Source organism: Urocitellus parryii, chromosome 4 (assembly GCF_045843805.1).
Source record: "Urocitellus parryii isolate mUroPar1 chromosome 4, mUroPar1.hap1, whole genome shotgun sequence".
Classification (NCBI taxonomy): domain Eukaryota; kingdom Metazoa; phylum Chordata; class Mammalia; order Rodentia; family Sciuridae; genus Urocitellus; species Urocitellus parryii.
The window spans coordinates 54,623,516-54,767,694 of record NC_135534.1 but is presented as its reverse complement, the minus strand read 5'-3'; the positions used below and the strand labels follow the sequence as shown (position 1 = coordinate 54,767,694).

Genomic DNA, 144,179 nt, shown 5'->3' with positions numbered 1-144,179 from the left:
AAGAGTGGGGGTGGTAGCTAGAGGGACCCAGACTACTGGGGCCCTGCACCCTCCTCGCTCTGTGTCTCCTTCCTACAGGATTCTGCAAGGCTGCCTGAGAACCAGCACTTTCCCGGCAGGAGCCAGGGGAGGTCACTGTGGGCCTTGGGAACAGTGGAGCTGAGGGACCATGAGGCGGCCTACAGTGCTGGGCCCAGCAGAGAGGCCAAAAGACAAGGCCCTTGTGCTCTGCCTGTTCTCTCACTTCCTGTGTCTCCTACCATCTCTTCCTCTGAGCCTCCCCTCCCCCACACCCTCACCCCTTTCCTCACTCCAGCCAGCCCTGACCTCCTAGTTGAATATATCACATGCACTCCTACTCCAGGGACTTCGGCATTTCTGTTCCCAGACTTGGGAAGCTTTTCCTCTTGACATCCTTCAGGCTCATCCCTCAACTCCTGCGAGTCCACTCAATGCCAACTTTTCAATGAAACCTTTTCCAGCCACCCTGTTTAAAACCGCATCCCCTCCCCCTGTACTCCCTAAACCTTCCCTGCTTTACTTTTCTGAGCAGCCTTTACCATGATTGAAATATGGTATATTTTACTGCTTGTGTCGGTTGTCTGTCTCCCCTCACTAAAATATCAACTCCGTGTCATTAGGGATTTGTGCTCCTTTGGTCATGATGTCACCAGTACTTAGAACAGTGTTCACTGAATAGAGGTGCTCAGTAAATAATTGTTCGATGCATGAATGATTATAGGAGAATAATACCGGGCCCATCCAGGGCCCACATCCCCTTTCTGGGACTTAGGCACCAGACTGCAAAGGGTACCACATGTCCTCACTCTGAACTTCAGGCTCCCAGAAAAAGGGTCCAGATCCCTCCCTAGGCCTGCAGCTTGGACTGTACTCAATACTCAATATTGACTGTCCCCTCTTTGCCCTTGGAACAGATGGCTTCTATGCCCTGGACAATGTCTGATCCTGTCAGTCCCCTCCTTCTAGGGACAGAACCATTGTGACCATGTTTGACACCATCAGACCCAACCCACCAGGATGGTATCATGTAAAAGCTCTGATCCCACAGCTGCCCTCCACAAGCCTTTCCCAGAGGATGGAGCATCTTGTGGGGACCCCAGGGCTGCCACCCTCTTCCCTTACAATATCTCTAGGGCAGGGAGGTCCAAGAGTTACTGCAGAAACAACCCTGTTTGGTCCGCTGAGTGACTCTCTGTCCATCTCCTGACCACCCTTTCCCCATCTGCAACAAGAAAGGGGTGACTCACACTTTCCTTTATAGGTCTGGCAATCACTGACCTTTTTAATTATGTCCCCCTCTCTTGCGGGTCTAGGTCAACCTTGAGGGACAGGTCTGTCTGATTTTTCTCCTTACCAGGACTGGCTGGGAATAAGTTCTCAGTAGGTGTTTGTTGACTGAACGAATGAATGAAAGAATGAACCCCAACGTGTGCAGCCCATAGAAGAATGGCCCTTTAGCCTCAGCATCAGTGTACTGGTCCCACCGAGAAAACCCATGCATCTGCTCGCTGGAGAGAAGCAGACAGATGGAAGCAAGGTGAGGAATTCTTTGGGGGGAAAGAAGCTCATTTCTAAACGGGAGGCTATAGGCTGTGGGAAGACAAAAAAAAAAAAATTTCTCCAAATTAAACCAAAGGAGGGGTTTGGGGAGCGATGGGCTCCGAGGGATTTATTAATGCACGCCTCCAAGTGATTCTTCCTCCTGCAATCCAGCCACTGGGTTAGCACCGTCTTCCAAATTATATTTAATTGGACAATTATTCAAACTGAAAAACCTGTACAGGAAACGAAGGCGGTCCTTAATAAACACCTTGTCTCCTCAGCCCCAAACAGGCAAGTCGTTTACTGACCCAAGAGGCACAATTTTGTCTTTGGTAAATTTATTTTGAAGTAATTGCCGACTCCGGGAGTAACCATTTTTCAAAGAGAAACTTGGCTCTAGCCAGCAGAATAATAAATTGTTCCCTGACCCGTGTGAAGCCTAATCCCATTAGAAAGACGTGCGCTTAGAGGGTGGAGGGCGGTGCGCGGAGGACGATGGCCCCGCTCGCTGCAGACGCGCCAGCAGGTGACGAGCGGGAGCCTCTCGGGCTCACCAGGGCACAGCTTCCCGGACCTGCCAGACTGAGAGGGTGGGGAAAGGCGTGGGAGGGAAGCTGTTGCACTGCCACCAAGGTCCGGGGGAGACAGTCGATGCTTTCCGGGGCCACCTGCACCGCGCAAGGCCAGAGCGCAGCCCTAGAGCGGGACCTCTCCGCCCGGCCTCACCCACCTCGGCATCTAGTTAGCCCCCATTGCTGCTCTTCCGGCCCCCGCCTGGCTCTGGACCCCGCCCGCCACCTTCTTGTTGCATCTGGAGAGGCTGTGCGAACTGGAGGAGGGCACAGGGCTGGGAGCCCTCTGCGCAGGACGCACACCCGCGCAGCCAGCACTCTGAGCAGCCTAGGGCCTTGGGGGAACCTGCTCTAATGAATAGAAATGCGTTTATAAATAGTATATCCCTATGCAAACGAGCGCCTCCAACAGCCTGGAAACAGGCTGGTCTCTGATCGCTTCCCTTTGAAGCAAACACAATTTATAAAAGTTGGGGTCTCTTTTTCAGGAGAGAAAATGAAGGGACTTCCCTTGATTTACAAAAGGGATTCCAACTTGGTTTCCTTTGAAGAGCTAAGTACCATCCTTCCATGTACAGTACAACTCAAGGTTCCCAAATCCATGCTTGTCCTAAGTGGCCTCTACCAGAGTCGGGATCTTGTACTTGTTCAGTGATGTGTCTCCCTTGAAACATGCAGAGTAACTATAGTTGACATGGAAGAACTCCAGAGAAGACATCTCTGGAGAGGTCAGCTACCGGTCTTCACTTGCTGACACAGCCTTTCTTCAGAACCCAAGCAGAGAAGAGCTTAGTGGATACTGGGACTGGGAAGCCTCCTGAGCTGTGATTATGTATCCTCTTCCCTTTTTCTCCACTTGGGAAAACTGACTCCAAGAGAGACTAAGTAATTTGCCTCAACTGCAAAACAGGTCAGAAGGGAAAGCAGGGCTGGAATCTGGCTCTCCAATGCCCAGGGTCCCAATCTCTCTAGTCCAGGTTGCCCCCAACATTGTTCTGGCCCCTTCTGAGTGGTAACACCTTTAAAAGAGCCCTCCTGGTGAGTAGGCTCTCAAAGAGTACATCTAATTATATTTTTCAGTTTTTTTTTAAAATATTTTTTAGTTATACATGGGCATAATATCTTTGTTTATTTTTATGTGGTGCTGAGGATTGAACCCAGTGCCTCACATGTGCGAGGCAAGTACTCTGTCACAGAGCCACAACCCCAGCCCTATTTTTCAGTTTTATAGTCGGGGAAATCGAGGCTCCAGTGTCGGGTCTTGCCCTGCGTCAAACTTTGAATGGTGTGTTTCCTAGGCTTGTAGCCATCAGCATGCAGCCTAGGAGATAGAGCTAGGCACGCTATCAGCATCTTTGGTCTTTTTGGAGTTCCCAAGGCTTGGGCCCCTAGTCTCTTGACACTTCATCAGAGGACAGGAGCCCCACAGGGCAGGAAGTCTGTCTCTGTCAGGTTCTAATTCTTGGGTCATTCTGTTGCTCCCACCCATCCCAGGCATCTTCTGGACAATCCAAGAGGGTCCACACCACTCCCAATGTTTTTCTGAAGCCTTTTTTTCTCTGTCCTGGGCTTCCAGATCAGCTCCCTGCACTCCCTATATGTTCAGAGTCACCACCCACAACCACCACATTGGCTTCCTTCAGGATTTGGTGATTATGGCATAACCTGCTTGTAGGAGAAGAGATGAAGTTGGGCAATAACCCCCCAATGTCCTACTCCTACCTAGAAATGAGCCAAAGACAACAGCTGGAAGAATTAGAGATATTTTTTCCAGAGAAGACCAGATTCTGGGAGATCATGTCCAGAGAAGACAGTGTGGGGAAGCAGTTTAGCAGTTAGGAACTAGAAAAGTGGATCCTAAAGTCAGACCCCTGCTCTTCCTTTATTCAACTGTGACTTCTGTTTTGAGTCACACCACCTTTCAGAGACTTGCTTGGAAAATAGATTGATCAATATGGCAGAAATTGTTAAGTTGTGATAATGAGAGCTTTTCAAACATTTGCTCCATCCCAAACACTATTCAAAACACTTTATGTCCACATACTCATTTAATCCACATACAAGTCTGTGAGGAAGTACTAGCTCCTCATTTAACAGACAAGGAAAACAAGACACAGAGAAGTTATTTGCCTGAGGTCACAACGTATTATGGTTTAGATGTGAGGTGTCCCCCCAAAAGCTCTGTTCAGAGGTAAAATGATTGGGTTATAAGAGCTGTAACCTAATCAGTGCATTAATCCCCTGATAGGAATTAACTGGGTGGCAACTCTAGGCAGGTAGGGTGTGGCTGGAGGGGGTGAGTTGCTGAGGGCATCATGCCTTTAGGGTACATATTTTGTCCCTGATAAATTGAGCTTAGTCTGTCTCAGCTTTCTGGTTGTCCTGTTTTGAGCTGCTTTTTTTCTACCATACACCCTTCTACTGTGATGTCCTGCCTCACCTTTGGGCACAGAACAATGAAGCCAGTTGTTCAGGGACTGAGACCTCTGAAACCACAAGCCGGAAATGAACTTTTCCTCCCTTTAAATTGGTCTTGTCAGGTCTTTTGGTCACAGCAGCAAAAACGCTGACTAAAACACATAGCTAGGAGCGAGCTACCCCTCTCCTAATGGATATAATAGGAGGCATACCAAAAGCGCCTATTAAGGTTATTATTAAGACCTGACTTTCCCTGCACCAGTACAGAAAACAGAAGGAAGACAAGTATTGGGAGATCAAGAGAGCAAAGTGGGTGCCTAGGAAAGTGTAATGGGGTAGGGGGCAGGAACAAGAGCTGTCCCTGAAATTTCCTGTGAGAATATTGGGGCCCACCCCCAAGTAAGCATGTGCATTCAGTGATGGACACAAAAGCTAAGAAATTTACTTGGGGAAGACTTGAACTTAGATCACAATCTTTTCCTGTGGAGCTCTGGGTCCCTGGCAGAGACCACTGACTCAACTTATACATGAGAGCTCTCCTGGAGGGCCAACCTAGCAAGGTCAGAGCCTCAGGGGACACGGGGGTATGGCCCTGAAACTGAAGGAGGAGCCAGTACAGTGTGTGCTGGGTCCCATGGGGAGGAAACCACCAAAGACTGAGGCCCTAGTTAGTGCACACCTTGAAACCCAAGCCCCTGGCTGTGGGACTACTACCTAGGCATCACACAGAGAGGGGAATGTCCCCCTCACTTTGCAAGGGAAGGCCAGATGACCAAAATAGGAGGGTTTTATTTGCCCTTTACTGATAGTGGGGTAGAGTGTGAAATAATGATTTCCAAGGTGACAATAGTGGTGACTGTGGCAGTGAAAGCATGGCCAGGGCTCTGGCTCAGTCCACTGTCCTTGTGAGCATAAAATCATATAAGGCACTACTGAATATCCCCCCAAACAGTTAAAGTGTGCAGAGACCTGGGCTTCTGGGGGAAGGTCCAGGTGTTCTATCAAGGCCTGTGATGTAGGCCACGCAAGAAGAACTTGGCTTCAGAGGGTCTAACAACAAATCAAGCCATCTGAAGTGGGGATGAGTTCCCCAGCCCTGGAAGTGAGCAAGTGGAAGCCAAATCACTGTGCCAGGGCTGCTGCTGAGGGGCTTCCTGTCCAATCTAGAGAGGTAAGAAATGAGTTTTCCTGATTCTCTTTCTTTCCCTTTCTCTTTGCTTTCACCTCTTTCCTACTCCCCACCTAGGAATGCCAGATTCCCACAAAATGCACTTCTCTTCTGGATGATCATTACTCACAAATGGTTGGGCTCCCATATGTCCACAGAGCAGAAAAAGAGGACAGTGACAAGAGCTAACACTTACGTAGGGGTCTCTGTGTGCCACAATGTTATAGGTACTGACTCATTCACAGTGACAGGTGAGCCAGACATTGTTATCCCCATTTTACAGATGGGGAAACCAAGATCCAGAGAAGCTGAGCATCCTGCTCAGCATTACACCAGGAAGTGGTGGCACCAGGATCAGATGCAGGTGACTGGCCCTGGGTCATTCTAGGCTGAGTCCCGCCATACAGGATGATGCCCATGTGGGTCCTTCATGACTGGGCTGAAGCTCAGAGATCTGGGTAGAGCCCAGCTGGAAGGGTCACTCAGGAATGTCCTTTTTGGGCCAAAACCAAAAAGCCCTGTTGTCTTGGCTGGGTGGCATTATGTTGACAGCTTATGACCTCCATGCAGGAGGAGTGTGGGTGAGCAAGCTCTACTACCTTCAGGAGGAAAGCGAGGCCCAAAGTGCCTCGGTCATCATGGCGGCCCGGTGCCTTGCCCGTCAGGGCTCTGCAGCTGTCTGCAGGAAGCTTCTCAGAGTGGACTGAACTGGGGGTCTTGTTGGGGGCAGTGAAGAACATAAAAAGTCATGGAGACATGGTTTCTCACTCTCTGATCTAGGAAGGGAAGGGGAAGAATGCATAGGACCAGAGCTCAGAGGGTGGCTGAGCCCTGGGTCAGGCCTCAGCAAAAGGAGAAAGAAGGACACAAGAGTGGGGACTGGGCACCCAGAGGTACCTTCTCCGTTATAGTTCCCGGTCCCCTGCCCTCCCCAGGGGTGGAGGGTGGGCCTTACTAACTAGTTTCTCTGTATCTGCTGCCCCTCCCACTATCCTACCCTCTCTAGACTGATTATTCCAGAACACAGTTCTGACTATGCCTTGACCTGCCATCAACCTTCTGGAGGTCTCTTAGCACCCAAGGACAAGGCTCCAGCCCCTCAGCCCGGCCTCATCTGTCACTGAATCCCTGCTCCCTCCCTGTCACCTCACCTCCCTCCCTGTCACCTCCCTCCCTCCTCCAGTCACCTCACACCCCTGCCTATTTCCCCCAAGGTCAATTTAACTACCAACTCAAGCTCTGCCCCTAGCCTTGAATGCCCTTCCACTCTCCTCTCCTCCACAGGAAATCATATTTATGTTTTAAAGCCCCAATCCATGGCTCTGGAGCTGCCTCTCCCCTGCCTACACAGACCCTTAGGTTGGACCTGATGATTCCCCAAATCAGCTCAGTGTTGCTGACAGGAGAGTCGGGCCTCCCCTAGAGGAGGAGCCTAGAGCTAGGGCCTTGCAGGATGAGCTGAAGAGCTTGGGCTCCAGCAAGGTGCCGAAGGGGGTGAGGAGTAAGCTGGGCACACAGAAGGATCTTTCCGCAGAGGAAGAGAGGGGTGAGACTGGAGGCAGGGAGACCAAGAGGACAATAAGGATTGGCAACAGAAAAACAATGGAGACATCTTTCAGAAAAGTGGCAGTGAGGATGGAGAAAAATGATGCTTTGAGGTGTATTTAGGAGTTAACAGTTAATTACAGCTTCTGACTTCCAAGTGGCAACTCTATTCTGGTGTTTGTTCTTTATCTCCATTTGATTCATTATCTCCATTTCTTGCAGGAATCCTTCAAGGGAGGTTCTATCTGTCACATCCTAGAAGAAAACAGGTGGTACCCTCAAAGTGAGTATCAGGAGAGGAGTTTCATCAATGGACTCTTTGCTCTGATGTGACCAAGCTTAAGAAGGAAGGTAAAGACTGGTGTCACACCCTAGAGCTAGGAACAGTGAGGAACCATTACTCTAAAGCCAGAAAGGAGATCAGAGGGAGCAGCTACTGGAATTCAGAGAGGATCCAAGTAGTGTCACACAGAAGGTGTCACCCTTCAGCTGACCCTATGACACATGAGTGAGCCCCTGGTGACCCTTCTGAGGTACATAGCTGGAGAAATGACAACATGAGGGCAGTCCATAGATAGCATCAGCTTCCTAGGGCATGGGCAGGGTGGGTAAGGATGGTCCTGGAGGCTCCAACACCTGGCCACAGCCAGAGGGCTGGGAACAGAACGTGGGCTGTATAAGTGGAGGAAGAGTCAAGGTGACCCAGGCTTCTGGCATAGGCCTTGGTGGCTCGTGGTGTGGCAGTATTCTGAGAAGGAGTGCAAGAGAAAGGAGGGCAGGATGTCTGTGAAGAAAGGCCCTGTGTCCACCCTCAGGCTCCATGTGGCTCTTGCTTGCTCTGTGACTCTGAGGGATTGTCTTACCCTGCCACTAGTCCCTTTATTTTTAGAACAAAAGACTTACCAGTGACATGAAAGGGCCCGTCCAGCTCTCATCTTTCTTGCTGCCACGACTCTGGACCAGGCACATGGTACCTGGAAATTCCATCTTCCATGGGGGACAGTGTTTGGGGGAACATAAACTATCTGGGGATGGTAAGAGGCACTCAGGCCTGGACTCTGGAGTTAGACCCTAATGAGTTTGTCAGGCACAAAACGGCAACATTTTACACACTCAGAAGTTAAAAAAAAAAAAAAAAAACCATAGACCTTTATTTTTTTATAATTCATCTCGTTCTTGAGCTGTGTTTCCACAGCTGACTGGGGAAGGAGTACAGGAACTACTTTGACCAATTAAAGATATCTCAGCCTTTTCCACTTGAAAACTGTCTCTTTCAGATTAACACAGCCTCTTGTGCATACTTAGTCTTTCAGAATGCTAGCTCTCCTCGAGGTCAGTTTTTCTCCTCCTTTCAGGAGAGCTTCATTCTACCTTCTTCTTTCTAAGATGGCGGCCACCTGCAACTCATGCCTCTCATGGTGGCCAACTAAAGGCTATCACCCATTGGGTTTCAGGGATCACAGTGAAGCTGGACTGCTCCTGGTGCTCACTGAGGTGCCAAGTCGGGAACCCTGTCCAAGCTCTAGTCATGAAGTCTGCATCAGACCATATAAGCTATGATGAACTGTGATGACACCCCCCACCACCACCACACACACACACACACACACACACACACATCTCAGTGACAAGCAGCAAGGGTTTAATTCTTGCTTTTGTTCCATGTCAGCTTAAGTCAGCTATGGACTCTCTTCCATATCATCATATCTTTACTCCAGTCCCTGGGGCAGATGCAGCAGCCCCTGTCTGGGGGCTACTAGTGACCATGGCAGAAGGGAGGAAGCACTACAAGAGCTTCCTGTCGGCAGTTTGAAATGCTCCACCCTAGAAGTGACGCGGGTTATTTCTGCTCATGATGCTTTGGCCAGAGCTGGTCATGTGCCAAGAAGGGGTGAGGTGAGTATCATAATTAGAACTTAATAAACAAAACTAATGTTCTGTGGCCTCAAGTTCCTGACCCATCTCCAGATCTCTTTGATTCCATTGCTCTTCAAGCCTGGGAATATCAAGTGCTTTCTCCCATCTGTGCCCCAGTTTGAGGAGACCCTGTGAGACAGCCCTTAAGCTCAACTGTGTAGACCTTTCCCCTGCCATGTTGCCCCCAGCCTCAGTGGAGCTGGGGGTTTCACAGAGAAGCTGGCCTTGTTCCTATCTGGGCCCTGAGAGGAGAGAAGACAACACCCCTCCCCGGAGGGCCCAAATGTATCTGGGCAACCTCCTCCATCAGCCAGAACCCCCACAGCTCACCTCTGCCTTCCTCCCTGCTCCATTTCCCCTTCCTGTTCAGAGAGCTTGCTTCCCGTTATGTCTTCCACCCTCCCTATGCTATGGCTTGGAGTTAAACACTAAGGTTGAGGCCAACCAGACCTGACTTGTTTTGTGAAAGGGGCTTCTAGAACTTAGAAAACCTTTTCTCTCTCAACTAAGCCTGACTTGTTATGTGTCTGTGTCACTGGGACACAGTTGTCCTGTTTGGGAGTCTGCATGCTGAATGTACCTCTCTGTATTCCTGCTCAGCAACTCTGAGCACCCTTCAAACAGTGGGTGCCTCTGGCTAAGTAAAGGGGGTGAGTGAAGGGGGTACCTAAGAAACAGAAGAAAGCCACGTGGCTTATCTTAACAGTATCATCCCTTTTGCTTTGGTTGGAATTCCACCAGGTGTGTGACTTTGAGCAAGTCACTTAGGGCCTCCACTGAACACTGGGCTGGGAAGATTGCAAGAGAACCTTTGATGCTCCCCCAGCTGATCTGGGGGTAACATGCCTGTCTTGTATTTTAGCTGGGTCCCTAGACAGGATAATAATAACTAATAATAATTGACATACACATAACCTCCAACTCTACCCTCACCCAGGACAAAATACCTTCCACCGGCCCCTCAAAACAAACACCAATTCTATTCCCTATTCCTGGTCTCTCTCCTAGATTCAGAGGGAAGCCTCATTTGCCCTCTAACCTGATCCAGCCTTATCCTAGAATCTATCCTAACTGACCTCAGACCAAACTGCAAACCTTACTCCACCCCTGCTGCTACTTTTAATGTCCTCTACCCTGCAACCTTGGCCTATACCTGTCCAGGGCCATAGCTTTGGACCATGCTGGGTACCTGGTGGCTGGCAGCAGCCTCTGCCTGCCCTGCCCTGAGGGCTGCGAGGGACTGCTTACAACAGCTGGTGTTCTGAATGGTTGTGGCCGATCCTACAAGGGTGATGGATGAGCTTGGTGTTATCAGCACCGCAGGAGGGAGTCACCAATTTCCCTGCCTGTCACTTCACCATAATTTCTGAAGCACAGGAAGCTGATTCCATCTCTCAATACCATTTGACTCTGTCCCTGCCCTGCAGGCTTCCTCTGGGCCAGGCCCCAGCAGGGATGGCCCAGGAGTGTGATTCTTCTTCAGATAATGACAGGCATTCTCTTCTGGTCTCCTGAGGAGATGTCACACTGGGTCCACTGGGTCCCAGCCTCAGCACACAGTCCTGGCTCACTTGAACCTTGAGCCACCACCACGAGTACCTCCATCAACTTGGAACTGAAGGAGGCAGGTGAAGCCAATACCTCCAGGGCTCCGGACCACACTGTGCCTGCAGCCCCTGGAAGATGACAGAAACACTAAATCCTGGAGGTACTCAGCGACTGTGACCTGTTTTAACAGGCAGAAGGGCCTGAGAGGCCATTGTCCCTATCCCCATTAGCAACTGCCCCAACAGGCTGACAGTGAGATGCCTGTACCGCTGTCGAGGGACCTCAGAGCAATGGGCAAGCTGCTGGGTAGGGGCTGTGTGAGCCCTTCCAGAGCAGGCATTGTACGGGGGAAATATGGTTCAGAAACAGGCCTGCAAATAACAGGGAGGATGCTATAGCCAGAAGCCTGGCCGGATCACTCCCCAGGTAACCATTAAGGTTGAAGGCCCAGTCTACCCAGAACACTGAAGTTGCCAAGGGCAGAGTCCCAGGGTTTCAGCCCTGCACTCAGAGGTGGAAGCTGCCAAGTGAGAAGAGGGTCGCCAGGCTGGAGACCTCAGCTGCTATCCAGGAGTGATAGGGTCAAGACCCAGGACAGGTGTTAGAGCTCACTCACCCTGAGGAAAGGCCCTCCTTGGGCCCCGCATGTGGAGAGACCAGGTGCTCTAGGCCAGCTTAAAGGGGAGGAAAGTAGGGGTGTTGATGGGGAGATTTCATCTCAGTATAAGGAAAAAACTTCTAACCACCACAGCATCCAATTTAAAACAAAATCTAAAAAGACATCTCATCAACTCTCTGATTGTTTGTGGGCTTTGAAGACTGCCTATAAAACCTCCTCAGTAATTAAGTAGAATGACTCCATTTTGCCACATAAGTATGGTTATTGCTCCTGGGTGGCTGCAATTAATATAAAAGCAGATTAAGGAAGCCATCATCAAGGCCTAATGAGTTTTTAAATATTAATTAATATGTTAATAACCATTCTAGGTTCAGGGTGAGGTTTTGGTTCTATTAGAGATTTTTTTCTGCCAGGGACCCAGGAATGCCTGCATCCTGCCCTGCATATCAGCCTTCTGGGGGTCCTAAGGGAGCAATAGCAGAATGGAAATCAGAACCCGAATGCATGAATGTGTGAATGCCGGATGCCCCCTCTGGAGGCTCTTTGTGGATGGACTGGAGCATATGGAACAGGGGGCTTTGGCTCCAGGTCCTCACCAGACTCCCCCAAATGTAAATGTGGCCTTAGCACCCCCAGGTGGATCTGGAGGGAAGAAAGAAGCCCAGGGCTTCTGGGTCCACTTCTTCTTCCAGCAACCTGGAATCAGAAGGGAAGAGAAGAAAAGACTCAGGTGGTATGCCCTGCTTATGTCACCAAGATGCTATGAACCTGAATTGATGCCCACTAAAGCTGTGCCCATGGCCCAGTCCATGTCTTCAGTTCTGACCAAGCAAGTTGGCAAGGACCCCTTGGGAAGGAGCCGGGAGGACAGTGGTCAGTGGCAATGTGACATGGGAAGGAAAAAAGAATAATTTCTCTAGTCACTTCTGCTCTAGCCTCCCTCTGAACAAGCAGCAGTCTACCATACAGCTCTTTTCCCAGCTAGGTAAGGCCCCTTCCTAGGACCTACTAGAGTGGCTACAACCCATGAAATATCTGAAATAGGTTACAATAGGACACTAAATGACCCCACAGACATTTTATACTTAGCACAAATATTTGCCCTACTATTCCTGCATATCAATGAGCCCTACAGTCCTGGCTATCACCTGACAGACCCACCAGGAATCCCACAGAGAAATACATGCCACAAAAGCCTAACCACTGATAGAAGAGGCCCCCCAAATCTGAACCTCACATCCTTCTTTCATCATTAAGTTCCCACAGAGAAATTGACAACCAAAATGAAATCCTTTCCATTTGTTAACGTGCATCCAAAATTCTCCTTCCCTATTGCTTTTCAGCTGTCTCAGATAGGGGAGCCTTCCTCAGAGGAGGCCTGGGGGGCCTCGGGTACCTCTTTACCTTTGCTGCCTGGATGGAATCTTTCTAGAGTAGTTTTCAAGGTTGTATCAAGTTAATTCAAACTCTGATTTGTGCCAATTTTCTTAAAGCTCCAAATAAAACATGAGCCACAGCCGCAAATCCAGGCCATCTAGAACCAAACATGAGCATTGTAGCAGTGGCCTTTCTGGACCAAAGGGAAGCTCTGGCATTTCTATTGGCAGCCAAGTACCTAGGCCTGGTGGTGGAGTCCTGGGCTGGGGAGCAAGAAGACAGCGTCAGATCTTGTCTCCACCTCTAACTGTGTGGCACTCAGAAGACCAGTTTCTCCTTCTGCAGAATGGCAATGACAGTCCTGCTCTGTTCACATGCCAACATGGAGATGAACTGAGAGGAAGCCATTTGCAAACTGTATGTACCATGTTCCCTCTTCCCTTCGTAGTGCTTCCTCTGCAGGGACCAGCTCCAAGGACAAGGTAGTATAAAAACCCTGCCAGGCCTAGGCTGAGCTGTCTCCAGGAATCCTCCCACCCCTGCCCCCACCTCACACCCTCAGGCTTCAACTCCTTCCTTATCCCTCCCATCCTTGCCTCCCAGAAATAAAAAGGGGGTCACCTGTGCCTGGGTCTGAACTCACATGCTCATACCCAGATCTGGAAGCCTAATTTCTTAGCAAGACCAACACTCCAAAACTTGCATCTAGGAAACCTCACACAGGGACAGCCCCTCAGACACCCACAAGGTGCTCAGCCACACCCAGGTCAGGTGCAGAACACAGAGCCACTGGGGAGGTAGCTCTGCATTCTCTCCCAGCCATTTCCCTTCCGGCATGAAGTTCAGAGTGCCATGAATATGGAGTGGCCACCTTCTGTCCAAATAGTTTCAAACTTGCTGGGACAAAGGGCTGGCCCCTTCCTGAGGAATGGCAACTGGGGCTGGTGGAATCAAGGGGAGCACCATGAGCAAGCCCAGCATCAATTAGGCCCTGATTACTGGGGAGGGGGCCAGGTGGGCTGCTGGCTGGGTGCCGGCCCCTCTGCAGCTGAAGCCTCCTCCATAATTGGAAGCCCAGCCTGGCAGGGCTGGGCACAGACTTCATGCTGAGAGGGGAGCCAGCCAGGCACAGCCTGAATGCTTGTTTCTGATCTCACAGGAAAAGGAGCAGAGCTGCTGAGAGCTGCAGGGCTCTGGGAGGAGGAGAATGGCAGGCTCAAGGGCACTGCCTCCCCCTGATACACACACCACTAATTGCAGCTTCTGAGGCTTGAACGGGAGGCAGGTGTAAGGGTGGGGCTCTTCCCAACTTTCCCACAGAACTCTTTCCCTTTTTCCCTTGTTTCCCCTGCCAGGTAGTTAGTGCTCCAAGCCCTGAGGATGCTGGGAGAAGATTTCTCAAAGTTTTGAACTCCTGAGTTCTTGCCCATAGTGGGCAGGCCACCTGTGTTCAGTATGGGTCAGCGGATAACCTCAGAGGTTTACACTGTGCACATGACTATCAGGCATGGACATGTGGCTGGTATGAGTGAGAAACCAAATGCGTAATTTTATTTAATTCATTTAAATAGCCACATGGGGTCAGTGGCTACAGGATTGTAAAGCACTGTAGAGGCAGAAGTGAGGAAAATGCTGCCCAGATTCTCTGTGAGATTCATTGCTGGTGCCCTGTTGGTTGAGACCTGGAGGAATGATCTGGCTGTCCTCTGACCCTGTCCTCTCTACCCACCCCAAACAGGGGGATGTCGAGGGAAGATTTGGAAGCCAAAGCCCCAAGCTGTTCTAAAATCACTGACGGGTGAGAGACCCTGCAATGGGGAGGAAGGACAGAGGTTTTCCTGAGAGAGATGGGATTTTAGGCAGATTTAAGGGCCACCATGTGGTAGAGTGGATGTCAGAGTTGAAGAGGCAAATTCAGAGGGAGAGTATTCAGGAGTCAACACTTCCTCTAAATGATCAACAGGTTTAGGTGACAGACCTGGGAAATTAGAGCTCCCCATTGGTGGGAGCCCTGAACTTCCCCTCTGCAGGTCATGTTTTCCTTGGACCAGCCCAAGTGTCTGGGGGAGCCTGAGGTGCCCCATCTCTGCTGGCTCCAGGAGAGGCCATCAGCTGGATGGTGCCCCAGTCTTCCAGGTGGTGATGGCTGTCAATAGAGTCTAAGGCCCTCAACAGAGCTGAGAGCGCGGGGCAGGATCCTGACCCCAAGTTGTCACCTGAGGAAGAGGAAGCTATCCCAAGTGGGGGTTCACACAGCTGGATTGCATTAAACAAAATAAAAGTGGAGGTACTGGCCTCCAGAGTGCTGGGTGCTCATGCCCAGCTACTCAGTCCCCCTCCCTGCCCTCCTCCTCCTCCAAGCAGGGCTGTCATCAGACTCATTGGCTCCCAAGTTCTGAAATGAACTCTGCTTCAAGTAATTACAGCTCTTCAAGTTTCCCGTCCTCTGTTTAAAGAATTCGTCCTCTCGCCCTCAATGCCCCATCAGCTCCCTAATTAGCAGCGCGCTGCGCGATTACACATTCTCCGCAGCTCGCTGGGTCCGGCCCCCCTAATGAGTGTTTGTGGACAGCTGGGAGCCCGCCCGGCGGCCCGCAAGCCAGGAGTCAGGGCCCAGGAGTGTGAGCTGTCAGCGCCGTGATGGGGCTGGAACTGGTCGCAGCCCCGCGGGCCTCCAGGAGGAAAGGCCTTGAAATATAAATGAAGATGAATATTCATATTTGGTTCAATAAGTGCCAACTATTAATATACATGTCTGTCGGGAAGAGGAGGCAGCACGGAGCCAATTGTGCCGGGCATAATTGGGCTCCTAATTCACAATTAGCCTCGAGCTCCAGCCCCTGCACAGCCAGAACCTAGACTCAGGACTGCAGGAGGGGTGGGGGCTGGCCCCAAATACCCCAGGGACCTCCTACCCTGCAGCCCCCTGCCTCCCCCACTTAGAGAAGTCTGGGGCAAGAAGAGGAAGCCTGCAGGAATTAGGGCAAAGTGCAACTTTCAGGTGGATGGCCCCCATCCCCCCAACCCCCTAGTTATACTTGAGCCATGCACACTGCTCCTGAAAACCAGAGCCCTATGTGGGGCCATTGGAACACAGGAGCTCATACCCACACTAGGAAATGTCTGCAAGTACATGGAACCTGAAGCCGGAAAATGGTAGGCACTGGGCTACGCCTGGTTGTTGGCCACTCTGAAGTCAGTTTTCCCAGAGCCCAGCCTGTGTGACCAAACAGATGTCACCCACCTCCTGACTCAAGCTCCTGGTGTGACTCAGCCTCTCCGACTACCTCTGACTCAAAGAAGCCTTCTCTTGGTTCTCCAGACTCTGTCTACATATCCTCCATGATGACATAGCTGCCACTAGGACTTTTCTACACTCTATAAATCATGGGCTGCCTGCACAGATCCATGCTGTGCATAACCTTCTCCTGAGACAATAGGGAATACCCACACTAAAAAACCTTAGGGTTGGGGCCTAGGGGATTCACAGCCTAGGGGAGGGCATTTCTGAGTCCTGAGAACTGAGCCCTCCCTGCCCATCAGTGAAGAAGCTGAGACCCCTTTGAGCCTGTAGCCCAGTCCTGCCTCTAGCACATCAGTGGGTGGGTGGGGCACCAGGTAGCTGATGGCTCAGTCCAGGTCTGCTCTGCCATCCAACAAAGTCCAACTGCTTAGGCCAGTGGAATAGGAAATGGGTGCTCAGGGTGCTGGCCAGGGGCATCTTAGAGTTGCTGCCAAAGAATGCCTACCGGGTAAGAAGATAGATTTCTAGGTTTCCCAGGACTGCATTTTTGTAAGCCACAGCCTGGAATAGACTGGAATAGTGATGGGGAGGGATCTGTGACAGGGCCCTGGGAGGGACCTCCTTCAGAGTCTAGTGTGACCTGCACCTAGGGCATTGCATCCTCTTAATGACGTGTGGGGTAGATGCTGTTATCATCTCAATATCACAGATGAGGAGACAGAGAAGGGATAGGGAAGAAGGCTGAGCAAAGTAGAACCACTTACTGGTCTGATATCCTAGGATCTGCAAAAGGCAGATGTCATGGGGCCTGTAAGAAAGAGTAGCCGCCCCTTACAGGCAGGCAAAAGGGATGGGATTTTTTTCACTCTTCTTGACTTCCTTTTCACCCAAAAACCATTAGGTGAGGCCAAGTAAGGTAAATGTTTGCACAAAAGGGGAGGCCACAGAGGGTGTGAGTCTGAGTTGGACGAGGGTATCCACTGTAGCACGCCAGAGCAGACGGGGTGAGGAAGGCACCATCAGGGAGGGCAATGCAGCAGCAGAGGAGACTGATTACACATGCAGGCTGATCAAATATGTAAATACACTGAAGTTGCTGGGATCCATGCTTCTCATTACGGGGGATGGTAATTATCAAAAGGGAAGCATGTTAGCTTTCTGTCGCTGTGACAAAATACCTGAGAAAATCAACTTAGATGAGGCAAGATTCATTTTTGGCTCAGTTTCACAGCTTTCCATTCATGGTTCCATTGATACTGGGCCTGTAGTGAGGCAGATATTCCTGGCAGATAAAGGCAGAGAGAGAGAGAGCAAATGCCCTCTGGCAAGACACAGCCCCAAAGGATAGGCATTCAAGGACTCATTTCCTTCAACTGAATTCATCACCTTCAAATATCCTCTCAACTGTGAATCCATCAATGGATTAATCCACTGATGAGGTTAAACCCTCGTGCTCTAATCACTTCCCTAAAGCCCCTTCCTCTGAACATTGCTGCACTGGGGACCAGGCCTTCAACATATGAGCCTTTGGAGGACATTTCAGATCCAAACCATAATAGAAAGGGAAAAAATGAGAAGGGACCTTAGAATAGAATTTGAAGTGCCAATGTGAACTTTCATTATAAAGACCGTTTTTTTTTTTTTTGGCTTTATGGTGGTGAAAAAGAAACAGGCATTCTGTAGAAACCATAGTTTGAATTTTGACCTTTCTCTAGGCTGATGGTACGTGGTACAATACTCTGGAGACAGTCTGGGTGTGGCAGCAGGTTGCTGCTCTGATCAGGAGCAGACCCAGAGATCAGGAGGGTGAACTATCGAGACTTAACAGGGCACCTGAGGTGTGTTAAAAGTATTTTCAACTTAGATGGAGTACCATCATGAAGCCTAGAAGTGTCTGTAGCTATAGATTAGGTAGATAGGTGATAGAGGAAAAACATATACGTTAGTGTGATCTCTGGATCACATATTCCTTAGCACAATCCACAGAGGAGGCCTGGGAGCAGTGACCCCCCTGCAACCCCCAATCACAAAAGCATCCCTTACATGGACATCTTGATTTCTAAATATGCTTGTCCACTAAAGTGATCCAGGGCTTCTTGTAGAAATGGCTGATTTCATGTCTGGGCAGGAAAATATATGAGTCCAGGATACCTTATTGTCCCCAAAATATGTATTTATGCAAAGAACAATGGGGACATATCAATAGATACAGATGCCAACTTGAAGGGGCTCCCACTGGCCAAATCTTGTGCAATTTGTATATGAAAAAAGGATAGTGGCAGTTTACTACTTATTGGGAAAAAAAAAACAGGATACCATGAATTCCTACTGAGATGAATTAGTAAATTGAAGATTTAATGATTATATGAATTCAAAGATCTTCCCACATAGTTATTAATTACAAAGGAAAAAAGAATAAGTTTACAGTGGAGAAGCTAGCAGAGAGCACCTTAGTTATGAGACCATAACTGTGCACTAGGGTGCTGGGACTCTCACTCAGAGGTAGAGAACTTGCCTAGCAAGGTCAAAGCCCTGAGTTCAATCCTCCACACTGCAAAGCAAACAGCTGAATCACCTGGTAAGGTTTGGTGAGAAGAGCCTGCTGCAGTCACATACCTGTCCACATGCAGCCTGAATTGGAGCTTGAGAGACATTAGACAAACCCAAGTTTCAAGGATCTTCTACAAAATAACTAGCCTGTCATAAAAGTGCCAGATCAAGAAACACCAAGGAGTTGGGCACGGTGGCACATGCTTGTGACCCTGGTGACTTGGGAGGCTGAGACAGGAGGATTGCCAAGTTCGAAGCCAGCCTCAGCAACTTAATAAGGCCCTGTGTCAAAATTTAAAAAAAAAAATTTTTTTTCAAAGGCTGAGGTTGTAGCTCAGTGGTACAGAGCCCCTGGATTCAATCCCCAGTATCCCGACCTCCCTAAAGAAGACAGATCAAGGAAATGTCCCATATTGAAGGAGAACAAGGAAATATGACGAATGAGAAACATGATCAAAGCAATCGGATCCTTTTGCTGTAAAAGACATTGTTGGGACAACTGTGGGGTCTGAAGACCAAAGGACAGTTATATATCAGAGTTAATTTGCTGATTTTGTTGGCTGTATAGAAAAAAGAACATAGAAGAAATGCACACTGAAGTAGGAGATGGGATGTAGCATCGTGTGGTCATCTTTTCTTCAAATGGCTCAGGGAAAAAAACAATGATGTGTACTTAACTCATCACTTCTCTATAAAGTTGAGGTTATCTCAAAGTAAATTTTAGAAGGACATGGGGGAGATTGGGAGGGGCTGAAGCTCAAAGCTGAGAAAGTAGGGGTCCAGATGTATAAATCCTAAAACAGGTACTGGATGATCCAGGCTAGTTTTGCCCAGGGGAGACCTGCACTGACCCTGGGTCCCCAACCAGCTGCTTACCTCCCACTGCAAAGCACAGAAGCTGGAGACATGACAGATTTGAGAACAAGGATTTCCCTGGAGAGATCAGGTAGTTCTGGTTTTCTCCCCTCTTCTCCCCCAGCAATGGGAAAGTGTTTCCAGACAAGCAGAGGGATTCTTGAAGGGGTGTGGCCTGAGTTCCTTGAGTTTGGGGACAGGTGCTAGATACTTTGCTGGAAATTCTGAAGGCCGGGAGTCAACTGGAGCTGCCTGGGCTGCAGAGAGAGGAGAGTCCCCTACTCTGAGGGGCTCTGTCCTGGCAAGTTTGACTGGGCAAGGGCAAGGATGTTCCTAGCAGCAAGGGAAAGGCCACAGAGATGTGACACTGCTAGGGAGGGCATGTAGGTGACCTGGGTGATTATGAGGACTGTGAGCTGGCATCTGAGTGCGCTAGGCTAGGCTCACCTCAGCACAGACCTGACCTCCAGGGCTTACTCCTGCAGGGGCCTGCTGCAGGATCTCCACACAGCTCCTCCTCTGGCTCAGCCTGTTCCTGGCTGCTGTTCAGGTGACAGTGTCTAAAATAGTCAACCACTGCTGGAATATCACTGCATGACAAACCACCCCAGAACCCCATGGATTACAGCCACAACATCTGTTTTCTTGCTCCCAGGTCTACAGGTTGACCAGGTAACTCCTCTTCAGGATCTGAGTCAGCTGTGCAGGACTTTGTTGGGTCTGGGCCTGCTCCTCTTTAAGCTAGCAATAGTGCAACACATCCTTATGCTCTGAATCTTTCTGCTACCAACCAGAGAAAATGCTCTGCTTTTAAAGTGCTCACCTGATGGGCTCAAGCCAAGGATCTCTGTACCTTATAGTTGGCTGATGGGGGATTTTAATTACAACTGCAAAAATCCCTCCACAGCAGTTCCTAGATTAGTGTTTCTCTGAATAACTAGGGGTCAGGAATCTTGGGGGGAGGGGGCATCTGTAGAATTCTATTTACTACATATGACTGAGCACAGTATCTGTGGGTGAGAAAATATATACCTCCCTGAGGGAGAGGGAAGAGAAAGCCACCCATTATTCTATCCACCACAGGGCTCCGGGAGCACCTGAAAATCTGTTCATCTATCCACCAGACAGCAGTACCTGGGCAGGTACTCAAGGGAAGTGGAGGGCTTCACACCTGTCCCCAGAGGCTCTGTCACAGTCTTTTTCCCAGGATGGCCCTGGGCCTGCACCTGGTGTCTGAGCCCCACCAGGCCCCAGGAACACTCTTGAGCTTCCCTCCTTGGGCTCCCTGTCTTGCCTCACTGCGGGCGCTGGTTCCATCTTCACTTTACCTCACAGCAGGCCCCTCCTGGGCAGCCACCCACTCAGGCCTGGCCAGACCCTTCCCTGCCCTCCGATGCCTCAAGACACTCACCCCATGCTGTGGCTAGAGGCTGAGGTCAGACCCTGTTCTAGGCCCCCTCTCCAGCCACGCTCTCTCCACAATCCACTCTTCTCCCTGCCTTCCCCACCTCACTCATCCCTAACTCTCAGGGGGCCAGGCATCTCCCTACCTCCAGGCCTTTCATCACAGGAGTCTCTCCTCCCACCCAGTTTCAGGGCTTTTTTTCTCCTATCGCCATCGCCATCTCCAAACCCTCCCAATCCTTCAAGGCCTAGTCTTCTTTGCTCCTGCAGGAAGCCTTGTCTCATCCTTCCTCCTGGGCTGGGTAGAACTCCTTCCTCTAGAAGAGGTCAGGGCAGGTGGCAGGACCCCTGGCTCACTATAGCACAGTGGGTGTAGGGAATGTTTAAAGGCAAGGAATGGACGACCCAAAGTGCTGATGCGCCTCATATCACGTTAGATACCTTGGCTTATATGAAGGGTCAGCAGGGGCAGCTGCCACATGACTCCCTCTCATGTGCCTGCTCAGGCCACTTCGCTGACTCTTGCACACTCTGGGATGTTCCCCAGGATGGTTTGGTATGGGGACTGCTTCTCTTGCCCCAGCTGTGACATCTTTTCAGAACAGGTCTGTCTCTCCTTGGGGCCCAGGAGCAGGACTCAGTTTGAGCAGAATGAGTCGGCCAGTTCTGAGAGATTTGACTCTGACTGTTCTTGGCCAGCAGAAGCTTGGGCAGAGATGGCCAGGCAGAGAGGCTGAGGGGCTTTGAGAACAAGGTCACATCTCAGCAACCAAAAGCCAGTGGAGTTCCTTCCATCAAGTTTTTAACTAGAAAAATAGTGTGCCCATTTCTCTGTAATACACCTCTGGGCTTTTTTATTATGACTTCATTTCCCCTTGTAATATTGGAGCGTCTCTATAATTGTAAAAGTGTAATAGAATCTAATAGAATTTCATTTGGCGCCTGGAATGCTCCATGCCATGGCCGCTCATTCGGAGTGAAATAATGATGTCTAATGCCCACACACGGCTCCCCGTGACCTTATTCAATCTTGGGGCTGATCGGGAAATATATTGATTCAATTATACACTGATGACAAATGAACTAAAAGAAAGAGGAAAAAAAGGTCAGCATATATTTGAAAATGTAAATCTTAGCAATGTCTTTGGGGTTCGCCAAAAAAAAAAAGAAAGAAAAAAAAGCCATCTCAAAATGCCATTTGTGGCTAATAGTGTAGAGTTCCAGACTCCATCAGGGAGATGTGTCAGGTGGTCAGGAAGGCATTAATGGGGTGTTGCTTCTCTAAAACTGGGATCAGGCTTTAATCCTCCCTGAGATGCTTCTGCTCTCATGGCCTTTCCCTGAAGCTGCCTTTTCCCCAGCAGCCAGCTCTTCCCTCCTCCTCCACCTCCTCCCTCCCTTCCTCTCCCCTCCTTTCCCTTCCCCTCCCTCCCTCCCTCCCTTCCTTCCTTCCTTCCTTCCTTTCTGGAATAGAGTAAGGACAGGGTGACATAGTCCAACTGTTGTTGGGACAGCAGGAGGCTCTGGGTGAGCTTGGGCCCCGTGGTGGAGGGAGTATACTTTGGTCGCCCAAGCCCAGCTAGTGATGAGCTAGGTGAGAGAAGGTGGAGAGCAGCACTTTGTAGCCAGGTACAGGGGAAGAACGAGTGGCCAGAGAGGAAGGAGGAAAACCAGAAGGGCTAGATGGCACAGGTTCCAGGAGGGAGGAGTTTGAAGAAGGAAGAAAAGGCCAGTCATACCTAGCCATGCCTAGTATCTAATAGAACATGGAGCTGCATAATCCCCCCAAGGCATTCACAGAATTTCTCAACTTAAAAAATAGTTATTGGAAGTGTTGGTGAGGATGTGGGGGGGGAAAGGCACACTCATACATTGCTGGTGGGACTGCAAATTGGTGCAACCAATCTGGAAAGCAGTATGGAGATTCCTTAGAAAACTTGGAATGGAACTAGCTTTTTACCCAGCTATCCCACTCCTTGGTCTCTATCCTAAAGACTTAAAAATAGCAAATTACAGTGACATAACCATTTCAATGTTTATAGTAGCACAATTCACAATTGCTGAACTGTGGAAGCAAACTAGGCACCCTTCAATTCATGAATGGATAAAGAAACTGTGGTACGTATACACAATGGAATATTACTCAGCATTAAAAGAAAATAAAATTATGGCATTTGCAGGTAAATGGATGGAGTTGGAGGATATCATGCTAAACAAAATATTCCAATCTCAAAAAGCCAGGGGCTGAATGTTTTCTATGACAAATGGACGCTAATCCATATGAGGGGGCATGGGAGAAGTAGAGGAACTTTGGATGGGGCAAAGGAGGGGGCAAAGGGGTAGGAAAGATGGTGGAATGAGATGGACATGATTACTTTAGGTACATGTATGATTGCATGAATGATGTGACTCTTCTTCATGCACAACCAGAGAAGTGAAAATTCTGCTCCATTTGTGTACAATGAACAGAAGAGCTTTCTACTGTCATCTATACTTGATTAGAACTAATAAAAAAATAGTATTGGGCTGGGGGTATAGTTCACTGGCTAGACCCTGGGTTTGATCCATACAGAGAGAGAAAGAGAGACTGAGAACAGTAAAGTACACAATTACACATACCTTAAGCGCATAGCTCAGGGATTTTTTTTAAAAAGCCATATTCATACATGCCTGAAACTACCACCAAATCAAGATCTACACTACATCAGCACTTCCTCAGGACCCCTCCCCATTAACCCCCCTCCTTCCCCCAGGTAACACCATCCTGGCTTCTACCCAATAGAGTCCTTTTGTCTGCTTTTGAACTTACACAGCCTGTACATTTTGGTGTCTGGCTTTCCTTCCACACACGTCTGTGAGATTCATCCCTGCTGTTCTTGCTCTGCATGGAGTGAGCAAGGACTGAACAAACTGCAGGTTGAAATCATGGAGAGGGAGCATAATAATCAGTGGGGAAAATTATGATTTTAATCATAAAAATTTAAAAGCTTTTGTCAAAACAAGAAAAGTTTTCTTACTGTTGGTTATAAATGCATAATGAAATTTAAAAATTGTAAAACTAATACCCATTTAGTACATTGCAATTTAAGACATCAGAAATATTAAGAGTGTAAGTTTTATTTCATGGTGGAATAATTTACTAAGAACTGTTTGAACAACACTTGTCATGTGACTTGCAACGTGGCAAACATTCTTTTCTATGCCTTGGAAAATTGTTCTACTGTTTGCTGTTTGGATCAGCTTTTATCTTTGTATTTTCAGTGTTGTGAAGTATCTCTGAAAGTGCCTTCAGAATAAAGTCTTTGGGTAGGGTCACTTTCTGGGGAACATTCTCATCCTTTTTATCACAACCTCATTTATGTTGCTAGGTTCCTTTGCTGCATGTCTACAAATAGCAGCCATGTCAACATTCCCACAGCCAGCTATTTCCTCCATAACTCCATTTGCCTTTGATGCAAATTTCACTTCCAGAATTATTGTTTTTTTCAATTCTCTGTTACACTTTCAGCTCTGTTAACTAAGTCATTCTTTTGATTAATGATGTTCGCAAGCTGTCACATGGGTTTCTAACTTGGAGACAAGGAGGCAACACAACAACACACTTTGCTGTCTGTGTGTGAGCTGAACAGCAGATGCCCAGTGTCTAGTCACCAACAGGCTTTGAAAGAAGTGACATGATTGGTCACAGTTCGTATGGTACATCTGCCATTTATGTAGCAACTTGTGGACTGAAGAGCTAGCAAGGAAGTTTGTGTTTCTTACCTTTACTTGTGTTTAAAAATGAACCATGGACTGAAATTTAAACACCTTTTTGAGAGGCTGGTACTATATTTAACTAAACCATGGTAACTGTGCCTATTTGGAACCCCATAAAATGAAGATGGCCTAGAGAACTAGTCTGTTTTCAACTGCTATGTACTATTCCTTGCACAAATGTCATTATTTCTTTATCCACTCTTCTGCTGAGGGATGTGGAAGCCATTTTCAGCTCGGCACTATTATAAATAAGTTTTTTGGAGTAAACACTGCAGACACTCCAGAGAGGGACCTCAGTGGGTCCCATAGAGGGGCCATCAGGGAGGCTTCTGGCTGTGATGAACATTCTTGCACTTGTCTTTGTCAACGTTTGTACTCTTTCTTTTCTGTTGACTGAAGATTTCTCTACTTGGGTTTACTAGGTACTTCATGTGACCCCTGGCAAGCCCCTACCCTTACTGAACTGGGGGAATCTGAGCCAACTGTAAAGAGAGGATTGACAGAGTCATGGTTGCACTGAGATGGAAAGAAGGGCTTGCAGGGACCACCTGATTTGGCCCTTTTCCTCCAGACCCATTTTACAGATAGGAAGACAGACTCTAGACAGAGGGACGTGTGCAAGGTCACACAGAGAGTCAGACCTTGGGTCCCTGAGCTGCCTTTGTGAGGCCTTACTTCCCTGCCAAGAACTGCCCTCAGTGCCACCCCTCCCAGCTTCTGGGCTGGAGCTTGCCTTATTCTGGAGCCACTGGGGGCTCTCCCTTCCTCTCCAAGGGCAAATACATGTGCCACCCACACGAGGGTGGAGGCCAAATCAGTCGTGTAGGGCAGGAAGCTAATGGAAACCCTTCTTCTCCCTGACACCCCGGAAAATTTCAGCAAAAACTCAGCCCAGCCCAGCACAGGCGCCCCATTTAGTTCTCATAATTAGCTGACAGCTCATTAGCAGCTCATTAGAAGCCCTGGAAATGTGGTGACAGTAACAAATTCAGTGCAGCCAGGCAGCATGGGGGTATCCCCAGAGGCCTGACCCAGGCTGGGCTTCCAGGGGGCTGCTGGGAATGAGCCCACCTCTATGCCCAGGTCTGGATCCTCTGTTTGAATCATATTCTTTGAATTCCATGAAAGTGATCCAAAGCATCACCCTAGCCGACCTCCCACCCCACCTGCACAGCTCCCGGCTGCAGAGCCTTCCATAGCTCCTCCCCTGAGAGGGCCTCATGGATGGAGGGAGGCTGGCTCCAAGGTAGGAAGGGGACCCTAGCCTCTGGCCCAGTCGGGCCCATCACGGTGCCAAGGCAAACCTGCAAGGTCCACCTGCCCTCTTCCACCTCATTGTTCTTGGGGCTCCTGTTCTCCAACACCCCTGCCCATTTGTCCCACCAATTTTAGTCTTCGTCTTTCTGTCCATCTTTCTGTCTTGGTCTATCCCTATTTTTTCAACATCCATCTGGCACCTACTCTTTGATAGGTTCAGTCCAAAATAACTACAAAGAATCATTAGACAAAATCTATCCACAAGGAGCTCTTGGCAGAGAAGGGGAGGAGACAACTGTGATCCCCTGTGAAAAGAACCGGATGGAGTAAACACTAAGGATACTCCAGAGAAGACTCCAGTGGGTCCCACAGAGGGGCCATCAGGGGGGCTTCTGGCAGGAGGCAACCTCATGAAGGAGGAGCAGGGGCTTGCTGCTCTGTCCAAGTGTCCTCCTAAGGCCATCTCTTTGCCTTGGTTTTCTTGCTGCTGTCCAGGCTCTCCCCTCTCCCTAGCCAAACCCCTCCACCTCACGGTCTCAACCACACAGAAGGTCCCAGCCACAGAGGACAGAGAATAGGAACAGAGTCAGCCTCAGGGAGAAAGTGAGGGCTTGGGGACCAGGGAGGGATGAAGGGTCTTCTCCCACAGGGTGGGGGAAAGGGAAGAGGAGCAGAGAAGAGGATGGGGGTCAAGTGGGAGGTGCTGCGTTCTACACGGTCAGGTGGCCCCAGCCCCCAGCAGATAGGTGACTGAGGGCAAGCTGTTTATCTTCCTGAAATTTCCTTTGAGGAAGCCTGCAAGGAAGGGCCTTGACACAGTTTTTGTGGAGGAACAGGGGCTCCTGGTGTGGCCACCAAATGTCAGGGATCTGCGGGGGAGGCCTGGACCCCAATCCTAAACTCGTAGCTCCACCTCGGGGCAGCCATACATCTGCCACAGGGATCGATGGGAAGTCATTATCATTGCCACATGTTAATGACACCAATTAATTCCCCATCTGTGGGTCCAATGCAGCCTTCAGCGTTGAAGGTTAAAGGGAGGGGACTGGCTCAGGGTGAGTTTTCCCCAGGGATGACAGTTCTAGGCCTGTTTGCAAGACTTGGGAGAGTCTGAGGCCTTGCGTTTGGGACTGTACACTTTGTGCTCATGTGTGTGCATGTTTTCATTATCCTGCGTGACCTGCATATAAAGAACATGTCATTTGTACACACGTGAACATTCTGGGTATGCCTGCATTGTGTATATAATATTTATTTGTACAAAATATAACTCTTGTGTTTGTGTGAATGAAGAACTCTATGTGTGTCCTGTCTGTGTCCCTTACTTGTGTACAAAATATGTGTATATAAATTATGCCTCTGTAATAGGTTGTTCATATAGAAGGTTTAAATCTGCAAAGATTATGAGTGTGAGTCCTATGCCTGTGAATGCTGAGAAAACAAAATATTTGTGTCCTGCAAATTGTGCATGGGCATCTGGGTGAACATTCTATGTCTGTGTCATCATTGTACAGATATGTACCAGCCCAAGTTGGTGTGTTTACTTACACATTTGTATCTTAATTATGAGGCATTGAGGTACGTTGTGGGGGTCATAGTCTCCTCTCTGCCCTGAGGTTCTGCCCTTGAGCCTGGGATTCTAAAAGTAGATCTCCTTCTATAGTGACGTGGGCCTGATGCTGCCCAACCCTTCACCTGGGTCTTGAAGGACAAATAGGATTTCACCAAGCAGAGGGACTAGTAGAGGAGGGAAGGACATTCTGGGCTAAAGATGCTGCACCAGCCAAATAATAATAGCAAGCACCTCCATTTCACTTATACACACCAGGGAACGTTCTAAGCATGTCATACACATTTACGTAATCTTCACAGATTAGTGGGCAGCATTGACTTCATGGGGTACTATCATTATTCCCATTTTACAGGTGAGGAATATGAACTATGGAGATGTGAGGAGCTTGCCCAAAGACTCAGCTTGAAAGGGGGATAACTGGGATCAGAACAGACATACACTTAGATCCATATACATTCAAATGCACACATGCACAATGATATACACACCACACACATAGAGAGGCTATGAACACACATTCATTATCATACAGGAACACAGGGAACACACTCACACCCAGTCTCCAGGTGTACTCTACCTATCCAGAGTACCCTAGGCCAGTCCTCTAGCTTGGTGCTTTGGGGAGGTGGGAAAGAAGGGTAATGAGATAGCGGGTGTAGAGGGAGGTGATTGGAATGTTCTCCCTCTTGTAATCCCTCCCCTACAGCTAAGAGGCAGAAGGCAGGATCCTTCCTACCCACTGCACTCAGAAAACTGGACCTGCTCTATCTGTGTCTGCTCAGCCTTGTTTCGTCCACCAGCTATGGGGGTTTTCTTGCTGCTGTCCAGGCTCTGGGTCGGGGGTGTGGAATACTGTCCACCCCTCCACTCCCCACCTGTGGAGAAGACTCTGGGAAATAGGAGACCCCAAGTCCCCACCCAGGCCACACAAGTTCCCAGCCTCCTTGAAGACCAGCAACCACCAAGGTTCAAAATCAGAACAGCTAAAACTGCTGCTCTCCCCTGCAAATGCTGTCTCTTACCTGAGGAGGCTCCCTGAGGGCCAGGCTGTCCCTGGCCTGTGCCCTCAAGGTCACACTGTGCCCCAGCCACCCCCTCACCCACAGAAGGCCCAGAATTGGCAGGCGGCTGGCCTGTTGGTGCCAGACGCCTGGCCTACTGCCTCCCCTGGGCTCCCGCTCTTCTTAATTAACAGAACGCCATTGTGAATACTAAAGAAGAAATTAGCACATGTCAGTCATTTCCGGGTGTTTATAGATTTCTCAATCCATCTTTTATTAACCCCTTCAGTTCTGAAGCCCTGCCCAACTGGTTGGGTTCCTGCTTCCTTTGGATGGGAGCCTGGCCTTGCCCTCAAGGAGCCCCGCCTTTACAAGTGGCTTCCCACTCATCTTAGAATCAGAAGGACTCCCACACCATCAAGCAGAGCCCCAGCCAGCGCAAGATATGGAGCAGTCAGATGGAGACATGAAAGACTGGTGCACTTTCACCTTCAATGCCACATCCAGGATTGATGGAAAGCAATCACCTAAATGAGCAATCTGCAGAAGATCTGTCAAGGAGCTTTTATCACAGCAAAAACCCCAAATAGCCTGTGTCGGGACTACTGGGCCCAGAGTGACAGGGATATGAACCCAAACTGATGGATATGAGAAACATACTGTTTTTGGAAAACTGTAGGTTACTAAAGCATATTTATAATATAATATTTAAATAATATCATATTGTTTCAGTCAGCTTTTTCCCTGCTGTGACCAAAAGACCTGACAAGAACAATTAGAGGAGGAGAAGTTTATGTGGGGGCTTATGGTTTCAGAGATTTCAGTCCATAGAAGGCCAATTCCATTCTTCAGGGTTAGAGATGAGGCAGAGCATCATGGCAGAAAGGTGTGTTGGAGGAAAGGAGCTCAAGACACAACAGGGAGCAAAAAGAGAGGAGAGAGGGAGAGGGAGAGAGTGTTCTGCTCAAGGACAAAATATAAACCCCTACGCCTGCACCCGGGGACCCACCTTCTCTAGCCACACCCTATGTACCTACCCTTACCTACCAATTAATTCCTATCAGGGGATTGATGCACTGATTAAACTTCTTATAACCCAATCATTTCACCTCTAAACTTTCTTGCATTGTCTCACATGAGCTCATCACACATTGCATTGACAAAGAAAAGGCAAGAGACGAATATTTTGAAGTCACCAAAAATATTAACAGTTATTGTTTCTCTGTAGTGAATTCTCAGACAATTTCTTTTCTTTCTTTTATTTTGGTGCCAAGGATTGAGCTCAGGGGTATTTACCCACTAAGCTACATCCCCAACCCTTTTTATTTTTTATTTTGCTAAATTGCTTAGGGCCTCACTAAATTGCTAAAGGTGGCTTTGAACTTGCAATTCTCCTGCCTTCGCCTCCCAAGCTGCTGGGATTACAAATGTGCACAGCTCAGATGATTTCTTTAAACTTTCTTTGTTACACTTTTTGAAGGGAAAGTGAGGAATGAGAGAAGGGTAAGCGATAAATGAAAGACAGAGACCAGGCAGAGATACACAGGAGATTTTGTCCAGCTGGGTTCCGGGACTTTCATGGGGCAGACTTAGGAATCAGAGCTGGGCGGGTCTTAATGCAAGAGGTTAGGGGTTGGGTTGGTGTGAGGGAGTAGTGAGTCTTTCTCAGAAAGGCCCTTGGGTGGGAAAGTGAGACTTTTCCTTAAAATGGTGGCTGTCACTTAAGATGGCCACCCAGATGCTAAGCAAGGACCTTATACTTTTCTGTGGTGTTTGAGTTTTTAATCTGAGTGTATGTACATGTGTGTGTGTGTGAATTTATTTATTTGTAATCAGAAAAAATCTGGGTTAGGTGTGCTAATTAACTCCAGGGGCAGGGGAGGGGCTGATGGGATCTTTAGACCTAAATGGGGCAGCAAGGAGCCTCTGAAGGGTGAGAAAGCCCAGGGAGGCCTGCTTGGTGACACTGTGTGAAAAGAAAGATTATTTGTAGCTGAAAAGGAAGGCCCTGGGAGAGAGGACAGGAGCACATTGCTTTTCATCTCTTATCCTCCTCTCCTCCAGGCATCACAGGGTGCAGGGGGCCTGGGTTTTGAGCTCAGTGGCTGCACTCCCTTCTCATTGACCTCCAGCCTCCAGAATCTTGTTTTATTTTATTATTTATTTATTTATTTATTTATTCATGGTGATTCTCCAGGTTAGCTTGCAGTACCTATAATACCTCCAGTTTCTTAACATTCAGAATTTGCAGTGCTTGAGAGCTCTTGAGAGGCTGAGCCCAGTAAGGCCCCAGGACCAGGGTCAGGGTAGCCACAGCCACCCTCCCGATAGCTAAGGGCTTCTTGCTCTCAGGGCCTCACTAGTTGCAGAGGCCTGAGATGGTGGGCCTTTAACCCAAGTGGTCAGCTGAGGAAGACTGGTAGGCAGGCCTGTTTTGTGTGCTCCTGTGTCCTACAATGAGCCCTGGGAAAGGGACCCAAAGGGAAGTAGGTATGTTCTTGCTACATTTCTGGCTCAGGTGGATCAGCTGTAAGCAGAACCCTCTCTGGTACTCCAACTGCAGCTGTGGCCAATGATGGAAGGAGCAATCCCTCCTGCTGGGTGTGGCGGTACAAGTCTGTATCCCCAGCTGAGGCTAAGGCAGGAGGATTACAAGGTCAAAGCCAGCCTGGGCAATTGAGTGAGAACCTGCCTAAAAATAGATAGATAGATAGATAGATAGATAGATAGATAGATAGATAGATAGGAACTGGGTGTAGCTCAGTAATAGAGTGCTTGCCAAGGAGGCCCCGGGTTCAATCCCAAGCACTGCAAAGAGGAAAAAAGGAGAAAAAAAGGAAAAAAGGAAGGGAGGAAGGAAGGAAGGGAGGGAGAGAGGGAAACGGTGATGAGCTGCTGAGGTGGAGGGGCCACGTGCCCTCCAGAAGGCCAGCTCTGGGGTTGCAGCTAGTTTGGGTGACTGGGGCAGAGTTACCAGAATAAAAGATTGATTTGATTTTCAGTTCTCAAAAGCTGAGGTTTTATAGGACTCTCTGGTGTTTCCCCCAAGCAGAGCCTCAAGGGAGACACAGAACACACCCCTTGGCCAAAAATTCTCCATTATTGAGGTGAGAATTTTTACTGGGTCTAGACTTCCAGGATGGGATCTCAGAGGAACAAATGTAACATCCTGAATTTAGGGTAAAAAAAAAAATCAACCACTAACTTGAGGATAGAGAAGATGAAGTAGCTCATGTGAACAGGGGATGGAGAGAAATCTTCAGAGCCTCTGGCAGGGTGTATGATGCCCGTAGGCATTCAATGCCAGCCTAGCGCTTTATTCAGGACACTTTCCAGTCACAAGAAATGGCCAGGGGCGTTGGTTCTTGGGTTCAGTGACATAGTGAGTGGTCCCTACATCTCATGACTGGTGTCTTTATTAGAAGAGATGAGGAGAAGACACACAAAGACACAGGGAGTGCTGAGGTTGTAGAACGCTTGCCTAGCACGTATGAGGCCCTGGGTTCGATCCTCAGCACCACATAAAAATAAATAAATAAAATAAAGGTACTGTGTCCAACTACAATTAAAAAAAAAAAAAGACACAGGGAGAGGCCATGTGGAGATGGAAGCAGAAGCAGAAGCCTGATGTGGTGGCACACACCTGTAACCCTAGCTACTTAGGAAGCTGAGGCAGGAAGATCACAAGTTCAAGGCCAGCCTGGGCAACTTAGTTACACCTTGTCCTAAAATTAAAAGGACAAACAAGGTCATTCACACAACAGACACTTGTTTTCTCAAGGGGCTGGAAGTCCAGGATCAAGTTCAGTTTCTGGTGAGGACCCTCTTTCTGGTTTGTATACATTCACCTTTCTGCTGGTCCTCAGGTGGATGGAGAGCCCACAAGCACACAAGTAAGCTCTGTATTGTCTCTTTTTGTGAGGACACTAATTCTTTTCCATCACAGCCCTACCTTAGTGACCCATTTTACCTTAATTACTTCCATAAAGGCTCTACCTCCAGATACAGTCACACTGGGGGTTGGTTATTTTTTATTTATTTATTTTCTATACTGGGGATTGAATCCAGGGACACTTAGCTACTGAGCCACATCCCCATCCCCCCTTTTTTTTTTTTTGTATTTTATTTTGGGACAGGGACTTGCTAAATTGCTGAGGCTGGCCTTGAACTCTCCAACCTCCCCCCTCAGCCTCCAACATACTGGGATTATAGGCATCTGCCACTTTGCCTGGCTGGGGGTTGGCTTTGACATAGGTGGGACACAAATATTTAGCCCCTAACAGGGATCTTCACACATTGCAAGTGGAGGGTTTGATTATCTGGAATTCTCTCACTTTCTCTCCAGAGAAGTGGACACATCCTCCCCACCTCACCCTTCCCTCACTCGCCTCTCCTTCAATAGCCATACCAGGATTCAGTCCTGCCAGGCATCTCATCTTCTAGCCTAGGGACCCATCCTGGGCTATTTTGCAAGCAAGCATGTTCCCTTTCTTTTTTTTCTTTTTTTATTGGTTGTTCAAAACATTACAAAGCTCATGACATATCATCTTCCATACATTTGATTCGAGTGGTTTATGAACTCCCATTTTTTACCCCAAATACAAGTTGCAGAATCACATCGGTTACACATCCACATTTTTACATAATACCATATTAATGACTGTTGTATTTTGCTACCTTTCCTATCCCCTACGATCCCCCCTCCCCTTCCCTCTCATTTTCCCTCTCTACCCCATCTGCTGTTGTTTGATTGGGGGGGGGGGACAAGGGAGAGAATCAAACAACAGCATGTTCCCTTTCTAAGGGGAACTTTAACATGTAACATTTTCTCCATCCCAGAATTGGGCTAAACTTAAATGTGTTTCCAGAGACTATGAAAGATTGCAATGCCAAGCCCGCTAAGACTTGTGGCTGCATTCGTGCTGCAGAGCTCCCCACAAAAGCACATTTGCAGGGTTTAAAGAGCCACTGTCCTAAGTGGTGGTGGTTTTAATTAGCTGCTATTCTGCTTTTAACTACAGACTTCCATGAATTTAGCTTTGTTGTTCTCCATGTAGTTGCTTGTTGATCTACCCTGAAAATGTGTAGTAACATTTATTTGCAGCAACAGAGTATCCAGGGTCTTACCTCCCAACCATGAGCATTTGAAGTGGGCATTCCTGTTGGCTCCCACCACTCTCACAGAAAGAAACTCATTGGTGATGTACCCCTTGAATTTGTGTTACTTGAGAGACTAACAATACCATCCAGGGGAAAGTAATAGAACTACCGGCCAATTTTCAGGTTCGCAGAGAATTGTTTTATAATGTGTTTAAGCTTATATTCTTGAATCATATGTAAGCAGTTCATATGTGCTGCCAGCAGCAAGTTGTGTACACTCATTTACTTGCAAAACCCTTTTCTCTAGAAAGTAGAAGCAGACCAGTGAATCTTGGGGTTCAGGGGTCCTAGTCTGGAGCACAACCTAATCCTTGGGCTCTTGGGCTACTTAGATTTCAGACTTCCAAAAGAACAACACGTTCCCTTCCTTCTCTTCCTCCCCCCTTCCCACCCTCCTTCCCTTCTTTCTTCCTGAGCTGGCCATGGACTGTTCCCCAGGTAAGTGAGCTTGTCAGAGCTGTAGTTCTGACCCAGCCAACACAGCACACTGGCCACACGGGGCAAGGGGGCTCCTGGAAACAGGGGTCTTTGTGGAGGCTTGGAATCCTGAGTCCTGGGGAGGAGGGGTGGCTGCCATAGCCACTGGGCTTCAAAAGCAGAATCTGAAGATGTTTTCCTAGTACCTGTTTTTTCCTCCTTGCTGTCCCATTTCCTGCTTCTGTTTGTCCATTAATCAAAACCAGTGACCAGACTGTGCCCCTTTGCACCTTGTAAACACTACCACTTTCCTCAACCACGTCACAGCCAAAGCAAAAACTGGAGATGGTAACCTGTTGACCAAGAATGACCAGTAGATGCCCTACAGTCTTGATGTTGACATTGCTGTCTCCATTGTGCAGGTGGGTGCCACTGCAAATCCCCAGTATTCACCTTAGTCCCAAACAAGTTCCCCATAAACTGGCCAATTTAAATGTACCTCATTTTAAATCTCTTCACTTCCAAAGGCAGTGATGGGGACCTCCACATGATTTCTTAAGTGTACTCCAAGAAATCTAGACCAGCGGAGAGTCTCCTGCGGGCCTCTTTCCCCCTTTACAGCAGCTAAGGGTTAGGGCTTCTGCTGCTCACCCTAGAGACTGAAGGTGGGCTAAGCTGTCGGGGGACCAGCTGCCAGAGCTGTGTGTGACTAAGCCATAAGAGCTGTGCCTTCCCTGACCCCGTGTAGGGGTCCATTTCGTTTCCACACCCTGCCTGGCTCTGGTCTAGCGAGCACTGAACCACCACAACCCTCCTTCCCTGGGCCTGCTGCACCTCCAAAGATGCCTCTTAGTATCTCCATGAAGGGCTCTGTGTTTTGAAAGATTTTGTCACTCAAAAACTTTAGGTATGAGTGGGCCTGAGCTGCTTCATCAGAGGCAGATATGCTCTTTGCATTTTGTCCCTCGTCAGTTGGAAATAGCCTGCTAGTGTCTTTACTTTGGAGTCCAGATAGAAAGCAGACACATTGCATGTCAGGATTCCTGGAAAGCTTCAGAGACCCAGGAGTGGGGCCAAAGAAGCCTGAGCAATTTCTGAGGGCCCCTCCCTCCCACTCACATCCCACAGGACACCCCTTCCCAAATACTCCTACCTAGCTCCCACCCTATATCTTATGTTGCATGCTCCCCAGCACTCACTCACCACCCACTCACTCTGCTCCACAAGGCCAGTCCATTTAAGGGACACTCTGTGGTGAGGGAAGAAGGACCCAAGAGCTTAGGCAACTGCATCATGCCAGGTCAGGATGGATCCCTGGGATTCAAGACTGACCCTCACCACATTGGACATGTGGCATGTTGCTGGCAGCAGCTACCCCAGCCCTGGCTCACCAGAATCTGCCCAGGAGCCAGTAAAGCAGAGGCCTTGGAAGGAACAGTGAAGGCCAGGATATCAGAAGCAACACTTTGGTGTTAAGGGTCACACCTGAACTTCTGCTCTAGGAAAAGAGATACAGGTGACCAAGGACATGCAAGAGCACTCCTGGGAATTCTCAGAGATGTTTGGGTGGAGCTCAGAATTTTCTCTGAAAATGACCCAGATTCCTGTTAGTAACAGAGGAGGAACACTCAGGGCCACTGGAGCCAATCATGGAGGTTAATTCCCACCCCACACACCATGCCTGAGGATGGGAAGGCGGGATGCCCACAGCACACAGGCACAGATGACAACTCACACGTGTCTGCTAGAGGGCTTGGGACAGGTACTGTCTGAGGTTGCCAGGCCTCTCCTCTGTGTCTTACTGCCCCTCCAGAGGTAGCTGGGCTGCTAATGCATCCCCTGGCAAGCAGGTCTGTAATTTGATCTGTACCTTTTTACTTTTCCAAATATCTCAGTGCACAATTATCAAGACAGAGACTTATGGAAAATGATTATGTCTTCTCTGGTAAACTCAGGGCTCTGTGACTCAGATCCAACTCAGGCACATCAACATACTCTGTTACTCCTGAGGGCATTATGCAGCAAAAGGATTCTTTAGTGGTCACAGAAGTCTGCCACAAGGACATAAGAGATATGTTGTCATTAAAGCCTGTCACAGGGAACTAAAGCCAGATAGCCATGAATCCTTGTTAACAGGAACACACGACTCATGACAGAGGTGTGGCATCCAGAGTTCTGGGGTCCAGGTCACACTTGGAGAGACAGACAAGTTAGACTGGAGCCCAAGAGAAGTGGGGATATTTGGACTGTAGAAGATGCTCGGGGATTTAGAGATCACCCTCAACCCTGAGGGGCCATTGCATGGCAGCAGGAGCCAACTTTATAAGGTTCCAGAGAGTCCGAAGAGTAGCAGATGTCAGATAATGTGAAGACTCTTCTAGCATTTGTGTGTTTGCAGAGTAGGATTCATCTGTGTTGGAAGGCAGGGAGGCCCCATCCCAGGAAGCATGTCATGGAGGTGGGTGGGTGGTGACAGAATTATTCAAAAAGTTATTATCCCACAAATTTCATTTGGGATAAGTACATGGTCCACCGTCTTCTGACTTCTTGCTGATGGGAGGCTATGGAATGATGATTTGGCTGCTGTGGCCTTGTTACCTGCCACAATTCAGATTTGGTTAATCAAGTTATTACAAGGTTTGGCTACATCCTCCTTGATCCATTCTACCTTTAAATCTGTTTCAGGCAACCATCTCCACTTCAAGATCTGCTAGGCATCTCAAATTTAATAGGACCAGATAGAAGTCTCCATCCCACTGTCAACTGCCAACCCCGTCTTCCCAAGCACATGCACTCACCATCAATCTGGTTACTGAAGCCAAAGGTCATTCCTGCTTCTCTCCTACTTTTCTTCACCCTTTACATCTAATCCATCATTGAATCCCATTAAATCTATCTCTAACATATACCTCATGTATTTCTCTTCATCTTCTCTGCCACCACCTCACTTGATGTCCTCTTAACTAATATCCCTGCTCCCCTTTTTGCTCCTCTTTGAGTCATTCCTTACACAGAAAACAAGAGTACACACAACCATATGTCATTCTCCAGTTGAGAGCCTATCAATGGTATTTAGAATAAATGAGATCTCCAAGGTCCTGAATTGCCTGGTCTGCCTCACTTCCTCCCCATCACACTGGCTTTTGAACCAAGTCCTGGAATCCCCTGAGATCTTTCCCTGTTCCCTCTGCCTAAAACATTCTTACCCTGGCTCTTCCCATGGTTGACTTCACTTTAGCCTTCAAGTTTCCTCAGAAAGGCTCTCCAAGAGGGGTCTTACCTGCTGTTCTCTATTATAGCACTCTATTAACTCTGTTCTTAGATCTAGTCACAAGATAATCATATTACATGTTTGTATAGACTGCTATTATGTCCCCTGTATCTCCAAGACTATGTGGCTCTTTAGTGCAAGTGCCTGTCACGGTGGCTGGTACATGGTAGACGGTAGAGGTGTTTCTTGAATGAATAGCTGAAGCTCTCAGTCTATTCCTACCTGGTGAACAACATCTGTGCAACTCCATCTTTCATGCTGCTACCACAGAGCCAGAGGCTGGTCACTTTGGAGAAAGAATAGTTTAGCTATCTTCCAAGCAATCAGGATGCACTGCAGGTGAGACATTCTTGCTGAAGTTTAAAATGGGGTAGGGCACGTGGCAGTGTTTCATGGATATGAACTAGTATAAAAAAATCAGGAAGCAGAAAGTAGATATGAAACTTCAACTGAATAGCTGAGGTCTGTGACTAAGTTCTGCATTGCTGGGGAAAAGGGAGTACAGCTAGAGCCAGGCAACTGCTCCTGCGGAAAAACATAACTCCTGCAAAAAAATGACCTATTTCAGTATGTTTGGGAGCTTTCCCACTAGAAGGCGTTTCCTCCAAAAGTTCTAAACCAGCAACGAGGACCCCAATTTAGATCTGCCTCTCTTCTCTCAGCACCAAGGAGCAGACAGCTCCAGGGGAGGCAGTACCACCCCTAGCTGTTGGTTTCATCCCCCAGATCAGAAGTCCCTCCTGCCTCGCACGATGAGTGTGTCTGAGACACCTGAGCTACAAGGATGTCAGGAGGACAGGGGAAGACGTCCTTGTGTCTAGTGTTATCCTAAAGCACTAAGTAATGGTAAAAGTTAGAGGCACACAAATAAGGGTGCAGAGGAGAGTTCCAGCAGCTGGCTCTGAGCTCTGCATTCTCAGCCACACAGCTACCCATCCCACCTGAAGAAGAAATATAGAAATAGAAATATTATAATGATTCTTAACCCCAATTTACCTGAGATGGGAATTGCAAACCTTTGCTCCTGGGAAGCATCAGTCTACTACATTCACCCAGAAGGAGTGCCCGCCCGAGGAAGTAACAGAGCCTTTGCTCTTTGGTCAAAGACATGTTCAAAGGCTGCTGAAGACTGTTCCAGACAATGAGTGACCAGTGAAAACACTGCAAATTTATTTTTATCATTCAGAGTCTTTCAGAATGTAGCCTTCCTTGTTTCATGTTGTTGGATCTTACTCAAATTTGTCAAGATGTAAAATAATTCTGCTTTCTTCTGATATCTTAGATCTCAAGCTTGCCTATATTACCACTCTGGGAGACAGAGGTGTGCATGAGCCACTGACCTTTTGAAACCCTGGGATCAAACTTTACCACAGTCTCAGGCCTAAAGAGTAGGGAAGCAAAGCCACCAAGGCCTTGAGAGGCCCGTAGCGCTACAGTAGCACTTGAGCCTGGTGGTGGGGCTCGGATCCTGGTTCTGCTACTTATTAGATATGTGACCTTGAACAAATTCCTTTATCTCTCTGTGCCTCAATTTGTTCCTCTGTAGAGATAAAAATAGTACCATCTTCGTAGTTTATTGTAAGGATTAAAAGAACTAATACACATAAAGGGCTTAGCATGGTGTCTGGCACAGGGTAAGTGCTCTGAAATGTTGCTGCTATTGTTACATCATCATTCTGGAGAGGGACTTTAGCTAAAAGACAGACTAATATAATCTAAAATCCCCCTTACAAGAGGACTGTGATGTCAAGTAAATTCAGTGTAAATCAAATCTAGGACCAGGAAATAATAGTGGCCACCTCCACACAAGGGTCAGTTGCTCTCCATCTTCCAATGCACCCATCTTGTCCCTTGGGGAGGCTGGAAATGCTGTTTCTGGGACTTTGCAAATGCTCCTACGGATGGAAACAGATTTCTGGGCTGATGAGGGAAGTCTTCCCTGAACAATAGCTTGCTTTCAGGACCTTGACTGCAGAAAAAGAGTGGAAGGTGTGCTTCAGTGCCCCACGTGCAGGGAGACAGGTGGGCCCTCAGTATCATTGCCATGGCTAGGGTGTGAAAATGCTGCCTGATCTAGTTAGGAGAGAGGTGAGCCAAGTCTGTGCTGGGGCAAGAGGGCTGCACTGCATCTGTGGCCCTAACTTCAGATGCAGCAGGCCAGAAACCACTGCCTCCTGTGGGGAGGAGGTCCTCTGAGGTTTTGCTATGTGTTCCCAGATGGGATGGCACTGGTCAGCAGGGAGAAGAAGGTCTCTGAGATTGCAGCAACGCCTGTGATGACCCCTTTGGCTTTCCCAGTGTTCTACCACCAACTGAGTGCTGCTGCTCAAAGAGAGGCCCATGGGGCACAGGTGAGAGGCCCCAAGACTCCTGCTGGGGCCTGCTCCCAGTAATTTAGGGAAATGTGGAGAATTGACACAGCCAGAACAGGGTTGATTACATCAGCAACTAAGGAAGGCAGACACTAAAATGCAAGACGGTTGCTGAATATGGCCTTCCTTTGAAGAACAAAGGCAAAGAAAATTGGCTCACCAATGAGCATTAAGTGATAACAATTCACTGAACAGAAATAAAAAATCAGTTCGAAGTCAGCTCACTCAGAAAAATACAGGATCCTGAAGAGTAAAACTGAACTATGTAAGACCTCTGAATAGTGGAAATTTTACTTAAAAATGTTTTTATGAAGTGATTTTTGTGCTTGCAAAGATGAAGCAAAAGCAAAGCCCAGGGAGCCGTCCTGCCTTCAGGCCGCCTGTGCTTCTGTCCTTGGCACAACAGGTCCTGGGTTCCCTGGAAGCCTCAGGCAGATGTCCATCAACAGCCAGGAACCAGCAGGGTGGCCCCCCTCCCAGGCTGGAGGGCCTCTTGGTTTTTGATTTCTTTAGGCCCCAAAGCTAGGGTTGGAATTTAAGACAAAAACGCAAGCCTTTTGGGTGGAGTCCATTTTGTATTTCAGATTCAGTTGGTTAATGCTAGGTTTATTTTACTCTGCTTAGGTTCCAACCCTGGGAACAGTTCCCCTGCACCCCTGCTCCAGCCCCCAGTGACTACCCATGTGCCTCACATTTTCAGGAAGAACTCATTTAGGCTTTGTGCTCTGCTCATTGCTTAACTCTAATATGATAGGAACCATCCTGGGTCAAGAACAATGTAGAGTTGGCGAGGAAAGGATCTGGATTGTGGGAAAGAAGAGAGTTCAAGGAAGAGACAATTTATAAAGAGACAGAGAGGGAAACCCACAAAGGAAAATATGGTACCCAAGGGCAATAGTGGCTGGTCTTGTCCTTAAAGGGACCAGGAGCACACTGCTAAGGGATGCCAAGGAGCTTGGCCTAAAAAAGGAGGATGCAGCAAATGCCAAGCGGCCCAGCACACAAGGCACTGGGAGGAATGTCTGGGCCTTGCTCTCTACGGACAGAATCCTAACTAATCCAGGAGTCAGGGCAGTCTGATAATGCAGTCCCTAAAGATCAGCCTCTGGATAGAGAGGACAGAGCAGGCAGAGTAGTTTTGAAGGGGTCAATAGAAAATATCCAGCTCAGGGTCATTTCCCAGAGACCACAGCATCTTGATCTCCAGCCAAGTGCAGCCATTATAGGACACAACTTCCTCAGCCAATTTCAAAGCCCTGCTTACTGCTGGGAATGCATGTTTGAACAAAGCCTTTATTCTCTATTACAACAGCAGGGCTGGAATTTTAAAAGATTCATTTTCAAGATTCACTGCTTTTGATCTGTCTAACCTGGAACTTACATTTTGGAGTCAAATAGAATTATTTAAACAAAGCATTTCCATGATAAGCACAAAATGCTTTTATTTTTTCTCTTCTGCTCCCTCCCCTGCCCATACTACATAACATTCTTACTCAAAATGTAAGGACTATGTGTGGCCAAATCTTCAAACCACAGCCTCCCAGCTTCCATAGATCTTTGTTTCCTCCCCCTGTCTTTGGCTTTGATTGTATACAGGCCAGGGAGGGGGCTAATTTTGTTTTAGACTGGCTATTCAATGAGCAGTGTTTCCCTTCTTTGACTTCTGCTTCCAGGTTTGGCAAAGCCACGTGCCATTCTTCAGTTTTGTTAACTGTACTTGCTTCTCATCTTGCTTTCCCCAACCCCAACCATTTTCCTTTCTTCTCTGATACCATCTTCTGTTCTCAGATGAACTCATCCCCAGCTCCAGGCCTGCATTCCTATTTTTTTTTACATTCTTCCTGCCTTGACTTACCTGCCATCAAGTTAGAGAGTTGATCAGTATTGGAAACAATTGCTTTGTACTGTGGAGACAAAATGTGTCCCTCTGGGCAAAACCCAGCTCTCTGTCCTGTGGTGCATGGGAGGTGTCAGAGAGATTGTCATTGATGCCTCAGAGATAGCCTTTTGGTCAAAGAAGCCAAACTGAAAGGGAAGAGCAACTTTTTTTTCACAGCAATGGAAATCAAATGAAGAAAGAGGACTATTAGTTGGAAAACAAAGCTCAGATATGGCCCAGTCTCAATGTGTTCCTTATGAATATAACAGAAATAATAGGGAACTTGTCTCTCCAAAGAGTGAGTTAAATTTCTATCAGAAAGATTCTATGCAAATAAGATGAAGATATGTAACAGAATATCTCTGTTATTAGGAGAGCTAATAAAATGCATCTTATGATAGGAAGGATGGCTGGTTCTTGCCTGGTGTGTGATGGGAAAAGGTACAGAGACACTAAAATGTTATAAAACAACTTCAATTTTCAATAAGTAGATAGTTCTGGTGCTTTGCTCAGGCTTACTGAACAGAATCATTAATTTAGGGCCCAGAGAGATGTGGATAGTACTCAATTTTACCATAGACTCCTCTAATCCCCAAAGACAATATCACTGTAAAAGTAAAAACATTTTGAACACAGGGAATAGTCCATTTTAGGCCTGGGAACTCTGCAGAGTCATAACCACAGTCTTGGTTGGCTTTTTTGCAAGAAGACCAGCTCTCCATCAAGGTCTAGGTCCCTACTCTTCCCTCCAGAGGTGACAGACTATAGCTCTCCCCTCTGCTTCCAAGTACTACTAGGAAAAGGAAATTTCCATTTAGCTAGTGAGGCCATGGTTATGATCTAGTGGACAGAACACACTCCTCGCTGGCTCACAAAACCCTAAGAGAATACTTAAAGCTTAGGAGATGCCGTACGGGATTCCAAGAGAACTGGAAATAATAATCAAAAAGGGGGAAAGAACTTGAAGAAGCTACATCGACTTCAGTTTTAAAATAAGACTAAGACTACTTACACTAGACATGTTTGGCTCACAGATTCCCTCAATGGAAGCAGGTTGAAGGTATTAAGAAAATACTGGCAGAACCCTTTGGCCAGGGTAACTCATGCCAGTGTTATCTCTGATGCATTCAGAATCACAGTAGTGTCTTCTAAATTAATTGCAAAAAGCACATGTACATCCTTTAGCCACTGAATGGATTTATATATACTAGTACTTGCTTAACTGGCCAAGTATGGTTCACTTTGGAGTCCTAAATGACAATGCCATGAGAGTCTGAAATTAAGCTAGGTTATTACTTTATAAAGAAAAATACAAACTGATTTTTTTTTTTTAAATTGGGAAACCAAAAAGACATTCATTCACCCAGTTTAGCCTCTGGATAGCAAAATTATTTAACTGGGTGGAAAGGAGATATCTCCAATACTAAGATTAATGATGTATTTTCCCTGTATTTAGCCTCATACTCGTCCCCAAGGTATGCACCTACCATTGCAGCAACAGGCCAACTATGGTCTAAGGATTACAAGACCTTAATATATTCCCTTCTCGTTAACATAAAAATTAACGTGCATGGGTAACATCTGGTTTTTATTGACTTAATCAATACATTGAGAATTTAGCAGCAAGTTAATGGCAAGCAGTTACAAAATGTCCTATTTTTTTATGTTTGAAATAAGTTGTCCTAAACAATCTACAGCAACCTAAAATCATAAGAACACGTGAAGGACTGAAGCATTCTGCCATAATGCCTATGGCAAGTTTATTAGTAATTTTCTAACAAAGTCTTCTAGTGCAAAGTGCACATAATTATTTGGAACCCCCATTACCAAATTCGGCCTTTTGTTTTTCCCTTGCAAATAATTGTGCCTAAATGCAAAATCTTAAGTAAAACTGAGCAAGTATGCCCACAGCCTTCCACTGAGGGCATTTGCACCCCCTCCCAAAGCAAACTTCAGGTACAACTTATGTTGATTTCAGCTGCAGCCTGACATCAAGCCTGTTGGTGGCTGTCCTCCAACACCCTGTGCAGTTTACACTGCTTTGGAGATAAGGAGCTTCAGTTTTAACCTGATGCAAACACAAGGCAGGGCCCAGCGGAGCTAAAAAAAATCTCCATGTAGTACTGTCCTTTCCCCTCCTATGCCCTGCCTTTAGCATTAGAGAGAGCAGTTTGTTTTTGTACTATTCAGCACTGGAGGGAGCCTTAGAGTTTCTTTTTGGATCGAAGCAGGGCAGTGGATTTAGCAGTGGATTTGGTTGGAGACACAGGGGTTTTCTCTAGTTCTCCCTTGAGATCAGCTGGAAGGAGTTTGCTAGAGGTGGAAAGAGAACAGCACGTGTCAACGTCTTCTGTATCTGCCCTCTTACGGGTTCCAAGTAATTTCTTGGACTACAAATGAAAGAAGAGACCTGAATTAATTCAGACATGAAAATAAACATCAACTCAAAGAACCACACTGTCATTAAAGATTTGCAAGTTGAAGCATTATATTTTTGGGACACAAAATAGTCACACTGTAAACTTATTATTAAATCTCTCCAAAAAGATCCTTTAGTTTTTGGGGTTTTTTTGGTACTGGGGATTGAACCCAGGGTAACTTAACCATTGAACCACACCCAGCCCTTTTTTATTTTAATTTTTTTACATTTTATTTTGAGACAGGGTCTCACTAAGTCCTTAGGGCCTTGCTAAGTTGCTGGAATTGGTTTGAAACTTACAATTCTCCTGCCTCAGCCTTCTACATGTGACACCAAACCTGGCCCTTTATCACCTTTAAGCCAAGTGACTTTTTTAGTGTTTGGTGTGAAGCAAACCATATAGGCTCAATTTCAAAACTTCTGTCATGCAAAATGACATGTGCCCGCCCAGTGGGGTACAAAACTGCTGCATACCCAACCACTCTCATATCCTCACCATTCTCCTGCATGAATCCAGGAACTGACTTATAATCCTAGTCACACCACTTGGGCAGGTCTGTAGATCCCTTAAAGTCTCAATTCTTCACTGGTAAAGGGATATGGAAAACAATAATTGCATGTTTACTTTGATTATGAGAATGAACTGAGGAGGTAGCCATGAAAGTACTGTGTGAGCTTAAAGCACAAAACAAGCAGATGAATTTTCACAGGCAACTGTAAGTTCTCAGATCACCTCATTCCAACAGTAGAAGAGGAACCAGTCTCAAATTCTGATGTCATGAGGGAAGCAGAGTCTACTTTGACCTTTGGTTCATTTTAATTAATCACTTTTAATTAAATTAAACTGAGCATAAGAGTTATAAAAGAGAGCAGAATGTTCCTGGATGCTATAAAACAGGACAGGGGCCAGGAGCATGGGATATAGATATAACATGCTCTCATCTACACACAACAGTCTAGGAAAGGGTTCACAAGTTTACTCTTCTGGTTAACTGAAAGAGTACACGTGGATTAATAATCAGGTGAACAATTTTCAAAAATGTGAAAAAATTATACATAATGCAAAGCAAATTAATCTGGTGTTTCTTTGATCATTCAAACTCATATATAATAAGTACATTTTATAACACAAATTATAACTACATTTTATGCACAGTAGTGTGTGTATGCATGTGTATATATATCTCCAATGAATAAACAACTTCCCAGAGATGCAGCAAAGTTTCAGGTCATTTACACTTTTTGATATCTATATTTAAAGAAAGAGAAGATCTACCTGGTGTCTGTTTATTGCAGACAATTCTTAAATATGTGCCTCTTCAGAGCCTCACTCATGTCTGACTTTATAACAATGTATGCTAATTCTTGAGCAGGTAATACTTAAAAAGCATTTTGTACCCTGAGTAATTTGTATAAATCTGAAATGTAAAAAGGTCATTTTCTCTTCCTTTTTACCCCCAAGAAGACTTCTCAGTTGCTTCTATGTATTCTTTCAAAAAGCAGAATATATTTAAAAGTCTTTAATATTCACTAACATAGGTTGTTTCCTCTTGTTGAAACTCCTTATGTTCGTCAATACGGTGAGATTATGGCACCCTTAATGTTCTGGTATCTGGCTGAGGACACATGGCTTTCTTTAGTACAGTCCAAAACATAAAACCTATTTAGGAGTTTCAATTCATAAAATTTAATTAACTTTATATACAAATCCTATTAAAAGACAAATCTAAGTGTAACTCTTTCTCTCTTTTGATATTACTACTTGGATTCTGAGTTATTATTCAAATACTTGAGGGAGTGTTTTTCAATATTCCACTGCAACTAATATTATACAAATATTTCCTTTTAATTTGCTTATATTCATATCTGGCTTAATGTTTCCATTCTTCCTCGCTGTTTCATTTGTTAATGTATGTCAGTCCTTAAAGTAGACTAATGGGTCCAGGAAGAAATACTCAGAAACAATCTCTATGGTCAGGGATAGCAATATTGTTCCCCACAACACACACACACACACACACACACACACACACACACACACACACACACAGTATCCTGAAGATCATTCTATGACAATTCTTACAAATAAAAGATTGCTCATTCTTTTTCTCTGGCTAGGCAGTAATTCTTTTCTTTCAATGTACTATATTTATTTAGTCAGTCCCTTCACAATGGACATTCAGGTTGTTTCCAGTCCTTTACTAATACAAATAATGCTGCTATCATAGTCTTAGACTTGTGTCATTTTGCATGTGTCACTATTATGATTGGCTGTATATTTTAAAAGTAGAATTTCTGGATCAAAAAGGCATATGAATTTATAATTATAAAAGATGTCATCATATTATCTTCCACAGAAGTTATAGGAATTAATAATCTTACTCTCAGTATAAAAAGAATCTGTTATTAATTCTTTGTCAATTTGATGATTAATACAAGTTAGAACTAATATAGATGACCATAATTTAAGTTTCAAAATTGGCCTAAAACTAGCTGCATTGAAACAAATCCCTTGTAGCATCAATGCAAACATGCTTACCTTTATTTCAAATGTTTATTGCAAATACTCAGAAGCTTCTGTGTATATGGGTTTAACCTGTAAAATACTGTGTGTGTATGAGCACAATTATACCTTACAATTTTTCTTTGTTCATCTGCAGTTGCATTAAGTTTAGAATGGCATGGCTCAGGAAACAGAATCATTTTTCTAAATAGTTTTTCTAAAGAGTTTCCTACTTCCCTTTTGAGCACCCCTCAACTGAAACCTTTCTCCGATGCTAACAGAGCATAGATGCAGAATGGCCACCACAGGGCCTTTAGGTCAAGCTGTAGTTTTCTTCACAAAGAGCCAAGTCCTTGGAATATAAACAGCCAAAATAAATTCCAGCTTCCAGGCTTTTTCTAGGACTGTGAACAAATCTTACTTTTTCAGAGATTTCTTTTGTTAGGTTATAGATTATCTGAGTTTTGGGTCTCTCCTTTTCTTCTCTCATAGCTGGTAGGATTCCTCGGGGATCTATGCTGTCACTGATGCAATTTTACAGTTTTGTAAGTAATAGGACAACGAAATGAAAAGTGAAATTGCCAAGGCTACAAGATCTTGCAGGTCATGAAAGGCAAATAGAAGGAGAGGAGCTCCCATAAGACTGTACAAGAAAGATGACAGAAGAATTTTAATATTCAGTTGTAGGGGAAAAGGTCCTAAATGATCATCATGAGACTATTGGCCATCTATTTGTCAGTCCATTAGAAGATCTAAAAATCACAGTAGACTGTGCTCTGAAGATACGCATCTAAAGCACCACTGTACAGTGGGCAAGAAAACCTTGCTGTCATCAGAAAGCATCTTAGATATCAAGGAAAAATACTTCTATCCTCATATAAAATTATGAATTTTACTTAAAACACTGAAACCAGGCTGAAAATATATGTAAAGGAACCAAAGAAGTTTATAGTCAGACTACTAATGTAATTAAGGGTGACAGTTTCTTTATAAGACAGCTCTTCAGTCTAAAAAGAAAGAATAATAATTTATAAATACACACACATATAAAATTAAAATCTATAAAGTGAAGAAGATACTGTGAAGATAGAGGTCACCCCTAGTGCTATAGTCAGTCACACTAGGGGCTTCCCCAAGCAGCATTTCAATTGTTCTTCATCTTTGACAAATTCTTAACCATTTGAAACCGTTGAAGAATAGTCAGTCCTACTGGAAGCAGAATGATGGAAAAGATGACCTTACAAGGTCCCCTCCAGTTTCACCTTCTTGTAATTCAATACCCTTGGCTTGATTTCTTCACCTCCTATTATTAATCTTGAATAGGGGGTTCCATGTGTGTAAGGGAAGATATGTAACAAAGATTGGGCTAAATATATTTCATTTATTCACTGGCATAACCTTAACCTGATGAATTTATCTGGCGATAATGGATGCAAAACCTGTAAGCTTTAGGCATACCCCTGCAAGTTAATACCAGTGCATGATTACTAGAAACTGTTACCATTTCTCTGAATTTTCAGTAAAATACATGCTATTTAAGTAAAGTGGTTTATCACCATAGCAACCATTTCTAGTGTCACACATTCAAATTATAGGTCTGCCCAAGGTCCAAATGACAAAATTCCAATGCAAGTTTTCTGCTATAGTTTTTTTTTTTGCAATGTTCATCCACCTTATCTCACATACTATGGTTTTTAGGAGGAAGTGAAAGAAAAGCAAAGGGAAGAGAAATCAATTTCCAAATATATAAACTTCTTTTATAAGGTAACCCAAATAAAGACTTGGGTCTTATTTGGAATTAATGAAAATGAAATCTAACTTGCTCATTGGAGAAAAATGTAAATATCTTTCTTTTCACTGTAGCTAGGGTATAATTTATATCCAGTAGAACACACAAATCTCAAGTGTACAGTTTGAGGAGTTTTGAAAAATACATAGATCTATATAACCAACACCATTGTCAAGAAAGAGAACAATTTCCCAGAAAATTCCCTGTGCCATATTCCACTTAATCCTTTTATCTTGGGGTCATGACTGTTTTTGATTTTTCTAAACACAAATTAGTTTTGCCTTTTCTAAAACTTCATATAAACAAAAAAGAATATAATATGTGATCTTTTGTATCTAACTTATTTTGAATTAATATTTTAATTGAAAATTTTATTAAAATACTTGTGGATTATTATGCTAAAACTTATAATTTTTTTGAGATTAATTCACTTATTGGTAATTTTTTTTTCTTGCCAAGTTTTACTCCATGAAAGTATATCCCTTAATTTGTTTACCTATTATTCTGTTAATGGACATTTGGGTTGCTCCTAGTTTTAGGCTGTTTATATATGAAGCTTCTATAAACATATCTGACAAAATTTTGTGAATTTACAAGTCATTCTGTGAATTTTGAATTTCTGGGTAAATGCCAAGTGAATACTTAACTTTATAAGTAACTGCAACGTGTATTTTAAAAGGAGTACATCCTAAGAGGAATGTAGGGAAATTTCACTTGTTCCATATTCTTGCCAACATTTGACTTGCCTGTCTTTAATTTGGCCATTTTAGAGTCTTTGACTTTCTAAATTTTAGAAAATTTATCTCATTCACAATATTTTGTAAATTTTGGTATAAATTTTTTGTACAATTTTGTTAGATTTATATTTTGTGGTGATATTACAAATTGTATGTAGAATTTTTGTTTTCCTGCTAGTAAAAAAAAAAAAAGAATAAAAAAATGCTCTCACAAAAATAGAAGGGAGACTAACAGAATAGAAGATGGGGATCAAGAGGGAGAGAAGATAGGAGGGCATGGGTAAGTACTGGGGAATGAAATCTACTATGTCCTTGGATGAAAATACCACAGAGAATCTCACTTTTATGCATAACGATAATGCATGAATTAAAACAATAATAATGTTAGAAGGGAGACCAGTACACTACAGCAAAGAGATGGGGGGGGGGAGAGAGAAGGGAAAAGAGAGGTAATGGAGAATGAAAATGATCAAATTATGTTATGTGCATGTACAAATATAGCATAATAAACCCCACTATTATGTATAGTTATAATGCTCCAAAAACTTTAAAATAACTTTTTCATTTTCCACTTGTTCATTGCTAGTGCAGAACACCACATGTGGTTTTTTATGTACAGATCTTGAATCCTGTAATATCCTCAATTCAATTTTGGTAGATTTCTTGGGATTTTCTATGTACACTACCATGTCATCAAACAAAGAGTTGCATTCTTCCTTTTCAACTAATGTAATTTTGTTTATTTTATTTGCTGGTTGCATTGGTTAGGAGCTTTAGTACAATGTTCAAGAAAAGAAGAGAGAACATTCTTGCCTTTCTCCTATTTTTATCAGGAAAATGTTTACTATTTTACCATTGAGAATGATACTAGTATTAGTTTTGGGGTTTGGACTTGTTTGTTTTGTAAAATCCCTTTTGTAAAAGAAGTTTCCTTGTATTCCTCACCCAAGGTTGAAAAATTGTCTCTCCTATGTTTGAGTTTTAAATTTTATCAAAAAAAATTCGAAATTATTGAAGTAATTATATGGCATTTCTCCTTTACTTAACAAAATAGTGAATTACACTGATTGCTTTTTGAAAGTGAATCCAAAATTGCATTTCTGGAATGTACTGTATATTTGAATGTGATATATTATCTTTTTTATATATTTCTGGATTCAATTTGCTAACCTTGAGTTGAGTATTTTTGCATCTATATTTATTAATTTTCTTCTCTTGTAACATTTCTGTTATGTTTTGGTATTAATGATTGTTCTTGCCTTATAAATCAGTTGGGAAATATTCTCCAGACTGTATGGAAGTTTTATCTTATATCTTCTTTCAAGATTTTAAATAGTTAACCAGTGAAATCATTTGGGAATAAAGCTTTAAGTACAGTTCTTCATCATATATTTTGTTCTTTAAATAAATACAGAACTATTCTGATTTTCTATTTTTGTGTTTCTATTATGGTAATTAATTTATTGACATTAAATTACTCTTGGGAGTCAGTAAACCTAAAGATAGATCAATAGAAAGTATCCAATGTAAAGAACAGATAGAAAAATGCTTTGAAGAAATCTACAGCCTTAGAGACCTATAGCACAATATCAAACTGACATATGAGTAACTAGAATCAGGGGGAGGGGAGATAATGACAAAACTTCCTAAACATGACTAAAGATACAAATTTACAGATTCATGAAGCTCTGTGTAAACTGAAGCAGGAGAAATGTGAAGAAGAAGAACATGTTTAGTATGTTCATTGTCGAAGTGCTGAAAATCAAGGATAAAGAGAAAATCCTAAAAGCATCCAGAGAAGAATGACACAGTACATGTAAGAAAAGAACACTTCAACCTACCACTAAATCCTCATCAGAAAAACTGAAAGCCAGAAGGCTCTGGACTAGCTTTAAAGTGTAGACTTTAAAAAACCTGTCTGAAAAGAATTCCAAAAGCAGAGAATATACATTTCAAGGTTTAAGACAAAACTGAGATGTTTTCAGATATAAAGAAAAACAGAGAATTCATTGCCAGCAGACATGCAGAACAAGGAAAGCAAAGGAAGTTCATCAGGCTGAAGGGAAATGATACCATATGGTAACTCCAATTTCCAGGAAAGAAAGAAGAGCATCACAAATGGTAAATAACTGGAGAAATATAAAAGACAATTTTTCCTCTTAATTTCTTGAAAATACACATGGAAGTTTAAAGCAAAACCCATAACATTTTTTGTGGAGTATATAATTATATAAATATAAAACATAATAATTATAAAGTCAGAGTCAGAGATGAAGAGATCTAAATTAATGCATTTGAAATTAAAGAATTATTTGTTATAACACAACACAGTTTTCTATTGAGAAAGGTTGTACATAGAATAGCTAAACAACTATAGGCCCTAAGGGAAGCTGAGCAAAAGCCAACTTCAAGGACAGGGAAATGATTTAAAGGATTAACCAACAGAGCCCTTTAACCATGGGAATCTCATTTAGCTGTTCGTGAAACCTTAGCAGTACACAGGAAGTTTGTATGTGGGAGCAGAAGTAGGGACACAAGGTCCATTTACAACAAAAGATTTCTTATTTATAGGAGCCTATAAATCCAAACAAGCAGTGGCATTACAAACAGCATTAGAACACCAACAGGTCCTGAGTCATGTTAGTACAATCAGTTATTTGCACCTGTATTAGCTAGTGCAGCAGTTACTAAACTGTGTTTGGGAGGTCTCCAGATTAACCCCAGGTTAGGTGATTCACAAGGACAACTCACAGAACTATGATTTATTACAGTGAAAAGACGCAAAGCACAACCAGCAAAAAGGTACTTAGGGTGAAGTCCAGGAACATCATACACAGGATTCCAAGTGTTGTCTCCCAGTAGAGTCACTCAGGATGCCCTCAATTTCCCCAACAATAAGTTGTGAGGATACAGATGAAATGGTGTTTACCAAGGAAGCTTATTAGATATTCAGCATCAGTGTTTTTTTTTTTTTTTTAATCAGGGGAAGGTCACGAAGGAAGACTTTGACTGATGCATACCAAAAGCCCACACTCCCAGAAGAAAAGCAGACATTCAGCACAAACCATATTGTTTGTGCAAATAGTGAAGATACAGTTGTAGCAATGGCCTGAAATCAAAGTTCTAAGAAGCCAGCAAAAGCCAACTTTACAAAGAGGGCTTTGCAAGAACAACAGTTCAGGATGGGGTAATACCTCAGTGGTACAGGACTTGCCTAGCATGTTGTGAGAACCTGGGTCCAAAATCCCCCAACACTGCAAAAACAACAACAACAAAAGGACAGCAGTTTTTTCCATAGCTATCTAAAAACTGCAAAAATATCAGGCTCTCATAATGACAAATATTTATTTTTCTCAATAAGCTGCAGGGCTTGCCCTTAATATGCTGAACTTTAGGCTTTGGATTGAGTTCACATCTATTACAAAAATCAGAGTTCAGGGACCTGTGGCTCTCTGCAGGTAAATTCTTCTCATTGTAGGTGACAGACATACAAGAGGGCAAGCCCAATCAAGAAAACACTTTCAAGACCTCTATATACATCACATCCAAAGCAAGTCATACAAGTAAATCAACACATGTTGGTGACAGAATAGCCTTCCACTATTCTAGTAGGGGAGACTGCAAAGACAAATTGAAAAAAAAAAACTGTGGCTGTACAAATCCTGTTCAGGGAGGGGTTAAAGAATTGAGAAAAATAATGCAATCTACTACAGTACCTAGGAACCTCAAAAATTCAGAGGGCAAATGAGGTTAGAAGCATCACTTTATTACCTTTGAAAATGACACCTCTTAGTTTGTGAATTAGTTTATTCCCACATCTATACCCAAAGGAGCCCTGAGACAGGGAATAAAATATAATTTTAGTAATATTCTATGAAAATACTTTAGTGATATAATAATGAAAGTAATAATAGCTAATATTACTGAGAACTTACCACATGCCAAGAATGTCACATGAGTGATTTCATTTAGCCCTTAGTTGATGAAATTATTATTCCTACTTCACAAATGAGAAAATAGAGGTAGAGACTCATCCAACATCATTCAGCTTGTAAATAGCAAATCCAGGATTTTAATCCAAGCAGAGTAGAGTCAGAGTTTGTACTTTTAAGTGTACAAGCTGCATTGTACACATGCCAAACTGCATTGCTTCAATATTAAAATATAGTGTAAGAGTTCTTTCCATTATAAATAAGAATTCTGTAGTTCTATCAAGAATTCTGATAATTCTATCACAGAGATTCTAGACCTTTCCTCCATGGCCATGGAGAGGTTCATTTTAATAATAGATATTTATTTAATATCTATAATAATAGATATCTCCAGTTGTTTTCTGAGTTTATGAATAATGCAGCTGGTACCATATATCAGGAATCCCTAAGGACTTAATGTTAAAAGGCATGCTACTGTAATGAGTAGGTTCTGCCAAGTGTCTCATCTAAAGATGAGCAAATACTGCTGTAGGAGTGAAAGTTGGCTCAGATAGAACTATTGATTAAAACTCCATCCTAGGGAAATTGGAAGGTTACTAACAACACAAAATATCATCTTGATGTCCTTGTGCATAAATACTTTTGTCCTCAAGGAGTACCTTTATCTAAGAAAGGTGGAAATGAAAAAAGGATCATGCCAAGTACCACCTATTTGAAAAACTAATTTAAAAAAGTATAGTCCAAATATGAACAGTGAGGAGATCAGATTGTATTTTTCCACAAGGTCTGAGGCATGTGGGGAACTAAGGGACTGTTACTTGGGGAAAAAGAAAAGTGCTTATTTCAAAGTATTTTTATTTTAAACAAATTTTCACTTACTCTTTCTGCTAGTTTTCCAATAGCTATGCCACTTATTTAAAAGGGGTGATTTTACCCAGCTTGTGAGAAATGCAAAATCAGGAACTCTAAATGAATTTATGAGAACTATTATCCAATGGAAAATAGAAACTGCTGAGATACTTCCTTTTACAGTAAAGTCAAATTTCAAATATTTCAATGGAAAAAAAATCATATACTTCATTAGTTTAGTAGATCTAAATTATTTACATTTTCCACACCAAATTGTCCATGTAATCTACTTTTAACAAAGAAATATTTTCTAATAGAATGCATTTCAAAATTCATAGAAAAAATTTGATAAAATTCTAATTCAAATTTCACTTTTAAGAATATTAATTACGGGCTGGGGCTGTAGCTCATTGGTAGAGCTCCTGCCTCATACATGTGAGGCACTGGGTTTGATCCTCAACATCACATAAAAACAAATAAAGATATTGTGTCCATCTACAACTAAAAAAAAACTTAAAAAGAATATTAATTACTATTTGAATCATGTATGCACTCAAGAGTAGTCAATTATTTCTTATCACTTCAGACTTTTAATTTTTTTGATCAATACATAGTATTTGTACTCATCTATAAGGTACAATGTCATGTTTTGATTTATATATATTGATTAATGATCAACTCATGGTAATTAGCATATCTATCATTTTAAATTATGATCATTTCTTTACAATGAATACATTCAAAATTCCCTCTTTTATTTTGTGTTGATTTTGTATTCTGCAACTTAATTTTATATTCATTTATTACTTCCAACAGTTTTTCATTGGAGTCTTTAGGGTTTTCTATAAACAAGGTCATCTCATCTGCAAAAAGTGACATTTTGACTTCCTTCTTTCCATTTTAGATATCTTTCATCCTTTTTCTTGCCTAATTGCTCTGGCTAAAATTTCTAGTACTATGTTAAATAAAAGTGGTAAAAGTGTATCCTTGTCTTGTGATCTTAGGAAAAGAGCTCTGAAATTTTTCCATTACGTATGATATTAGCTGTGGGTTGTCATAAATGGCCTTTATTGTGTTGAAGTACATTCCATATATACTTAAATTGGTGAGAGTTTTTATCATAAGCTGAATTTTATCAAATGCTTTTTCTGTATTTATTTCTGTATCTGTATCTATCTACTGATCATATGATTTTTGTGTTTGATTCTTTTAATGTGGCATATCACATTTACTAACTTGCATGTATTGAACCACCCTTACATCAGAGATAAATCCCATTTGATCATGGTAAATGATTTTTTAAATGTACTGTTGAATATGGTTTCCTGTAATTTTATTGCAGAATTTTGTATATGTGTGCATCAGGGATATTGGCCTGTTGTCTTCCTTCCTTCCTTCCTTCCTTCCTCCCTCCCTCCCTCCCTCCCCCTTCCTTCCTTCCTTCCTTCCTTCCTTCCTTCCTTCCTTCCTTCCTTCCTTCCTTCCTTCCTTCCTTCCTTCCCTCCCTCTTCCTTCTCCTCTTCTTCCTCTTTCACCTTCTCTCCCCACCCCTCCTTATTTTGTTGCTGTTGTTGTAGCTGTTGTTATGTCCCTATCTGGTTTTGTATCAGAGCTATGCTGATTCATAAAATGAGTTTGAAAGGATTCCCTTGTATTCAGGGAAGAGTTTGAAAGAACCAGCATTCTTTAAATGTTCAGTAGAATTTAGCAATGAAGCCATCAGGTTCTGGGCTTTTCTTCAATTGAAGACTTTTTTATTACAAACATTTAATCTTTTTGCTCATTATTGGTCTGTTCAGGCTTTCTTTTATCATGATTCAAATTTTGGTAGTTTGTATGTATCCAGAAATTTATCCATTTATTCTAGGTTTTCAAATTTGTAGGTGTATATTCATAATATTCTCTTGTAATCTCCTGTATTTCTGTGGTATCAGTATCAATTGTAATATTTCCATTTCATCTATAAATTTTAGTCTTTTCTCTTTCTTGGTTTGGTTAAAGATTTACTGATTTTTATCTTTTTGAAAAAGTACAACTTTTCATTTCATTGAACATTTGTGTTTTTTAAGTCTCTATTTTGTTTATTTTTACCAATTTTTCCTTCTACCTATTTGGGGTTTAGTTTGTTATTGCTTTTCTAGTTTTTGAGATGCATTATCAGGTTGTTCACTTGAAATCTTTCTACTTGTTTGATGTAGATGTTCATTGCTATGAACTGTCCTCTTAGATTTGCTTTTGCTTTTACTCCATAAGTTTTGATACACTGTTTCCATTTTCATTTGTCTAAAAAAAAAAACCTTTTAAAAATTTCTTTCTCTTTCTTCCCCAACGCCCTCCCCGCCCCCCTTTTTTTGGTGCTGGGATCACTTTATTACTGAACTACATCCCCAGTCCTTTTCATTTTATTTTCTTTAATTTTGAGACAGGGTCTCACTAAGTTGCTGAGGGTCTTGCTAAGTTGCCAAAGCTGGCTTCAAACAACAATCCTCCTGCCTCAGGCTCCCAAGTCACTGGTTTTACAGGTATGTGCCACCACACCCAGTTTTAATTTAACATCCAATGACCCACTGGATGTTTGGGAATGTGTTCTTTAATTTCCATGTTTCAAGTTTCAATTTACAGATTGCAGAGTGCCTCCTATTGTTGATTTCTAGTTTTGTTTCATAGTTATCAGAAAAGATATTGGATATCATTTTAATATTTTTCCATTTATAAAGACTTACTTTGTGTCCTAATATCTGACTTATCCTGGAAAACGTTCCATGTGCTTTTGAGAAGAATGTGTATTCTGTAGGTGTTTCATAAAATGTTCTGAAAACGTTAGGTCCATTTGATCTAGAGCACAATTTAAATTTGATATTTCTTTGTTGAATTTCTGTCTGGATGATATGTCCAAATCAAAGTGGGGCATTGGTCTCCTATTATTTTATTGCAGTCTCTCTCTCCCTTTAGATCTATTAATGCCTGTTTTATATATTTAGATGTTCCAATATTGTGTGAATATACATTTATAATTATTATGTTTCTTGCTGTATTAAACCTTTTATCATGATATCATAGCCTCTTCTCTTTTTATAGTTTTTGACTTGAAGTCTATTTTATCTGATAGAACTACAGGTACTCCTTGGGTTCCACTGCATAAACTGTCTTTTTTAACCTATTCTCTTGTAGTCAATGCACCTCCTTACTGGTGAAGTACATCTTTTGCAGGCAGCATATAGTTGGGTCTTATGTTTTTTTACTCATTCTTCTATAGGTCTTTTAATTGAAAAATTTACTCCATTTACATTCAAAGTAAAAACTGATAGGAAGAAACTTAACTCTCTCACTTAGTTGCCCGATTCCTACTTTTCATAGAACCTTTGCACCTTTCTTCTTCTTTTACTATCTTCTTTTGTGGTTAAGTGATTTTTCTCTAGCAGTAAGTTTTGGTTCTTTGATTTTTAATTTTAGTGTATCTATTATAGGCTTTTACTTTGTCATTACCATGGGGCTTACTAAATATGTTTTATAACAGGTTATTTTTAACAAATAACAACTTTAATATTGATCACAGGAAAAATGGAAAAATTTATATTTTAACTTCACTCCTCCCCACATTTTGAATTCTTTTTGGTTTATTTATCAGTGCCTTATAGTTATACATAATATTTGGTTCATTTTGGCATAACTATACAAGCATGGAATACAGGTTGCTCCAGCTCAGTCCCTAATACTTCCCTTTTCCCTCTCTCCTCCCTCTCCTCCTGTTCCCTTTTCTCTGCTCTACTGGCCTACTCTTTATATTTCTTTTAAATTAGGGCATTATAGATATATGTAAATGTAAAATTCACTGTGATGTGCACACACACACACACACAGAGAGAGAGAGAGAGAGAGAGAGAGAGAGAGAGAGAGAGGGGAAAGGTCAGTCAGATTAATTCTACCATTCCTCCCTTTACCCATCCCTCCTCTCTCTCAATTCCCTTCCTCTACTCACCTCTTTTCTATTTTCATGGGCTACTTCCTCCCCACCTCCTAATTTTGGTCTAGCTTCCATGCATGTGAGAAAACATTTGACTCTTGAATTTCTGGATCAGTTTATTTCACTTAGCATGATGTTCTCCAGTTCCATCCATATATCTACAAATGCCATAAAATTCCTCTTTATGGTAGAGTAAAACTCCATTGTGTGTGTGTGTGTGTGTGTGTGTGTGTGGTGTGTATGTGTGTGATGTGTGTGTGTGTGGTGTGTATGTATGTGTGTGATGTGTGTGTGTGTGTATCACATTTTCTTTATCCATTCATATGTTGAAGGGCACACAGCTTGCTCCATAGCTTGACTATTATGCTGCTATAAACATTGATGTTGCTGTATCACTGTAGTAAGCTGATTTAAATCTTTTGGCTATAAATTGAGGAGTAGGATAGCTGGGTCATATGGTGGTCCATTCTTAGTTTTTTTGAGGAATCTCCATATTGATTTCCAGGGTGCTTGCACTAATTTGCAGTCCCACCAACAATGTATGAGTGTATGTTTTTTCCTCACATCCTTGCCAACATTTATTGTTACTTGTATTCTTGATTCAATCAGTCTGACTGGAGTGAGATGAAATATCAGTGTGCATCAGATTTGCATTTCCCTGATTGTTAAAGATATTGAACATTTTTTCAAATATTTGTTGGCTCTCTGTATTTCTTCTTTTGAGAAGTGTCTCTTTAGTTCTTTTACCCATTTACTAATTGGGTTGTTTTTGTGGTGATGAGTTTTTCGAGTTCTTTATATATTTTGGATATTAATCCCCTATTTGATGATCAGGTGGTGAAGAACTTCTTCCATTCTGTAGGCTCTCTCTTCATGCCCTTGTTTCCTTTGCTGTGCAGAAACTTTTTAATTTGATGCCATCCCACTTATTGATTCCTAATTTTATTTCTTGAGTTTTAGGAATCTTGATAAGGAAGTCAGTGCCTTATCAATATGTTGGAGGGTTGAGCCTACATTTTATTCTAGAAGTTACAGAGTTTCTGGTCTAATTCCTAGGTCTTTGATTCACCTCCAGTTGATTTCCATGCAAAGTGAAAGATAAGGATCAAGTTTTATTCTTCTATTTATGGATATCCAGTTTTCCCAGCATCATTTTTTAAAAAAGCTACCTTTTCTTCAATGCATGTTTTTAGCACCTTTGTTGAGTAACAGGTGACTGTATCTATGTGGATTTGTCTCTGTGTCTTCTATTCTATTCCATTGATCTTTATTTTTGTTTAGGTGCCAAAACCATGCTGTTTTTGTTACTGTAATTCTGTGGTATAATTGTGATGTCTCCAATATCATTCTTCTTGCTCAGGATTGCCTTGGTTATTCTTGGTATATTCTTCTGTATAAATTTCAGAACTGTTTTTTATAGTTCTATGAAGAATGTCATTGGTAATTTGAAGGAAATTGCATTGAATCTGTATAAATTTTTGGGTTAGTATGGCCATTTTAATAATATTAATTCTAACTCTTCAAGAATATGGGAGGTCTTTATATCTAAAGTCTTCTTCAATTTATTTCCTTCTTATTCTATAGTTTTCATTGTAGAGGTCTTTCATTGGTTAGGTTTATTTCTAAGTAGTTTATTTATTTTTAGGTTATTGTGAATGGGATAGTTTTCCTATTTGCTTTTGCAGCAGATTCATTATTGGAAAATAGGAAAACAATTGATTTATATAATTTGCTAATTTTTAAAATCATCTCTAGAAGTCTTCTGGTGGCGTTTTTGGGTTCTTTTTTTTTTTTTTTTGAATAGCATCATGTCATCAGCAGAGATAATTTGATTTCTTCTTTTCCCATTTGTTATTCTTTTAATTTCCTTCTCTTGCCTGATTGCTCTGGCTAGAGCTTTAAGGACTATGTTGAATAGGAGTGGTGAAAGTAGAAATCCTTGCCTTGTTCCTGTTTTTAGAGGAAAATGCTTTTAATTTTTCTCCACTCAGAAATGTTGGCCTTGGGTTTGTCATATATAGCCTTTAGAGTGTTAAGGTAAGTTTCTCCAAACCCTAGTTTCTCTAGTGTTTAAAACATGAATGAGTGCTGTACTTTGTCAAATAATTTTTCTTTATCTATTGAAATGCTTATGTGATTCTTTTCCTTAACTCTTTATATGTGGTGAAGTACAGTTATTGATTTTCATATGCTGAACCAACCTTGCATCCCTGGGATGAAATCCACTTGATCACAGTGGATTTATATATGGATTATAATAATAATCCATCTTATTAATGTGTTTTTGAATGTTGTTTGCCAATATTTTATAAGAATTTTTGCATCTATGTTCATCAGAGGCATTGATCTGCAGTTTCCTTTCCTTGATGTATCTTTATCTAGTTTTGGTATCAGGGTGATACTTCATAGAATGAATTTAGCAACATTCTCTCTTTTTCTATTTTGTGGAATAATTTGATGAGAATTTGCATTTGTTCTTCTTTAAAATCTGGTACAAGTCAGCTGAGAATTCATCTGGATCCTCAGCTTTTCTTTGTTAAAAGTCTTTTAATAGCTGCTTCAATTTCATTGCTTGATATTTTTCTATTTAAGTTCTCTATATCCTCATGGTTCTATTTGGGTAGGTCATATATCTCTAAGAATCTGTCAATTTCTTCAAGATTTTCTACAGAAATATACATTTTCAAACAGTTTCTAATGATCCTCAGGATTTCAGTGCTTGTGGTGATATTTCCTTTTTCATCTCTAATTTTGTTAATTTTGGTCTTCTCTCTTCTTTTGGTTAGATGGCTAAGGGTTTAACAATTTTGTTATCTTTTCAAAGAACCAATTCTTTGTTTCATTGATCCTTTGTGTTGTTTTTTTATTCTCAATTTCATTACTTTAGGTTCTGATTTTAATAATTTCCTATCTCCTACTGATTTTTATATTAGATGGTTCTTTTCTAGACTCTTGAGGTGTAACATTAGATTATTTATTTGGTATCTTTTTATTTTTTAAATGTGGGAACTCAGAGCTATAAAATTTCCTCTTAGAAATGCCTTAATACTTTCCCAGAGACTTTGATATGTTGTATCTTTATTCTCATTTATTTTTCTAATAATTTTTTTTCTCCCCTGATTTCTTCTGTGATCCATTTCTCATTCAAAAGTGTTTTATTTAATTTCCAGGTATTAGAATGGTTTCTGTTTTTTAATCTTGTCATTGATTTCTAATTTCATTCCATTATGATCTGATAAATGCAAGGAACTATCTCTATATTTTGCATTTGGTATGATTTGCTTTGTGCCCTGAAACATGATTTTAGAGAATGTTCCATGTACTGCTGTGAAGAAAGTGAATTCAGTTGTCAATGGATGAAATACTCTGTAGATGTCGCTGAGGTCCATTTTATTAATGGTATTTTTTAGTTCTAAAGAGTTTTTTCTTAGTTTATGACTGGCTGACCTATCAATGGTGATAGAGTTGTGTTGAAATCACCCAGTATTATTGTATTGTGGTCTATTATTGTATTGAGAAGGGTTTGTTTGGGGGCATAAATATTTATGATCATTATATCTTATTGTTGGATGATTCCCTTAGCCAGTATGAAGTGACTTTCTTTGACTCCTCTGATTACTTTGGGCTTGAAGCCTACTTTGTCTGATCTGAGAGTAATTAACCCTGCTTACTTCCAGTTTCCATTTGCATGGTACATCTTTTCCCTATCCTTTCACCTTCAGTCTGTGGATGTCTTTGTCTGTAGAGTCTCTTGTAAACAACATACAGTTGGGTTTTTATTTTTGTTTTTTAAACTCAATCTGCCAATTTATGTCTCTTTTTTTGAAGAGTTTAGATCATTTATATTCAATGTTATTATAATTTTTATTTCCTGCCATTTTATTTTTAATGCTCAATTCAGACTTTATTCTCCTTTAATTGACTATTTTTCTCGTGCAAATTCTTCAGTATGTTGGTTTTCATTTTTATTTTTTATTTCTTCTGCATGAAATATTTCATTGAGTATGTTTTGTTGTGCAGGCTTAGTTGTTATGAATTTTTAGTTTCTGATTATCATGGAAGAATTTTTTTTCATCTTCAATTCTGAAGGATAATTTTTTGGATATAGTAATCTTGGTTGGTACCCATTTTCTTTCAGGGCTTAGTATGCATTAAACTAAGCTCTCTTGGCTTTTAGGATCTGAGTTGAGAAATCAGTTGAAATGCAAATTGATTTACCTCTAAATGTGACCTGCCATTTTTATCTCATGCCTTTTAAAATTCTTACTCTGTATATTAGGCATTTTCATTATAATGTATTTTGAAAAGGTTATCTTTTGATCTTGTATATTTGAAGTTCAATATGCCTCTAGTGTTTAGATTTCCATCTAATTCCTAAGATTTGGAAATTTTTCTAATATTATTTTATTGAAAATATTGTACATTCCTTTAGTTTGTATTTGGAGCCTTCTTCTACCCCAACAATTCTTAAATTTGGCCTCTTTTAAAACATATTTTTAGTTGTAGATGAACACAATACCTTTATTTTATTTATTTTTATGTGGTGCTGAGGATTGAACCTAATGCCTCACATGTGCCAGGCAAGCACTCTACCACTGGCCTCTTAATGTTATCCCAGATTTCTTGAATATTCTGATCATGGTCTCTTACCATCTTTTGTTTATATAAGATTATATATTTTTGTCTTCAAGGCCTGAAAATCTACCTTCAAAGTGGTCTCATCTGTTGGTTATGTTTTTCATTGAATTTTTTATTTTATTGAGTCTTTCATTTCCAGAATTTTTTTTCAGAATCTGTATCTCTTTATTGAAATGATCTTTCACTTCCTATATTTTCTAAGTTCATTTCTGCCACTGTGGTGTCAATGGGATCAGCTGTTGAAGTATTGTGGACTGTCTGGGTCGTTTGCTCCCTTGCTTCTTCATACTGCTTATATGTCCTACCCATCAATTGGGATGATTATTGCTACTTCTTTTATGCAAGGGACTATTTTGTGAGCTTTTTTCTCCTAAGAGCCCCAGGCTTGGCTAATATCCAGGTATTGATATTTTCACTTAATATGTGTCCTCTGCTGGCCAGGAGTATAAGCACCACTTTAAGAGAAAACTCTAAACCCTATTTACAAAATAACTTCAGCAAAGCCACATACTATTCAATCTTCTTAGGAAAAATGAAAAACTTGTTGATACTGTTCTCCACAGCTTGTCTATACCTGGGTATAAATTTATAGTAAAATTCTGAGATTTGTTGAAAAAACAGTTATTAAATATAGTAAAATTGCTATATAGTACATAGAGGCTGAAGGGGGAAGGAGAGAAAAATTGGAAAAAAGAAGAGAGAAAAAAAGAAAAAAGAAAAACAATATACAAAATATTAATACACACCAAGCTAAAAAGAAAAAGGTGGATGGCAGGGGCAGGATTTGAGGCAGTAGCAGGTAATGTAAGAGGAGAAAGCAGGTAAGATAAGCAAGTGTAAACCTGAACTAGGAAAACAAAGAATGGTTCCAATTCATGTGTTAAAACATTAGAAGAAATACAATCAAACAGGTTGAATATAAAACATCAAATACTAAAATAACAACTATCAAATCAAGATGAAGAGTTGGGCATTGTGGTACATGCCTATAATCCCAGCTGCTCTGGAGGCTGAGGAAGGAAGTTTGAAAGTTCAAAGCCAGCCTCAGCAATTTAGCAAGGCCCTACGCTACTTTGCAAGACTTTGTCTCAAAACAAAAAAATTTAAAGGGCTGGGAATGTGGCTCAGTGGATAAGTGCCCCTGTGTTCAATACCTGGTACAGAAGAAGGAGAAGGAGAAAGAGAAGGAGAAGGGGAAAAAGAAGAGTGATATATATGCAATCAAACTTGAGGATGGAGCTATTTATAATAAATCATGCCAAGGTAGAGAAAATTCTTATTGAGTCTTGGTTTGGATTTCATCAAGGTTTGGGAACTTTAGAAGATGTTCATCAGTTTTGTTTGATTTTTTTTTTTTTTTTAGATCCTCTTATAGATTCTGGGTCACATGAGCCACTCCTTAGTTGCTATGGACCTCCCATCAGCTGTTCTCACTTATCAGCCCAGGGTCCCAAGGTGGATGATCAGAGGGTGCTGGGTTGTTTCTGTTAGCTGTTTCTAGAGTGTAGGAGCACAGGATGAAGGGCATTAGGTTGTTGCTCTGATTGCAAAGGATCACCACACGGCTGTTCCCTTTGACAGGGTCTTTTTCAAAGTGGCACAGAGCCGATTCTCTTTCTGCAAGAGGAAGACCTGTGGTTGTGGGTTCTCCATGGTGGTCTATGATACAGAAGCATAGCTCCTGTCACAGGTCCCTGGGGCACCATCCCTGCTACTGGGAAAAAGACACAGACAATTAGCCTAGGTTCAAGCTCCCTCTGCCCAATGTTGTGAATCATGGACACCATTCCTCTTCACTGCCCTGGACAGAGACTGCCTTCCCATGTGTGTCTTGAGTTATCACTTCCCACAGCCATGAATATGGGCATTGCTCCCATCCCTACCCAAGCTCCCATGGAGGTTGTATAGAGAGTGTTATGTTAAGCTAGCACTTTCTGGGTGTGTTTAGCTCTTGGGTCTCCTCCACCCCACTTCTCTTGTTTCTGGAGAGAGGGAAGATATTTCAGCAACTTTCAGCTAGTAGGGATCCTTCTACAAGTTCCTCCTGGATACATTATTGAGACATTCCATCTCAGGGGTACTCCCTCTGGTTTTATTTGTTGCTATCTGAAGGTGGGAGATGTGGTGTTGATTTAATTTCTTCTAGGGAGGCTGGCCAGCTGTGTACTCCACAAAATGGCTGCCTTGCCCAGCATGGCTGGCTGGCTTTCTTTCTTTCTTTCTTTTTTTAATTTTTAAATATATGACAGCAGAATGCATTATAATTCATATTATACATATAGAGCACAATTTTTCATATCTCTGGTTGTATACAAAGTATATTCACACCATTCTTGTTTTCATACACGTACTTAGGGTAATGAAGTCTATCTCATTCCACCATATTTTTTATTACCTCCTTGCCCCCCTCCCTTCCCTTCCCTCCCCTTTGCCCTATCTAGAGCTTTCTGTTTACAATTTGAGATAAATTGCTTGAACTCCTTTAGTGACCCTGCTGTTCCTGTTTTACTTTGGTGTGCTTTTCTTTCCAGCTATTGTTAAAGAAGTGAGCCTATGTGCTTTTCCTCTCCCTGCTTCTCTCTCTGTTGCCCCTTACTCCTCACCCCACCGTGAACCACGTTTTGAATTAAGAAACTCTGTCTTTATTTTCTGTTCTGGTAACCAAACTTCAAGTCTCTCCAGGTCTCAGACTCTCCAATAGTGGATCTTAGAACATTTGTTTTGTCACTCATCTCTCTAGTCAGCTGTTCATTCACTGCCTCCTTTCTATGCTGTGGAGGGGTCAGGGGTCACTGCCTAGCTCCACTCCATTTTTGATATTTGCATTTATGTTTTTTTGATATTTACTATCCATTAATGTTATTATAGTTCTTATAATTTTTGTTTTTTCTTTTAATTTCTCATTTAACATGTAAGTGGTTTATCCCCCAAGATCATGATATTGAGTTTTTTAAACTTTGTCTGAAAGCTACTTTTACCTGTGATTTTATATCTTCAGATATTTTTATGTTACACACTAATGTTCATTCATTTGAAAAACTCTCTTTAGCATTTCTTGTAAGACATGACTAATGTTAATGAAATCCCACTGCTTTTGTTTGACTGGGAAATTCTTTCTCTCCTTCATTTCTTTTTAAATTGATTTTTTAAAAATAAATGACAGCAGAATGCATTACAATTATTATTACACATATACAGCACAATTTTTCATATCTCTGTATATAAAGTATATTCACACCAATTCATGTCTTCATAGATGCACTTTGGATAATGATATTCATCACATTCCACCATCCTTACTAATCCCCTGCCCCCTCTCTTCCCCTCCCACCCTTCTGCCCTATCTAGAGTTTGTCTATTCCTTCCATGCTCCCCTTCCCTACCCCACTATGAATCACCCCCCTTATATCAGAGAAACATTCAGTATTTGTTTTTTGGGGATTGGCTAACTTCACTTAGCATTATCTTCTCCAATGCCATCCATTTACCTGCAAATGCCATGGTTTTATTCTCTTTTATTGCTGAGTAAAATTTCTTTGGGTATATATGCCACATTTTTTAATCCATTCATCTATTGAAAGGCATCTAGGTTGGTTCCACAGTTTAGCTATTGTGAATTGTGCTGCTATAAACATTGATGAGGCTGTGTCCCTGTAGTAGGGTGTTTTTAAGTCCTTTGGGTATAGACCAAGGAGAGGGATAGCTGGGTCAAATGGTGGTTCCATTCCCAGTTTTCCAAGGAATCTCCATACTGCTTTCCATATTGGCTGCACCAATTTGCAGTCCCATCAGCAATGTATGAGTGAACTTTTTCCCCCACAAACTCACCAACACTTATTGTTTTTGTCTTCATAATAGCTGCCATTCTGACTGGAGTGAGATGATATCTTAGAGTAGTTTTGATTTGCATTTCTCTAATTGCTAGTGATGATGAACATTTTTTCATATATTTGTTGACTGATTGTATATCCTCTTCTGAGAAGTGTCTGTTCAGGGCCTTGGCCCATTTATTGATTGGGTTATTTGGTTTTTTGGTGCTTAGCTTTTTGAGTTCTTTATATACCCTAGAGAGTAGTGCTCTATCTGATGTGTGAGGGGTAAAAATTTGCTCCCAAAATGTAGGCTCTCTGTTCACCTCACAGATTATTTCTTTTGCTGAGAAGAAACTTTTTAGTTTGAATCCATCCCATCTATTGATTCTTGATTTTAATTCTTGTGCTATAGTAGTCTTATTAAGGAAGTCATGTTCTAATCTGAAATGATGGAGATTTGGTCCTACCATTTCTTCTAATAGGCGCAGTGTCTCTGGTTTAATTTCTAGATCTTTGATCCACTTTGAGTTTTGTGCATGGTGAGAGATAGAGGTTTAATTTCATTTTGTTGCATATGGATTTCCAGTTTTCCCAGCACCATTTGTTGAAGAGGCTATCTTTTCTCCAATGTACCTTTGTCTAATATAAGATAATATAATTTTGTGGGTTAGTCTCTGTGTCCTCTGTTCTGTACCATTGGTTTACCGGTCTGTTTTGGTGTCAATACCATGCTGTTTTCATTACTATCGCTCTGTAGTATAGTTTAAGGTCTGGTATAGTGATGCCACCTGCTTCACTCTTCCTGCTAAGGATTGCTTTAGCTATTCTGGGTCTCTTATTTTTCCAGATGAATTTCATGATTGCCTTTTCTGTTTCTATGAGAAATGCCATTGGGATTTTGATCAGAATTGCATTAAATCTGTATAGTGCTTTGGTTAGTATGGCTATTTTGATAATATTAATTTTGCCCATCCAAGAACAAGTTTCCAAACTATATTCATAAAATATCTATGTTTTACATTCTTAAATTTTTGACCTACTGTTTACATTTCTAGCATCCATAAATAACTCAAATTCCAATTCTCTTGTTCCCCAGTTGAAGTAGCTGAGAACAGCATATCTCATATTATTTTGTGATATGCCAGAAGTCTGAGGGAAAGTTAGGAAGGAGGTGTAAGAAAGCAATGGTCCAAATTGTCTTCCTTCTCCTTTTCCATTGTCAGACTCAGTGATAAATATAATCCAAGACTACAAATAGTGTGTATACAAGTATTTGTATATACGGATGCACAAATATGTATATGCATGTGTACAAATATGAGTATATATAGTACATATGTTAAGATTATGTATATTTATATATATGTTGCTAAATCAGCCAACAGAGAAATATTCAAACTGTGTTCAATAAGAAATGCAAATATGGGATTTTAGGATATTATTTTTTAAAATAATATAAAATAAATACATCTGCTATGCAATTCAGGATTCTTGTCAGACTAGATAAGAGGAAGGGAATTCAATAAACTTATGTTTATATTATGGTAATTTTTTTCCATTTTGTATCCATGTTTATTGTGTTAAAATTATGGAAGAAAATATAGGAATTGAAAAGAAGGTTAGAAGGAAGAGGAGGGGGAAAGGTGAAAGGAGACAGAAGAGGGAAAATGAGAAGAAATATTCAAGAAGAAATTCATGAAATACAAATGCATCTTTGATACTCTAGTAGGTTTTGATCAACTATCAGCAATAATTATATGGCAGGAGATTTGCTGGTATAAAAAATGATTAGTTTTTTTTAAATTCAAATATTATGTTAAGCTTGATATCTAGACATTTACTATCCAGTATAGATGAAGAAGTGCTCAACAAGTAAATAAAACAATCACTCTCCAGGTCCCCTTCTGCATGTTACTGACAGGACACTTAACATGGAAGAATATGGGCAAGCAGTATTCCACTTTCCTGGGTCTGGTTCAGGATCCCTGTCAGTACCTCTCTATACTCTGCCTATTAACAGCCTGCAAAAACATTGAAAAGGAGTGACTGCTCACAAGAAGTCTGGGCTGTCCTAGGTGACCATAACCCCCACTGGCAGAATACATGTTTAAGTAAGAGTTAAATGATGGTTGGAAAATAAGCATACACAGAAAAAAATTTCCACAAACAAAGAAAAAAGGGCCGGAGTGTGGCATTTGGGGCAAACTTTGTCAGGATACCCAGTTAGTAGACCACAATCTAAAATTAATCAAAATAATAGTAAAGCTCTATTTATCAAAAGGAATAAAAATGTATTCACATCTAATAAAGTAAAATTAGTGTGATTAATGTACACAGAGAAATTTGGTTGTCATAAAATTAAACACAAATAACAGGTGATACATTAATTTTCTAGGTTATATACAAGCTAATTCCAAATTCTATAACCTGTAAAAAGTAAAAAAACTTATTAATTTGGACACATTGGCCAAATCTGTCAAACTATCTGTTTTGTTAAAAACAAATAAATTAAATAAATAAATAAGCAAAAGATTAGTAGAACATGGTCATGCTTATTCATTTGTTGTGTATGGTATTCTTCATGCTGTTCTATCAGAGTTGAGTAGTTATGATGGACTAGTATGGTTCATAAAGCCTAAAACATTTACTACAGGTTGAGAAGCCCTTATCAGAAATGGCTGAATTTTCAGTTAGGAATGCACAATCTTTATTTGTTCCCTTACAGAAAAAGGTTTGTAGATCCCTGATATATAATCACTGATCTTAAACATGTAGAGCACATCACTAAATCACTATAGCCCAAAAGGCAGAAAGAGCTTTATGTGCTATATAATGCAGATCCTTCATTACAAACTAAAAACAAAATAGATAGTACAGAAAAGGAAGAAGAGGAGGAGGAGAAAAGGAAGAGAAGAAGGAGGAGGGGGGGGAGGAAGAGGTGGGGGGGGAAAGGAGGAGGTGGGGTGGGGAGGAGGAGGAAGAAGTAGTAGAGTAGTAGTAGTAGTAGTAGTAGTTGAAGTTGTTTCCAGCATTGTGAGAATATTTTAGAGTTTGGAAAAATAAACAATTGTTTTTTCTGGTTTTGCTGGTTCTTCCTACCTGTTTTTCATCCTGTTCATCTGAAGTGTTATAAGGTAAAAGATGATGTAAAGAGTAAAATCAGAAAGAAAATACAAGAAGTAAAAGATCATTTCAATATGAAGATAGAGATCCTGAAGAAGAATGTTTCCTGATTGCAGAAGGATAAATCAAGAAATCCTCAAAATGAAAAAAAGTCAATAAAACAAATTTAAAATGCAGTGGAGTGGCTGGGGCTGGGGCTCAGTGGTAGAGCATTTGTCTGGCATATGTGAGGCACAAGGTTTGATCCTGAGCACCACATAAAAATAAATAAAATAAAGGATAAAAATTCTGTGGAATCAACTATAGATTATATTGTTTGGAAGATAGAGAGTTTCAGGCAATGATGACAAAGTATATAATCTTGAAAATAAATTTGTGGAGAAAAGATCTTAAGAGACCATGAACAGTACTTTCAAGAAATCTTTATAGGGATAGATGAAGGCTCTGAAGTACAAACTAAAGGAATGTATAATCTTTTCAATGAAATACAAGGAGGGTCTTAGAATAATACCAAGCTCTAAAAGAAAATGGATGCCAAGAATACTATTTGCAGCAAAATTAAGCTTCATAACTGAAGACAGAATAAACCTTTCATGATAAACAAAAGTTAAAAGAATTCACAACTAGGAAGCCTGTCTACAATACATATTCAATAAAGTATTTCATGAAGAAGTAATGGAGAATAAGAATTAAAACCAGCATAAGGGAGAAACTACACTAGAAAAATAGTCAAGCAAAGGAAAATCAATTCAATGTAAAAACTAAAAATAAATCCAAATGACAGGAAATAAAAATCATCTCTTAATAATAGCACTGAATGCTAATGAACTGAACTCATCAATCAAAAGACATAGGCTGCTGGGCACACTGGTGCAACACCTGTAATCCCAGCAGCTCAGAATGCTGAGCAAGAGGATTGCAAGTTCAAAGCCAGCCTTAGGAAAAGTTAAGCAACTCTGTGAGACCCTGTCTCTAAATAAAATACAAAATAGGGCTGGGGATGTGGCTCAGTGGTCGAGTGCCCCTGAGTTCAATCCCTGGTACATGTACACACACACCCACACACACATACACAGACATAGACTGGCATACTGGATTAAAAAACAAGACCCAACAATATGCTACCTCCAAGAGACTCACCTCATAGGAAAAGGCATCCACAGATTGAAGATAAAAGGATGGGGAAAAAAACATGTCACTCACATGGATCTAGTAAATAAACAAAGGTTTCTATCCTATCCTCATATCAGATAAAGTAGACTAAAGCCAAAATTAATCAGAAGAAACCAAGAAGATCATTTCATACTGCTTAAGGGAATAATACAACAATAGGAAATAGCAATCATAAATATTTATGCTCCAAATAATGGAGCACCTATATACATCAAACAAACCCTTCTCAAAATTCAGAATCAGACCTCAACACAATAATACTGGGTGACTTTAACATGCCTCTTTCATCACTAAATAGATCTTCTAAACAAAAACTTAATAAGGAAGCTACAGGACTTAAAAATACAATTAATAGTTTAGACTTAATAGACTTACATAGAGTATTTCATCCATCAATGAATGAAAACTCTTTCTTTTCAGCAGCACATGGAATATTTTCTAAATTAGATCACGTCACAGGCCACAAAGAAATTTTTAACAGGACAATACCCTGCATTCTATCAGATCATAATGGAATGAAATTAAAAATCTACAATAAGGCAAAAAATAAAAACTACTCTAACACGTGGAGACCAAAAAATTCACCATTGAATAAAGACAGCAGAAGAAATCAGGAGTGAATAAAAAATAAAATAAAATAAAATAAAATATTTTTAAAAATAAAATAAAAATATAATTTAAAAAATAAAATTAAAAAATACTTAGAACCAAATTAGAATAGAGATACAACTTATCAAAATCTCTGGGATGCTACGAATGTGGTACTAAGAGTAAAGTTCATTATATTGAGCTCATTCATTAAAAGAACAGAAAAATACCTAATAAATAACCTAACATTACATCTCAAGATCCTATACAAAGAGGAATAAACCAATCCAAAATCAATAGAACACAGGAAATAATTAAAACCAGAGCCAAAATCAATGAAATCAAGATTTAAAAAAAAAAAATTTTAATCAATGATACAGCAGCTGGGGTTGTAGCTCAGTGGTAGGGCACTTGCCTAGCTCGTGTGAGGCACTGGGATCAATCCTCAGCACTAAATAAAAATTAAAAAATAAAGGTTTGTATACATCTACAATTAAAAATATTTTAAAAATTAATGATACAAAAAGTTTGTTCTTTGAAAAAAATTAATAAAATTTATAAATTTGCCATTAACCAAACTAACCAAAAGAAAAAGAGAAAAAGCTTAAACTGTTAAAATCTGAGATGAAAAAAGAAATATCACTACAGATACTACTGAAATACAGAGAATAATCAGAAATTATTTTGAAAATGTATACTCTAATAAAATAGAAAATCTTGAAGATATTAACAAATTCCTAGAGACATGTCAAACCAAGAGGGTATAAAAAGTTAAACAAACCAATTTCAAGTAAGAAATTGAAGCAGCCATCAAAAGCCTACCAAAAAGAAAAGCCCCAGATTTTATGAACTCTCAGCAGAGTTCTACCAGACCTTTAAAGAAGAACTAATACCAATTCTCTTCAAATTATTCCATGGAATAGAAAAGTAGGGAACTCTTCCAAACACATTCTATGAAGCTAGTATCACTCTCATACCAAAACCAGACAAGGACATATCAAAGAAACAAAACTTCAGACCAATATAATTGATAAACATAAATGTAAAAATTCTTAATAAAAATATTGGCAAATCACATACAAAAATAAATTTAAAAGACAGTGCACCATGATCAAGTGGATTTCATTCCAGGAATACAAGGTTGGTTTAATATATGGAAATCAATAATATTAACTCATCACATAAATATATTTAAAAACAAGAATCACATTATTATATCAATAGATGCAGAAAAAGCATTTGACAAATACAGCTTCCACTCATTTAAAACACTAGGAAAAATAGGGATAGAAGGAACATTCCTCATCACTGTAAAAGTTATTTATGACAAACCCAAGGCAAACATTATTCTAATGGAGAAAAATTAAAAGAATTCTCCATAAAAACATAACAATACAAAGATGCCCTGTTTCACCACTTCCATTTCACATAGTCTTTGAAACTCTAGCCAGAGCAATTTGGCAAAAGAAATAAATTAAAAGGATAAAAATAGGAAAAGAAGAGCTCAAAGTATCTCTGTTTGGTGACAACATAATCCTACAGTTAGAAGATCCAAAAAACTCCATTCAAACCTTCTAGAACTCATAAATAAATTCAGCAATGTAACAGAATATAAAATTAACACCCAGAAATCAACTGTATTCCTATATTGCAATGATAATCAAGCTGAAAAAGAAACTAGGAAAACCATCACATTCACAATAGCTTCCAAAAAGAAAAATAAAATACTTGTAAATCAATCTAATAAAAGAGGTGAGGGACCTCTACAATGAAAACTACAGAACACTGAAGAAAGAATTAGAGGAGGAACTTAGAAGATGGAAAGACCTCCCATGTTCTTGGATAGGCAGAATTAATATTATCAAAATGGCCATACTACCAAAAGCACTATACAGATTCAACGCAATTCCTATCAACATTCCAATAATATTCTTCATAGAAATGGAAAAAGCAGTCATGGAATTCGTCTGGAAAAATAAGACACCCAGAATTGCCAAAGCAGCCCATAGTAAGAAAGGTGAAGCAGGGTGAATCACAATCCCAGACCTTAAATTATACTACAGAGCTATAGTAACAGGAAAAGCATGATATTGGCACCAAAGCAGGCAAGAAGACCAATAGAACAAAACAGAAGAGAGACAAACTCACAAAGATACAGTTACCTCATACTTGATAAAGGGGCCAAAAACAGACATTGGAGAAAAAGCCTCTTCAACAAATGGTGCATGGAAAACTGGCAATCCGTATGTAGTGGAATGAAATTAATCCCTCTCATCATGCACAAAACTCAATTCAAAGTGGATCAAAGACCTAGAAGTTATACCAGAAACCCCAAACATACTAGAAGAAAACGTAGAAACTGATATCCTTAACAAGATCAAGATCCTAAAGCACAAGAAGTAAAATCAATAATCCATAAATGAGATGGTATCAAATTTGAAAACTTCTTCAGAGCAAAGGAAACAATCAATCAAGAATGTTAAGAGAGAACCTAGAGAATGGAAGCAAATCTTTGCCAACTGTACCACAGACAGAGAAATAATTTCTAGGTTATATAAAGAACTCAAAAAATTTAGCACCAAAAATACAAACAACTCAATCAATAAATGGGCAAAGGAACTGAACAGACACTTCACAAAAGAAGAAATATATGAAAATGTTCACCGTCTCTAGCAATTAGAGAAATGCAAATTAAAACTACACTGAGATTGCATCTCACTCTAGTCAGAATGGCAATTTTCAAGAATAAAGTAACAGTAAATGTTGACAAGGGTGAGGGGGGGGAAAGGTACACTCACACATTGCTGGTAGGACTGCAAATTGTTGTAACCACTATGGAAAGCAGAATAGAGATTTCTCAGAAAACTTTGACCATTTGACCCAGTTATCTCACTCCTCAGTAACAGCATACTATAGTGACACAGACACATCAATGTTTATAGCAGCACAATTCACAAAGATACAGTTACCTCATACAATGGAACCAACCTAGGTGTTCTTCAGCAGAAGAGTGAATAATATGGTATATATACAAAATGGACTATTACTCAGCCATAAAGAAGAATGAAATTAGGTCATTTTCCACTAAATGGATGTTACTGGAAACTATCATGTGAGTGAAATAAGTCAATGCTACAAAACCAAAGGCCAAATGTTCTTTCTGTTATGCAGATGGTAACACAATAGGGGAGGCAGTAGAGAATAGAAGTTCATTGAATTAGACAAAAGGCAATGAAGGGAAGGGATGAGGGGATGGGAATAGGAAAGACAGTAGAATGAATTAGACATAACTTTCCTGTGTCCATATATGATACATGACCAGTGAAACTACATCATGTACAACCACAAGAATGAGATCCTAATTAGAATTAGTATGTATGTATAATATGTCAAAATACACTCTACTGCCATGTATATCTAAAAAAACCAAAAAATTTAAAAGACATTGAAAAATACAAAAACGTTCCCAGAATTATAAGAGTATTTTATAGTTTGGAGAAATGAAACAATTTTTCTATTACTTGTTTTGCTAGTTTTTCCTACCTGTTTTTGATTCTTTACATCTGAAGTATTATTGACATCCTGTATATTTTCCCTGAGCTGGGAACTTTCCAATTTTTCTTGAAGAGATGAGTTATTCTTCTCAGCTGTCTCATCATCTTCATCGGTTTCTGGGTTATTTTTCCATTCTTTCATCATTTCTAATACATTGGTAGGCCTCATTGAAGAATGTGTATTTCCCTAATATAGACAATGAATTTTGGTGTTATAAATAGCTTAGATGATTGAAAAGATTCCTATGTCTTTTAGTATTATATACTCCCAAATAAATGATAGTCACATGGGAAAATTACAATGATGAATAAACACAAGCCTTCTGATGTCCAAGGAATCACACTCCCAATCCTGCCATGGCTCACACCTTTTGAATAATATCAGTAATAATATGTCAAAGTTTAAAGTGTTAGTACTGTCTTGAAAGAACAATGCAGTATGATTGTGCCAAGGACACTATATAGAGCAATTTCCTGAAAAGCTAAAGACCCCTTTTCTTTGAAACTGATAGGGGGTTGAAAAAAATGAAAGAAGTTGCCCAAAGGTTAGTGGGTCCAGTGCTAATGATAAGTCTATAAAAATGCCTAGGTAAAAACAAAATCTAAATTCCACTGTGTAGTTAAGAAGTATGTCTAAGAATACAGATACTTGATTTGAAAGCTCTTGTTTGTAATATTTACATATAATGTGATCATTTTGATTATAATTGTCTAATTGTATTTTTTTAATCACAGATATGACTATATCAGACCCAAACTGACCATTTTGTATTAACTTTACTGAACATAATATCCCATTTAATATGCCAAGAAATACATGAATACATGTTCAAATGGCTCCTGCTTAATTAGGCAAGTATTGTTTTTTATCCTAGTTCACACTGTTAAACAAAATTTGAGTAAGAAGTTTGGATTGCTTTTTAACTAAAATGACAAGTTCAAGTGTATGCAGAGCTATGGGGCAATTCTTAATTAATCTGATGTGTAGGTGGATTGTTAAGCATCTGAATACATTGTTGAGTACATCTGAATATATTGTTAAGGATTTAATGATATTAACTGTATTTATGGTTGAAGACAAACTTTAAGTATGGAATGATAATAATCAGTTGGACTTTCATAATTATTATAAAGTGAGATTTCTCAATGATGATTTGTCAAATGTACTTAATATTAATTCAGCTATATTCAGCTACATTCTGTCTTTTAACATTCCATGCCTTTATGTTTCAAACATGTTTCTTGTAAATAGCCAGATTTTTAAATATTCAATTTGACAATATATCTTTAAACAGATATTTTTGTCCATTTACTTGTAATCATTTCTATATTTGGACTTGTTTCAACCATGTAAATTTATTATTTCAATTCATTCCTCCCATTATATGTTTTTAAAATTCTTTCCTACTTTAAAAATTTGATATCTATATATTCTCTTTTAGCACACTTTCATGTACCTTTGTTCTTGCTCCCTTCCCAATGCCCATCATATAGATATTACCTCAAATTTTAATTTTAGGTTATTATGAATATACTTTTTCTTCTTACTCAAGAAGATACCAAGAAAGCCAACCAAGGTATTTAATGACTATTGCTACACATAACTCTATGTAGCATCTCCTGGATTTATTTAAGTACTTCTTTCATCAGGTGTTTTAAAGTGTTAGACTCAAGTAGTAAACCCCCGAGGCTATGTATATTTGAAAACATTTTTATCATTCTCTTTCATACAAATGACAATTTCTTTCTTTTTTTTTTCATACCAAGAATTTAACCCAGGGTAGCTCTACTACTGAGCTACATTCCTACCCCACTTTTATTTATTTATTTTTTAAATTTTGAGACAGGGTCTCACTAAGTTGCCAGCTGAGCCTTGAACTTGCAGTCCTCTTGCCTCAGCCTTCCAAGTAGTTTGGATATATATATAATTTTGTGCACCACTGCACCTCTTTTTCCTTTAATACACTTAAAATTTTACAGTCAGTCTTGCATCCAATACTGCTGCAATGTGATTGTTCTGTTTGATATGATTTGCTCTTTCTTTTTAGGAGATTTTAAAAATGTGTCTTTATTTTTGATATTCTCAAATTTTGTCATGTCTCTCAGTTTTTCCTCATCACCCCAAACATCTGAAATCTTTTTTCTTGCCTTAAATCTGATGAATTCATCTCTATAATTTCTTAAAAGATTTCCTTCTACTCCTTTATATTTTTCTTTCTGAGGCTCTTATATGGTTTTTAGCACCTTTAATTTAAGTTAAGGACCCTGGCTTCTACTCCTTAACTCCTTCTCTTATATTTTTAATCTCTTTACCCTCTCCTACTTTCTCTGTATAAAACTCTACACTCTGATCTTTAACTGTACCTATTTTACTATATAACCTACATAACTGCATTCTATACTTCAACTATTATATTTTTATACCTAAATGGTTCTACTTGGTTATTTTTTAGCATTTCATATTCTTGTTTCATATTAGTAATACTTTATTTTCTCTTTCAATATGTTCATTTTGTTGATTTTTAAATTTGGGGGTTGCCTATTCTAAAGTCTATTAAAAATTTTAAGGTATAAACTAAAAATATCTGGGGAGACTCCTCATTTTTCAAAATTATTTTCAGAAAAACTAAAGCATAAAATTTTGAATAGACTATTCCAAAAAACACATCATTTTTTCCCAATCTACAAAACCAGCAATTCTAAACTTTATTTTACCTTATAGCATTTTCCCAGTCACCTTTCTCTCTCTCACCTAACACTTGTACTTAGTTTCAATTTGTGTTAATTTTCTTTTAATGTCTTATTTCTCTCCTCTTTTCTGTTCCTACTCATCACCCTAGTTCAATCTTCTTTGTCTCAGCCAGTCCTACTTCAGTTCTCCCAGTCCTACTTCAGTTCTCCAAATTCTGCTTGCCATCATGAAGATTATATGATACACTGTTGCTAGAAAACTGTTCTTGAAGTTCTGTCTGTTCTGGCCCACAATCCACACACCAACCCACAAATTGAAGGTGTTGTCCTATAAAAGTCTCAGGCACGTGCTACTTGTTCCCAAGTTGCTGTTCCAAGTCCCTTATATGGCTCTTAGTTCATCTCCTTACTAAGGACCCTGTTTTCTACTCCTTAACTGTGTGTACATGTTTATGGCTCCCTGGAGATTTTTCAACTCAAATTTATTCCCAGGGCCCTTCCAGCTTTAAGCTATTTCAGGCAGGAGTTCTTCTCTCATCCTGGAGTCACAGGTATAGCCCACAAGCACCATCCAGGTCCACGCACACTACCCTACAAGGTCAGAAGGACAAAAGAGGAATTCACACAAGCCCAGCTGTGATCATGGTACTTCAGTGACTTGCAGTAGTAAACATTGCCATAGTGAACCAAGTGTAAAATAAAGTCTTAGTCAATGTCCAAGAGCAAAATAGCTCTTTCCTGCCTTTCCAGATTAACTACTACTCCCCTACATGGTTTCTATAGGTCTAGAAAAAGAAAAGTACTAACTAGTCTCTGAATATACTTCATGTTTTTTCTGTCTTTACATAGCTTTTATGAAGTTATTTCCATCTAGAATTCCCCTTCTTCTTATCCTAACTCCAAAACTAATTTCTATGCTTACCTATTTTTTATAGTCAGATCACATATTACCTTCACTTTCAAGCACTTTTTTATAACCCCCTAAAAAGAATAATAGCTCTCTTATTGGAAATTTAGTAGTAGTAGTGCTACATATATATTTGTGTATATTTATCATCCTCCTCCTGTGGTTTTTGTTTTAAACCTTTTACTAAAACTGTGGGCAACCTGACCACAGGGACTGTCCAAACTGATCCTGTGTCCCCCACAGTATGAAGAAGTTATTCAATAAATATCTGTTGTATTTTTAGTATATATCAGTAATTAAGTATCAAATAAATCTCCAGGTGTCTTGGCTCATGAACTTCTTCCTAACATGATTTTTATAAAAAGCTTCACTGAATATCTACTCAACAGCATATTCACATATATATACATAATGTATATATAATTAAGAATATAATAATAATAATAATAATAAGTCTGAACACACTTTATAAATCAATGAGCAAGGGCCCTGTTCACACATCAGGAAAGACTATTGTGAAATTCAGCCTTACACCCAATTACAAGTGTCTTTGCAAAATATGACTATAAAGTGCAGAATGGAACTTGCAGTAAATTATTCAAGGAGAGGAATATTAATCTTTGTACTCTGGTAATGTCTGATGGATTAAAATCAAAAGATACTTATTAAAATCAGTATAGACATTTAAATGACTATTGTCCTATTTCAAATAAGTCACCTGTGAGACGGATGCATTATAAAAATAATTTCTTTCATTTCAAAGAGAATACAATTGTTCTTAATTCTGGAAAGAAGCTAAAACTCTTTAACCTGAGATTGAAGCCCCCTCACAATTTTCTTTCCTTTTGTAGACTCATTTCCCACTCCTTTCCTTCAAGCATGTTTTCTGTCAATCATACTGAACTTCCTGATTTCACACTTGCTTGCCTCTGTACCTCCAGCCATTTAGCAATTTCTTAAGTCATTTATCATTTTCTTCCTTGCATTGTATCTTATGCATAGCTTGTTTTCCTTACAATATTGTAAATTCTTTATGTCTTATATATCTTTAACTATATTTTACTACAAAGCACAGGACCTAACATATGGTAGGCATAAAAAAAGTGTTGAAAGATTTACTTAATCTATGAATAATAATAAAGCTCAAAACTAGGGACTATCTTATGATAAGGCATAGATTAAAAATAATTTTCTTAACTTATACCAATGGTTTGTAAAATGTAAGTGGGCATAAGAAATTCTTGAGAAACTAGTTTTAAAATATAAATTTTTGGTGTTTCCTGTCACCAGAGGATCTGAAGAAATACCAAGATGTCATTGCAACTGTCTAATAAGAAACATTTATCTCCTGAATCACTATTGATGGTAAAGAGGAAAAAAGGAAGAAACAGATACAAGAGACACAATAGGACAATAGACACAATCCTGGCAACAGTAGTCATTATCACACTCTTCCTTTGCAGGAGAGGCACTTTTTTTTACTGTTTTTCCTTACATCTAACATTTAATTTTTGAAATCAGAATGAAAATATATGTTTACTTTAAAGTCCATTCACTTAAATGTAGATAGAGAAATAATTATTTTTCTCATAATACTTTTCAGATATATAACGTTTCAAAATACACAAGTTAAGCCATAGATAATTTTTTTGCCTACTACGGTCTTTGAAAAACATGTTGTTAGGTGGTAGGTAGTGCAAAAGACAGTGTAAATAGATTGATTCTAAAGCAGTAAAGCACTGAGAAAATGATCATGTTTTCTTTTGATTATTTCAAACAGAGGATATGAATTATAGGAAGTAAGACTTCAAGTGGTTAAGAAGAATAGTTTTGTCTTTTAGAAGTTTGTAAAATGCCAGTATTCTAAATTTCATACACTGAACTCCTCACTATAGTCCAATATAGTACACAATATCTGTCGCTTCTCTATCCATTTGGCAAAGACTTCATAGAGACAAATGTTACGGAGGATCAAAAATGGAGACTTCTGGAAAAATGACCAAAGCCAGAAATAAAGTTATACTAATTAGAAAACAAATAATTAAATGGCCAAACCCGAATGTTGCGCGGTGCAGAGAAGAGATAAATTTTTAAGACACGCCATCTGTTTTACAACTTTATTTTCCTTTACTACTAAATCTACTCAGTACATTTTTGCAATGATCTATCTAGTTGCAAACTCATTTGCACAATTACTGTAGGCCAAAAATAATTACTGTACTCATATCCTATGAGATATCAGCATATTCACAAAAAAGGGCAGATATAATTCATTCTTGAGTGAAGACTATTTTTTTAGCCTTTAAAGAAAAATATGATATTCAAAGAAATGATCAAAAATTGTCAAAGGAAAATTAGAGAATTTAAAACAGTAATACACTGTATGTTTATAGAACCTAAACTTATCTGGATCTTTTCTAAATGTTGTAGTGTTTAAAAGCATGTTGCTAGGGCCTCTTTCTCTATCTGTATTTTATCTCTTCAGACCAATGGCTTAACATGGCATCTACATACTCATGATTCTCAAATTTACATCTTTGGCTCAGAATTCTCCAGTTCCAGACTCACATATTCAATTAACTATTTGATATATCTACTTGAATGCCATGTAGGTATTTTAAACTTACAATTTCTAATGTAGAACTCTTGATTTACCACACTTGTTCCCCGTCAAGCAGTCTTCCATACCTCAGTAAATGGTCCCACTGTGCAACAGTCGTTAGAGCAAACTCTGGATGTAATTCTTGTTTCCTATATTATCCTCATTGCTCATCTAATAATCACCAAATTCTGTCATTTTTACTTTTAAAAAATATATTTCATATGTATTTCTTTTCATCTATTGCTATGTTGATATTTCCTATGTTCATATATGAATACACAACCAGTGTAACTCCACAGCGTATACAACTACAAAAATGGGAAGTTACACTCCATGTATATTTGATATGTCAAAATATATTCTACTGTCAGGTAAAAAAATAAAAATTACCAGTGGCTCGGGAGACCAAGACAGGAGGCACAAGTTCATAGCAAGCCTCAGCAACTTAGCAAGGCCCTGAGCAACTTAGTGAGACCCTGTCTCAAAAAAATAAAATGAGTTGGCTCAGTGTTTAAGTGGCTCTGGGTTCAATCTCTGAAAAAAAAAGTTCTGGTAGTATTTCAGCTGAGAATCCATCTAGTCCTGGGCTTTTTTTTTTTTTTTTTTTTTTGGAAGGCTTCAATTTTATTATTTGATATTGATCTGTTTGAGTTTTCTGTATCCTCCTGGTTCAATTTGGGTAGGTCATATGTCTCTAGGAATTTGTCAATATTCTCAAGCTTTTCTAGCTTATTGGAGTATAAATTTCAAACTAGTTTCTGATAATCCTCTGAATTTCAGTAGTATCTACAGTGATACTTCCTTTTTCATCTTGAATTTGGTTAATTTGAGTTTTTCCCTCTTTCTTTTGGTTAGTTTGGTTATTTATCCTTTCACAAAAACCAGCTTTTTGTTTTGTTGATCTTTTGTATTGTTTTTTATTACTCTCAATTTCATTGATTTAGGCTCTGATTTTAATGATTTCCTATCTTCTACTGATTTTTAAAAATATTTATTTTTTAGAAGTAGTTGAACACAATACCTTTATTTTATTTACTTTTATGTGGTGCTGAGGATTGAACCCAGGGCCTTGCACATGCTAGATGAGTGCTCTACCACTGAGCCACAACCCCAGCCCCTCTTCTACTGATTTTGATGTTGGTTTGTTCTTCTTTTTATAGGGTGTTGAGATGTAATACTAGATTATTTATTTGTTATCTTTCTATTCTTTCTCTTTCCTTTTCTTTTAACATATCAGCTCAATGCTATGAACTTTCCTCTTAGATCTGCCTTTATATTGTCCCAAAGATTTTGATATGTTGTATTACTATTCTTATTTACCTCTAAGTAGTTTTTAATTTCTCCCCTGATTTCTTTGCTATCCACTCATCATTCAAAAGTGTATTATTTAATCCCCAGGATTAGACTGGGTTTTTATCTTATCATTGATTTCTAATTTCATCCCATTATGATCTGATAGAATGCAAGGCATTATATGTATTTTTTTCTATTTGCAAAGATTTGACTTGTGACCTAAAATATGATCTGTAATAGAAAATACTCCATGTGCTGGTCAGAAGAAAGTGAATTCAGTCATTGATGAATGAAATAGTCTATAGATGTCTATTAAGTTCATATTATTAATTGTATTCTTTAGTTCTGTAGAAACTTATTTTATATTTGGATGATTTATCCAGTGGTAAGAGAGGCATGTTAAAGTCACCCAGTATTATTGTATTGTGGTCAATTTGATTCTTAATATTTAGAAGGATTTGTTTCATGTATGGGGCATAATTATGTATATTTCATTATTTGGGGCATAAATATTTATAATCATTATATCTTCTTGTTATATGATTCCCTGAAGCATTATGAAGTGACAATTTTTGTTTCTTCTGATTAATTTTGTCTTGCAGTTCACTCTTTATCTAATATAAGAATAGCTATTGCTGCTGGGTTTTGAGTCCCATGTGAATGTTATGTCTTTTCCCATCCTTTCACTTTCAGTCTATGGATGTTTTGCCTATGAGTTGAGTTTCTCGTAGATAGCATAGTGTTGGGTCTTGTTTTTTAATCCAATCTACCAATCTATGTTTTTCAATTAAAAAGTTTAGACCAAAAAAAAAGTTATTATTGTGAGATGATTTTTAGTTTCTGCCATTTTGATTTATTTCTAATGTTTAAATCAGACTTGATTCTCCTTTAATTGACTATTCTAGTGTAGTTCCTCCCTGTGCTGGTTTTCATCTTTATTTTTCATTTCTTCTTCATGAAATATTTCAAATATGTTTTGTAGTACAAGCTTTCTAGTTACAAATTCTGTTAGCTTCTGTTTATATTGGAATGTTTTTATTTCATCTTCAATTCTGAAGCTTAATTTTTCTGGATATAGTCTTCTTGGTTGGCAACCATTTTCTTTCAGAGCTTCATCTATATTATTCTAAGCCCTCCTGTCTTTTAGGGTCTGGGTTGAGAAATCAGTTGAAATTTGTACTAGTTTACCTCTAAATGTGACCAGCCATCTTTCTCTTGTACATTTTATTTTATTTTATTTATTTCTTACATACATGACAATAGTTGAATGCATTGCATTCATAATTATACATTCACAGCACAATTTTTTGTAACTCTGTATATAAAGTATGCTCACTCCAAATTATGCCATTATGTATGAGCTCTCTTTATTTTTTTTTGCATTACAATTCTTAATACACCTTTATACCACAATTTATCATATCTCTGTTTGTATATAACGTATGTTGACACCAAATCCACATTTTCATACATGTCTTTTGTATAATGATGACCATCTCCTTCCACTATCCTTGCTATTCCCCTTCTCCCTCCCTTTCCCTCCCACCTCTATTCCCTATGGGGTAATTTTCCTCCCATGATCTCCCTCCCTACAAATCCTATCCTTACTCTGTATGTTAGGCATTTTCATTATAATGTGTCTCGGTGTTGGCATATTGTGATTTTGTATATTTGGATTCCTATATGCCTCTTGTATTTAAATTTCCATTTCATTCTTAGATTTGGAAGTTTTCCTGATATTATTTCATTAAAAAGATTTTGCACGGGCTGGGGCTGTGACCCAGAGGTAGAGTGCTTGCCTACCATTCATGAGGCACTGGGTTTGATCCTCAGCACCACATAAAAATAAAATAAAGATATTGTATAACCTGTAAATAAAAAACATTTAAAAAAAGATTTGCATTCCTTTAGCTTGTATTTCAGAGCCTTAATCTCCCCCTGATAATTCTTAAATTTGGGCTTTTAATATTATCCCATATTTTTCTGTTCATGGTCTCTTAATATCTTTTCTTTATGGTCAACTTCATTTTCAAGATTATACACTTTAGGGCTGGAATTGTAGCACAATAGTACAGCACTTGCCTTGCATGTGTGAGGTACTCAGTTCAATTCTCAGTCACATATAAATAAATAAAAATAAAGGTCCATTGACAATTAAAAAGATTATACACTTTGTCTTTGAGTCTGAAAAATCTATCTTTAAAATGATGTAGTGATGCTTTGCATTGAATTTTTATTTGGCTTATTTTTTAAAATATTTTTTTAGTTGTAGATGGACACAATACCTTTATTTTTATTTTTTATGTGGTGCTAAGGATAGAACCCAGTGCCTCATACACATTAGGCAAGTATTCCACCACTGAGCCACAACCCCAGCCTTTATTTGGTTTATTGAGTCTTTCATTTCCAGGATTTCCATTTAGTTCTTTTTCAGAATCTTTATCTCTTTATTGAAATCATCTTTTACTTCATGTATTTTTGTCTCCGATTTCACTCTTAACATCATCATTTAACTCATAGAACATTTTAACTATGAACTTTCTAAATTCCTCCACTATGATGTTGATGGAGTCAAGTTGTTCAAGCATTAAGAGCTGTTTGGTATGACATATTCCCTTGCTTTTCCGTATTGTTTGTATGTCTATCCATCTGTTGGTATAGTTCTCACTTTTTTAAAGTACGGGAATATTTTGTGAGTTTCTTTCTCTTAAGAGCCCTAGGCAAATATCCAGGTAGTGATATCTTTAATCAATGTGTTTCCTCTTCTGATCCCAATATCAGCCCATTTTAAGAGATGCCACTGAATCTTATTTACTATAATCACTTCAGAGCCAACCTGATAAGAAAAGCAAAAAAAAAAAATTGTTGCTATTATTCTACATGGTTCCTCAAATCTAGAGATAAGCTTGTAATAAAGTTTTCTCAATTCTGCTTTTCCTTTCTGTGTTGTGAGGAGATCAGAACTTACTGCCTTGCTCCCTTCCATCATCTGTTTCCACTGCCAAAACCAGGGATTTTAAGTATATGTAAATATGCCATAACGGAAACTACCATTCTGTATAACTGAGTTGCACCAATTAAAATAAATTTTTTTAAATGAAATGACTACTCAAACTCCAGCCACCACATCATCATTCCAGTAACTAGGAAACAGGAAGGGCATAAACAATGCTATCCTCTCGCCATATAAAGTGAAAATATACCCATTTCCTTTCACATCTCACTGACCATCATGATGATTAGCAAAGAAGACTGGGGTGTAAAGTCTTAACTAGATAGCAAAGTTTCCAGCTAAACATCAGGATTCTTATTATAAGAGAAGAGAGAGAAAAGAAAAAGAAAAACTGAGAGGTAAGAAGCAGCTTCTTCCAAAATTCCTGCTATGGCCAGGTTGATATTCTGGGAGCAAGGATACTGAGGAAAGGTACTGGGTCTATGCTCAAGGTATTTAATCTAATGGTGGAAAACAATATGTAAATAAACAATTACTTAAGATTCAAAACTAGATAACATCCACTGTTTGGAGACTTTCACTTTTCTGAATCTCCGAAGATTCTTTATATCCAAGAGTTAAAAGAGAGGTGAATGGTTCCACTGCTTTATATTCCTGAACTACAGAGACTGCTTCAATATTCCACAGCTTCAATAATGAACATTTCTCAACTCTGTTCTACTGGACATGATATCTTCAAGACAAATAACAGAGCAAAGTTCATTTAAGCACCTATAAATATATATGAACAACTATGGTAACAGTTTTAACAATTTGAAAATGCTCAATTCAGAAGTGTGTCAAGATTTAATAATTGGGGACTGAACCCTAGGGCACTTAACTAACCCCAGAGCCACATCCCAAGTCCTTTTTAAAAAAATATTTATTTTTTTTAGTTGTAGTTGGATACAATACCTTTATTTTACTTATTTATTTTTATGTGATGCTGAGAATCGAACCCAGGGTCTCAATAAGTGTGAGCACTCTACTGCTGAGCACCAATCCCAGACCTCAAGCCCTTTTTTTGTATTTTATTTGCCTTTTTTGTATTTTATTTTGAGACAGGATCTTGCTGAGTTACTTAGGGCCTCACTAAGTTGCTTAGGCTGGCTTTGAACTTGATATCCTCCCGCCTCAGCCTCCCAAGACCCTGGGATTATAATAGTGTGCCACCACTTCCAGTAAGACTCAACCTTTTTTAACTTGAGTATATGCAAAACTACAAACCAAATGAAAAGATGTGAACAAGGGCACCATGTCAGAAATAGAAAAAAAGTATTATTACGACTTACTGTTAACCACTGGTTATCTAGTAGTTCCTTAGCGGTGATTCTGTGAGCTGGATCTACTTTCAGAAGTTGTTTCAAAACACTTTTAGCTGCAAATAAGGGAAAAGTCCTGAAAAATTTTATTTCTCTTAACTACAATTAATGTCATATATTTTCTAATTTATTTAGGATTAGGTCTGTATAATATAAGAGAAAGATTCCAAGTATTATCAGTAAAAATACCTAATACATTTTTAAAAAGCCTAAAGTGAAGTTTTATTGCATAAACTACCTCATTTAATGGTCTATAGTAAAAATCAGCTAGAGATCACCAAATTTTCTCTTCAATTTTTACTATGTATTTTCTGGCTTGGGGAAGTTTTGATTATGAATAATCATAGGGAAGATATCACTATTTCTATAAGTAACTAGCATTTATTTTCAAAGTAAATGTTATGACTAAATAGAGATGTAAAGCAGTTTTACAACTGGCCCACTTTCTTATAATAATTATATTTGCTTTAGCAAATAACAGCAAATCTATACTTACCACAATCACTGACGGAATTCCAGATTGGATTTTCAAAATGTAGTTCTCCCTTTTTTATTAACTCAAAAAGGGTTTCTTCTGAGTTTGCCAAGAAGGGTGCTTCTCCACATAACCTAAACAAAGGCAATTATTTTTTTTAAATATTTAAAATATAATCAAAATAAAGCCATTGCAAATTAAGTTTCTGCAGGTCTTTGAAATAGTGGTTCTTTATATTTACAGAAATGAAGAAGAGATCTCTCCAGGTATAAGAATAATCTGGCAAAAGAAGTATACATATATACACTGAAACCTTCAGATTTGCAAATGATCTAAAGCTCTTCCAGGTGAGGAAACATAAGCTTAAATGGGGTTCAAATACAGGAAGTATATGAGTCTAATTACAGCGTAACAGGAGCAGCTAATAGGGGAGGATACAGTTTGATGTGAGCAAGGGTAAGGCAATGGCTTAAGATACATAATGGAAACTGAACTTATGAAAACATACAATGAGTTGTTAGAATCTAATGAGAGTTTAGAGAGTAGAATGACTATATAAGAGTTTTATTCATGGTGAAAAACTACACAAACAAAAATAAATAAATAAATCAAGACAATGCTGATAATTTCTATAGGCTCTGAGACAAAGCCAAAAAGCCATTAAAATGGCCACAACTCATTAATCATGGTGTATGAAATGAAGGCTTGGATGAGGAAAATCAAATGATGATTTGACCCCTGTTCTGAAAGAGTGAAAGCTGAGTATACACAACAACCAACATCAGTAAAACCACAGAAGTATATTATAAAGTAAACCTGGGCCTGTTTATATATTCTATACTTCAGTAATTATAGTTACATTTTTTACTGATTTTCTTTAGTGATGTTTTCCAAGTTCTCCAAAAATCTAACTCATGAACATTTCTGAATAAGTCAAATTTGATAAATGTTTTTCATGATGATTACTTTCCCAGGAACTTTAGTTACTTTCATCCTACTGGTTTATCAAACTAGGCTGGACTACTAGAGCTCTTCATTTACCAGAAGCATCTTGTTAAGAGGTCAGTATTTATCAAATTAAAATGAAGTATTTATCAAACCTTCATTTTAATACTTAAAATTTATACAGAACTTTCTAACCTGCCTCTCACTCATCTTATTCGCCTTGCTATTTTTGGTTTAAAAACATGATTTTAAAAGTCATAAAAATACAGGGCAGAAAAATGGCCTTATGGGTGATTACTATGTATTATAACAAGTACAGTCCAGCAAAAGCCCAGCTCATTGAGTCTGTTATCAACCAGTGATATGTGAATCCCCCAATTCCTTAGCTGCTCTGATGAGCATGCAACTATAGCTTAAGGGCTACATTTTTAAAAGTCCACTTTTTTTCAGTCCTTTGCAAGTTTATTTACGTAAAATGTATCTAATGGTTGGTCAATCAGCAGCATATGAAATTTTATGATGGCAATTTTCTTGCACATTCAGAAAAGGGAATCCAAGACATGAAAAAAATGCCTCTTTAAGTCCTCCTATCCTTTTCTTTTGTATCCATAGGAATCAAACAGCAGATGATAGTAACCACAGAAAGTATTTATTTTTGTTAATTGCACCTTGTGAAAGAATATTATCATTGTCCAATTAAGTAGAAATGAATCCAAGGTACCTAACTGATAAACAAGAAAATAACCCCCCTGGAGAAGGTAATGTGTTTGTGTTCCTGGTGAAGGAATTATCTATAACACGACTGGGATCAGACAGATTAATGAATATGCACTGATTAGCTAAGGAAGAATACCTTAAAAAATAGAAGAAGCCATTATGAAGTTATGCAGCTATGCACTGGAGCAGAACAATTAAAATTATATCTTTAAGAAAGAGAAAGATTTTAAAGATATGTAATATACTCACTTGCCTTAACATCAAATTCAAACTAAGAAAAAAACACTGAAAATGTAGCTTAGTGGTAGAACACTTGCCTAGGACATGAGGGGCCCTGGATTCAATCCCCAGTACAGCAAAAATAAATAAACAAAAATTTTAAAAGGCAGCAGCAAGCAAACACCATGTGAATTGTAGAATAATTGATTATACATATTATATTTGACTTGCTTAGAATGTCTTATGAGTATAAAAGCTTAATTTAAAAGAGTTATATTTTAGATAAAGACTGGGGCTCAAAATTTTTGCACTATGATTCTAGTCAGCACAAAACAATGGTCAAAAATTTTGCAAATACATTTATACTTTTTGCTATATATGCAATGATGTGTGTTGACCAAACTGAGTTACAGCTACAATAAACATCATCCAATTTCTACTGCCTGTGTATTCCATTTCACAGAGCTGTGAAAATGTAACTACTATGATGTCAATATTTAGAAACCATCTGGAAGAGGTAGTAAGTAGTGAAATCTTCAATATGACCATAAAGCTAATGTTGCATCAACATAAAACATTCATACTCACCAAGAGGCAGAACAATGGTCACTAACTTTTCAGAACACCTCTTAGTCAATTCACTTAATTCAATTTAGCAAACATATTGAGCACATGAACACGTGCCTGTTATTGTATTAGATATCAGGTATACAAAGATGAATAACATAAAATATCTGTTCTTCATGAAATTTAGAGCAAGAAAAACAGGTACAATCTATATAATTATAGTTTCAAAACACATTATGTTCACACATCAAAGTAAACAATTATCATATTTACACGAGTACAAAACAGATGACTTGAATGTTTGACCTGGGCCCACTCAGGAGAGAGGTTTGTAGAAAAGAATACATGTATGCATGGGTGCACACATGCATACACATCCAAAGGCAAGCAGCGCAGGGTGTGTATGAGTAATCTAGAGTGGCCACAAAATAGGGTAGGTACATAGGAACACACACCTAGGCCAAAATAGGAAAGGCATGCTGGAGATAGGTCATGAAAGATTTGCTAAGCTTTGCCATGCCAGTTTGCTCTGATACTTTTCTATAGCAAGGAGTAATTATCAGAGGTCTTTAAAATCAAGAAATAGTATGATCAAATTTATGATTTAGAAAGACAACCTTAAGGGCTGGAGTTGTGGCTCAGTGGTAGAGTGCTCACCTAGCCTGCATGAGGCACTGGGTTCAATCCTCAGCACCACATAAAATATAAAATAAAGATATTGTGTCCACCTAAAACTTAAAAGTAAATATTAAAAAAGAGAGAAAGAAAGACAACCTTAATAGCAGCAAGATTAACTGTGGATGGTGACCAGAGCAGGAAGAACAGACAGAAAGAGATTATAAAGAGAAATGATAAAGGTGAAGAGAAATCAAATAGTTAAAGATACTTCAAAGGAAAAAAAATCACAAGACTTTGGGTTTGACTAAATCTAGAGTGAGGAAGAAGAATCACTGTAGTCTCCAGTAACATTAAGAGAACTAGGAAATGCAGAGCACTCCCTAGACCCTGAACAAATTTCTACCTAGTTAGTGCTACTCCCCACATATGTCCTGTCCACATGGGTAGCTCTACGGCCAGGCTGTAGTACCTTCCTATACCTGATGGACTAAGATTATGAAAAAATACAAAGAAGTTCTTGATTTGTAAAAAGGGATCAGGAAAGTGTTTAGGACAGTTTTTCACTTTGCTCAGATTATATAGTGTATTGTTGCAATTATAGATCAATGAAAAGCAAAGCTGAAAGTTATAAATTTATAATATTAAAAAATATCTAAGGGATGAACCTGATAACTAATAAGAGAGCTTTTTAGAATGACTCTCCATTTGGTTTTTAAATCACTTTTTAAATATCGCTCAGTTCTAATTTAAAATCATTGTCATTCTACCATCAGAGACTATCCATTTATTTTACCCTGTACAATAAGCAGGCTACTTACAAATAATACATTATGACTCCTATGCCCCAAATGTCACACTGCTGGCTATAGTCGTGGGCATTGATAACTTCAGGTGCTGCCAAACAAGCAGAAATAAAATAGTATTAATAATACAATAAATGACTTTAAATGCTTAACACAAAGCATGAAAAAATGTGCTGATGTGTTGTAATTTATTCCCCCACTGGGAAAAAAAAAACAACAGCAGATGTTAAATGAATAATGTACAGGCCTTAACAATTGATGTCACTGTATTCTCATGCTTATCATTTAGCTTCTAATGGAATGATGGAACTGTATAACCAAATGTACTACTCTTTATTCCTGGGAAAATGTTAGGAAATGATTTTGCAAGATTGTGTAGTTACAGTAAAAAACAACAAGATCTCAGCCCTTTCCCCCAAATAGAATTGAAAATATGCCTTAAATAGAAGTAATTTAAGCAAGTCCAATGTGTAGAAATCTGAATTCACAGAAAAACTAAGAGAAATGGTTATAAATAACTTTAGTGAAAGAATAAGAATAATAACATCACAGTACTCCTAGGACAGAATATAAATTATTTCCCACATTTTATAAGTGAGAAAACCAAAACAAAAAGAGAAAGCTCCTATAAGACTGGATCAAAAAGCTAGTTAGAGGTTTTGTGAAACTTCAAAAAAACCAGTCAGTTAGTCACAGGATATTCAGGTATTCATGACTCCCCAATTCTGTGATCCTTGCTTTACAAAGATGTTCAAAAAACAACTGATTCCTTAAAACAACTTTCTCAAAATAGCATCATTCTTTCCATTTTAAGGGAGTACATTTTTAAAAAACTGGATTTTATTTTTGCAATAACTGGCTTTTTAAAAGGTGCATATGATATTGCAGAAATATGTTCATTTCACTTCTATAGCAATAGATCAGATATCTTTAATGAAAAAAAACAGTTCTAAAAATTATATATAATATATATATACATAAGATATATACATATATCTTAACAGAACTTTGAAATTTACAAAGCATTTTTGCATAAAAATTTTTAATAAACTGTGTTAAGAATCCTGTGAGATGGGTATGTAGGCATTTGACTCCTTTTAATCAATAAAAAAATAAGGTTGATGCTGGGATTTTGGCTCAGAGGTAGAGCGCTTGCCTAGCACAGGCAGGACCCGGGTTCGATCCTCAGCACCACATAAAAATAAAGGCATTGTATTGTGTCCATCAACACCTAAAAAATAAATAGAAAAAAATATTTAAAGAAAATAAGGTGGAAGTATATTAAGCAACTTCTCTAAAGTCACACAGTTACAGAGCACATCCCACAGAAAAGGCATGTAAACAACTTTTTTAGAAAACAGTTTGAATCTCCCACACTTACACACTGAAACACACACACATACCCACACACACACACACCTTTATAATAACTACTGAAAGCAAACAGAATTCCCTTTCTACTTTTTTACTCTGCCTTTTACTTTAAAAGAATGAAAAAGCAACACAAGTCGAAAGAGAAGAATGAGAAAAGGCTATACTATAGATAATTAATAAACTTACTAATTTTCCTTCAAATGATTAAAAATTTAGTAATAATTTCCTTTAAGCAACTACTGTACTTGTATTCTTTAATATTACTTAAAATCTTTAAATATTGCATCATTATAGTGCAAGTTGTTCTATGATCGTGTCTATCACAAGGGTAAATCCTGTGACTGGAGACAATGAAGGCTCACCATATTGATGCATCATACAGCAGGGGCTAGGAATTCCTAGGCTTCACTTTTTCAGAATGTTCTTAATTATCAGGGGCATTTCTACTTACACTGTCATCCCAGCCCTCAGGGAGGCAGAAGCCAGAGTAACTGTGCCAAGGAGCCATTTAGAAAGTCAGCAAAGCTCCACAAACCATCTGTCTTCTCTCTAGTTCTCTCACTTGTTATAGTGTAGACAACTAATAAGCAGGCATAAAACTCAGGGTGCTTAGATATATTTTCCCCATGTAACTACAGACCAGCTGTCTTTTGCCAACGGGAAGATATGAACAGAATCTAAAGTAGCCTTTTCCAAAATAAAATAAAACAATTTAAAAACTTTAGTATCAAGCAGGCAAAAAAGCAATAAAAAAGAATACTGATATAACAACATGCAAAAAATCTCAAAATCATATGGAACCAAAGAAGATAGACACAAAAGAATATATACTATATAATTAAATTTACATAAAATGTCTAGTCAAGCAAAACTGATTGTGGTGATAGAAATCATCAGGTTTCTGGGACCTAGATAGGAGGTTGACTGAAATGGACACAGAGGAACTTTATAGGATGATAGACATGTTCTAAATCTTCATTGAGGTGGTGATTACATGAGTATATGAAGTTTTTAAAACTCATTCAACTTTACATTTAAAATGTGTGTATTTTACTGTATATAAATTTTATTTCTATAAAGTGAGTTTTTTTTTAAAAAAAATCTACTATAACTACAAAAAGAACTAGTTAAAGCCTATCTTGGTGGGTGATTTTAATAATTTTCAGAGATCAAAGGAAATTGAAAATCTTCAAGATACAATCATAAAGATACAATAAGAAAACTATACAGATGATCCAAAAGGTCATGAAAATAAACTCACATTTACATGAACATTAAACACATCCCAGTCACCTGGAAAATTCTAAACACACCTCTAAATAATTGTTGGCTTAAAGAAGACTAAATCTAAAATTATAGTGTAGTAAGAGATGAATCACAATTAGAACACTGTATGCCATAAGAGAAGAAAAATTCATAGCTTTACATGTACTTATTAGAAAACAAGAAGACTGATAATAAACAAGCATTCAACTGAGGATTTCCATTTTTTAGGATTTTAGGATTTCAATTTTTTCACATCCTTGCTAACTCCACCCCCCCAACCCCCGAGTACTGGGCATGGAGCACAGGGCCTCATGCATGCTACATTCCTAGCCTTTAAATTTTTTTTATTTTGAAACAGGGTCTCACTGAGGTTGTTGAGGCTGGCCTTGAACTTCTTATCTTCCTGCTTTAGCCTCCAGAGAAGCTGGGATTAAAGGCATGTGCAGACCAAAAGAAAAAGAGAATGAACTCAGAAAGATAAAAGTAGAAATTTATGAAAAAGCCATCCAAATACTGTAAGATATGAGCTAGTTCTTGAAAAGCCCAAGAAACTGCCCTAACTACTAACAAATTTGATTAAAAAAATAATAATAAAAAGTTGTGTTAGTACAGGAGCAAAAATTGAGTTCTTAGTGCCAAGCACTGTTTTAAGCTCTTTACTCCCATTTTCTCATTTAATTCTCATTTTAACTTGATAAAATCCTCCTCCTCCCTGTTTCATTTATTGTCCTCAGCACTTCTCTTTAACTATATATATATATATATATATATATATATATGCAATATGCACATTTACGCCAATGAAATAACAATTTCTAGAAAACAGTCAATATTATCAAAATTATTCAAGAAGTGAAAACTGAAATAATGCAATATAAATGAAAAATATAACAGAAACAATATTTGCAAAGGATAACAGGACCAAACACTTTTAAAGGGAAATTTCAAACTATTAATATATAACATCTATCATGTAAAATGTTCATGGGCATATAAAAAGTGAATATTGTTTTTAATTTTTAAATGGTGCCAGCATACCCTAGCACAAAAAGAAGAAAGCAACAGTCAAAGTTCCTACATAAAGTGGTAGCAACTTGAATAGAGCAATATATTAAAGCAACCTTGCAAATATGCAAGAGTGGTTCAACATTTTATAATCTATTAATGAAACTACATACACACACACACATATTACAGACATTTCAACAGAGAGGATATTATGAATAAGACACTCAACAATGTTAACCATTAGGAAATGCAAATTAAAAACCACAATGAGATAACACTTTATACCCACTACAATGCTACAATTTAAAAGATAGTTAATATCAAAGCTTGGTAAGTAGCGAAGGGCAGTGGCACATGCCTTTAATCCCAGCTTCTGGTAGGCTAAAGCAGGAAGATAGGAAGTTCAAGGTCAGCCTTAACAACCTCAGTGAGACCCTGTTTCAAAATAAAAAATGTTTTAAAGGCTAGGAATGTAGCAGACCCTGGGCTCTATCCCCAGTACTGGTGGGAGGGGGGTTCAGGGTGGGGTGGGGTGGGGGAAAGAGTTGGAGAGTTGGCAAGGATGAGAAAAAATTGAAATCCTTAAACATTACTGGTGGAATGGTAACAGCCACCATGGAAAACAAGTTTGTCAATTTCTTAAAAAGTTAAACATACACTTAACATATGACTCAGCAATTTCACTCTTAAGTAAATACCCAAGGAAAATGAAATGACATGTCCTCACAAAGACTTGAATGTTCATAACAGCATTATTTGTAATAACTTCACACTAGAAACAACCCACGAGTGCATCAGTGTGGCATACCCATGCTATATAACTATTTAGGAATATAAAGGAACAAACTAGAGACAAATTCTACAACATACATGTAGCTCAAAAATATTATGGTAAGAGAAAGTAAGCCAGGCATAAAAGTCAACATAGTACAAAAGACCACATTATCTTATGATTCCTTTTGTATGACATGTCCAGAAAAGAAAATTCTAGAGAGAGGGGGAAAATAATCAGTGGCTACTTGAGGGTAGGATAAAAATGAGATTGAGTACAAATGGGCATGAGGGAACTTTTGAAATAGAATTGTGATAATGGCTGTATACTCTGTGAATATGTTGTTTTAAAACTGAATTGTGATGATAGCTGTATGATTCTGTGAATATATGAAAAATCAATGAATTGTACCTACTTAATTAAACCTTAATAAGCTGTTTAAAATTACATTTAGAAAAAGGAAATGTGTTGGTTTAAAAAATATATTTAATCAACCAATCTTTATGAAAAACTGATGGCAATAAAATTGAACAAAAATGCAAAGAAGCAAAACATATATGTGATTTTAGTGTGATTTAACAAAAACAGTAAGTTTGAGGTATGTTTACCTAAGAGATAAAAATAATTTTAAGAAGATCCCAGAGAAACAACAAAAATTTCAACAATCACTGAAAGTAAGAACTATGAGAAAAATGCTAGAACAATTGAAATCATTTAACCTAAGAAAGAAAATTTTGATTGATCAAGGGCCATTAAGTCATGATAGCAAAATCAAATCATTCAAATTGCACTCTATACTAATTGTTCTACTTTTTACAGAGGAAAAAATAATCTTTTAAGTCTACTAACTTACCCATATAGATAGGAGTCCCACATGTGGCCTGCATCATGGCTTCAGCTCTACCATGTTTCTTTACTGCCAAGCCAAAATCGGTCACCTAGAAGAAAAAAAGCAGGCATAGTCACCCATTTTCCTATTCCAGACTTCACTCATTCTGAAGATAGGACTTTCACCACATCGTAATTGCATTTACTTATTTATTGCATTTACATAGATATTCCTATGGGTAGGAACTTTATTAACTAAAAAGACTTTTATTAACTAAAAAGACTTGTATTAACTAAAAAGACTTTTTTCTCCCCATCCACCTCTTTGTGTGGGGAGGAAACCTGATAGAATGAAGCCTGGTTTCTCAGATCTTGAGATAACACCCATGATGTTGATTGTTCATGCCTCTGATTAAATTCACCAGTTCAAAATAGGAGTTGTATCTTGAAAGAAGGGATCTAACTTTTTTCATTGCAAAATACATTCTAGCCTTAGTGTATTATCTATTTTCCTGATTCTCAAGATATGTTCCATTTTAAAGCACTGTTATAAATCAAATCATTACCCTTATGGGCATTCACTGAAATACCCTTTTTGTAGTTATTTATAATTGGTAAATACTACCTTTTCTTTACTATGATTTCCTTTTGATTCTAGAGTATACTAATTAAAACAATTACTATCCTATTAAAAACTATGAGAATCAAATTAACAAGAAAAAAACTCATAATAATGCAGTGTAACTATGAATACTCTAGAGGCCTACTGCTTGCAGCTGCAGTCTTTCTGCTCCATTCTAAATCTTAGTAATTAAACATTTGGTTATTAAATATTGAGTGTGTACCCTTGGTCTTGTCTCCCACGGTAGAAGACTCTTGGCCAAAAGCAGAAAAACAGACAAATCTATTCATCATACAACCAAATACAGCCTCTTGGTACTCACTAAATGCAAAGCTTTTAGTACCTTATGGAGTAAGAAAATGTCCCTAGTTAACATGTGATATCACTATTTTTCTAAAATATGAATCAATTTTTCCAGGCATTTTCACAAATACCTACTTTGAGCATTATGATATATCTTTCTCTACAGAAAACCTGTACAGACATCAAGTAGACCAAAGCCTTCACAATCCAATTTAGTTCTTGGAGAGCATCAATTCCTTAATTTGCCAAAGATTAGTTGAGCACATTCTATGTCTCAGGGAGTAATCAAGGTTCCAACAGAGCATAAGACATACACAATTTCTGACTTCATGGAGTTTACAATGGAACTATTTAGGAACATTTACTTCAGTAAACCAAAAGTACTGCGTTGAACTTTTTCTAAGGACTTAGCTTCAGCAACAGCAAGTTACTCACAAACAACATTTTATTCTGAGATAAAAACATGTACGTATTTTGAAAGCAGCCACTATTAAAGTGCTGAGTAATAAATAATATATCCTATCATTTATTTGACATTAAGGAATAAAATCTTCAAGAATAAACACTTGGCACAGTAATTGCGCTTAAGACATAAATATTAACACCCAGGAAAATTTTCAATGAGAAATACAGACTGTAGCATTAATTTAGCATCAAAAGCACAGCCAAGGTGTGTTTTTCTCTAAATCTGTAACACATTTACATCAAATTACCAGGCATAATTCTGAAATTAATTAGAATTCAGAGCATCTGTTTGCTTGCTATTAACTAATGATTTAGAACATCCAAATGAGTATGTACTTTAAAAAACACCACTTAAATTGTAAAATTATTCTTGTCAGTTACAACCTCTTTTGTGAATTTTTTATTTTTTAGCACAAGTAAATTATTTTCTGGCTGCTTAAAAGCAATTGATATATATCTAAAAGTTGTACTCTGCCACTTTGCTAATAAACTATTTATAGGGAAATATTTATCATCATTTTTAATATCTTACCTTTATATTTAAGTTCATTTCATTGTTAGCATCAACAAAGCTGCTTTTTACCAATATGTTTTCCAGTTTTAGATCTCTATGTACTATATCTATCAAGAAAGCAAACAAGTCAAATGAAATGTATAACAGAAAAATAAAGAGTACATCAATAAGACAAATAAATGTATTTAACAAATTACAATCCACTGCTGAAAATGGAATGGTGGGGGGCAGGGTATAAATCTTACAAACCATCTTCCCTACATTTCTAACCCTATGAAGCCTTTTGGGTTTTTTTTTGTCTCCCTCATCTCTACCCATTCCCTTGTTGCCCCAACTGGTTGCTCTTCATGATGTGTGGCCTGGTTAAGTGTGGAGGAGGATCCTGGCCAAGGTGACCTTCCGAGGAGGAGGGAGACAGTGTTAGAAGTACAGTAATGTTGCCCATATCCTTAGAACTTCAAAAGAAGAGATCAATTCTTTACTTCTAAATATGTGCTACTGTCAGTATAAGAATTTTAACACACTTTAATTTGGCTATATGTATATAAACTATATTTATTTCCGTATATTTTTCTATAACATCAGCATACATTTCATACTCTTGGTATGTTAAAATAAAAAAATCCTTGAGACATAAAATCTTTAGTTGAACATATTAGAGTTTAAGTAGTATTTTTGTGTCCCTGCAAATAATCATGTAAAAATTCTTCGTTTGCAAATAATTAATTCAATTCATATCCATAGCAATCATTTCTCTAGATTATAAAAGTTAAGGGTTTAATTGCTAGAAAAATGGAGTTGAATGAGCCCTGCAGTGGTAATTATATCTAGTCATTTATATTTTCCTTACACAATTTACAGGTTTTGTTTTTGGAATTTGTATTGTTCTGTTCCTCTGCTTGTCTTTTCTTACATAAATACCACATGGTTTTAATTAATATATCCTTACGGTGTATTTTGATCCCTGGCAGGGCAAGTCTCCCTGCTCCCTCATTGCTGTTCATTGTTGTACTATCTATTCTCACCTGTTTTAGAATAATCAAGTTTTAGGAAAATGCTATAAAAATTTGGTTTGGAATTATACTGAAGTTATAGCTTAATATAGGAGGATTGGCATGAGCATAATATTAAGCCTTTGCAAAAACAGTTTCCCCTCTGTCTGGAATGTCCTCCCTTTTTTGTCTAAGTTTGTATTCCTAGATTGAATATTGTTTCCTCTGAATTCTTTTCTGACATTCAAAATCAAATGATATATTAACACTCCTGTGTTTCTTGAACTTCACAGGGTTCTCCACCAGAGAAATTTTCATATTTGATTACAAATTGTTTTTTTACGCTCAATCTCTCACTAGCTTGAGTTCCTTGAGGGAAGATGCCTTATCTTTTAATCTGTGTAACTCTAAGATCAGTAACAGTGCAATAGACGCTCAGGAAAAATCTGCTAAAGGAATCTGAGATCTAGTACCAGCTCTGCCCCACCAAACCACGTCACTGCACCTTTTGGGAACAAAGTTTTTTCTCATCTGAAAGATGAGACAGTTCTAAAGTCATATGGTAAGCCAAACTAACCTTGAAGACAAAAAAAAAAAAAAAAAGATGCATGAGGCAAAGCAGCAGCAGTAACATCAAAGAACAGAAAAGTCAAAGAATAATTACCATAATCGTTAAATGTGGTTTTTAAAGTACTGTGAAACTACTCTATATGATGCCTTAATGGTAGATAAATATCATTATGCATTTGTCAAAACCCACAGAATGTACAACACCAACAGTGAATCCTAATGTAAACTATGTACTTTGGGTGATAGTGATGTGTCAATGTGGGTTCATCAATTTTAATAACTGGACCACTCTAGTATGGGATTTTGATAGTGGAAAATGCCTTATATATGTGAGTGCAGGGAGTTTAAGGGATATTGCTGGACCTTTTGCTCAATTTTGGTGTGAACCTAGCATTCTAACAATAAATTTGAAAGTACAAAAAAGAAAGCCTAGAACACACACATTTTTAATGTTATTAATATATAAATTTTTAGGAAATTTCACTTTTAATATTGTTTTTTCTACTTTGGATATATTGTCTGCTTTTTAAATCACTAAACAGAAATGTTCATAGGACTCGAGGTGCAGCTCAGTGGTAGAGTGCTTGCTTAGCACATGCAAAGCTCTGTGTTTAATCCCCAGCACTATCAAAAAAAAAAAAAAGCAATGTTCATAACTGCTTCTTTGTCTATGTAAAATGTAATTGTGTATCTGTTTGTTTCTAATTAAAATGTATCTATACATAAAGTGAAAAGGGAAAACTACAAAATAGCAAACAAGTCTTCTATATTACCAAGTGTTATTTATATGACTGTGAATACAATTACCCTTAAACAAAAGTGATATCTGCATTTATGGACTCAATGAGTTGGATGATCCTCTTCTTACCCTTAGTATGAAGGTATGCTATAGCTGATGCAAGACTTTGAATGATCCACCTTGTCTCATTCTCTGAGAAATGCCCTTTCCTATCCAGAACTGCTTTGAGTTCTCCATCCTCACAAAGCTCCATCACAAGGTACATTTTCTGACATTATGTATTTAAAAGAGAGAGCAAGAGAGAGCAAATTATATAGCTGTGTATCATTAAAATGTTATATATTGTATTACATGATCACAATCTTAATCATCATTAATTCATTCAAAAATAATTTTATCTATTATGTACAGGATACTGAACTGGATACTAGAAGAACATAAGACATAGTCTTTACTCCCAAGAAGTTCCCAATTTAGTTACAATTACAGAATCATTGATAAGTGCTAATGGCCCAAAATGTGATAGGGTTATGGGGGAGGTGCAGTACTTCTCTGCCCAAAGAACGCTCACAGGAGGGCTGGGGCTGTAGCTGGGGGCAGAGTACTTGCCTGGTATGTGTGAGACACTGGGTTCAGACCTTAGAACCACAAAAACCAAACCAACAAAACCAAATAAAATAAAGGCAAGCCGTCCAACTACAACTACAAAAAAAAAAAAAAAAAAAAAGAATGCTCACAGGAGAGACATTAAAGCTAGATCTAGGTGTTTGAACAGGGATTTGTGGGTAGAAAATGTAGGGGAAGATCAGGCAGAGTACACGGTATAAATTTGAAACAACATCAGCTATTAAAAGGACAACAAATATCTCAGCATTAATAACATTAGAAGCTTGATAGGGTGAGGAGGAAAGAAGTGGTGGGGAAGAAGCTAGAAAGAACAGGTTGGTGCCAGTTGGTAAAGTCTTGGATATCATCCTCAAGAGTATAGATTTTTTTCCCACATGCAATAAGCCACTGAATATTTTAAGATAGTGTTTTGGAAGGGGGAATGTTATATGATATTATCAATTTTGCATTTCCAAATGAACACTCTAGCAGTAGTGTAACATCGGGGCTCAGCAAAAATTTTCTATACAGGCCAAACCCAGGAGTAAATATTATAGGCTTTGCAAGCCAGTCTCTTTCATAACTACCTGGCTCTGCTGCTGTAGTATGTAGTATGAAAGCAGCCATAAACAATACAAAAACACTCTATTTATGGACTTGGAAATTTGAGTTTCATATAATTTTCACAAGTCATAAGATATTATTCTTTTGCATATTTTCCAATAATTTGAAAACGGAGAAAACTTTGTTTATAGGCCTTAAGAAAATGGGCAGCAGACCAGTGCTGACTTCTGTTGAGAGTGGGCAGGTATGAGGAATAGAATACAAACAAGAAGGAGGAGGAAAAAAAGATTTGAAAAATTCCTAGGAGGAAGAAACAGTGGGGCTCAATGACTAATTGGGTGGAGCAGTAAGAAGATACAGATGAAAGGCCTCTTCCATATTTGCTGTTTCTTTCTTTCTTTCTTTCTTTCTTTTTTTTTGAGAGAGAAAGGGAGAGGGAGAGAGGGAGAGGGAGAGGGAGAGGGAGAGAGAGAGAAGGAGAGAGAATTTGTTAATATTTATTTTTTAGTTTTTGGTGGACACAACATCTTTATTTTATTTTTATGTAGTGCTGAGGATCAAACCCAGCGCCCCGCACATGCCAGGCAAGCGTGCTACCGCTTGAGCCACATCCCTAGCCCTGCTGTTTCTTTTAAGGCATATTAATATCTCTTTAGATATTCCAATAGTTAAGTCATCTATTGAGTCAAAATGATTCACAATCAACCAAAATGCAAGTCTTTTTCACATGTATTGCTATGGATAGAGACTACTCTCTGCATCTCCATTCTAACCTCTGCAGCTAGATTTCTGTTGTTCTTAAGATTTGGGGGGGCTGGGGCTGGGGTTGTAGCTCAGTAGTAGAGCACTTACCTGGCAAATATAGGGCACTGGGTTCAATCCTCAGCACCACATAAAAATAAATAAAATAAAGGCATTGTCCATCTACAACTAAAAAAACTTTTTAAAAAGATTTGGGGGTCTGATTCTGCTCTTATAACCACTGCTAATACAACTTCAGTGTTCAATATAAACATTAAAGCAGGAAGAGAAGGTTAACATCCTTTCTTCTTACAGACACAATTCTGATTCACTGAACTTCAGACTGCTTTAGAATATCAAAAGTTATCTGCAAAGTCTGACACATAAATAAGCTTTTGAACTGGGCCATACTTTCTTCATTGACAGGATCACTGGTACACAGAGGGAAAGTTGCATTAGTAGGGATTACAGTATTAACTGATGTCAATTTTAAATGCAATTTGATCAAAATTATATCAGTAACATTTATAAAAACAAATTATTTTTATAATCATTAGAAACAATTGGGTAGATCTAGAGAATGTTTAGATTCATGATAAACTAGCATATGCAGACTGGATGATCAGTAGTAAAGAAATGGGAACCATTTCTTTAAAACGGCTTCAGTGGAAAGTCTAAACATTTGTGAGTGTTTACAAGTTAGGGGGAGGCAGATTTGACCTAAAAACAAACAAAAATGTGATACCAGGCAGCATAAAAAAGCAATCTCTGGGAGAAAGGAAACACAAGAGGCAAGCCCCATGATTATCCTTGCTTCCTGACTGGAGAATTTCCAGACTACAGGCAAGGAGAGAGAAATCAAGCAGGGGCCAGCAGCCTCCATGGATCAAAGAGGTGGAGCTGGGAGTTCATAGGAAAAGTATAACAGAAGGAGAAAGCTGTACAGACAGAAAGCTCCAGAGATTTGCCTCCTCAATTCTTCAGCATATGATTAGAGTACTAATCAGCACATGATTCATTCCCAAAACTGGGAAAATAAACATGCAAAAGGAGCTGAGGGAACAATCACTTGAGCTTACACATGGCCAGGAACAGTTTGTGTTCCAATTAACTAGTAGATAGAGCAGAGGGGTTTGAAGGGAAGAAAGGGAGCATGGGGTTAGAAATGATGGAGGAATGTGATGGTCATTGTTATCCAAAGTATGTGTATGAAGACACAAATTGGTATGAATATACTTTGTATACAATCAGAGATGTGAAAAATCGTGCTATATATGTGTAGTAAGAATTGTAATGCATTCTGCTGTCATGTATAAATAAAAAGAAAAGAAAAATATTATACTTCATGGGACATTGAATAGAGTGTGTATACTCAGAAGGCTTGAACCTTGGTAGTAGGGAAAATGAGTCCTGGACTAAGGGCTGCTCTGGTGCCACCTAACAAAGATTAAAGCAAGATTCAAAAGTATCAAACTATTTCCAAATGACTTAACTATATGCTAGATTAAAGGTCAAGAACAGTTTTAAGAATATAAAAATATCTGGTACAGGTACCAATTTTTAATAAGACTTCTGAAGCTCAAGAGATAAAACCAAGAATCAATAAGTGGAATGGCATCAAATTAAAAAAACTTCTACAAAGAGATGGTAACAAGAGCATGAAAAGAGAGCATACAGAATGGGAGAAAAATTTTTCTAGTTACTCTTCCAACTGGGGATTAATATTCGGAATATATAAAGAATTCAAAATAACTTAACTTCAAAAAACCCAAATAACCCAATCAATAAATGGACAAATATTATCAACACATTTCTCTAAAAAAGAAATATAGATGGCCAATAAATATATGAAAAAATATTCAACATCCCTATCAATAAGGGAAATGCAAATTAAAACTACACTTGAGGTTTCATCTGACTCCAGTTAGAATGGCAGCCATCAAGAATACAAAGAATACAAAGGGGAATGAAGGGAAGGGAGGTGAGATGGGATAGGGAAAGACAGTGGAATGAATCTGACCTAACTTTTCTATGTACATATATAAATATGCCTCAGTGAATCTCATCATGTACATCTAAAATATACTAATAAAAAAAACCCCTATAAGTAAATAGCAGAAAGATTGGTAGAGTAGAGGGAAGGTAACAGGGGGAGAGAAAGGGGTAGTATTGAGGATTAAATTAGAACAAATTACATCCTATGCTTTTATAATTATGTCAAAATGAATCCTATTGTCATGCATAACTAAAAAGAACCAATAAAAAATAATACAAATAATAATACATGGTGAAAATAATGGGGAAAGGTACACTTATATATATTTGGTAGGATGGCAAATTAGTACAACCACTTTGGAAATCACTATGGAGATTCCTCAAAAAGACTAGAAATGAAACCACCATATGACCCAGCTATCCCATTCCTTGTGATTTATCCAAAAGAACTAAAATCAACATACTATAGTGATACATGTACATCAGTGCTTATAGCAGTGCAGTTCACAATAGCCAAGTTATAGAACTTGTCTAGGTGCCCCTCAACATACAAATGGATAAAGAAAATGTGGTATATATACTCAACGAAGCTTTTCATAAATTTTGAAATTTAGTCATTTTCTGGTAAATGTATGGAACTGGAGAACATCATGCTAAATGAAATAAGCAGGACTTAGAAAGTCAATGATTGAAAATTTTTTCTCATATGCAAATGTAGAGAGACAGAGAAAAAAGGGGTGAGTGCATGAAAACAAAAGGGAGTCCAACAGAGTAGAGGAAGGGTATCCAGAGAGAGGGAGGAGGGGAGAACATGGGAACATAAAGGGTAACAAAATCTACCCATGTTATACTATGTCCATGTATGAATAACAAAATCTACCCATATTATACTATGTCCATGTATGAATAAACCCCAGTGGATTTTGTATAAATGTAATATATATACTTTCTATATATGTATTCTATGTATGTATGTATGTATTCTCTACATATAACATATGTATTCATATATATATATATGTATATATATATAATGTACTAATTGAAATAATAATAAGAATGGAAGGGAGATTAGAAGTGTAGAGCAAGCAGATCGGGGGAGGAAAAAAGAAGAAACTGGGGAATGAGATTAATTAAATTATGCAATGTGCATGTATAAATGGGGCATAATAAAGTCCACTATTGTGTATAATTGTAATACATTAATTTAAAAAGAGAAAAGAAAATAAAAGCAATAAGAATTTGAAAAAAAAGAATATAAAAATGTGAAGTATCCAAAAAGGTAAAATTCACAATGCCTGGTATCCAACCAAAAATTAATAGGTATACAAAGTCTGAAAATATAACCCATAATAAAGGGAGAAAAATATCAATCAGTTGAAACTGTTCTAGAAATGATACAATGTAAAATTAGTAGCAAAAGGACATTAAAATAGTTATTATGACTTCAATAAGGAAGAAAGATTAGGTATGTTAAGTAGACACATGGAATGTACATATATATACATACATATACACACACACATACACATACATGCACACACATACATACAAATAAAATTTCCACTGGAAGAGATTAATAGCACACTTAATGTTATAGAAGAAGAGATTACTGAACATGAAGACACATCAATATAAATTATACAAAATAAAATATGAAAAGAAAAAATGTTGGAAAAAATGAACAGAGGACCCTTAAAGACTATCAAAGAAAATGAAAATCAATAACTAACATTTAATGAAACAGATACTTTATATCCATTTTCCCATTTAATCCTTCAATGTATAAATGAAATCAACACTATTATTAAATCCATTTTACAGATGAGCAAATGAGGAATAGAGAAATTGAATGCCTTGGTCATGGTCTCATGGCTAGTAAGTGGTAGAATCAGGATTCAAATGCACAGGAAATCTGATCTTGGAATCTACATAATTAACCACTATATCATAGTACTTCCAAGCCGAGAAACACCCAAGTCCACAAGCACTAAAAAATCTAGAGGCAAAATTGAAAATAAGCCAGGCTTCTGAACAACTCTAAGTGAAAATTACAGACATTTAAATAGAAAAATGATAACATTTAGGAAAGAAAAAAACACATTGGAATGATACATATGATGAAATGTTTTATACATAATACCAAATATACTATGCCAAGCTGATTATAAAGCTAATTTTTCAAAATTATGACAGTATTCCAAGAAACTCTAATGGAAAGACTAAAAGCCAAAGCTAAAGGAATGCCATCTCTAAGGAAGCTCTAATCACTAACTGGTTGAGTATGAAGTTGTTGTAATTTTAAACATTTGTTTCCACCATGCCACCCAGAACATATTACTAAAGACATCAATCAATCATCAGACACCTAATTATACAATCAATAATAAAAGTCCTCCAGAATATTCTCATCAATCTCCAATGTCAGACTCATGCCAAGGACATGAACAACTGTGCCCCAGAGGAATTACTGCAGAATGAAATGATATTCATTTTACAATAGTAACAACTTTCAAAACATAGTATCCGATAGAACTTTACCTTAGGTGTCTCAAATACTTGTTCCAAATGTATGATGTGTTTATGATTTACACTTTTTAGGATATTCACCTCCCGTTCAAGTAACTTCACAGCAGAGCTTCCAGCCTTAATCAATGAAAAAACACAGATTTCACATTTGAATGTCACTCTCACATTCCTTGATATAAAATTGCTTTTTGCTTTTATCTATATTACCTGAGAAATATCCTTTTTAAATGATATCATTTAGTTTATCCCATGATCAGACTAAATTATGCTCTTCTTTCCTTCATGCAATTTCAAATTATATTTAGTTTGGCCTCAAACTATATCTATCTCTTAAACTGTTTCTGTAAATTAGCTACAAAATGGCATATGTCCCCTCACAAAATTATTCTAATTTTTAGCATGCTTTTTGATATTTCCCTCAAAATCATATTGACCTTTTGATGTTAACATAATAAAAACAAAATTTTCTAGGGACACAAATTGGAGATGTTTTTATAAGAAAATGTTTTTTTCTTTTGTTGCTGTTTTGTTTTTATTTAACTTATGTATATCAAAGGAAATACATACATTTCCTGGAATCCCACCTGGTGTCCCACCTACTTGGGAGGCTGAGGCAGGAGGATTGCAAGTTTGAGACCAGTTTGGGCATCTTAGTGATACCTTGTCTCAAAATTTAAAAAATAAAATGGGCTGGGGATATAGTTCAGTGGTAGAACACCTCTAGAACCAATCCCTAGTACCCAAAGAAAAAGAAAAAATACATAGGCAGTGAGATTCTGCATTCAACCCTGGATTATGTTTCTTCCTGATCCCCTGATTAACCTAAAGAGACAGAGACTACCTTGCTTTCAGATCAACCTAATCCCTATTTTATCTCCTAACAGCTAACATTTACCATGCCTGGTAGCAAAGGTAAAGGCAGGACCACTCCAGGGAGCACAAGGACTTCATTTAGCATGTAGGTAACTATGTACAATGTCATCTAAGAAACTCTAGAGAAGTTTTCTCTACCCTCACCACCACCACCCCACCTCAAATCATCAACCCTACTGATAATTTCCATTATTTGAGGATAAGTACTATCTTCCTTTATGAGTCCTATTTCCACATAAAAATGTCTTTGAAAGGACAAATTTTAAAATGTCCTTGACAGGGATAATAAAGGACTTACTCCTTCACTTACCACCCAACCCCATTTTGGAAAGGTACATAAATAATTCTGAAAGGAAAGTGACTTATCACAAAGCTCACATCATCCAGTTAAAATTTTATCTAAAGTTATTCTTGTTTTCACTCAACTTCATTTTTCAATCTACACCATCTTGGGATGACTAGGATTACTGACACTCCCCCTACCATGTATAACCCACCCATATAGGATGAAAACACATTTTAAGATTAACCTAGAAGATCAAGAAAAATAGTGACTATAAAGGAGTGAATTCTTGTCTAGACTACATATGGAAAGTTAACATAATTTCTCCTAATAGCCATCTTAGTTCTGTTCCTTTCTCTCTACCCAAATATCTTGACCTGTTCATAATGCAATAATTTTGTTCAATTATATATTATAATTTTAACCTATATAACTTTATTGTAATATCATAGTTTCCCATAAACTCTCAACATCAATATGTATGTGAAAGAGTAATTCCTAAAGTTGCAAGTAAGTATCTTGTCTATATAGCCCTAAAACTGGACCCCTAACCTAACTGAAACCAAAATAAAGGTGGAAAGGATACCCTGGGTATCATTGTGGGTTGCTTCCTAGAACCTTAAAGAATTCTAAAGATTTCTAGAAAGACTCTTAATTGCTTTATTAATCTTATTAAGATTTGATATGTGCCACGTGCAGTGGCACCCATCTGTAATCCCAGTGGCTCCGAATGCTGAGGCAGGAGGATTGCTGGTTCAAAGACAGCCTCAGCATTGGCAAAGTGCTAAGCAACTCAGTGAGACCCTGTCTCTAAATAAAATATAAAATAGGGCTGGAGATGTAGCTCAGTGGTTGAGTGCCCCTGAATTCAATCCCCTGTGCCCCCCCAAAAAAGATTGGTCTGTTACTTTATTGAACATTAGGGAGAAATTTGCTACAGTTTATTTTTAAAGAATATATTCAAAACTTACTGTTTAATTTTATAAAAGTAATATTTATCATTACAGATTCAAGGAAAAAACACTATAATGTTGTGATTTTTTTCCAGGCATAGAAATTTTTTACAGTTGATAAAAATGATCTGGTATAAAGTATATTAGACTCCACTTCAAAGAGAAGCCCATTTGTTCACTCCAAGAGTGAATGCAATGAGAAATATAATGAGTACAAGTGACAATGTATTAGACAATTGTGAGACAAAGTGGTTCAAACTGAAAGAGCAGATAGGATGAATAAACAAAATTCTTTAGCTAACAATGAGGAATCAAATGGAAGGATAGGTGAAAAGTATAACAAAACCCCACAGGGGACAATCAGGACTGACTTATAGCTAAGATGTCTCCAGCCCACAGCCCTGTGCCTATCCTAATGAACACCAGCCCTTACCTTCAACTCATTCTGGTAAAAATTTACCTATTTGGTTATATTGATTATGTTATCCTTTCATTTGCTTTTTCCAAATAGCACTTGTCTACTTGAGCTCAAGTACCAGTCCCTTCCCAGGAAGCAAGAGAAATGCCCACACTTCTCCAGTAGATCAGCTCAGGCCCTGGCCCTTAGGCTCAGACACAGCTTGTATTAGTGTGAAAAATTGCACTGCCCACATCAACCCACACCATACTGTGTCCTCAATGGGATTCTGCTAACAAGCCCTACCTTTTCTTTATTCACTGTTTTAATTGCCCACTTAGTTTCTGTTTCCTTGTCTGTAGCTTCAACGACCAGTCCAAAGCTCCCTTGTCCCAATATTCTTCCAAAGGTATAGAAATCCTGGAGACAAAATAAGAGTTCTTTTGTCTTTCTCTGCCATTCATCGGGTATTAAAAATGAGCACATAATACTGACAGGTATCCGCTCAAGGGAAGAGAGATTCTGTTACAGGATAAAATCAAAGAGATGACGCTACTTATTTGCTTCAGTATTCATAAAAAATCTTAACTAACAAAAAATAAGTTTTGATGAATTTTATTAACTATCCCCTTTAGAGGGAAACTATAAAATTCCAAATGGTGAAATACGGAAAAACTCAAAAGTGTAAAATGAGTCCCTTTCAAACTATAATATTAATGAAATATCTTTATAAATATTAATAAAATATCTTCAGAAGAAAAAAAGAAATGGAATGGTAATATACACACACATTTGCATATATATATATATATATATATATATATATATATATATACACACACAATTTATACAGTCACCAAAAAAATTATTCCAAAACTCAGAGTTATACTACAAAATCAATATATACACCCATTGAACAATTGCTTTATTGTTTACAATTAATGTTTTCTCTTTTTCATTATCTCTATTAGTTATTACTCTTATTTTTTTCTCATTTTGTTTTAGAAAAAGCAATATGTGACAGAAATTTGAATAAAAATTAGAATTGAGGAGAGGAATAGCTGGGTCAAATGGTGGTTCCATTCCCAGTTTTCCAAGGAATCTCCATACTGCTTTCCATATTGGCTACACCAATTTGCAGTCCCACCAGCAATGTACGAGTGTGCCTTTTCCCCCACACAATTCACAATAGACTGTGGAACCAACCTAGACGCCCTTCAGTAAATGAATGAATTTTTAAAATGTGGCATACATACACAATAAAATATTACTCAGCAATAATGGAGAATAAAATCATGGCATTTGCAGGTTAATGGATGGAGATGGAGAAGATAATAAATACTAAGTGAAGTTAGCCAATCCCCAAACAACAAATGCCAAATGTTTTCTCTGATATAAGGAGTCTAACTTATAGTGGGGTAGGGAGGGGGGCATGGGAGGAATAGACAAACTCTAGATAGGGAAGAGGTTTGGGAGGGGAAAGGAGGGGGCAGAGGGTTAGCAATGATAGTGGAATGTGGTGGACATCATTGGTGTGAACATACTTTATATACAAACAGAGATATGAAAAATTGTGCTCTGTATGTGTAATAAGAATTGTAATGCATTCCACTGTCATGTAGTTACAAAATAAAATTTAAAAAATTAGCACTGAGAAGAAAATGAACACATCCACAATTCCACCATCCAGACCAAGACTCTTTCTGCTTATCATGTAACATCTAAATTAACTGCTCCTATTCCCCACTGCTTACACTCCTTTCTTACTTTTCTACAAGAAATGCCCAATGACTTAACTCCTTCTCAGAGGGCTTTCCTTCCTAACTCTGCACAACGATGACTGTTACTTTATTCATACTCCCTTCAGCATGTTTATATTAGTCTTCAAAAACTATTATTACTATCATGCTTGTTTTGGCTTTTGTTTTGTTCCAAGACAGAATAGAAGCTCCTTAAAGAGCTGTTTCTGTTGTATCCATTAAAAGACCTAGTTCCTCCCTCTTCCCCAATACCACATAATAGTGTAGTAGTGAGAATCAAAGTCAGAAAACTCAGATGATTAATCAGAAAATAGTACAAAGTATAATTTTATTTTTTATTATATTTACATATAACTCCCACATATATAGTATATAAAGTGAATTAAATCTCAATTAATATAGTCATTTACCCTTTTTTCCCACAGAATAATCTCTTCATAACTATGTCCCAAATTTCTCTTGTCCTTTAAAACAAAACCAACCTTAATTTTCCTCTTTAAATATACGGAACCACATTCTAAATACAGTATTTTAGTACTGATTAAGCTGGATTTTTTAAAAATGAGGAGTGCACAGTGTTTTATAACTTATAGTTTTCTTCAACTAACTGCTCTGATAGTGTTATATACTAGTTAAAATAAGGAGAAAATGATTTCTTGTCTCTAATAATTTTAAGAGGATGCTGTTAAAATGATAATTCAAATCTATTTTTATTGACACAGAGGAAGTTGATGATATAGCAGAGTGTGAAAACCATGTACTTACAATCCCTTTAAAACACGTGGGTATGATAAGGCACTTACATTGGTGTGTGGACAGATGTCATCTAAATATTAAGAGTGGTTATAGGTAGTAGACTTGCAGATGATTGTAACTTCATTCTTTATACTCTTTGAAATGATAAAAATATTTATAGTGAGTTTGTCCATGCTATGGGGGAAAGAAGTTTGAATTTCAACTATACAAATTAAGATTATTTCTTTAAAATGTACATATACTTGAAATATTTCTTAATTTAAAACAGACTTTTTGAAGAAAAATAGAGTATAACTGGTACATAAATAGAAAAAACTGAAGATAATAAATTAGACTGGCTAAAACTGTGTGATGATTTTTATTTTCTTCACTTTTTATCTGCATGTTCATGATCTTTTACAGTGAACACATTTTGCTTTTTGAAAAGCTCTTATAGCTAAATTTGTGAACTTTTAAAGTGCAGAACTTTTATTTAAAGAAAGAAAGTTTAAACTTTTCATGTCTACGTTTCCTAGGAAGTTTTCCTGATCACTCCAGATAAATTGCCAAATATCTCCTAACACAATTTTAAAAAATTACTTAACATGAATGAAAATTCTTCTTGCAATTATTTTTATTATAGTTTCTTCAATCTCGTATTAAAGGGACACAATTTAATTTTTAATGGTTCTAATATTTAATTCATATTCTTATATAATAATCAAAATCCTTGAAGAATAATACTGCTATTGATCCAATCTGGAAAAGATAGAAAGATTACAAGGGAAACTGTGACCTCCCTATCAATCACCAAGGAGATGAACAGCTAAAGTATCAAAAGTCATGTGGCTTCTACATCTTCAAGGAGTCCACATATGCACTGTACTTTGAGGGACAGCCAACATTACACCAAAATGTTCTCCTTTTTTCTAGTAAAAATGCCCTCTTCTTTATTGAAGTCCATTTCATCCTCTATGAGCAAGAAATTTAGCCTGCACTTTCTTGAGTAAACACTTTTGAGTGGGTTACAGTGGCACACACCTGTGATCCCAGCAGCTCAGAAGGCTGAGGAAGGAGGATCGCAAATTCAAAGCCAGCCTCAGCAATGGCAAGATGCTAAGCAACTCAGTGAGACCCTATCTCTAAATAAAATACAAAATAGGGCTGGGGATGTGGCTCAGTAGTTGAGTGCCCCTGAGTTAAATCCTTGAAAAACTTTGACATACTTGAAAATGGGAATTTTCCTCCTTACTATACTTCTTTTCCTTAAAAGCTGATTTTGAAATATTTTTTTTTTGCCACTAACCACTGACTTAGAAACAACCTGCAAGTCCCTAGAAGCTTCAGCTTGTTTCCTGTATACCTCAATAGAAGATCCATCCTCCATCCTTATGTGAGGAACTTTTCCTTCTGAAATGTTGCACCGACTCCACTGTTGTTGACATGGTTTTCTTTCTACATTTGAGGTTCTGGAGGTCTAGAACCAAAAAGGAATTTTGAAAAATAACTTTAAGATACAATATTCTTGTTGATAATGAACTCTAATTTAAATAATCCAATATTCTCTGAATTAAGATAACATAGTAATAACTCATTCAGAGACACTACATGGCCATAACTATATAATTCAAGTAGTAAATAGTAGTTGATGGGGAAAATGTGAAACAGGTTCAATTTGGGGGAGTGAGAACATGACTTTTCTTAAACTTAACTGCTTTCTGTCTCAAAAATTGTACTATATCAACTATACTCTTCTATACTGCCTCTTCTTTATGTGGATAAATATAGACAAATCAGTTCAACTGGGTATCTATAGATTGTTTGTAACTAATGCAAACTGATTTTGTAAAGTATATTTGAAATTCCAGTTAGAAAACCAGAAATTTCCTTAAATAATAAACCATAATCACACTTTATTTAAACACAGACATAAGTCTCATTCTGCATCAGTGGAAGAAAATGCTCAAAAATTCAGATTTGATTCAATTTGAAAAATCAATCCTTATAACCCATTTGTTTAAAGGGCTGGAAAGACATTGCTAATTGTTGTGGATCCTGAAAAATAATTAATTTGGGTATTAGTTGGAAATATCATAAGACATACAATTAACCAACTTTGCTCACCTCTTTTGTAAGAAATGTTTCTTTTTTAAATATTTTAGTTGGACTTTTATCTTTATTTATTTATATGAGGTGCTGAGAATCAAACCTAATGCCTCACATATGCTAGGCAAGCGCTCTCCCACTGAGCTACAATCCCAGCCCAGAAATGTTTCTTTTATGGTTAAGAAGGAAATGAATTACCTGACAAGGGCTCATGAGAAGGAATTAAGAAAGGGATTAAATAATGGGATGTTAACTTATAATAAGATGTAGAATCCTTGATATTTACCAAATCTTTCCCAGAAGATTCTCTGCTGATACTTTTTTCTTTTTTTCTCTCTGCTGAAACTACAATTTCTGAACTGGCAATGCTTGATGTCTGTGACATTTCTACCACCAAAACTGGAGAATAGTTTGATGTGCAAGAACATAATCTAAGTCCATTATTCTGCAGGGTAGATGAACAGTGGGGGCATTGTCTAGATATTTTATTCAAGTCACTATCAGCCATTTGTTTAGCTCTGCAACAAAAATAACTTGAAAGATGTTTACACTTTTTAAGGAAGAGAATAATCAAAAAGGATATGGTAGGTTGAAGGTGAAAACTGCAATTTCCAATTGGTAAGGTCCTTAGGTTAATGATGCACTAGATTTATATTCACACATGAGATCTGCAGAAAGAAAAAAAAATCATTTAGGAAATTCCTATCCCACAATCCTCCTAGAGATTACAGAAAAACTAGTAACTAGCACCAAAAGCATCTCTTACCACAGGAAAAGTTAATGTCAACAACAAAATTGGACTACAAGGATGCTGAAAAACATGTTCTAAAACAGTGTTTTATCAAATTATAGTGATGGGTAATAAAATCATTTTGGTGGATTGATACCAATTTTTGTAAATGAAGTAGAACAGATAATATCAGAATTTGCATAGATCCTCAGTAAGTTCTGTGAAATATTTAATTATACAAATATGTTATAGAATATGTGTGCATTGTGTGCATACTTGGTCAAGGTGTAAATATTCTTTAATGTGGGTTATGGCAAAAAAAATAAGATCTAAAAATATTGGTATAAAACATATATCAGTGTTTTCAAAATTTAAAGCCTTTGTCTATTTATTATCAGAGCAAATTCTTATGCATTTCACAAAGGAATAGATAATTTGATTTTTTAAAACTACTCAATTCTAAAATGTTCAAAGAGAATATTACCAGTAACCACATTTTTACACTAACATGGAAAAAAACAGGAATGAGTGGGTGCTATTTTTCCATGAATCTAAAAGAGGTATATTCAGAATCCTACCAAACTAGGTTCATTGACTACTATATGGTGGCAAGTTAAAAAGATCTGACCTGCAGAGGAAAGGAGGAATGTGCTAGTAGTATATATAAGAGAATCTTAAGTACCTAGAAATACATTATTATGGTTTTATGTCAGACTATTTCAGATACTCTTTAAATGTGTATTTTGAAGTCACAGAATCAAAAGTTTTGAGATATGTAAAATACACTGTTGTCCTTTGAAATGGAATAAGCTTGGCCAGAATAGGAAGATAAATATTTTTATTTCATTAAAGAAATATATTTCTAGCCAGTTGCAGTGGTGCACACCTGTAATCCCAGCAGCTCGGGAGGCTGAGACAGAAGGATCACAAGTTTCAGCCAGCCTCAGAAACTTAGCAAAGCCCTAAGAAACTCAGCAAGACCCTGTCTCAAAATAAAAATTTTTAAAAACTGGGGATGTGGCTTAGTGGTTAAGTGTCCCTGGGTCCAATCCCTGATACCCTCCCCCCAAAAAAGAAAAGCACAAAGAAAGAAAAAAAGGGGGGGAGGGAAGGAGGAGAAAGAAAAAAATCTATTTCTAGTCTTAGTTGTCTAAGCCTAGTATTTTAATCAGAAATGAACGTACACTTTTATCAAATCCTTATCTACTTTATCATATTTTTTTCTTTTGGATCTTGTTATATGTCATATTACATTAAAATCTTTTCTAATATTAAAGTGTTCTTGCATTTATAATATGAACCTTATGTGATCATGATGGATGATTCTTTTAAAAGTACTAAAGAACTGGCATGTTTGCATTTTGGCAGCTTTATACATAAGTTAACCTGGTCTACAATTTTCCTTTTCAGCCATCTTCATCAGGTTTTAATATGGGCTGCTGGCTACTTTCATGAAATAAATTGGATACCTTTCCATTTTTTAATGCTTGATAGCAATCCATATAGTATGGGAATCTACAGAAATATTTGCCAGGTCCAAAGGATTTATGAAAGATATTGCTAGCAGATTATCCAATATTTATTCTCTCATCCTTCCTTACTAACAGAATCCTGATTCCATTTGTGGCAGCAAACAGTGTGCTCATTAACATCATATATTTTCTGATTTCTCTTGTAGATTAGGGATAGTTAGTGACTTATGGCCTAGAAGCTTACTTAAAAACAAATTTTTTTAAAAAAAATTATTATTTTTAGATATACATGAGAGTAGAGTGTATTTTGACATTATACATACATGGAGTATGACTTATACTAATTAGGATCCCATTCTTATGGTTGTATATGATATGGAGTTTCACTGGTGGTATATTCATATATTAACATAGGAAAGTTATGACCATTTCATCCTATCCCTCTGCCTTCCCTTCATTCCCCTTTGTCTAATCCAATGAAATGCTATTGTCCTCCCACCCCTTGTTGTGTGTTGGCATCCATGTATCAGAGAGAACATCCAGCCTTTAATTTGGGGGAATTGGCTTATTTCTATTAGCATGATAGTCTCCAGTTCCATCATTTACCAGTAAATGCCATAATTTCATTCTTCTTTATGGCTGAGTAATATTCTATTATATTATATTATGTCACATTTTCTTTATCCATTTAACTGTTGAAGGGCATATAGGTTTGTTCCATAGCTTAGCTACTGTGAATTGAGCTGCTGTAAATATTGATGCAGCTGAGTCAGTAATAGGCTGATTTTAAATCCTTTGCATATATACCAAGGAGTGGGATAATTGGGTCAAATGGTGAGAGGGAATTTAAGATGAACAGAAATAATAAAAATGCAAGCTTTGTTGAATTTTGCCAATAAGGCCCCAAATAAACTGATTCCTCACTACCTCTCATATTTTATATCTTCACATTTTCTCTCTCACTCTGGATACCCCGATCTCCTGTTGCTCCTTGAAGATGCCAAGCATATCCCTTTTGAAGTCTTTTGGCTTTCTTTTTGCTCTGCCTAGGATGCTCTTCTCTTAAATATTTGCCTGCTCTATTGCTTTCTTATGGTTTCTGCTTATTTGAGAGGCCTTTCCTATCCACCTCATCTAAAAAAGAAGGCCTGCTCACTCAATCCCCTTACCTTACTTTATTTTTCTTTATAGCACTTATCATTTCACTCAGGAAATTTTATAAAAGAGTTCTTTCCCTCCTTTAGAGAAGAGATGATTCCCACATAAATTTTCAGCAATGCAAAGCCACCTAATTCATTTCATTGAGTTTGATTATGGCAGTGTTCCCCAGAAGGGGAGAGGTCCTTCTGGCCAATCTCATTTATGCATAAATGCAAAAGTCCTAAATGTTCTATTTGTATTTACCCTAGGTAATGTATACAGTGTGTTCCAAGATAATTGGATATAAGTAATAGACAAGTCATCCCACTAAGCATGACCTTTCATCAAAGTAGCAGGAAAAAATTATTCTGTTGTTGTTAAAATTCATAATGGCGAGCTTGAGAATAGGTGCATAGAAAGTACCTCCAGACAGGCAGAAGAAGAAAAGAATATACCTGATGCCATACACAATGCATACCTGGACAAACGCTTAACCTTGTTTTTCAAGTACGTGTAGCAAGACAAAGGTAACTCAGAATTTACCTGTATACACTTTGTGAAATGATTTAACTTCAAGCCTAGAAGAAAATGCTTTGTATTTCAAGTTAAATATAAAGCCTGTAACCATCAATGACTTAGAGCAGTAGAACAGATCTGCAAATAACAGCCTTTACATTTAGCAAAAATAGTGCTTTCTCTCTACAGGTGTAGAAAAGTCCATGTCAGATGTATGCATTTAGAATACTGATTTTTATGGTACTTTTTATAAGAAACTGTAAGAAGCATTCACAATATAAAAATATATATATATAATATTCACAAACTTTTTACCAGAACTGTTAAATATTAAATTTCCCATTTTTTTACTACTAAGTTATAAGGCAACTTAACTATTTCTCAGATATGTAGTTTGCAATTATTTTTCCTAGTCTGTATGTTTTCTTTACATTCTGTTGATTCTTTCCTTTGTTGTGTAGAAGCTTCATAGTTTGATATAATCCTGTTTGGTTTTGTTTTGTAGCCTTTTGATGTAGTATTTAAAAAAATCATTGTCAAAGCCGATGTCAAAGAATTTTTCACTTATGTTCTCTTCTACAAGTTTTATGGTTTTAAATCCTATAGATCTTTTGTTTCTTTTGAACAGATTTTTGTGTATGGTATAATAGTGTAATCATCCATTGGGAAGTAGAAATCCCATTTTCTCAACAATATTTATTAAAGATACTATCCATTCACCATTGTGTTTTTTGCTACATTTGTCAAAAATTAGTTGACCATATTTGTTTAAATTTATTTCTGAGCCTTCTATTCTATTCCACCTGTCTGATGTCTGTTTTTTTTATACCAGTAGTATTTTTTTTTGTTTTATTTTGTTTGTTTGCAGTGTTGAGGATTGAACCCAAGGCCTTTGCACATGCTAGGCACTTTGTAATATAATCTTTAAAAAAAATCAGAATATGATGTTTCTGAATCTGCTTTTCTATTGTAGTATTGTTTTGATTATTTGGGGTTTTTGTAGTTGCTTAAGAATTTTAGTACTGGGCTGGGATTGTGGCTCAGTGGTAGAGCACTTGCCTGGCATGTTTGAGGTACTGGGTTCAATCCTCAGCCCCACATAAAAATAAATGAATAAAATTAAGGTATTTTATCCATCTACAACTAAAAAAAGAATTTTGGTACTGATTTTCTATTTCTGTGAGGAATGCCATTGGAATTCTTGTAGGGATTATGGTAAATCTATATATTGCTTTGAGTAACATGGATATTTTTAACAATATTAATTCTGCTCATCCATGAATATGGGATATCTTTCCATTATTTGTGTATTCTTCAATTTCTTTTATCAATGTTTTATAATTTTCAGTGTACAAATCTTTTATTTCCTTGGTTAAATTTATACCACATTTTCCTTTTGATACTATCATGAATGGGATTATTTATTCTTTTTCAGCGATATTATTATTTACATATAAAAGTGCTAATTTTTGTATATTGACTTTGTATCCTGAAACTTTTCTAAATTCATTTATTAGCCTAATAATTTTTTGTGGAATCTTTATAGAGTTTTATACATTTAGGAGCATATTATCTGCAATGGAAAAAATGTTACTTCTTCCTACCTAAATTGGATGGCTTTCCCCCCTTTATCTGACTCTTATATTTCCAATACTATTTGGAGTAGAAATGGTGAGAGTGGGCACCCCTGGCTTATATTGAATCTTAGAGAAAATTTTTTAGTTGTTTCCCACTGATCATGATGTTAGCAGTAGGTTTTTTTAAACCTTTTTTATGTTGAAAAACTTTCCTTCCACACATAAACTATTAAGATTCTTTATCAAAAAAGGATGCTAAAAATGGCCAACAAATATATCAAAAAATTTTAACATCATTAGCAATCACAGAAATGCAAAACAAAACTACACTGAGATGAATGACAATCTTCAAGAATATAAATAATAATAAATGCTGGTGAGGATGTGGGGAGAAAGAAATACTTATTTATTGTTGGAGGGACTGCAAATCAAAGCAATCACTTTGGAAATCAGTATGGAGATTCCTCAAAAGACTAGGAATGGAACCACCATATGACCCAGCTATCCCATCCATTGATATTTAGCCAAAAGAATGGAAACCAATATACAATAATGATAAATGTATTCCACAGTTTATAGCAGCACAATTCACAATAGCCATGTTATGAAACCAGCTTAGGGGTCCATCAGCAAATGAAGGGATAAAAAAATGTGGTATTTGTACACAACATAATTCTACTTAGCCATAAAGTATAATGCAATTGTGTCATTTGCTGGTAAATGGAGGAACTGGAGAGCATTATGCTAAGTGAAATAGGCCAGATTCAGAAAGTCAAGGGTCAAATGTTTTCCCTTATATGCAAAAGATAGAGAGAGAAATTAATTTTAAAAGGGAGGATCTCACAAAAACAGAGGGGAGTCCGGTTGAATAGAGGAAGGAGATTGAGAGGGAGAGAAGAGAGGATGGAAAAACATGATACTAGGAAACAAAATTGACCAAATTTTGCTATATTCATCCATTAATATATCACAATGAATTTTACTGTTATGAATAATTATCATGTACCAACTAAATATATATAGATATATAAATAGTAGAGAGACTAGTAGAGTAGAAAAAGTGGATCAGTGGGAAGGAGAAGAGTCAGGAACTGAGAAATGAAATAATATGATTGTGTCACAATGAACCCTACTATCATGTACAATGACAATGTACCAATGAGAACATTAAAAAGAAAGAATGCTAAACTTTTTTCAAGTGCTCTTTCTATGTCAAAATGTCATGTAGTTCTTATCTTTCTTTCTGTCAATGTGGTGTATCACAATGATTGATTTGCAAATATTAAGCCAGCCTTGCATGCCTAGGTAAATCTTACTTGGTCTTGATGTGTAATCTTTTGATATGTTGTTTAATTCAGTGTACTAATATTGTATTCAGATTTTTGCATTGATATTCACCAGAGATACTGTCCTAAAGTTTTCTTTTCATATGGCATCTTTGTCTAGCTTAGGTACCAAGGTGAGGCTGGTCTTATACAATAGGTATAGAAATGTTATCCCTAGCTCTATATGTGGAAGACTTTAAAAAGTACTGGTAATAATTATCCTTTGAGTGTTTGGTAGAATTCAGCTGTGAAAACATCTGGTCCTGGGCTTTTCTTTACAGGAGTTTTTTAAAATTATTTCTTCTTCAATCTCTTTCTCGTAACCCAATTGAAAAGTGAACAAAGGATCTGAAGAGATATTTCTCCAAAGACAACATAGAAACAACCAGCAAGTATATGAAAAGATGTTCAGCTCCACTTATCATAAGCAAAATGTAGATGAAAACCCCAATGAGATATCACCCTACATCCATCAGGATAGGAATTATTTTTAAAAAGACAAAGGGATAATAAATGTTGGAAAGGATGTGGAGAAAAGGGAACCCTAATACACTACTGGTGGGAATGTAGATTAATAGAGCTATTAGGGAAAACAATATAGAGTCTCTAAAGAATTAAAAATTGAACTATCATATGACCCAGCAATCCCTCTTCTGGGTATATGCCCAAAGGAGAAGAAATCACCACCTCCTAAAGATATCTGCACTCCCATGTTCATTGTAGCATTGTTCACAATAGCCAAGATATGGAAACAAACTAAATGCTATCAACAGATGCAAGAATAAAGAAAATGTGTTATATGAGTACAATTCAACCTCTTAAATAAGAGATTCTGCTATTGACCACACCGTGATGGATTTGGAGGATATTATACTATGTGAAATAAGCCAAACTGAAAGAAAAATATTGCAGTCTTGCTTATATGAGGAATAAAAAAAAAGAGTTTAGATACACAGAGATAGAGAATGAAATGGTAGCTACCACACAGGAAGGGGGGAGAAGATGGAGAGATTATAAGTCAAATGATACAGAACAGCAGGCACAAAACATTGGGACTAAAGTTAATAAAATTGCATTAGGGAATTTTATTAAATAAGTACATTTTAGTTGCTCTTATCACAAAAAAAATGTAACTATGTGAGTTGATTAAATATATTAATCTGCTTCACTGTATTAACCACTTTACTATCTACCCTGTATTCCATAACATAATGTTGTAAACCTGAAATACAATAACTTTTGTTAAGTAAATAAGCAAATAAATTTTCTATTTTAAGATTGGTTAGGAGTTTGGGTTTTTTTGTTTTTGTTTTTGTTTGTTTGTTTTGTTTTTGTTTTGGGGTACTGGGAAATTAACTCAGGGGCACTTAAACACTAAGCCACACCCCAGTCCTTTTTTAGAGATAGGGTCTCCCTGAGTTGCTTGGGGCTTCTCTAAGTTGCTGAGGCTGACTTTGAACTCACCATCCATCCTCCTGCCTCAGCCTCCAGAGTTGCTAGCATTATAGGTGTGTGCCATAATGCCTGGTAGATTTGGGGATCTTAAAAGCTGCTATTTTCTTAGCTTTGTACAGAAAGCATTTCCTTTATTTTTCATCAATTCTCAATAAATCATCATCTTCATATCACTGACAACTAAACTTCTGAGTACTTTTTGCTCCAGTTTTCTGATTTATATGTTGCCTTAGAGGTATTTGGTAGCTACATTCAGAAAGCACAGGCATTCCTATTACTTACTGAAGAGTTTTATTTCTATTCTCCAGTCTACCAACCACTACATTTGCCAAATGATGTTCTACTTTCTTAACACAGCAATTCTAAAACAATAGATTGAATGTCTGCATGCAAAACTTCTTGACAAGAATTGGATTTCAAATTTAACTTCTTTTTGGCTGGCTGAATTAAATTATCCTATCTTAAACAAAAACCAAAATAGAACAAATATTTACTCACATTTCTTTCTCTCATTTATGAATGGATTTGAAAGATTTATTACTAAAATATATCTACTATCTAACAAGCCAAAGGATGTTATTCATATTTTAGAGGCATAAAATTAATCAAGTGTTGCAAGCCTAACCTTATATAAACACAAAGATTAATAGTTCTTTTTCTATAGAATCATGAAATTATGTTTAAACAGGGCTTTAGATATAAAAAAGATATATTAGAAAATCAAAGACACTTTGGATATAACGTTTCTTTGTGTCCCCAAAGACTGGACATACATAGGTATTAGAGAAAATGTAAGCAAATAAAATGAGTTCCAATCATGCCAGTATTTAACTAATGCATGAGCTTTCCTTTAGCTAAAGATTTTCATTTTATTTTCAGAACTAAGCCGAGGCAATAGAACAATTCTGATACTGAAAATCTCAGAGCTTTTATTTAATCATAAAAAGGTCTCTTACATATTGGCCCTAGAAAATACACTTATAGCAATTTCCTCAAGAAAATGAACACAAGAATGGTTTTATGAGATATAACCAGTTACAATTTTCTTCCCCAAAAGCAATTTTTTAGTTTTCTTTGCTAAGACTGTGTCTACAAGGAACCTAAACAGTCAGTCAATTCAGTCAAAAATGTGTTCTATTCAAGTGAAGAAAAAAATATTATGAATTGACATTATGCAGACCAAGCTGAATGACTGGATATTAACTTTTTAACTATGTATTTTTGTAACATGTTTACAAGCCTAAAAAGGAATCAAATGAGAATTCTAGATCATATTTTTATATTTTAAAGAAGACCTACATTTGTTTATTATTTCCATTAATAGCATGATTAGGAAAATGAGTCTGTATTATCTTGTAAAAATATTTATAGCATATTTAAGATTTATATTGTTTCAGAGATTTAAAAAAGTTCAATGTTTGCTGTCTGCTATTTTTTTCTATTTTAATTTGCATAATGTTCCTCACTGATGAAATTATAATAGGGAGGGACAATCTTCATTATATTCACTCCATGATAGATTAATTTAAGAATAGAAGTGTTACTAAAAAATTTGACTCAAAAATGCTGGATAAACCCAGGAAACTCTATCCCTGATTCCTTCTTGTTGTTTATCAAGATTCTTTTCTCCATATACAACCAGAATCCAGGAACCTTTATACCAGCACAGACCCTTCCTTGTGCCTAGCAGGCACTCAGAGAAAATTTGACTGAGAACTTTTGTGAGAAAAATCACAAATCACTTAGGCAGAAAAATATGCAAGTATATAGAAAAAATCATCAAAGAAAGGAGGGAACAATAATAAATACTGAAGAGGATACAGAGAAAAAGGAACACTTTTACACTATTGGTGGGAAAAATTTATAGTGCAACCACTATGGAAATCATTATGGAGATTCCTCAAAAGACTAGGCATAGAACCAACATATGACCCAACCATACCACTCCTCAATATTTGACCTTAAGAATGAGTCATCATACTATAGTGATACATGTACACTCATGTTTATAGCAGCACAGTTCACAATAGCCTATGGAACCAGCCTAGGTGTCCATCAGCAGATGAATGGATAAAGAAAATTTTAAAAGTATATATAATAGAGTTTTACTGAGCCATAAAGAATAATAAAATTATGTCATTTGCAAAAAAATGGATGGAACTTAAGAAAATTATGTTAAGTAAAATAAGCCAAACTCAAATGGTCATATATAGAAGCTAGAGAGGAATAAGGAAAAGAAAGTTGGGGAGTCTCATGAAAATTGAAGATAGATCAGTAGGATAGAGGAAAGGGACCAGGGGGAGGGAGGAGGAAAGGAAAAGGGATATACAGGAGAACTATATTGCCCAAATTATATTGCTATATTCTGTGTATGTATGAATATGTAACAACAAATCCCACCATCATATGCAATTATAATGCAACAATAAAAAAATGTGGGATAAAAAGAAAGGAGGGGATAATTTGGGGGAGGGAAATCTCAAAAGGAATATGAGGGCTCTCTTCATAGATGTAAAGAAGAATAGGCATAAAAGATTAGGCTTGTATGCAGTCCAAAGAAAGAGTATATGCCAATTCCAATCTAATATAAAGAGCCTCCTAACATTCACAACTGCCAAAGATGAAAAGAAAGACTATCTGAGTTACTAGAAGGGTTTGAGCAGAACTTGGAAGGGCAATTGGCAGGGAAGCCATAGAAGGGTTTTAAGTATCTTGAGGTTCCTTTTAGCTCTAAAGGTCTATGAAAAGAAATCACTCCTTCTAGTAATCATCTGAGAGCAGACATTTAAAAGAACTGAAGTACCAGGTGACCACACCTATTTGAAGGTTTCAATATAATAATGGGGATCCTGCTTTCTACCACAGACCAGACCAGTTAGAGAGCTAAAATTCACCTCAGCCTACCTGGGTTTCAGCTCTAATAGAGCAGCCTCATTAAAGTTTAACTTGGGGTGGGATGATTATAAAATGGAAAAAGGAAATGAGTTGAAGACTAGATGCTCTGAAAAGTGGCTTTGGCTAGAAAAGAAAAAAATTGAAGAGTAGAAGATATTGTAAGAAAAAGGAAATAAAACCTACTTACCCCTCATGAAATAAGAGGTAGTAGGTTTAAGAATAAGAAAGTGGGCCCATGTTAAATTCTGTGATCAAAGGGTCCATCCTCTATGTTGAATGTTCTCAGAAGTAGTGAAAGAGAGGAAACTTTCAAAGCCAGCAATTTCTCATAAAACTACTTAGTAAACAAAAGGTATAAGGCTCAACTCAGATGTTTTGTACCATGTGAGAAAAATCATTATGCCCTCAAGATCATGTTGAAAATCTGGAAGCACAGTTTTAGAAGGGTTCTGTCAACTTCACCTTGTGGCCAGACCTCTGCAAACTGAACAACAACAACAACAAATCCCATGACCCTTGTTTTTAAGTTTCAGAGAAGTGATATTAATTTAATAAAACATAAAACAACAACAAAAATTATTTTCCTGAAGTGTAAGCCCCTCCAGGGCAGGAATCATGTCCTAGTCAGCTCATTCTCTTGTGGAACGAAAGGCCTCCATTAAATAAGAATTATTGATTGAAAGTGATTCACCAGTTGGAGGAAAGAGTTTTGGAACTCAGAAATATAATACATAATGCAGTTGCTTACTCTAAGTGGCCTGATGTGCAAAGAATGTATTTGTGAGGTCTCCTGGCCAAAAAAAAAAACAGCACCACCCCATCTTGTTTCATTCCAGAGCGACACACCAAACCCCTATACCAATCCTGATTCCAATCAGGCTAAACTTCCACCTGATTCTGAAAGGATTTCTTTCACACTAAATGCTATAACTGCACTTCCATTTTTATTTTATAGTCAATACTTTTGGTTTTCAAGAATCTGGAAGTATATGAACACATAAGTATGTATTTGGGTAATGGACCATAATGCCAAACCCAAAGGGTTTCTCCCATCTTTATCTAGTCTCCAACAACTACAGGTACTAGCCATAATTCTTATTATTAAGATTCTCATTTTCCTTTTGTGTATGTATGTGTGTGTGTGGTTTATGTCCATTGATATTTGATTTTTTTATTTAAAAACTAGAACTAAGAAATTTTAAAAAATTAATTTGCTAAATTCACATAAAATAATGATTTAAGCCTCATTAAAGATCACTATTTTTTTTTTCAGGAGGCAGGGGTACTGGGACTGAACTCAGGGGCACTCAGCCACTGAGCCACATTCCCAGCTCTATTTTGTATTTTATTTAGAGACTGGGTCTCACCGAGTTGCTTAACTCCTTACCATTGCTGAGGCTGGCTTTGAACTTTCGATCCTCCTGCCTCAATCTCCCTAGCCACTGGGATTACTGGCGTGTGCTACTGTGCCTGGTAAGGTCACTGTTTTTTCAGAGACTCTAATCAGCAATAACTGGTTCATATTTCTTTTGTGATAAAACAATGTAAGTCATAGCCAAGACCAAAAAATTTCCCATGAGACATAGTGTAACTTTCCCAGGTTTCCTAGCCACATCATCTTAAATAAGGATGCTTCTTTTCTAGAAGAACCTACCTCCTTCCATCCTAACAAGGGAGCATTCACCTGTAGCACATAAAACCCAAACTTTTAGGCAGAACAAAAGCATTATAGAATGCCATACCCAAGAAATTAATGTCATATGGCTATTAATGTCAGTAAAACAGGAAGGAGAGAGGAAAAGTCTGGCTCCTACATCAGTACTACCTAAGAAGACAAAAAAAGGCACTTCCTGGCAAGAGTTCTGTAAGTTTAAATAGGAAGAGTGATCAGCAGGCAGTTGGGAATGAAATAAAAAACACCAGAGATGGAAGTAGGAGATCAGGTTCACTGAGAATCTGGTTGTCTGACAGTATGTATCCAGCAAACACTTTAATACCTATTATATACCAATGATCATACTGGGGCAAGAGATAAAGAGATCATCAAGACAAGATTATGACAACAATGATAACTATGCACAAAGTGCAAAAGTGACCCCAAAAATGGGAGTGACCATGATCTAGTTGGGAACATAATTTTAGAATGAGAGAAACAGGATTTGAACTCCACCTCTCCCAGCTTAGTCCCCCCATATATAAGTGGAGATAATAATAAAAACTATCTAATACAAATGTTGTGAGGATTAACTAGATAACACTTGTCAAACACCTAGTACTTTGCCTGGCACATATTATTGCTTTAAAAATCATTATTGCTGGGGCTGGGGTTGTGGCTTAGAGGTAGAAGGCTTGCCTAGCTAGCATGTGTGAGGCACTGGGTTGGATTCTCGGCACCACATATAAATGAACAAAATAAAGGTCCAAATAAAATAACACCAACCTTGTAAAAAAAATCATTATTACTGATTTGCTGAGGAAAAGGCTACAGAGGCTTCATGGGGCAAGTAATACTCAAACTAAGTTGGTTGGAGTTCTAATGGAGAACAAATTAAGGAAAGGCTCTCTAGATGGACACACCAACACATCCAGGAGTAGAGTCCAGGGCTCCAGAGGAGTAGACGAAGGAAGTTTTCATCTGAAGCAAGAACAAAAGGAGTGAGAAAACCAGATCTCCATTAAAATCAGAAAACAAAAGAAGTATTTCTACAAAAAATTACAGCTAAACAAGAGTGTCTTCATTGAAAAGCAGTGGTCTATATATAAGGCACAAACGAAGGAGGGATAGAGCAGGACATCAGGCTCTTGTTTTGAAAGAGCTGTCACAAAGGACCGTTATACTGCAACATTTGTAGGTGGTCACATCCAACCCCAACATTAATCAGCCACAGACTTGAAAAGACTGAGTGACACCAAACTGCCAATATTAAGTAAGCATGTAAAGCTCAGCTATGGATGAGGTATAGGACATCAATGTCTGCTGAAAATACAAACTGAAAAGTTCAAAAGTATGAAGAATAGGCTCCAGCCAATACAATCAACCCAAATCTACTGCCTATGATATTATAATTTAGTAACAAATTAATTGAAGCCAATTTTAAAAATTTCTTTAAATATATTTTTAGTTGTAAATGAACACAATACCTTTATTTATTTTATTTGTTTATTTTTTATGTGGTGCCTAGATTGAACCCAGTGCCTCATGCATGCTAGGCAAGCACTCTACCACTGAGCCACAACCCCAGCCCTGAAGCCAATGTTTTAATTCCATAAAATATATGGTTTATTTCCAATTTGTGCCAAAATAACAAAAAAATTAAAGGACATTTCCATTATAGCTTTCACAATGAAATATTGTTCTTTATTCTATATACAACACACACACACACACACACACACACACACACACCTAAATTGAATGATGTTATACCATCTGAGAGTTGAACGACTCCAAATTTCTAAACAACTCATAAGCATTAAAATCTCAGAAGTTGTCTGAAACAATGATTCTATTTTATACATACAGGAACATAAAAATGAAATGCATCTGCTCTTACACAGGCAATAAAAACCCAACCTTTAGTGTTAGACCAAGAATCAAATTACTAACTGGTAACTTAACCTATCTGATCTCAGCTTCCTCATACCCAATATATATAGATAGTGTCTATATACCTGCAGAATTGTTATAGGGAAAGCATATAATTTATTTATCCTTTACATTTGTCCTGATACATTTTAAGCTCTTAATAAATGGATTTTTTATTATTTTTATATAGCTCTGGCAAAAAAAAACAATGGATGTATCATCTGAAATTATTTTTATCAGTCATAATCTCTCAACATAGTGCTCTAAATACTGTTCTCCATGGATTCCAATCTACAAATTGTCATCTAATTATCTCATAGATAGTTTAGAATATAACCTTATGGGAGTCTGCTCTAGATGTATGCAGCTGAGTTGTAGAGGAAATGATTTGATGAACTAGCCCATAAGCTACTTGTTTTATGAAAGCTAGAAGGTACCCAAATACTGTATTTATAAACATTTTAATTTTTAAATAGGTAAGTGCTCAAAATCAGGAACAGCTTAGCTTTGGCTAGACTATTAAATACAAAATATCACTACTTTATATTATACCTTAAGAACTGATTGAAAAAATAATATGTAAATGATTAGATTTTCAGAGAAACAAGGCATCTGTATCCACAGATTTATTTGTTTGATGATTTTTTGAACATTGCAATAGTACTGTAAAAGCAATGTGATTAAAATCGATAGAGCACATCATTTGCTGATACTGTTGCCCAAGAAAAGGCAATAAGCCTTAGGCCTGTTATTAGCAGATTATATGATTTTACTGACAGATTCAAGATTTTTAAAGGCAACTGAGAATAGAGGGGACTTCTCTTTTAGAGCCAAGGGATTTTTCTCCAATTAAAAGGAAATTATTATGTCCCTTTTTTTCATCAAGGTTTAAAATGTCCTCTATAACACTTGAAAAATAATATTAGTATTAAATTTCCCTTTATTTCCTAAAATAAAAAGAGATTGCTAGGTCTAGTGAGCACCTTCAGTTCCAGCTGCTCAGGAGGCTGAGGCAGGAGGATCACTGAAGTCCAGGAGTTTAAGGCCAGCCTGGGCAACATAGAAAGATCCTGTCTCAAAAAAAAATTATCCTGATTAAAATTAAACTGAAAAATCACTTTGGGGGGTAGAGATTATAAGTTTATTGCTTTGGAAAACTATACAAAGAAAAATATGAAAGTCTAATAAACATGAGTTTCCAAAACTTTTCTGCAAAAATGATCAATGACACTCTTTCATGTGCTAATGACAAAATGATAAACTTTTAGACACACCTTCAAATTCAAAGAATGCTATTTTTCAAAGTATACTTTTAACTGGGTGCAGGATGCACACCAATAATCACAGCAATTTAGGAAACTAAGGCAGAAGGATTACAAGGCCAGCCTCAGTAACTTAGCAAAAGCCTGTCTCATAGAAAAAAAACAAGGTATACTTATTAACCATTCAGCAAAAGTTTTTGTTATAGAAAAATTAATTTGTCTGGAAAGCAGTAAGGATATCCCTCAAAAAACTAGAAATGGAATCACCAAATGACCCAGCTATCCCACTCCTTGGTATTTATCTAAAAGAACTAAAGTCAACATACCATAGTGATACGGCCACATCAATGTTTATAGCAGCACAATTCAAAATAAATAAATCATGGAACAAGCTTAGATGTCCATCACTAGATAATGGAATGAGAAAGTGTGGTATATGTATACAATGGAGTTTTAATCAGCCATAAAGAAAAATGAAATTTTGTCATTTACTAATAAATGGATGAAACTGAAGAACATTATGCTGAGTGAAAGAAGCCAGACTCAGAAAATATGAATGTTTTCCCTCATATGCAGAAGCTAGAATAAAATAAGGGGAAAGAGGGGCAGGGATCAGATATCATAAAGATATAGGAAAGATCAGTGAAGTAAAAGGAGATTGAAAGAGAGGGAGGAAGGAGAGTAAAGGGGAGGAAACGTGAAACAAATTTAACAAAATCAAGTCATGTGCATTTATAAATGTACCACAGGGAATTCCACCTTTATGTATATGCATAAAGCACCAATCAAAAATGAATACATAAATAAGTGAAAGGAAGACAAGCAGAGTAAAGAAAGGAGAATAGGGGGAGGGAAAGGGGGCACTGGAGTCCGAAATGGAGTAAATCAAATTCCACACATGTACAAATTTTGTCAAAATGAACCTAGCTAATATGTATAAATATTATGCTCTAATTTTTTTAAAAAGTGATAAAATTAAACTAACTCCAAAATCAGCTTCATCAGTATGCACATTCAACATAAACATGTCCATCCTAATCCCTACACACCTCAAATCCATTAGTTTTCTCTATTCCAAATGTCATACCCTGGTCCACATCATTGTCATCTTATGCCTAGATTACTGCAAGAGCTTTCTAATAGTCATTCTGGCTCCAATTTAGCCTTCTCATTCAAGGTATTTTCCACATGTAGCCAAGGTACTCTAATATGCAAATCTGATCATGTTTCTTTCTACACACACACACAAAATCATTTCAATGGCTTCCAATAGCACTGAGATTAAAGCAGACTACTTAGCATGACATACAAGAGCCTGGGTGATAATGGCCTCAGCTTACTCCTTCAGGCTTATCTAATACTACTTCCTCAAAGTTTTCTGCAATGAACTTCTTTCATTTTCTGCAATCCTATGCTTTCTCAAGATCTCGAATACATGCTCACAGCCTGGAATACTCTTTCTGGTTCCTCTCTGCATCTGAATAATTCTTATTCTTGTTGCAGATCTCAACTTTGAAATTCTCTGAAATTCTCCTGAAACCTTGAATCTCAATTGAGCATGTGCCTCTCCTATATATGCTGTCTTTGCTATATCACATGCTGAATTGCTCTTAGTCACTTATTTGTACCTTTCACTATTTCCAAACAATTCTAAAGGTAAGGTTGTTATCTATATTGTTAGTGATTAAACAGTGAGACAATGACATTATGAAAAGTGCTTTTTAGAAAACATAGTCTACATGCAGGATACAGAATATACAGAAGGCAGGATAAAACTAGAAATTCTAAGGCAAAAAAAATTATTATAATAGCTTATTGATGAAATTGTGAGCTTACCTAGGAAAGCAGTGTCCAGGATAGGGAAAATAGCCAAATCCTAGAGATATTTAAGAAGTAAAGTGACAGAACTTTGCAATTGATCAGCTATGAGCTGGTGAGAGAAAAAGAAAAATAAAGAATATATGGAATACTGAGTTGGATGGTAGACATTCACTGAGAAAAGAAAGGAGGAAGAATAGATATAGATAATCAGTTCGCTTTAGTATGTGCTAAGTTTGCTTTGCCTTCAGGGTAATGAAATGAAGATGTCTTAAGAGGTAGTGAAAATGCAGGTTCAGAGATGAGAAGAAACTTAGGTTGGAAATTTGGATTTAAAAGTTATGACCTAGAAAAGGAAACAGAAGTTATGGATATAGATGAGATTATCCAGGAAGAATATGTAGAACGAAACCATGGAGATAAGAACAAAGCTCTTGGGAACATTAACTTCTAAAGAATAATAAGAAGAGCCTAGTGAAGAATGAAAAAGGGTATCCATAGAGATAGCAAAGAAGGCATTTTAGGAAGGAAAGACTGGTCCAGAGGCAAATGGCTCAAAATTTTCAAGCAATGAGGACAAAAAAAAAAAAAAACAACTGTACTTAAAATGAGCCAGGCATTATTGGCACCAAAGTAGACTGGTAGACCAATGGTACAGAACAGAGGACACATAATTACAGTTATCTTATATTAGACAAAGGCACTAAAAACATACATTGGAGAAAAGACAGCAAACATCTTCAACAAATGGTGATGGGAAAACTGAAAATCCATATGCAACAAAATGAAATTAGTCCCCTATCTCTCATCAGGCACAAAAATAGAAGTGTATCAAAGACCTAGAAATTAAACCAGAGACACTGCACCTGTTAGAAGGAAAAGTAAGACCAAATTTCAATAATCTCATATTAGGCCCAGCTTCCTTAATAAGACTACTATAGCACAAGAATTAAAATCAAGAATCAATAGATGGGATGAATTCAAACTAAAAAGCTTTTTCTCGGCAAAAAAAAAAAAACAATCAGTGAGGTGAATAGAGAGCCTATATCTTGAGAGCAAATTTTTACCCCTCACACATCAGATAGAGCACTAATCTCTAGGGTATATAAAGAACTCAAAAAGCTAAGCCCCCAAAAAACAAATAGCCCAGTCAATAAATGGGCCAAGGAACTGAGCAGACACTTCTCAGAAGGTGATATACAATCAATCAACAAATATATGAAAAAATGCTCAACATCTCTAGCAATCAGAGAAATGCAAATCAAAACTACTCTAAGATTTCATCTCACTCCAGTCAGAATGGCAGCTGTTAAGAATACAAACAAGGGATGGGGTTGTGACTCAGTAGTATAGCACTTGCCTAGCATGAGTGAGGCACTGGGTTCAATCCTCTGCACCACATAAAAATAAACAAATAAAAAATAAAGGTATTGTGTCCATCTAGATCTTAAAAAATATTTTAAATAAAGAATAGAAAGGACTGGCATTGTGGCTCAGCAGTAGAACACTATATATAACCTAAAAAATGCAAACAATAGTCAGTGTTGACAAGGATGTGGGGGAAAAGGCACACTCCTACATTGCTGGTGGACTACAGAATGGTACAGCCAGTATGGAAACCGGTATGGAGATTCCTTGGAAAACTGAGAATGGAACTACCTTTTGATCCAGCTATCCCACTCTTTGGTCTACACCCAAAGGACTTAAAAACAGAATACTACAAGGACACAGCCACATCAATGTCTATAGCAGCACAATTCATAATAGCTAAACTGTGGAACCAACCTAGATGCCCTTTAGTAAATGAATGAATAAAAAAAATGTGATATATATACTACAGGGACACAGCCACATCAATGTCTATAGCAGCACAATTCACAATAGCTAAACTGTGGAACCAACCTAGATGCCCTTTAGTAAATGAATGAATAAAAAAAATGTGATATATATACTACAGGGACACAGCCACATCAATGTCTATAGCAGCACAATTCATAATAGCTAAACTGTGGAACCAATCTAGATGCCCTTCAGTAGATAAATGGATAAGAAAATGTGATATATATATATATATATATATATATATATACACACACACACACACACACACACACACACATACACACATATATATACATACATAATGGAATATCACTAAGCAATAAAAGAGAATAAAATCATGTCATTTGCAGGTAAATGGATGGAGTTGGAGAAGATAATGCTAAGTATAACTATAAAACCAAATGCCAAATGTTTTCTCTGACATAAGGAGGCTGACTCATAGTGGGGTTGGAACAGGGAGCATGAAAGGATTAGATGAACTTTAGATAGGGCAAAGGGGTAGAAGGGAAAGGGAGGGGGAATGGGGGTAAAAAAAAGATGGTGGAATGAGATGAATATCATTACCCTAAGTACATGTATGAAGACATGAATGGTGCGAATATACTTTATATACAACCAGAGATATGAAAAATTTTGCTCTGTATGTGTAATATAAATTGTAATGCATTATGTTGTCATATATAACAAATTAGAATAAAAAATAAATTTTAAAAAATGAGCCAGGCATGTGGCACAGGCCTGTAATCCCAGTTACTTGGGAGGCTGAAGCAAAAGAATCACAAATTCAAGACCAGCCTGGGCAACTTAGAAACATCTCAAAATAAAGTAAAAAGGACTGGGGATTAGTTCCATGGCAGAGTGCTTATCTAGCATGTGGGAAGCCCTGGGTCCATCCCCAGTACTGAAAAAAAAACTGTATTTAAAACTTAAATGATTAAATATTCTTAGCAAAAATGGAAAATTAGAGACCTCAAAAATTATGCCCATCCATAAAAGCAATGAAAAAAATGGTTAAAAAATGAGAATAAACTTTCTCAAACCCTGAAAATTACACAAAGGCATATAGTACACTGGAGAGCATGTATATATGAATGGGTCAATAAATGAATTTCAGTAAGAACAGTCAGCTTGGTGGAATTTAACCTGCCAAAAGCTCATCCCCTGCTCTCCATCTTGACATCACATTGAAAAATGATATCCTAAAATTCTATGTAGCCTAGCTACCTCTGGAAAGAGTAAAATGGTACAGTAGCTCTTCCAAATCCTCATTCTCAAAGAAATGTCATTATTTGACCTGTCTGGTAGTCTAGAAGACATCACTGATAAGTTAATCTGCATTTGACCTGATTCAGGGTTCATCAGCACAGAAGCCCTCTTCCCAAAGGGCATTTGTTGAAAACAATTAAAAGCAAGTGTTTTAACTTCATAACTGTCTGAGGCAGTGGATAATTAATCAAAAGGGTTAAAAGAAAAAGGTATAAAGTGAGAGTCCATAGGGTCTTTCAAAAGCTCCAGCATTTTCCTTGGAATCTAACAGGCTACACACAAACATAGTGATGTACTCAGGCACAGAAAGACTCAAGAAACCTCTAAACTCTGGCTGACTTTGAGGCTCTGCAAATACAAGAAGTGAAGTCTGAGGTAAAGTTGCTAACTAGTGTGCCCCAAAATGTACAGAGTTCTTTACCAAGAGAACTATTTGAGTGATTTATCAGTCGTAGGCATTTAAGGAAATCTCTTTCAATCATTAACTGACAACTAAGGTAAACAAGTAGAGACTTGAGAGGACACATGCAACAAAGAATATGGATCCAAATAATTGATTCAGAAAAGTCAACATACAACAATGACAATTACTACTAAAATCAGCAGCAGCAACAACAAAATAAATCTAAAGAGGGGAGAATAACTGATTTCCAGAGTTGCCACATCTTTAAAAAAAAGAAAAAGTGAAATAACATATTTGAAATTCTGGAAAAAAAACAAATAAACCTATCAACCAAACAAAACTATCATTAAAAAATAAAGTAACTATTCTGAGGCCAGTATCCCAATGATACCAAAACTAGTCAAAAACATATCTTTTTCTTCCTCTCTCTTTTTTCTCTCTCTGCCCCCCCCACACAAAATAAATTTACATATGACCATAAATGCAAAAATCCTTAACAAAATACTATCAAACTGAATCCAGCAGCATTTTCAAAGTATTAGACACTATGACAAAGTGGGATTTATTTTATCTTGAGAATACAAGGTTGGTTCAACATATAAAAGTCAATGCAACACATTGTATTAATACAATATAATACTCTAAAAAGTAAAATAAATGTATGATGATCTCAACACATGCAGAAAAAAATCAATAAAAGTCTCTCATGACAAAAACATTCAACAATCTAGCTAATAGAGGGAATTTCCTCCACTGATAAAGAGGTATCCACGAAGAACTCATACTTAACATTATACTTAATGACGAATGACTGAACACCTCCCCTTATGGAATATCGGAATACGACAGGAATACGATAGGAATACAACAAGTAATCTACTCTTATCACTTCTATTTAATTGTACTGGGGGTCTTAGACAATAGAACAATTAAGCAAGATAAAATAATAGGCATACTCATGGTAATGGAAAAAGTATAAAATAATCTCTATTTGCAAAATAACATACCTTATATACAGAAAATCCTAAGGAATACATGCACATACAAGCCAACAAATTACTTTAGCAAGGTTATAGGTTGAAATATCAATAAACAAAAACAGTTGTATTTCTATAACCAGCAATAAACAATCTGAAAGTGAAATTAAGAAAGCAATCAACCCTATAGTATCAAAAATATTAATTAACAAAATAAGTGCAAGACTCATACACTGAAAACTATAAAATTTTGTAGAAAGAAATTAAAGAAACAAATGTAAAGACATTCTGTCTTCATGTATTAGAAGACTTAATACTACCAAAATCAATCTTCTAATTCAGTGTAATCCTTATCAAAATTCCAACTGCTTTCTTTGCAGAAATCAACAAAATAATCCTAAAATTCATGAAAATGCAAAGGACTTAGAATAGCCCAAACTGGAGGATCCATACTTTGTGACTTCAGAGCTTACCTCAAAACTACAGTAATTTATAAGGGCAAAGATGGGATGAGAAGGGACTCAAGTAGCAGCATACACTTGTTGACCCTGCAATTCAAGAAGCTGGGGCATGAAGATCACTTGAGACCAGTCTACAAAATATATTGAGACCCCATCTCCTAAAAAATAATAACTATTGGGCTGGGGTTGTGGCATAGTGGCAGAGTGCTTGCCTCACCCATGTGAGGCTCTGGGTTCGATCCTCAGCATAAAAATAAATAAACAAAATAAAGATATTGTGTCCCTCTATAACTTAAAAATATTTTTTAAAATAATAATTATTATTACTTAATAATTAAAAGTATAGCACTGGTTGCTGACCTAGGATGAAAATATATATATATATATATATATATATATATAAATAAATGGAACAGAAATGAGAGTCTAGAAATAAACCTATACCTCTATGGTTAATTAATTTTCCATATGAAGACAACTCAATGAGGAAATAATATTCTTTTCAACAAGTTGTGCTGGGATAACCAGTTATTGAGACACAAAAGAACAAATGTGGACCCCTACCTAATACCATACTTATTAAAATAGGTCAAAGACCTAATATAAATGCAAATCATATCACTAATTAGGGTCTAGTATTCAAAATATGTAAAGAACTCTTAAAACTAAACACTATAAAGACAATCCAATTTTTAAATGCTCATCGGATTTGAATAGAAATTTTTACAAAGAAAGTATACAATAAGCACATGAAAAGATGCTCAATATCTGAGTCACTAGGATAACACAAATCAAAACCACAATGATACAACACTTCACAGTTACTAGAATGGCTAGAGTTTAAAAACAAACAAATGAAAATCGACAAGCAATGACGAAGAGGTACAGAAAATGGAACCCATACACTGGTGATGTGAATGTAAAATGTTGCTCTGGAAAACCCTTTGTTGGTTCCTTAAAAAGTGAAACATAATTGTCAAAACAGCAATATTTGTAATCACCGAGAAGTTAAAAACAACCAAAATGTCCATCATTGGATGAGTGGATGAAGAAAATGTGGTCATATTCATACAATGAATATGAATATTTAATGAACATTATTTGGCCATTCATATATATACTGTATGGATTAATCTTGAAAATATGCTACATAAAAGAGACAGATCTAAAGGTCATATATCATATGATTCTATTTACATGAAATGTCCAAAAATAGGCAAGTTCTGTGAACTTGTTTTGTTTTGGTTTGGCTTTTTTCAAGATACAGAAGGGAAGAAGGCAGGAAGAGAATATGAGTAAGATGAATCAAAGTATCCAAAGAAGCAAAGACATGACTCCATTATCAGGAGAAATTTTAAAAAGCAAGGCTATCACATTCCTTGGGTCTGTCTCCTCCTAGATTGGGATATAGCAAAAAGGACAAGTTCCACTTTTTAGTCTAGCTCCCAGAAGTCCCTGCTTTCACCTTAACTGGATCAAGTTGAGCTTTGGGCCCTTCCTAAAACCATTATTGTAACCAAAAGGAGAAATTTTCCTGATTCACTAAGTTTTTGTCATTTGCCTATCCCTGAACCAAGTGTTAAAAATTCAGGTCTTGAGTCACATGTTCTACTTCTAAAGCCGTACGTGAGGTCTTATTAATTCACAGAGAGAAGACAGTTGCCCCAAAGAAAATCAGGGAACAACCATCAGAAAAAGGGATATTTAATGCTTGGCAGGCAAAAACAATAAATGTAGTTTCAATTTCTGTGTAAAATTGAAATTCCATTACTAGTGGAAGGGAAATTATATACCATTTTGGGGGGGGGAGGCAAGTGGAAAGTTTCTATAAAGCTTTTAAATGTACATATCTTATAATCTGCTATTATATTAGTAGGAATCAGACTAGAGAAATGAACACAAATGTGTACCGTACCGAGGCATACAGAAGAGTATTTACTCTATTACTACTTCTAATAGTAAAAAAAAAAAAAAAAGTAAGGGGGACTAACTAGATGCTCACCTATAAGAAACAGTTAAAAATATCTAGTAATTTATTCATACCATAAAATATTACACAGTTGTTTAAAAGATGTTCATGTCAAAAGATCTCTAATACATTGATTTTTAAAATAAATTTTAAAAATGAGTGGAGTGCGATAATATTGGAATATTTATACATTTATGTTTGTAGATATGTTGGAAAATGAATACAATACACATCAGACTATTAAGAATGCCCAATCATAGAGATGGAAATGTACTTTGGGTTTCATAGTATGTGAAAGAGAGATCTCATTTGTATTCTGTCACTTATTTTAAACATTTTACAATAAGAAGGCATTTGTGTATTTTTTACTAGTTTTAAAAATGTAAGAGAATTAACTAATTGACTTTCCTTGTATTACTGATGACTGTGGATCAACCCATGCACTGAGCAGTAGGCTATAGTGATGAAGGGGCAGAAGCCTCCTCCTGCATCTAGATGCCTCCCAGCTCAGAGGATCTATGTGTTTGACCAGCTTTTTTAGGCCATTGCGCTTAAAACTTCCTGCTCTCTTTTCCTTGGTTGAAATGAAAAGCCCTTTTTAATTTCTCACAGTCTACACCGTCTAGTCTCTTACCATGATGATTTACCCCACGAGGCCTCATTCTTTTATATCTGACTTTTCAGAAATCTCCTTGTCCAGAATAAAGAAACCCCAAGTGCTCCCTTCCCTTTCTTACAACTCTCCTGAACTAAAACTAACTAAGACTTCTGTGTTTTAAATAAGAGGGACCTTCTTTCTTTTTCAGCAATTAAAAAAAATCAAATGAAACATGATAGCTTTAAACAAAATTAAATAGAAGTTGTTTTACAATGGATTTAAAACTATATTCCTCTGGTTCCCAGTGACTAAAAATAGTCATGTCTGCCTAGCCAAGAACACATATGTAAAAGGAAAAATTTCCCTACTCCATGTTCTATCCTCTACACAATAACAAATTAAGGGCAACAGACTATTTTAGCCAAACTTAAGACCAGAAGAGCTGAAAAACAGGGTTCAGGGGAAGGGGTAGGTAGGAACTTTTCTACTCTAGTTCCATGAAGCTAACAGCTACTGTGCTTATGAACATCATTATTTAGACTGGGTATCAGAACATGTAAGCCTTGTAAGAAGCATATAGAGCCCTCTGACAAGCAGGTCAATCCTCACAATGCCAAAGCTCTATGCAGCACTTCCAGGGGTAGCTGCAGTGGTGTCAACTTGCAAGAGCCGATTGTTAATTTTCAGAAACTCTGAGATCTAATACAAACATTACTATAAATTAAATTATAAAAACTTTCAATTAAATATATTTTAAACAAAAGAAGTACTTAAAACTCATCACTTCCTAATTTTTTATATTAAATTTTTTATTTGTTTTAATTAGTTATACATGACAGTAGAATGCATTTATTCACTTTGATATATCATATACAGATGGGATATAATTTCTCATTTGTCTGAGTGTACATGTTACAGAATCATATGGGTCTCGTATATTGAGAGCCGCAGCCAAAGCGACCCCAGCAAACTTCCAGCTGATTGGCTCCTCTGCGGTGACGCTCATTGGGCTGTTTCCCCGCCCTTTCAGACCACGGAGCTGCTCATTGGAGGACTCTTTTGGCTCCACCCATGCGACCCAGCCAGTCTGCCTCAAGAGCGGGAAAATTGAAAATGACCTAGGAGTTCCGGTAGAGTGCTGGTCGGAAGTGCCAGTGGTGGTTGAGGTCTCGGGGAATTCCTAGAGAGCTCTGGTGGTGCCGTGTGCAGGCTAAAAATAAAGTTTGTTCCTGCTTGACAAGTGGTTCATGAATTGTGCCCAGCCAGACTGCAGCATTTGGTGGCCCTTACCAGGAAAGACTGAGGGTAAAGCATAAGGTAAACTGCTCGCCCCTGAGGGCAGGGTGAGAGGATGGGTAGCCATTTTAAGATTCTTCTTTCGTTTTGTTTCACTTTTGTTTTAAGTTGCCTGTCCCTGGAGATGAGTGAGACGGAAGAAAAACCGCTCACAACTGAGGAAAAACTATTTGCATCTGAGGAACAAATAGGGAGAAAGGATGGATGGACATTTCAGGAGGAAAGAAAGGCTGATATAATGAACTTTTGTTCCATTTTTGTTTCATTTTGTCTCAGTTTTCTTTTGCATTATCTTACTGAGGGGTATCTTCATCACGGAAATATGGAATTAAAAATTAGTAAGAACCTAACTGAAAGTGCATTAAGTAAAGTGCTAGAGGAAGGAGGCATCTCAGTAAAATCAAGAACAGTTAGGGCATAGGTTAAGATAATACAAAGGTGTAGCCCATGGTTCATTAAAGAGGGGTTGTTAAATATATCACAATGGAACATCATGATGAAGATTTTGAAAAGATACAAAAGGAAAGTCCAGGAACTCTGCCAGTTGGCACATTACCATTATGGACACTGGTATAATCTTGTTTTCTTAGTCTAGGAGAAGACATCTTACATCAAGTAAAAGAGGAAATCTCTCGATTTAGTCAGACAAAGGAAAAAGGTCTAGAGGAGGAAGGGCTATCAGGGGAGAAGTTACAACAGGAGGCTGCTACTAACACCTTTCTATCACCAGAGGGCGTAAGTGTCCAACCAACAGCTCCACCTATGGAAACAACATATGCTGGGAGGCCCCCAACCCCCATAGTTGATAGATGGGATCCTGAGACAGGACCTCAAAGATTAGCATGCCCTGTAATTGAGCAGAGGGAGACATTGGACTAATGAATCCATTCTCAAACCACCATAGAGGGTACTCCGTTATCAAAAAACAGATAAGGACCAGGTGTTTACCCACGATATCGTGGAGAAAGGCATCAGGCTCCATTGCCAAAAAACGGACAGGGGGGCCCAATGCTCCGGGGCCCATGACCACAAATATACGGGGCACTGGAGGAACCCAGCAATACCATCAGGGTAGTGCCCAGGACACATTATCCATTAGATCCCTCACTAGACAAACCAGAGGGAGCGCAGGATTGGACATCTGCACCTCCGTCAGAGCAGTACTAACTCCAGAGATGGGAGTTCAAATCATTCCCACAGGGGTAAAAGGGCCTCTTCCCCAAGGAACAGTAGGCTTATTATTGGGACGCAGTTCTTCTACTCTAAAAGGACTTATGATAAGTCCTGGGGTAATTGATCCTGATTATGAAGGTGAAATAAAAATTATAGCCAGTTCTCCAAGGGGTATATCAGTAATTTCACCAGGATATAGAATAGCACAGTTATTAATAATACCCAGCCTACATGATAAATTTTCCAGTCGTACTGTGGAAAGAGGTTCCAGGGGATTAGGCTCCACAGCTGTAGATTGGGCTATGCTTTCTTTAAATTTAGATTCTCACCCCATACTAAAATTAAATATTCAAGGACATGAATTTAATGGGCTACTGGATACAGGTGCAGACCTTAGCATCATCTATCGTCAAGAATGGCCAAAACATTGGCCATTACAACAAGCCACTCAAATGCTTCGAGGCCTAGGAGTGGTGACTAATCCCCATAGAAGTGTGATGGTATTAGATTGGAAGGATCCTGAAGGATGTAAGGGAACTATACAGCCATATGTATTGGATCATCTTCCTATAAATTTATGGGGACGAGATGTCCTAGATCAATTAGGACTAACATTAACAAATAACATCAATTCAAATGTGCCCACTATTATGGTTAGACAAGGTTTTAGGAAAGGAAAAGGATTGGAAGAAAAAGGACTAAGTATAGTGGCACCAATACAAATATATCAAGAAATAGATAGACATGGATTGGGTTTTCAGGAGGGATCACTGAGACAATAAAAATTACTTGGAAATCAGAAAGACCAGTATGGGTTCCTCAGTGGCCCCTGACTAAAGAAAAGATACAAGCAGCCCATGACCTGGTCAAACAACAATTAACAGAGGGACATATACAACCTCTGTATCTCCCCATAATACTCCCATTTTTGTCATCAAAAAGAAATCTGGTAAATGGAGATTGCAAGATTGCAAGATTTAAGAGCCATTAATAATGAGATGGTTATTATGGGACCTGCTCAATCGGGGATTCCCCAATTGTCTGCTTTGCCAAAAACCTAGTATGTTTTAGTTGTAGATATTAAAGATTGTTTTTTTTTTCAATTCCAATTCATCCTGAGGATAGTCCACGTTTTGCATTTACTATTCCTGCACTAAATCATGAAGGTCCTAATCAGAGATATGAATGGAAAGAACTCCCTCAAGGGATGGATAACAGCCCAACTATGTGTCAAATTTATTTTAACAAAGTAATCCAGCCACTTAGAAATCAAATTCCTGAAGTACAAATATTTCACTATATGGATGATGTATTATTAGCACACAAAGATAAAAACACATTGCTAGAATGTTATGCCACACTTAAAAACTTATTTAAAAACTATAATCTAGAGATAGCAATAGACAAAGTACAATTAAATTTTCCAATTAATCATCTAGGAGTTCTATTATCCTCAACCATGGTCTGTCCACCAAAAATTCAAATACGAGTAGATCAACTCAAATCACTCAACGACTTTCAAAAGTTATTAGGAGACATAAATTGGATAAAGCCTTATCTAGGCATACCAACAGGAGAGTTGGGACCTTTATTTGATATCCTAATAGGTCCATCAGATCCAAATTCACCCCACATGTTAACGCCTAAAGCAAGAAAGACATTTAAAATCATTGAAACATATATGGAAAATATGCATTTGGATAGAATTGATATAAGTTTGCCTTTATTATTTATTGTACTACTAACAAAAAATATTCCTACAGGAGTATTTTGGCAAGAAGGTCCATTATTATGGATACATCTATCTTATTCTCCTAACACTATTTTTACTAGGTATCCTGAGGCTGTAGGACAATTAATACTCAAAGGAATAAAAGCAGCAAAGGGAGTGTTTGGAATTTCTCCCAATAAAATTATTACTCCATATACTATGGATCAAATTGATGAGTTAGCTAATGAGTTAAATACTTGGGCAATAATCATGTGCAAATCTAATGTTTCATTTGATAACCACTTACCATCTAATCCTTTGTTGTCTTTTTGGTCTTTGCATCCTGTAGTTTTTCCAAAAATGACAAGAAAAACACCTATCATGAATTCTCCAAATATATTCACTGATGCGTCAAATAATGGTACAGCAGCAGTAGTTACCCCTGATCAAACTTTTACATTTTTAGTACCCAAACAATCAGCTCAAAAGGTAGAGCTTAATGCAGTATTACAAGATTTTATGATGTTTAAAGATTCTGTATTTAATTTATTTTCTGATAGTCAGTATATAGTTAATGCTATAGTATCCCTTGAAGATGCTGGTGGGATTTCCCCTTCCTCTACTGTTTTCTCTTTGTTTTCCACTATACAAAGTCTAATCTGGGACAGAAAAGATCCATTCTTTATAGGACATATCAGGGCACATACAGGATTGCCTGAAGCCCTTAGTTTGGGCAATGATTTAGCAGATAAAACTACACATAACATACATATTTTCTCCACACTAGAAGAAGCTACAAATTTTCATAAAAGGTTCCATGTCAATGCTAATACTTTATAAAAGCATTTTAAAATAACTAAGGAACAAGCTAGACAAATAATAAAACAATGTCAAAGTTGTGTGACCTTTTTACCACAAGTTAATCTTGGAGTCAATCCTAGAGGACTGATACCTAACCATATTTGGCAGATGGATGTCACACACTTGCCAGAATTTGGAAAATTAAAATATTTG

The 144,179-nt window shown here is 38.0% G+C and overlaps 1 protein-coding gene across 3 annotated transcripts; it reads right to left on the bottom strand.

The window, feature by feature from the left end:
• Positions 1–43,115: 43,115 nt before the first annotated feature.
• Stk33 (serine/threonine kinase 33) lies at positions 43,116–114,231 on the bottom strand. 3 transcript variants are annotated; one of them, XM_026409583.2, is made up of 13 exons: positions 113,980–114,231; positions 112,951–113,064; positions 109,399–109,512; positions 106,599–106,703; positions 100,281–100,419; positions 97,869–97,957; positions 95,972–96,056; positions 90,714–90,789; positions 86,851–86,963; positions 86,321–86,410; positions 70,083–70,090; positions 65,401–65,415; positions 43,116–43,829 (listed from the first exon to the last, which is right to left on the bottom strand). In XM_026409583.2, the coding sequence occupies exons 1-13, from the start codon at positions 114,199–114,201 to the stop codon at positions 43,671–43,673; spliced, it is 1,329 nt and encodes a 442-aa protein (XP_026265368.1). In that variant the 5' UTR covers positions 114,202–114,231; the 3' UTR covers positions 43,116–43,670. The 3 variants fall into 3 exon arrangements, with proteins under 3 accessions (XP_026265368.1, XP_026265367.1, XP_026265366.1); XM_026409582.2 differs by lacking the exons at positions 65,401–65,415; positions 70,083–70,090 and adding exons at positions 45,421–45,432; positions 74,537–74,734 and having other exon boundaries at positions 43,116–43,856; positions 86,325–86,410; XM_026409581.2 differs by lacking the exons at positions 65,401–65,415; positions 70,083–70,090 and adding an exon at positions 74,537–74,734 and having other exon boundaries at positions 43,116–43,856; positions 86,325–86,410.
• Positions 114,232–144,179: the final 29,948 nt, after the last annotated feature.

Excerpts from the sequence above, each read along its gene's own strand:
- Stk33 (XM_026409582.2), bottom strand. The coding sequence starts at position 114,201 with ATGGCTGATAGTGACTTGAATAAAATATCTAGACAATGCCCCCACTGT. Across the intron at positions 106,704-109,398 it reads AAACAGTGAATAAAGAAAAG|GCTGGAAGCTCTGCTGTGAA; the intron begins GTAGGGCTTGTT and ends TCATTGATTAAG. Across the intron at positions 96,057-97,868 it reads AAATGAACTTAAATATAAAG|GTGACCGATTTTGGCTTGGC; the intron begins GTAAGATATTAA and ends TTTTTCTTCTAG.